Source organism: Caretta caretta, chromosome 2 (genome assembly GCF_965140235.1).
Source record: "Caretta caretta isolate rCarCar2 chromosome 2, rCarCar1.hap1, whole genome shotgun sequence".
In the NCBI taxonomy this organism is placed as follows: domain Eukaryota; kingdom Metazoa; phylum Chordata; order Testudines; family Cheloniidae; genus Caretta; species Caretta caretta.
In genome coordinates this window covers 103,776,864-103,921,042 of record NC_134207.1, presented here as the reverse complement: position 1 = coordinate 103,921,042, position 144,179 = coordinate 103,776,864, and positions in this window count along the sequence as shown.

Below are 144,179 nucleotides of genomic sequence, written 5' to 3'. Positions count from 1 at the left end.
ACAACAACAAAAAAGAGCTGTATATTTTAAAGCTGCCTTGTGATGAGGTGGGTAAATTCCACACTTCAACGTAAATAGTGAAGGACCAGCTCTGGGCGTGGGAAGCCCCACGCTGACAGGCCTGCTGGGTATGTTCAAGTTGGAGGAGGGACTTACAAGGGAGTCTCTTCAGTTCAGCACGATGATGGGCGGGGAGAAGCAGACCCGTGCCTGCTGCTGCAGAGGAACTATGGCAGGAAGGCATTCCTGAGGGAAGGTCTGCTGCACAGAGCTGAGGCTCCCTACCCTGCTGAGTCTTGTGGACCAGGTTGCTAGGGACCATCACCAGCCACAAGGCACCCAATGGGGAGGAGCTGAGCAGTAGGAAAAAGCCTAGGGGAGAGCATTTAGCCTGACCGCAAGTAGGGGACTCCTGCATTATGGTGCTCAAGCTGGTCCCTGGGTTGGAACCTGGCGGAGTGGGAAGGCCTCGGTTCTCCTATCCCATAGCTGCTGGGTGGGGCTACTGCAACAGACTACAACCACTGGGTGGGGAGACTTGCCCCTGCTCACATGCCTGTTTGTTAGAAATGGGCTAGAGCTACAAAGTTCAGATCTGGATCTACACTTTCCCAAAGGCTGAGGTATTTGGAACTGAGTTTTCAGACTGGGCCCATCTGTATGGTTAATATGAGCATAAGTGCACCAAAACTTGGATTTGTGCATGCTATTTTGGAAATTGGATTTTAAAAAAAAATCACATCAGAAGGGGAGGCTTTTGAGGAAAGGGATGCTTTCAGTTAAGCATATCAGCTTCTCAGCTAGTTCAGATTCAGCCCAAACACTTACCATCTCTGGTGGTGGATACATGGCATGAGTGGGGTGAACATTTCACTACTGTAAGAGGTAGACAAAAACCCTGTCTGCAAGGAGAAAGTCCCCAAACTGGTTAGCACACCTTTAATGAACATGGGACTTTTGTCATTTTCCCCTGTTCTAAATAGACTGGATTCAGTAGTTTTGAATTCATGGCATTCCTTCTCTCACTACTCTCTAGCTCATAATAAGGTAGTAGCTTAGCAGTTTTTTTTTTTTTTTTAAATTGGCTAGGAAGGCAGGCAAGCTTTACAACCAAAACAATCAATTTCAAACTGCCGAACCCAATCAGGCCAGGTTGAGAGTGACCCTCTAAATTGAGTGTGAAATTGGGAGATGGAGCTCCCCTTTCCTTCTCCGGAGCCGGTGGAGAAACCATCACTTCCTTTTGTAAGTGGGAGCATTAATAGTTGTGCTGTTCTTGTAGACGTTATGTGCTAACAAAACTATGTGTGCCTGGTTCTGTAGCAGGTTACAGGGGGAAAACAAAGCAAAGGCCATCTGGCTCCACTACTTTGTATGTATAATGTCCAGATACTAATGCTTAATGCACTTGTAAATGTAAGTTGTCTCTCTCTCAGGGTCTGATTTTAATTTGGGTAATATTCCTGTTAATAATAACATCTAATTACAACATCCATTAAAAGTTAGTAACATTAATTTAACAGGGAGAAAATCTAATAGAGTTCTTAGAGCAGTATTGGCATTTTTCCATTAAATTAATGTTACAAACTTTTAAAAGGCTGTCTTAAATAGGCATCGTTAGTGGTGGGAATATTAAACGAATTAAACTCAGGCCTTTAATATGAGGTGGGAGCCTATTTATAAATCCAAGAAAAGGTGTATCCTACGCCTTCCAATGCTTTTAAAATGTTCGACAGGAAGCACAAGGCAGTGCAAATTTTGCAGTAACTAAAGTTTTCTGTCTAGTAAAAGCCTGAACTGAATTATATTCTTCTTCTTCTTCTTTTTTGCAGTATTTCTTGTGTTTACAATAAAGTGTTCACATTCCCTGCTCGGCTGCTGCTGCTTTTCTGTTCACCAAAAATACCCTGCTGGTCTCTCTCTATTTTTTTCTACGGGGTGCTTATGAAATTGCTGTGCTCCCTAAGACTGGGCAAGGACCCCGTTTGTACTGGATCCTAAAACAGAACTTGGGGGACATATTTCAGTTTGGATAAAACACAGTTGCAGGTAGCAAGATTTGATTGGATAGCCCTTTTTTTAAAACCCTATGTTCTAACCTAATTCCCTACCACATCCATAAAGTGGTTTTAATATGACCTGGCCCTATCTATGCTGCCAAGCCAAACTGCATTCGATACCTGGTTGCCTGAGATTAATTTTTAAATATGATTCTAACTCTTGGTTTATAGGCCCAATATAGACAGAGGATGAAAGGATGTGACAGATGTTGGTCATGTCACTTAATGCACAACTGGACAGTGCTCAGGAAGTTCTTTCAGGAAGGGACTGTCTTTCTGTTGTATGTTTGTGCAGGTTTATGACAAGGGAATGTGAATAGAATAAGCAGGCACAGAGCAAGCTTGCACAGAGCATTTCCTCAAGCCTTATATCCAACAACCTTGGTGTTCCAGCTCTTTTTAAACCGACACCATCAAATTCACTAGTTAACTTGAGATATGTGTTAGGATTTAAGCTTGTGAAAAGCTGGTGATCAATCCACTGTGCCCACCCAACCCTCACTGCTCTGTACAGTCAGAACCTTTCTTCCATTGCTGTTTAGATTTTTCTAAATTTTTGTTTTCATCGTTTAAATTAAATTAAAAACCCTTAGAACTAGTCAAATTATTTGTTAGGAAAAAAAGGCTACATTTTGTCTGTGAATTTTTCAAACCAATCCTGTGTATGTATTTCTTATTCACAAATAGTTACTGAATTCTTTATGCAGACAAATTTCAACCTTTGAGGAATGTGGGAACCATTCATTGTGGCTATTGGCTATTTCTGGTGTGTAACTGGTCATCTTAATCACATGGAATTGTTTCTGTTCCCAGACTGGGTGACCGAAACATTTAAACGAATACGACCAAGTTATAAATAATGAATAAATACCAGAATGATTAATAGCGTATAATCTTGTTGACATATACATACCATTGCATTCCTACAGGGGAAATCCAATCTACCTGTATTCAAGCTCTGTTTAGAGGGGCCAGGATGGTGAAATCCACTCCCAACCCAAAGCCAGGATGTTGGGCTACTGTATAGCCTTCCTGAGGCCAAGATTGTAGCCTATGGGGTGTAACAGCAGTTGCAGTCCATGTGCACCAGATGAGTAGAACATGGGGGCCATTACATCTGCCTACGCACGTCTGCATCTCCTCCTTTGGCCCACTGTAGACCACACCACTGTGATCTTCTGCCACAGCCTATGCAGGGCTGGGGCAGAGATCCTTTCTGTGGCATGGACAGCTCCTGTGTGGGCATGCAGGTGGCCTTTTAAGGAGTGTGGCACACATTGCATTGGCACTCCAACATGGGTGAATTTTGCCTGTGAAGCGCATCCGAAGAGACATTTATTTAAAACAAACAAAAACAAAAAAACCTCTCCATGTTTCCTCAGGTGTTTGTGGATAGTAAATATTTTGGGGTATGGTTGAACCAAACAGTTGTTTGCAATCTGAACGAATATTTATGAACTAGAAGTAGTTCATCTGCTGAATTAGAGCAGTATTTAACCAGGTCTAATTATAAATAACCATTGAAGAGATTTTTAGAGTACAATAGGTGGACTGTTTACAGAATCATAATAAATTATGGTGCCATCCAGAAAATACTAGTGGAATAAATAAAAAGATTATTTGTTTACCCTGAGTGGGTAAGTCAAATAATAGGTTTTACCATACAATTATACGTGCAATTATATTTTGTAAACAACCTTTGTTATCCACTTATATTGTGAGCAGATATACCACAGGGAAGTTCTCTTCAAAACAACATAGGTAAAGTACTTGGACAAAGTGGCCCAGATTCTCAAAGGCATTCAGGCTCCTAACTCCCATTGAAACCACCTGGATACCTTTGAGGATCTGGTCCTGAAGTACTTCAGCATTCTGGGTACGGTAAAATATACTATGAATCTATGTCTACGATACTTGTGCATGTGTTTATATGTGATATTTATCTATATCTAAATCTATATATGTAAACATATGGCTTCAATAAGTCTTCAAAAAGGCATGCCTATGATACAAAAATAAAAATATGACCATGTGTAATCCCTAAGAATGACGGACAAGCTACCAAATAGATCAGTTCTTCTAATATAGGGTTTTTTCATAACAAAGGAAAGACATTCTACAGCACCTCCAAAACAGGGATTGTTTCAGTCAGTAAGGATAAGCTACTGTTAATTAGCATCATCTACTGTACTAACTTTGTTCAGAAGGGATGGGAGAAGTTAAGGAAACTTTTCCCTGCTGACAGTATTACACCCTGTAGTGGAGCCTTATATCAGCAATTCAGTGGGAGGAAGTCATGTGGAAGCATTTCTGCATTGTTCCCATGAGTGTTCATCTCCTAATTTGCATTAAACTTGTAGGCAGTTGTCACCATTTTGGATCCATACCTATAAATCTTCTATTATGAGATGAAAGTATTAAAGTGCTGCTTAAATAAACCTGCTTCCTCCCCAGGTTGAACAAAGGACATCTCTAATACAAATAAGATTAGCCATATATACATATATATGTTTTTATATATGTTTTAAATTAGGAATTTATCTTATTCAAAATCACTCATCAGCCTTAGCTCTCAGCTGAAAACCTTTACTCTACTTATTTAATAACTATAACAAAGCACTCTTACAATTAGATAAAGAAATAGGAAATAATCAAAAATGATTTGACAGAACTAGTAAAGGCCTGATCCTGCAGCGGTGTAAATCATTATAGCTCTATTGATTTCAATGGAGCTAATCCCATGGACACCAGGTGAGGCCCTATCCCAAAATTCTTTTCTATTTTCTTTTAAAACTCTTTAGTTTATATGACTTGGATTTATACCTATATATTCCTCAGCAGCCTATCTAATCATATTAAATCAATTAGTCTTTCTCTTTTCTGGTGTTATGTCCATAATTATACAACTAGCACTAGGCATGGAAGGCCATTACAGAAGACTATTATTCGAAGGAGATTTCAAATATCTCAGAACAGGGAACTGCCTTCTTAATTTGTTGGTAAAGATCATAGTCACTTATGGCACTATATGAATAACAATAAAAATAGTTCCTGAAAGTAGTTCATATTGTCCAGAGGGTGGACAGCTGTTTGGAAGATGATGGTTCTTGGCAGTGAAAATGAGTGGATAATGTAGCAGTGCAGGGAAGGATCTATTCAAGTAACATGATCCTGACATATATCTACCTCAGGTGTATTTGGGGTTAGGTTGGACAGATTTTCTCTGCCTGGGAATAAAGTTCACTCTGTCTTTAAATGATAAGGCAAAAAGGAAGATGTGCATTAGTTTTCAAAATGAGCAAGCAGAAAGATAAGGCCAAACTGCTGAGGAATTGCCCTACAATTGACGACCACAGGGATTTTTGAGAGAAGGAATGTGAAAACAATCTAGTGAAACTTTTTTTAGGGTCTAATAATGCACTGACCACCACTGGGAACAGCAGGTCAAGAAGACTGATAGATTCATCAGGTATGGTTTGGTCCTACTGCAGGTCTGCTCCACTGAAATTGTTTAAGATTTTTTACAGATGCTTAATGTGGGTTGGAAAGGGGAGGGGACAAAGAGGGAGGCTGAGAATTTCACTATTAGTGAATGCAACTTCCTGTTCTCCCATGAGAATGCTACTCGAGTCCAATCTGTTTGGTAATGCAAGAGATAGCTTGCCTATTAAGGCCAAACAAAGGGGGGGGGGGGAAGAGAGAGAGAGAGAGAAATAGAAATGAGGTGTGTGTGTGTGGGGGGAGGGGAACAAAAAAAAAACCCAACAACCTACATACCTGCGTGAATACAACTCATTTGGTGGAATTTACACATTTCTGTAAATGAATTAAATTGCTAGATACTAAAGTGATGTACCTCAGCAAAAATCATACATTGGAAACCAACCACAAACACAAACTTAGAGCCAAAACCTGCAGACTTTATTCCGTGTTTACTCAGGCAAAATTCCCAGTGACTTAAATGGGAGTTTTGCTTGAGGAAGGCCTACTGTCGGGTTTAAAACCCACACTTAAATGCACCTTCACGCTCTGCTTATCTTTCTTCCTATCTTAGAAATTTTCAACAAGGAATATTTTTTAAAATAGCGCATCTTATTTCGTTGTTTTACTGAGACAATGTCACTTTGTATGCCTTGTACTGTTTTCTCTAGCCCTGACAACTTGTATATGTTGGATGAAATCCTGGCCTGATTGAAATCAATGCTTAAAACTCCCATTAACTTTAGTTAGACCCAGATTTTGACACAGTAGAGAAACAGTGGGCTAGATTCTTAGCTATATTGAGCAAGAAAGATTGCTCTGAGCCACCTTTCTGGTCCTCTGATGCTGGGACCACACATGTTGAATTGGCCCCAAACACTATTTAGACATTGGCTAGCCTGCTCTAAATTAAGACTCCTGGGAGTGGGCCCATAATGACTCACTCTTTCATTGGTCAGCAATTATCTGGAGCACTTTAATTTCTTCCCCTCATGCATCCACTCTGACATACTTCCTCTTCATTGCCCCTCACTTCCAGTACGCCTCCAACAACCAATGTGATGTGAGCTACGATGGCTTTAAGCCAGTTGAGAATTCCTCTGCCACTTGTTTGGAGCAGATGTCAGTCCTCTTTGCATGGCTCTACCAGGAGGAAGATTTGACCCTGTATGTCAGTCCCAGTGGTACTGATAAGCCACAAGGACTTGCCATCTGTGAGTAAGGCTGTCCCTGGAAACTACATGTATCATCTCCATGAAGAAACACAGAAACACTTCTCACCATTTTAGTGACCAATAACTTGAATCTGCTGGTTCATCTGTGCCTTAAATGCTGCAACTGCTAGTCTGGGCCAAGAAGGGATGTTTACAAGTGAAAGTTGAAACAGGCAAATATAAAGCACACTAGAAGTACCTCTTCAAAAGTTCAAATATATTGTGCTCTGGGATTTTCGTTTGCGTCCATTTCAATCTAGATAGAAACAAAAAGGAAAGAAGTAATAAAATCAGAACCTTGGGGCCCATTATAACAAAGTGCTGAGTACCTTGAACTCTCATTTGAGAACACTTTGTACTTTTCAGGATCAGGCCCTAAGCTTGCATGTATTCCCAGGCAGAACCATCTATCTTTATAAACACATTGTTCTACAACACCTCACACAAAAGTCTGGAATGATGTGAGAAATAACTTAATAATAATAACACAACCCACTGTGAGATCTGCCATTCATTTAAGCTACTATGCTACTGAATTCTATACTAAAATATAGAGCAACAATGGCTTTACTTATGGTATATTACTCAATTGTATTAATTATTGTTTATCATGCTTGTTATTTTGACTACAGCCTTTTCTGTATGGAAACAATGATTGTTTATCTGAGCTCACATTAAGCCTGCAAAAAATATGTGTTGTCAATCTCAGTAACATTGTTAAAGGATCATTTCTGACAGCAGCTTCTGTGAGGGTATTTTGGAAGGTAAATGATACCTTTACAGTAAATTGACTTTCAGGAAAAAAATACAGATGTACAATATTGTAAAAAGAACCATGATATTTCCTGATGTATGTTATACTAATTATACTATATTTACAAAGAACAGTAACAAACTGTATGTTTTAAAACTATTTGTGGTGATTTTTTTGTTGTTTGAATGTTTCACAATGCCTTTTACAGTTCTTTTAAAACAGAGGCAGATATTTGTATGACTCGGGGCCTGATCCAGTTTATCCATGGGAGTAGACCTCTAGGGTTCAATGGGACTGCTCATGTGCATAAAGTTACAAATGTGCCTAAAAGTGCTTGTAGTTTCATGGCTTTATTACGTGATCCAGTGTGTTCAGAATTCCTCTTTTGCAGCACAAATCTGATTTGTTTTCAAAATAAAAAAGCAAACAGGATCCCACATGAATATTAGGAATAATTTCTATTGAAATTATGAAACAATATAATGCTAGATCCTACAGACACTTACACATGTGCTTACCTTCACTCATGAGAGCAGTCACATTGATTTCAAAGGGACTACACTTTTGAGTAAAGTTAAAACATTTTCAGGATCTGGCCCTTTGTTGTCATAATAAAGGCACAAAGAAAAGGAGTACTTGTGGCACCTTAGAGACTAACCAATTTATTTGAGCATGAGCTTTCGTGAGCTACAGCTCACTTCATCAGATGAAGTGAGCTGTAGCTCACGAAAGCTCATGCTCAAATAAATTGGTTAGTCTCTAAGGTGCCACAAGTACTCCTTTTCTTTTTGCGAATACAGACTAACACGGCTGTTCCTCTGAAACCTGTCAATAAAGGCACAGAATTTTTCCAAAATACAGAACTCTAATTTTGAATACTAAACTTAGACTCCAGCTTTGACTGATTTTGTTGAAAGAAAGAAAGGTATACACAATAGGTAAATTAAATAAAAAGACCCCATCTAACTCCTGCTATCTGAATTGCAAATTGAATACATTCTGAATTCTATATTTTTCTGACAAAAGTCCCCAAAGTTACCATACTTCAGCCTTGATTATCAAGTCAATTAATTGGGATTCACTTGCACAATAAATGACTATTCTTGTGAAAATGTAGTGGTGCCAAATTCTTTACATTTCCAGTTTTGCAGTGACCATTACAATAATGTTCCTTCTTTTGTATAAGCTGATAGACTATAGTCCTCTGCGAAATGGTCTCAGAAAGGTTATTGAGCACATAATGGTGGCAAGGGATGATATAAACAGTCATCTAAGAGCATGGGAAATCAATCATAATTAACACTGAGTTACTTCCTGCATACAAAGCCTCAGGAGCGAAAGGTCATTGGAAAGGATCAGTGGACAATGTGCAGATATGTGAGCAAAGAAGTTTAATCACTTCAGGTCTCCCTGAGTCTGAACTAATTTTCCACACCATCATGTGTAAGATCACCTTTAGTGGGGAATACAAACGGAGAATGATAAATTGGGAGAATTTCTATCACAGGTCAAGTATATGCTATATATTTTTTGTATGTGCATTTGAGCACACATTTAGTATGTTCCAGTACGTTTGTGTAATGTAACAAACCATTTCCCTCTCTTACCCTGCTATCCCAGGTCAACAGCAAGAATAATACCCTGGATCTTCAATTTCAAAGCACAGGCTTCTTCCACTTTAGCTTAAGGAGTAGCTGTATTAGCTGGAAACAGCTGTAATGATGAGTCAAAAGAGGGGGACACAGGCAAATGATGCACATATGCACTTTGCAAATGATGCACTTTGTCATGAAAAGTGCATCCTAAGCACCTGAGGTCCAAAGGAGTTCAAATCCCAATATAGGCTATCATGTGTTAATCAACCCCCATACTTTGGGTCATCAGTGGGGATTTAACCTGGGATATTCAATAGCAGAAGTACATACCTCTCCCTCCTGATCCATTAGCTGGTAAAAACAGTAGGCTCTTATCCTCATGCAGACTAGCCCTGAATGGAAGACATAATTCAGTTAGCTAGTATAGTATATATCTTACCCATTTAATATATGGTCATGATACCTATGGAATAAATTCTTTTATTTCTGAACTCATGATAAACTCCAGAACCATATGATAAAACATTATTATTTGGTTGTATTACAGTAATGCCTACATTCCTCAACTGAGACCAGAAGCCCACTGTACTAGGCACTTGTACATGTACATGTTAGGAGTAGTCCTTTCTGCAAAGAGCTAATGGTCTAAACAGACAAGACAATTAACCAGTAACCAGCTTGATTACTCAGATGGCCTGAGGATTGGGGGAGCATAAAAGTAGTTTACAACCACTTTTTACACCACTTAACTCCCACATTCTTCAGTCACAGCTGTGACTGAGAGTTTTGTTTTCAGGCCCTTTGTCAGTTCTGGGGAATCCAAATATTAGTGGTGGATTTGTTAATATCCACATGTTCCCATGAGCAAATCAGGAAAAGACAGGAGGACTATTGGCCTTTATCTTCATTTCTGAGAGAGAATGGAAGAAGGCAAACAGACAGAGGATCTCTAACCCAATGAAATTAACAATATGGGTCAGTCTTCCTTTGATGGGCTCAGGGAAAGGTTGGATACTTTCCTTCATCAAAGGGGGACTGTTACAGAAATTGATTTCCATGAGCTATTTCAATTTATTGTCTTGAAAGACCCTGGATTGGAACATAACATTTTGCTCCTGTTTAGCTATTTCTATTTGAATTAAATTGTCTAAGAAGCAAAAGAAAACAAAAGGACCCTGAACACTGGTGTTGATATTTAGATGAGTAACTTTATTATCAATTAATTGATAGCTGTGCTTTTTCATTGCAGGACTAATACTATTGTCAAAATTAATCTATCATTTTGGGGGTTTTGGTAGTAATATTTCTAAGCACATTAACATTTTCTCTCCCCCCTTTTTTGTTTTGTTTAACAAAATATAATTTGAACATAACGATTCTTAAATACCTTGCTGCAACAATATAGCACAGTAATGAAAAGGAGAATTTGACAACACCAGCAGAATTAATGTTCCTCCAATACAAGGTATCATACTATATATGTTATTCTTTAACATTGAACTCAAGGATCATATTGAATGTTTTTCACTAACCAGCCTTAGCTCCGCTTAGATTCCGGGCAAAATACATTTACTATAAAAAGGCCAATGCATGAATAACCAATTTAAATGCAATTTAAATACTATTATGGGGGTGAAGCATAATTAATTTTAAAATCATATTTAAATGTTTTTTAGTTTGTGATCTCCTGCCTCATTTAACGTAAAGAGAACATCACTAAATCATTTACTTTGCACATAGGGAGGCTTACTTTCTGTTCAAAATTTAACATTTTAATTTCCTTTCTTTTTTTTAAGCCAGAAGATTTTCCACTGTTGCATTGATTACCTCGTAAACTGTTTAAAAGCCCCTGCTCACAAAAGAATCCTGCAGAAATGCTGAAGCTCTTATTCACTTCCATTTGGCTTTGTCAAACTTCTCTAGCTTAAAAAAATGATGCTACAAATTAGTAAAAAAAAACACTGAATATTCTTCACATGCACAAAAAAAGGCCCATAAATATTTTGGTTTGTACCCATAATAGTGAAGCCAATGCAACTGAAATAAATTCAATTGGTAAGTTTAAAGAGGGAGATTTTCCAGTGGTGAATCAGTTGCATTGTAATATATAGTGATTTAGTTGCGTAAGTCCAGCACTTGAAGATGTAACCCTGTAATATCCCCCTAATAAATGGGAACAGCAAATATGAACAACTAAAAGTTGAAATAAGAAAAGGAGTACTTGTGGCACCTTAGAGACTAACAAATTTATTTGAGCATAAGCTTTTGTGAGCTACAGCTCACTTCATCGGATGCATGCAGTGGTAAATACAGTGGAGAGATTTATAACTTTGTACAGTGCCTAGTACCTCTAGGTAATTCCATAATACAGAGAATAAAAATAAAGCCACTTTATAATAAGGGTACTGTAATTACAGTGTAGTTATGTTACAGTTACAATGCAATTAAATTGTAGTTATACTTTTTGGTAATTTTAATTACCACTGGATGCTAATAGTATATGTGTTAAGAGGAACACCAAAGGGATAATAATAAGTAAATTGGTCACACAGTAAACATTCCAGTTTAATAGATTACTGGCGATTACATAATGAAGTGCAAAACCCCTGTATAATTACATTGTAACTGCATTCCAAAAACACTCAAATTATGTACTAAATTATGCGGTAAAAAGTGTGGCCAAATAGGCAATACCGCAGAATCTCAGACATTTGGGGTCTGGTGACTCCTGGTAAAAAGTGACCTTTTTGTGGGAACCATTATAGGTCAGTGATCAGACAACAGTTTAAAACATCACTTTTCCCAAATGTAGTGCATTTTTGCGCATGTTGCATGATATATTTGAAATACTGCTGCAAGCCTTAACAACTGCAGCTGCAAATAATGCAATTAATCCAGACTGGAGCATTCACTTTAAGTAATGATTAAAATATTAAATAGAATTTTTCCAGGAAGGTTAAACCCCACTCCATCTTCCAGAATATGGGCCATATCCTGGGAACCAGCAGAAAGCCAGAGTTCAGACCCCATGTGCTGGTAAGCTCTCAGGGAAGTGTAAAAGAGTGGGAAAACAATTCCCCCCTGGAGGTCAAAGAGAGTCAGGGTACTGCTTCACACCCAACAATGCAGCCCTGAGGTGGCAGTGCCCTCGTCCTCCCTCACTTTTGCCCCTTTCACACACTGGATTGTGGTTGTTTCTACTGAGTAGGGCCTTCCAGACAAGGCAATACTGGCCCCTTTGAACATTATTATGGAGATAAACAGCTGCTCTTTTTTTACTGTTATATTAAGGGCCATATTTTCAAAGCCGCTGTCTTAAACTCAAAATGCAAACTTCAAATGCAAAATTAGCATGCACACATTTGGACGCATAAGACTCTTTTACACAAATGTCCATTTGCATCCACTAACAATGTAGCCTGCGCATGCGTAAGTTGGCTTGCACGCAGAAACTCTAGAGGTCGTTAAAAAAATATGTAGTCCTATTAGAAGTACTGAGCCTTTTAAACATTTGGTTGAATGCCCGGCCCTATTGAGGACGCTTGCATTGACACGTGTGCACAGTCCCATAGGCAGCCCATCCATCACATACCACTTCCCATATTACTCCCATATACTATTATTTTGAGCACACTAGGTCAGTGAAAGCTAGCATGAATACATTTATGGAGCTGAGAATCACACTCTCAGCTTCACGTGTAGCCATACCCTTGGTACTGGCAAACAGTGTTCACTGTGGTCAATAATTTGTTTTTACAGACAAGGCTTTTCGTTCATTTTCTGATTTCAGGGACTCTGCCATTGTCGGCCTCCATGCATTCTGCTGAGCTCTTTCATTGTGGGCAGCCTGCATGAGCTCAGAGAGCATTTCATAGCGGGTGCGGTTTTTTTTCCTTTTTATCTGCGCTAGCCTCTGGGACGGAGATGATAGGGGGAGCGTTGAAATATTTGCAGCAGAGGTGCCTTCCCCACCATCACAGTCCTGCAACAGTGGGTCCTGGGTGGGGGTTGGTGCCCGAATTAGGAAAAGGTCCCGGTTGTCAGGGAGAATGGATCCTCTGCTTGCCTGCTGCACATTCTCCTCCTCCTCTTCCTCATCAACAGTGTCCTCCTCGCTGTTGCCCGTGGCTGCCCGGGAGCTATCCACGATGAATATTGGCGTACTGGTGAAGTCCCTGTCTAGAATCGCATGCAGCTGCTCATAGAAGTGGCATGTCTGTGGCTCAGCCCCAGGGTGACTATTCGCCATCCTTGTCTTCAGGAACGCTCGCACGAGGGCCTTGATTTTCACACGGCACTGCTGTGTGTCCCTGGTGTAGCCTTTCCCCCCCATGCGCTGTGCTATTTGGGCATACAGCTCTGCCTCCACAGGCTGTTCTCCCCACAAGGCAATCAGATCCAGTGTCTCCTGCACGCTAAAGGCTGGAGCACGTTTGCGGCCCTGGGCAGCCAGGGTCAGCGACGGTGGTGAGCTCCCCATGCTGATCAAACAGGAAAAGTTTATTTGTTTAAAGAGAGTAACTAGGAAAAAGTGTTATGAAAGTTTTTGGCCTCCACCCATCCTGCCTTAGTCTATGTTCTCATCATTTCGTTCACTAAGCAGGTTTAGTGTTGGTCAATACTTTTACCACTGACCTCCAAGAAAAGGCTAGATGCTTCAGGAAGAGGTGCTGATGATTTATTAGGTATTACTCTTTTCTTCTTTTGAGTAATGTACCAGTAGAGTGCTAAGTGACATTATGTTACAGAACTTGCCATCTTCTGGATGAAATCTAAATTAAAAGAAGATTAATTCTCAAGGCACTTGTAGCATGAGTAAGAGTGTTAATCCTGGTGTCCTGGCCAAATTCCAATTTGGGTGATTACATTGTACCCAGCAAAATTCCCTCTGTAGTTTCAATTGTAGAAGTTACTAAAACCTGCTCTTCAATATTGCTAATATATTCCACTGAGAATGAGTTAATTTCACTGTTGGGTAAAGTATTCACTACACTGAAGATGTAAAATAATTTTGGATCTTCAGGATGCTGCAACACTCCGCTCAAAGATAAATTATTATTATTTAGAATATGCAAAACAATAAGTACATTTAGAAAACATGAATAAAATTATTCACTACAAAATATTATGTTAAAAGATGATCATGTAGTATTTTTACCACAGGATTCCGTGCACAGGTTGAATGGTGTATAAAGCAAGGTTGTTTAGTAAATGAGGGAGTTGGTAAGAGGTAGTGGTCTTACAGAAAAACTAGCATTTGATCATGTAATTAAAGACTATTAAAAGCATTCAATGAGGCTAACATTTTAACATTCTCTAGCTGTAACTTTGTAGGCCAGTTTTCATATATACCTGGATAGTTTATGCAAGAAATGGTATGTTCAAACCAGATTGACAGTACTAGAACTTGAAGTCTTTTATTTTATTTATTTTTTAATTCACAGAGCAAGGACAATGACCACTCAGTTTCCTCTTACTACTCTGCCAATATGCCTTACCCTCAGTGCTGTTCTGGAGGGAACACCTCTAGCAATGAATGTCTCCTTATATATTCAGCTCTTGGCTTCCCCGATGAGTAGTAGTAGTCTGGTACCAGTTTAGAATCATGGTGACTGTTGTGATAGAAATGCTTGCTCACTGAGCGGAGAGAACATCGACACTTTTTATGTAAGCCACTGAACAGTCATCAGGAGACAATTCAGGGGCAATTGTGTTGGTAAAAGCTCTCCCAAACCTGATAGTTTTATCCTAGATACTCTGGATAAAATGTCTTGTTTTATGGTCACATCCTCACCCCATAAAAGCAGTGATCTACTGCTAAACAAATGGCTAATGTTTGTGGTCATTTCAGACCTGGACCATATTTAGATCAATAATCTAGAAATGAAAGAGTTTCTGTCCCACTGACAATCAGCTGAGCTGCCAGTATAATGTTAAAATAAAACAACAAGGTTTTCTGTATCAAAGTCTGAAGTGGTGATCACTTTCAGCTAAACTGACACACACGTTAGCATTTCCATTTGCAAATCATCATATGGTTTGGGCCTTTGGGCCCTGATTATCTAAAAGACAAATGCTTTTTTTTAACTTCAGGTGTCCATAAATACAAGGTCTAGTTCAAACACAATCTGTTGTATTAGACTTCATGGCAAGCATAATAAACCTACATCTTCTTTAGCAAGCACACTTGAAATTTTACAGCTGCAGAAGTTATCAAGTCTGGTATACTATATTCTTAATACATTAATTTATTATGCACTCCTCTTAGAAAAGAGTAAAACCTAATGTGTTACTATTTTTTGTGCTACAATTTTAGTTTTATATGACCAAGCACAAACTGACCTGTCTGTAAGCTAGATGAAAGATGCTAATAATTTTTAAATAGTCATAAGAATTCATCTTGGTTCATTCCTTTTCAGTTTAAAACTGATTATCCAAATTTACCATAGCACAAACATTCCTGTTAAAGGAATTCAACGTTTATGATGGATCATGTCAAGTAAAGTCATGATTTAATGCAAGCAGATACACCATACGTTAAAAATCTAAAGAAACAAATGCCCGAAGGCAAAGGAAAGTATATTTAAAAAAGCATTTTATAGGCGATCTATGCACAAAACTCATTACTGCTTAAGAGGAAATGTGTGGATGTTTTTACCTACTCACAAATAATGCCTAAAATGTTTGAGGTAAGGAAGAAATGAAAAGGAATTAGATAAAGGAGCAACATTATTTGAAGTACTGTCACTTGTACTGATCTATATAGATTGTGCACAAATCCATTTACTGAACCCAATGGTCTGGATCACCTCCTAGCATAGACGTACCTACATGAAAAGATATGAATGTGGAAAGTTCCATGAGAATGCCCTCTTGGACTTTTTATTGAATTTTTCCTTTGTGGGGAATTAGGCCTCATCCCTTTACCCATGGAATGGCCAATGGTATAATAGATTTTAGAGCCAAAAAGAGTGACTATGTAAACAGGATATAATCCTGACTGTTAATATGTGGTCTTCGTGCTTTAAAAGGGCCAATTTTCCAGAGATGAAAACTGTCATGAGCAAAACTGACTGGAAGAAAAAAATGTGAATGATAATTGGAAGTTGCATAAGAGTGCTTTATTAGATGCCCCAAACACCACAATTCTGCAGTCTTGTAAGAAAGCTTCTTTTGGTTTAAAAAAAATAATCTTTGGATAAGAGGTGGAGTGAAAGTAGCAATTTGAAATAAAATCACAATATGTAGCGAATGGAAAAATGTGGAAACTGATAGCAATCAGTGAAAATTGGCAGTTATGAAATTCAGACAATTGATAATGGAAGCTAACAGTATCAATGAAAAATCTGTAGTCAGGAGGGTGAAGGACAATGAAGAATTCCTTAAATATAACAGGAACAAATGATAAACTAACACTGGTATAAGTTCAATACTAGGTAAGGACAACAATACTTTCAACCATGATGCAAAAAAGGCAGAAGTATTCAATATATATTTCTGACCTGTATTTGGAAAGTAGCAGGATGGTGTATGCAAATCTTACAGTGATGGAAATATTTTCTATTCCATTACAAACTAGGGAGGAAGTTAAATAGCAACTATTAAAATTAAACTTTTTAAAATAAGCAGGACTAGAACAGTTTAATCACAGCGTATTAAGAGATCAGCTGAGGATTTCTTTGAACTACTAATATTTATTTTTAAATCTTGGAACACTGGGGAAGTTCCAAAGAAGTGGAAAAAAGCTAATGTGCCAATATTTAAAGGGGGTAAATGGGATAACCGGAATAACTGTAGACCAGTTAGCTTGACATCAGTCCTGGGTAATATCAAGGAAAAGCTTGAATGAGAAACAGCAATAAAGAATTAAAGGATGGTAGCATAACTGATGACACTCAACATGGTTTTATGAAAAATGGAGCTTATCAGACTTGACTTATTTTTGATGAGATTATAAGGTTGGTTGATAAAGGTAACTGTGTAAACATAATAAACTTGAAGATATTTGTCTTAGTTCCACATGATATTCAAGTAAAAGGATGAGCATTATACAAAATGAATATGAATATTAAGTAGAAGAAGGGAGGTGGTATTACCTCTGTATATAACATTAGTTAGCTCCTTATTGCAATATTCTGTCTGGTTCTGGTATCTATGCAGAGAGTGTTGAAAAAGTGGAAAGAGTAAGAAAAGAACTACAAGAATCTGGATTCAAGATCTGGAAAACATAGAATCATAGAATATCAGGGTTGGAAGGGACCTCAGGAGGTCTTCTAGTCCAACCCCCTGCTCAAAGCAGGACCAATCCACAACTAAATCATCCCAGCCAGGGCTTTGTCAAGCCTGACCTTAAAAACTTCTAAGGAAGGAGATTCCACCACCTCCCTAGGTAACGCATTCCAGTGTTTCACCACCCTCCTAGTGAAAAAGTTTTTCCTAATATCTAACCTAAACCTCCCCACTGCAACTTGAGACCATTACTCCTTGTTCTGTCATCTGGTACCACTGAGAACAGTCTAGATCCATCCTCTTTGGACCCCCTTTCAGGTAGTTGAAAGCAGCTATCAAATCCCCCCTCATTCTTCTCTTCCACAGACTAAACAATCCCAGTTCCCTCATGCCTTATACAGAGAGACTAAAGAAGCCCAATTTATTTAGTTTATTCAAGAGAGGATGACTGCATCATAGTCTAAAAGTATCTGTCTGAGGAAGAGATTTCTGATAGTAGACAGCTCTCTAAGCTAGCCGAAAAAGATATAGCAAGGTTCAGTGGTTGAACATTGAAGTTTGACAAATTCAGACTAGAAATAGAGTGCAAATTTTTAACAGTGAGGGTGATTAATCATTGGAATAACTAACCTAGGGATGTGGTGGATTCTCCATCACTTGAAGTCTTTACATTTAGCCTGGAGAGGTATCCAGTCTAAATTTAATCTACCTCAACACAGAAAGGCAGGAACTAGAGGTGCTGGGGGTGCTGCCACACACCCCTGGCTTGAAGTGGTTTCCATCATATACAGGCTTTACAGTTTGGTTCAATGGCTCTTAGCCACCACCATTATACAAATTATTCAAGCACCCCTGCCTCAATCTACAAATCCATTATGATAATCTACTTTGCCCCAAGAGCCCAGATATGCTGGGGTAGGAATTCCAGCACTCCACCTTCTGGATCCCTGACTCTGTGTATCCACTGGAGTCACACTGCCTGGGCTTTTGCCAGCCTGAGACAGCCCTTTTTATCAGACTGAAATGCTTGACTTCCAGCAGGATTACACAGTTGCTATTTTATAAGAGGAGAAAAGCTGCAAGATAATTTTTTAAAAATTTTTCCAAATCCCACTAATGAAGAATGGGAGCATCCAAAATTTAATTCAATCCCAATCCCAGTGTCTCCTCTTCACACATATTTAAAACACCTTTCTCCAACTCAGTGAAATAATATCATGCAGCTAGCTCCAATCAAAATTACAGAATGAAGTCTAAGTGCCAAGCAGAAGCATAACATAAATAGCACAGACATCATAAAGTACTGGCCCCCTTAGAAACTATTACGTTGGTGTAGGGCTGTTAAACTCCAAGAAATATTAATGTTGTTTATTATGGGATTTCTGCCCCGCCTCCCAATTCATGTTGGGTGAAATTCCCTCCTCCTGCAGAAAGCTCAAGTATTCCTATGGAAGCAAGGTGAAATTTACCCCCAACCACGTGCCACTCTAGCTAATGGGGTGAAGTGGCTTCTGTGGCCCCTCTGTGAGGGTATTGGGGTCACTGGATCCATATAAACATTCATTGTAGTCCTTCCCCTAAACCAAAGTGAATTTCTAACTAATTTCTAACTAACACGAACTAATTCCACAGTGTGTAAGGCATGGGCACCCCCGTGCAACCACTCAGCCTGCTGACCCTCCTCTGCCCTTTTGAGGGGTATTAGGGCAAAAGTGAAGCAGAATACCTTGTACTGGCCCCTTCACAAAAGGGATGAATTTCAGCTATTGTGTTTTACTTTACTCCACAAGTAGCTCCATCGGTTTCAGTGGGACTCCTTGCAGAATAAGGTAATGGCACCAGAATTCAGCCCTGTTTGGCATCAATTGCAATTTCATATACGTTTATTTTATTAGTTTCCTATAGTTGATATAAGTTGATTTAAAATTGAAATCTATCTGCCGGTGGCTGCTTTTCTCATTTCCACACAAGCCATATTAAAAAAATATCTATTCTGAAAGCCTAGAATGATGTATTATAAACATGACCTATAATAGTCTGTTTGACTATTAGATACTACTGTGTTCTGTTTGTTTAAAAAAATAAATACAAAGTAATAATGAAAAGCTATGAAATTATTTAAATACATTTTAAATTAAATACATTTAAATACAAATTATTTGTGGTACATTAAGACTCATTTGAATCGCTAGTGGATGGAAACTAACCTGTTGCTCTAATTTTCCCTCCTGATCCACTTCCTTCCTTTACTTCCTCTCGCCTTCCATTCCTTTACTTTGTGTTCTTTTAGTGTTTTTCTCTTATTTTGGGGGAAGGACACAGACATCAAATAAAATATAAATTAAAAAAGACTCATGTTTTCATTAAGATAAACAGTCTGTCTTTGAAAATTATGTTTACAATAATTTACATTTTATTATATTAGAGGACATATTAAAGAACAAAAATGTGTGGCCTAGTGGTAATTCAAAGCGTTTCTAAAGGTGTGTGTGGAATAGTCGACAGGAAAAGGTTCATTACTGTGTGTTTCTTACTTAGAAAATAGAGTAAGAAAATGAACAAACCCTGTTTTGAGGACTATTCTTGTGTCCAAAGGCTGCACATATTTGAAGTGATTTTTAATATATTTTAATAATATAACATGAGTGATTTTATTTATATTTTAGACAATATAATAATATATGAACAAGTTTACAGACTTTCCTAAATCTTTTCTATTTGATCCACATGACTTGATCAAGAAAGCAGGGTCTTGGAAATAAAAAAATGTAATGTTATTATACAAGAAAGAAAGAAGTAAAAATTTCCCAGTTTTCTCCCTCTAATTTCTTCCCTGAGGTCAAAGGCCCTGGAGTCTCTATTTAATCCACCATGTATGAAATTCCAGCAAATAAAACCTTTGTTCTGTGTTTCTAGCTAATTATTAGCCAGCTCAGAGCCCTGTTGAGTCAGGTTACAGTGTGGAAAACCCACTTCTCAGGAAACCCTCTTTCCTCCCTCAGAAGGGGCTACTCACTGAAAATCCCTTCACAGGCTGCTACAAAAGCTTTTCTGCTATTCTTCTTCTTCAGAATATATATTTTACCCTTCTGAGATGAAAAGACGAAGGAGCTGAGGCTAAGAAGAGTTGACCAGGAGGCTGGTGACAGCAGTCACTTGAGATCCTTTCAGAGATGCGCTCAAGCATAAATATTTAATCTCCTTCGTTCCCCCTAGTGTGAATAATTTTTTTCCCTTCAAGTATCAAAACAAAGTTTTTTGAAATGCATATAACACTGATATTTGATCCATGGCCTCTAAGGGTCAAATATGCACTGACCAGGCTCTTAGAGCCTGCAGAGCTTTCAGGTGGTCACTTTGCACACACCAGGTCATCAATCAAGCAATAATCACCAGGACAAATGGGGGAAGATGCTGGTACAGATGGCTTAAAAGGCCTGGACAGCTGGTCCACTTCAAGCATCCTCTTTATAAGTTTCAGCTTTTGGCCCTCCATGTTTAAAGGGAATTAAAGCCAGTTGTTAGTTCCAATAACTTATCCCTATATCTGTTTGCTTTAGAAAACAAAACAAATGTGCTGCATCATACACTCCAACTTCTGTTTTAATATTAAAGGTCACATCTTCTCAATTCAGAGAGACCCTGAAAGTTGTATAGCAGTTGTATTTTTATTTGTGCAATTTTATTCATTTGAGATCCTTGCTCTTTTCCTGATCTTGTTCTTTCAGTAATTGATTAAGCAGAAAAGAAGGATGTGGAATTAGAGGAAAAAAGAGAAGTGTACATTTGCATGACTATGGGTAATTTTCCCCAGTATAGAAACAGACTATGGCAAAGTGCAGTGAGCTTCCTAGAGATAAAACATACAGTAGTATACTTTTCTGAAACTGGGCCAATATCTTTAGATTTTGCCTATGGGTAATAATCCTTATGGGTAAATTAATAGCCATTCCCAAAATGTTGATCACATCTGTTTATCAAGTAATATTTAGTGATTATTCTTAGCTTTTCAAGAGAATAGGATGAAATGGTTGGCAGCAAAAAGTATGAAATCATTCTGTCTCTCACCAAGGGAGAAGCAAAATTGACAAACTCCTCCACTCCCAGTATGTCATAACTAGAAATTAGAGCTGCATCAAACTGTTCACTACAGCTGTAAACTCTGGCAAAAGAAAAAGCCCCTCAAAAACTATCTGTCATTTACTTAATAGGCTATTTACTGAGAATTGTGAATATTCGGAAATTAGGAAGGGGGCTTTGGAGAAGTCTGGATGATCATGACGCATTTAGCACTTTCTAGAAGTTAAAAATACTTAAAGTATCCCTCTCTTTTTCTCTTCCCATTCTTAGGAGTTACTCTAAAAGACTTTAAATTCTAGAACCTTTGAAAACATTGTGTGTGGGTTTCTACCACCTCTAAGTCACCCAATGAAAATGTAGCCCAAAATTTTGCAAAAAGTATGCAAAAATTTGAACCACAAAGAGAATAGGAAAGTTCAAACAGGTGCTAAAAAAAGAGGTCCAGAAACAAGTAACTTACAGAATGAAATCACTATATTATGGTTTAGTTCTGTTTACAACAAAACTGCATTTTAGACTTCTTTCCTTCTCAATGCAAGAGAAGGTAGAAGAGAGAGAGAGAAAACAAGCGCTGATATACCAACTGTTCTCTTCTCCCCAAAATAAAGCACAGGTAAAAATTTGAGAGAAGGAAGCAAGAGTTGTGGCATTTGAACTAGACAATTGCCAACTCTGCCTCCATTGTTGGCGTTGTTGCTGCTTGGAGTGTCATGGAAATCAACCCAGAAAAAGAAAGACATTGTAAAGAAAATACTATAGGATTAGTACACATGAATCCACCCCATAAAAGCCTTGAATCATGTGACCCATGATGTCCAGCAGCCGTTTATTTCTAGAGTCTGTCAATACTATTACATATGTCAGCCAGGGTAGGAATGAAATATCACTTATGATGACTGTATTATCAGGACTTTTCTTCACAATATTCCCTTGCTGGCCTGGGAAGTGAGGGAATAGCAGTGTAAGTAGTTGCTATCAGATATCCCACACAGCAGCGTACTTCATTGCCTCTAGACCACCTCCCCACTGCAGAATATTTTTGACTGAAGGATGTATGTGTGACAAAATGAACTGCAGTATAGCAAAGCTGGCACCCCTTATTTAAATATATTGTGTGCAGTACCTAAAAATGATTCATCATCTACACGGTGAGACTACGAATTACCATACTTGACCCCAGTGAATATTGCCAGTAGTCCATTATTCAGCGTTTCCTCTTCTACTACTAGATCCCTCAAAAGGAAATAATCTAGAGCTGCTGTAGGCAATAGGAATTAAAGAACTTTTGGCAGTTGCTATGTAGAAGCAGTGTCCATCTAATTTCAGTTGAAACAAGCTCTTCACCAGCATCCCCAACTGTGGAGAAGGGTCAAGGATGCAATAGCAAGCCTTCAGAGCTGTGGTAGCAGAGAGAGTGTAGTGCTCAACCTGCTGACAAAGGGGGTCAGGGTCAAAGGACTTTATTCCTTTCTCCCTGTTACCTCTGTCAGGAATCCTCAACAACTGCTACTCTGCTGTTGTCAGGCTAGCAAATTCAGAATCCAACATCTGCAATAAACACATGGTTAAAGTTCTATCTGAGCCACTGCTGTGCCATTTGCAAATCATGCCAAATGCTTGCTGCTTTACTTCACGTAGGCTAGGCAAAGCCATTAAAGAGACAGCCAACAGCACAACTAATCAGATGGCACATATTTAGGGACAGCGTTGTTTCCCAAGGCCTTAACCATGCTGCTTGAAGCTGCCATGGGAGCTATGGGCATTATCAGTGGTGTAACAAGGCCCTAGAAGATCTTGGGGGCAAGAATAGGTTAGGGCCCTGTAAAAATAATCTCTTTGGGGTGCCTCCCTATCTGCGCTGGGATCCCCTGTCATGCCCAGTTTACATCACAGCACTGGCCTAGTACAGGCCACAGCTTCTTGGTCATGGTAAAAAGAAAAGGAGTACTTGTGGCACCTTAGAGACTAACCAATTTATTTGAGCATGAGCTTTCGTGAGCTACAGCTCACTTCATCAGATGCATACCGTGGAAACTGCAGCAGACTTTATATATTCACAGAGAATATGAAACAATACCTCCTCCCACCCCACTGTCCTGCTGGTAATAGCTTATCTAAAGTGATCATCAGGTGGGCCATTTCCAGCACAAATCCAGGTTTTCTCAAAAACCTGTCAGGACACTGTCAGGTGCAGTCATGGACACTGTCAGGTGCAGTGTCCATGCTCTGAGAAAATAAATTAATATTTGTCTGGGCCTTGTTGGCTCCGTGAGTCACCTGGAATCTGTAAAGTTGTTGGGCTAGGTAGCAATGTATGATCCTTGCGTTCATGTTTTTCATCGTGTGCAGCCACCAGCTGGGCACGTGATCTGCAATCAGCAAAAAGGAGGTCTCCAATAGGTAATAATGTAAGTCATCCATGGCTCACTTAGAAGCCAGGGCCTCCTTTTCAATTACTGAGTGTGCATTTTCACATGGAAATAATTTCTGGCTTAGGTACAAGATGGAATGTTCCTCTCCCGGGAAGATCTGAGAGAGTACTGCCCCAAGCCCTATGTTCAACTCCTTTGAAATATTCAGGGTTGAAAAGCACCGATTCACAGCATAAGCTCTTTTTTAATGTTCTAAAGGCTTTATTGCACCTCCACTGACCTTCCATGGTTTGCCATCCCCCATCAGGTCAATGAGGGGAGCTGCAATAGTTACGAAGTACTCCATGGGATGCCTGTAAGACCCAGTCAAATCCAGAAATTGTCTAACTTGCTTCGTTTGTGGGCCTTGAGTAGTTGGCCAAAGCCTGCACTTTGTCCACAAGTGGGCATATCTGCCCACTACCCACCATACATCCCAGGTCTTACGCTTCGTGGTTCCCAATCCTGCCCTTAGAGAGGTTGATAGGCCAGAGCTGACGATCAACTTCAAGACAGTGGTAACCTGGCTGATATCTTGTCTGTATATAACTATGTTTTCTAAACAATCAGTGGCATATCACCCATGCAGAAAGAGGACTTGGTCTATTAGTCTTTGAAAGGTCACTGCCACCCCATGCAACCCAAACAGTATTGTCTGAAAGTGGTACAGTCCTAATGGTGTGGCAAAAGTGGTCTTCCCTCTGGAGTCAAGGGAATCTGCCAATAACCTTTTGTAAGATCAAGTGTATATATGAAACCTGCTGCCTTGAGATGTTGCAGTATCTCATCTATCCAAGGCACATGGGGTATGCATCAAACTTGGAAATTTCATTAACGTTATGAAAATCAATGCAAAATCTCATTGTGCCATCAGGTTTTGGGATGAGGACCATGTGGTTTCACAACTCACTGTGTGACTCCTTCATCACACCCAGGTCCAGTATAGTTTGGAATTCAGTCTTTATGGTGTCTCACATCCTCCTGGGTAAGGGTCGAGCAGTCTCTCTTACCATTTGTCCAGGTTCCTTCTCAGTGTGGTAGTACACTGCAGAGAGGGATAGCTCAGCGGTTTGAGCATTACCCTGCTAAACCCAGGGTTGTGAATTCAATTCTTGAGGGGGCCATTTAGGGATTTGGGGCAAAAACTGGGGACTGGTCCTGCTTTGAGCAGGGGGTTGGACTAGATGACCTCCTGAAGTCCCTTCCAACCCTGATATTCTATGATTCTATACATCGAGTGAGTATGTCCTAGAAGGGCTGAAAACACTAGGGCAAATGCCTTTATCAACTGGCCAAGCTGAGTTTTGGTTTGCCCTTAGTGTCTCCCCCATCTCGATAGAGCTGGTTCTTACCTTTTGTTGGGATCTTGGGGCCTAACTCGGGGTCTGCGGCAAGGGGAGTGATAAAAAGGGTCTCCTTATCATGCCAGGCCTTTGGTAAGTTGATGTAATATATTTGGGTTTCTCTCCTCCCCAGCTGCCATATCTTGTAGTCAATGCAGCCAAAATGATGCAGTACCTCAAAACCCTACTAATTGTGCATAGACCTGGAAATCATTTGTTTTGGCTGGCATGTCTTTATGGGAATGAGATAGCAAGTTGATGTCATCAGCAAAGTCAAGGACCTTTAACTTCTGTGTAAAAAGACCATTCTGTGCCTCTTGCTTGTCCTGTGGTTTTTCACTTAACCCAATCCACCACTAGTGAAAACAAACAAAAACAAACAAACATGGATGACATAAGACATCCTTCTCTGACACCCTTAGTAACTTTGAATGGTTTAGTCAGGTCACTGTTATGTATTACTTGGCATGTTATATTTTCATAGAAGCGATGAATAACATTAACAAATTTCAGAGATTACTGCATACTAAATTCTCAAAATCTAGCCTGTTTTCAAAATTCTCTGTGGAAGTTTCTTGGGGCTCCCAATGAGATGAATGGGAGTTCCTGGACCATTTAGAAAATGCAGGCATAATACACTGGTAAGCTGTTTGTTTTTTCCAGATTACTTTCCAGAAACATGTATAGATATTTCTCATTCATTTTTACTGCTCCCACTTTCATTGCCTTTATGGACAGACAGATTCTTTTCTGCTGTCAGAAACACCATTTGGACTACATTTCATTTTGGGCTTTGTTCCCTCTTCTGCCACTCCTTCCTCCCTCTCCCTCACCCCCACCACCTCCCAGACTTCAGTAAAATACACTTCAGTGTTTGGGATTTCCCATTCATCCCTGATTAAAACAAAGCCAGTAAAGTTTCCCCCAGCAAACCATGCGCCTGTTTTAAAGCAGCAGCAGCCACCGGCTCTGGTTTTGTTGAGGATGAAAAGAGGGCATTGCAGCTGTAAGGCAGCATAGACGTGTGAAATGGGTTTCACACGCTGCTCAGCTATCAGTGGGGTGGCCATGTATGATTCAGTCTGTGTTAAGTAAAAAAAAAAAAAAGGAAAAGCCTTCAAAGCCACGCCAGCCATCACCTCTTACAAACTCTAAGTACCCCTTTTGACTGCCATTGCTTTGCTGAAAATAACACATTTAGTCATTTGTCATAATTATAAGAGTCCCAATGACATGGAATGCAGGCCCGCCTTTTAATGCTGCCAAGACTGTTATAATACAGCCAGCAGGGGACTGCTGCTGTGAGCAAATCACAACTGCGGTGCCAGTTAAATTCCAACCGAAAGGTCATACGTGACCTTTGTGAGTAGTTCATCTCAAATGATTGATCTGCTAGCAACAAAACTAATAATTACACAGTTCTTCATTTCCATTCGTCTTTGTAACATGAAATTTATCCCAGTGTGAAGAATCCAGGCCATGTAGGAGTAAATTGATGAACCATAAACCTACTAAAACCCCACAGGTGCAACTCAAGTCTTCTCTTTTACCCCCCTTCCCACTTCCTGCACACACACACACACTCTGCAGATATTTCCTGAAGACAACCAAACAACACATTAGTTTTGGTTTATATTTTTGTCTTATATTTTCTATAAGATCAAAAGATCTTGATCCTGCTTTCCTCCTTTCTCATAAATGTGCTCACAGGTGCTCTACTGCATTTTCATTATACATAAAATCTTACAAAAATGGGATTTGAAATTAACATTTTATATGAAGAGCATCGCCAAGTTCATTTTCTTCTGCTTCTCCTTATGTTACCTAGATGTCAGACTTTTTGAAACAGATATATACACAAATCTCTCCCTCGCATCGAGAAAGACCCTTTATCCCCACGAATGAGTTAAGAACCCTTCAGCAGAGTGAGTGCAGGGCTCCCACAGGGATTGCTGTATTTGACAGAAACCATCAGCAGGAGAATGTTTGCCTGACATTTGCATCATTTATGTATTTGAGTGGAACTGTTTCATTGTGATGGGAGGTAAAACAACCTACCCAAAAGATCAACAGGCATTTTCAGGAGAGATCCCAAACTAAATGGGGAGCACAGGATACATCAGGGCTACCTGGCGAAGCAATGGAAAGGAGATTGTCTCAATGAAAAATGTTCCCTGTTTGCCTAATGTAAAAAAAAAAAAAAAGCATCAGATAACTGTTTTCAAATAAAATAACACTGAACATCATAAAATCCCTGCAGTAGCAAATCTTGGAGCCCTTACTGAATTATTACTCAGGGCTTGTTGTCTACATGAACATTTAGTTGGCAGCCACCTGAGGTATGAATCTTTTGTGCACTAGCCTGCCACACACTAACTCTCCACGCAAACCCTGCTGATGCGCACTAACAGTTTGTTAATGTACTTTGATGTACCCATTTGAAATGGAAGTAGACTAAAACACACTAATGCCGTATTAGTGCACATCAGCAGGGTTTACATGTACTACTATGTGGCGGGCTAGTCTGGGATAGACTCACACTCCAGTTTGCCGAGAACTCAATGTTCACATAGATAAGCCCTCAAAAAAACTCTTAATTAAGTCTATGGGGAAAAAGGACACACTGAACAAGGACTTCAGGATCTGGACCTTAAGTATTGAAGTGAGGCTATATTGTTTTATTCAAGACCCCATTGTACTCACTTAGACCCACTCTTACTTATGTATAAGGAAGTGTAAATGGGTGTAATTTACAAACGAAGGAACAAAAAGAAGGTATACATTAAACTAAGCCGGGGCTTCTTTAACATACACTTTTTTGGGGGGAGGGGTGTTTGTAAATTATACCTACTTAGCTTCCCTTGCAGAATGATAGAGGTGCTGAATAGTCCTAATGGAGTCTAAGTAGGTGTGACTTATACCACCTTACGTATCACCTCCTGAATTTGGTCCATTTGAAAGATCTTCCATTTATAAACTAGCAGGGAATCACAAAATTTGAGATATCTGGTTTATTTAGTCCAAAAAGAGAAAATTCTGGCATTTGTAATATCATTGCAGTGGAACATCAAACTATATCACCTGCTGGATTCACCAGAATTTCTGCTTTGAAATGCCCCTCTAATCCTGTACACAACTCTAAAGTATAGCATTATAATTAGCTAGATTCTGCCACTCATGCTGATTAATTCCTTCCTCTGTGAGTAGTCCTATTAAAATCAGTCTACTTGTGGAACAAGATTGTACTCTGCATGGTAAAATAAATGTGGCAAAATAAAACCCTATATTAGGAATGGGCCAAATCCTGAAGTCCTTATTCTATTTTTATGTAATCTTTACTCAGGCAAACTCCAAGTGAAGTCAAGTGGGAGTTTGTATCTCAGCTGAGTAAGGACCCTAGGATTTAGCAAGTTTTTAGAAATGTTTGATAAGTGGTTATTCGTTAAGCAGCACTCCAAATGAAAAGGCGGCCCAGTACAGTATAGCAGATATGGGCACTGTTGAACAGGTCTGATTAGATTTTCAAATGAACTGTTTTCACCCTCTCTGATTTTATTTCCCTTTAGCCTTCTGTTTCACTCTTTGCATCATTTTCTTCCTGATCATCTGTAATGACTAAACTTTCATTTAATTCAGAAAAAGTGCTTGTGCTCCACTGTGACTAAAAAAAAAGGTGCAGGAACCCAGCCCATGGCATGCTTTAAGCACTGTATATAACGTCTTAAACCACCTACTTTATGATCTAATAATATTAGTCTACATGAACCAGGACATTCAAAGTTCAAGCTGAAATTCTCTCCTTAAGTCATCATGTTGTATCTAGGTACAGTATTGCAGCACCTAATCAGGGAGCCTTAGAACAGTGGGAGGGTTAAACCATATGTGCTATAATACCTAAGCACAGTGGGGTGAGTTAAGGACAGAGTTTTAGACTTAATTCTGAATTTCTTGAGTTCTGCCATTCTAAGTCAGATCCTTAATGATTTTGTACATTCTGCAGTGAACACATTTTACTTTTCTTTAAAAGATGAAGAAAAGGACAATTGCTCATAAAAGCAAGAGAGTGGATATCTACCCTGTAAGTACTGGACATGGTTTATGTTTACATAATTTTTAAACACAATAGCTTAATCCAAAACACTGTGGTGAAATTATCAAAAGCAGAAACAGTATATTGTTTAAAAATGAACTTCATAGTTTTTAAGATCTCTAGTGTAATACGACAGAATTCAATTTTCTATAGTATCTTTAATATTCAGAGCTAGATCTTGGTAAGTATGGCAAAATACATTCTGGAAATAGCTAACTTTATTTTTTATCTACTTCATATATATTCACAGCACTTTTAGGTTTGTTTTCTACAGCTATTCTTGCAAATGGTGAATATTTGCAAAAAAGTGATAATTTTTAGCAAATACTGCAGAATTTTCATGGAAAACAAACTTCAGCTTCAGAATTGTTCTGGAAACATGGGAAGACATTTGTGAAGGCTAAAGTAAATTATGAATTATTTGCCCAGCTCTGACTCAGGACATACGCTGATTGATTCATCATCTATGCATCTCCCAGTGATCTCAAAGGAAAATGCATGCATGACTGAGAGCAATCAATGGCCCAAGTTATAAGCACTTTCTAATATAATGAGCTACATGAGATCATGATAGTATAGTCATAAGTCTTAAGGGGCTACACAGACTTAAACCAAATATGTATAATAATCAGTGTTGAAGCCAAATCCACATATGTGGCTGATATCTGTGGCTTGGGACTATACTCTTGTAAGGGACTCTTTAACCTTCTTGAATGTACTTCAAACAAAGGTTTTTCATTCCAACTCTCCCAGTGGACTACCACCTCCATGGCACAGCGGGTCATTGGTGCTGCTTATGAGAATACTTGTTGTTCCTGCTTTGCCAAAAAATCCTGAATATTTAAGCCTCTTCCTCTTCCCAGCCATGGGGCGACTCTTAACTGGTCATAGCTCCACTGACTGCAGTTGAAGTCAACTGACTTGTCAGTTTGCACCAGCTGAGGATCTGCCCCCAATATGTGAACAATCCAGGAGCCAGTATGAAATATTTAGTTTCTCTTTATGGTTAACAGCAATGAACCCTGTAGCCAGGCCTGGAAGTAACTTTTGTGATAGACACATGGAATGCACCCTCATGAACAACCCTCAGTGAAAGTACAAGTTCACCTCTTCGGAGAAAAGCTCATTAAAAACTAGCAGATCTCAGTGGTTTTATTGCAAACCAATCAACCTGAACCTGTAAAAGAGTCTGACCTCACCCAGATTCATGGGTCTTCTATTTTTGACTTTACCTGCTAGTGATAGGAATTGATTTCAAAGGCTCTAAAATTAGCTCTGTACATCAAAGAATTGTTATAACATGTCTTAGTAATGTTGCAGTTTTACAGGTTTTGCTGTTCTCTGTGTGTTCTTTAATTGGAAAAGTGTAACCCTCAAATCCAGGAATTGGTGACTGAGTTAACTGTCCTCGTGAAGGATCGCTTGAAAATTGACTTCCTCATAAGTGAGGCTGTTTCCACAGGAAGCAGGTGGAAACTGGAGAGTAGTTCTCATAAAGTTAACAAGGTCACTTTGCTGTGCTTAGGCCTGATGTAATTTAAGTCACCTATTGGCAGAGAAGGTAGGTAACAATCTCTGCTGTTACAAATCAGCTCTTTTAAATCAGAGGCAGTGATCTTTTGCAGTTTTTAACTCACGGAGAAATAATAGATGAAAGTTGGCAAAAATAATGAGAGAAAAGATTTTTTTAAAGGATATATAGAAGAATGATATCTAATTTCTGAAGTACAGTAAACAAGTGCTTACTGCATCTAGAGGAAGTAATTCTGTGCTTTTCATGTAAACTATTCACACCGGAGGATATATCATATGCTGGTTGGGATGCTAGTTGGAAATTCAAAATTTTATATAATATACATGGGCAGCAAGCATCATACTCACATACATCATACTGACATGCAAGGAATCTAGCAGGAAGGTACCTCTGTGTCTTGTTTTTATCTGTAACACTTTTAGTCTCTTTTCCTCACACTTCCACCCTTTCTGCTTTTCGGATGGAAGAAACTGTGAAGTGGTAAAAGGAGTTTGTGCTCATAAAGCTTTGATGACTTGACCATCTGGCCGGGAACTCTCATAAAGGAAGCTCTGCAGAGGTTAGGAAGGTCAGAGATTATACAGGCCAGGGGCCAAAGAGGGTCCAGTCACTCCTTCAACTGGAACCCAACTCCTATCTGATCAAGTCCAAGCTGCAGTCATCAATCTCCGAGGAACAGTATCTGAATGGACTGTTGATAAACATCACTTCTCTTTCTCTCTTGCTTTCATAAATCTATGAAACCATAAAGAAAAACTTTCTGCCCATATCCTGTTGTAATAGATTCCATCCTTTCCCGGTGCTCAGCTCATTAACGAGTGACCTGAAGGCAAGAGGAAAAAAAAAACTTTTGTATAATGGATCCTTGACGTTTAGAGACTATAAAAGTAAACAGACCTGGTTCACTAAAAAAGTGCAAAAATGTTCTGGCAAACACAGGATTGCCTGATTATAAAAGTTAGCTGAAGAATGGGTAGATGTTTGTATTTGAAAACTGTTTTTGTCTGGAATATTATCTACACACACACACACACACATTTAAAGGATACCTCTACGGCAGATCTATACTATATGTTCACATATGAACATATCTAAAACCTCTAAATACAAATTTATGTTCTTCAGAGGTGCTGATGTCCCTGGCTGTAAGTGTCCAGCATCACGTTCATGAATTGCAGGCTTCATTACTCTTAAAATGGTAACAAAGGAAGATGCGTCCTAAAAAGTGTCATCCTTCATCTGAGAGGGCAGTGCCTGACACATTAGGAATCTATATGCCCAATTAACCACTGGCAGGATCATTTTTTTTTCTGCTTCTCTCATTCCTCCCCCCTTACCCTGCTTCCCCACCCTTCACTCTGACTGGAATCTTCAGTGTTGTTCACCACTGATAGCCCCAATTATATGCAAACACTCAATTACAAGATGACTTGAGGCTGCTGCTCGTTTTTTACTCTAATACTTTATGGTGAATAGTCAAACAATCTTATCCTTGTGTTTTGCTTTCGATTGCCAAAAATAAATACAAACCAAATCCCTTGCTATTAAAAGTTAGTTTACAAATTCAAAATCTAACCCCACGATGAACATATTTAGTGATTAAACTTTAATTTGTATTCACCACCCTTGAAATCAAGGTTATTGAGGAAACAAAGTAATAAACTTTCCTTTCAAGTAGCCTTGTTTTTAGAGAAATGTATATGTTTAGGAGTTACTTTTGAAGTCACTTATGATTCCTTTCTATTATTTAAAGACTAATCCTTAATTACTCAGGCAACATCCCAGAGACATTTTGAACAGTGAAAATTTTTGGTGGAGGGAATAAAAACAAAAGGAAAACAGGGAAAGTTAACAGGTAGGACACATAGCCAACCAGAACACAGAGTTATCGTCCTCAATGGTTAATCCCCCATAACTATTAGTGTACACATGATTAACTGTATACTAGACCTGATTAAGTGTGTCTGTACAATATGCTAATCCCTGCATTCTGATTGGCTGACCCGATTAATAGTACACTAGACTCTGTTCACTGATGGAAGGACAGTCTGCCAGATCTCATATCCAGTCTCAGAAGAAAACAAGGGGAAAATATGAGAGCAGTTTAAAGATACTTATGAGGAGGGAAGTGAAGAGAGAGGACGACAGGAAGAGATCATACATGCAGTGTTTAAAAAATAAATTTGAGCTGTGAAGTTTAAGAGAACAATCATGTGCCCATATTTTTCCTCCCCAGAGTGAAGAAGCTAATCTAAAGCTATTTTTGCACCCGTAACTTATTTGCCTATTTTGGCATTGTTCATATTGTCTGTTTCTTTTTGTCCATCTTGTAACACACATACGCATGGGGTTGATTGCTACAGGAAAATATATACATTCTGCAGAAAGGCAAGAAATGTTTTGTATTAATAGCTTTTAAAAACCTGGCCAATGGAATACATAACCCTGCTTGGTTTTGCTTCTCTATATGTTTCTTTCCACACACATGAAGTATGCTTCAGTAAATAATTATAGTAATTTGCAGGCATAGCTTTCTAACTTGTTAATGCACACTGTCCAAAACAAAGTGGCATTCAGGGCCTTATCCAAAGCACATTGAAGTCAATGGAAGGATTTCCATCAAATTCAGTGGGTTTTGGATCAGGCTCTTAGATACCAGGGTGATACATGTCTTCAAAATACAATGCACCAGTGTCTCCCCATTTCCTTCCCTTTCTGCTTATGATTACAGGTTATGTTTTATTGGTCATACACTCCTGCCTGTTATTGGTTTATTGACACTCAAACTCAGCACTCCGGGAAAGATTTGCTAAAAGGGTGCTGTGGAAGCTTAACATTTGGACAAAGAAATTAAAATGAACTTGCTCTTTTCAGCCATCTTCCCTTCTTGGCATGCCCTGGTCTACAAGTCTTAGGGCAGGTGCATGGCTTCCAGGAGGGAAACAGTGTGAGAGGATACATTAACATTTGTACTGTGATTTGAAAATATAAAACATCTAGAAACCCCAGGCATTATTAATTAATATGTACCATATGTTCTAGGCCAGGTGAGTGGACTTTCATAAGCTATGTTATGCTTGTCCAGCTGCCAGCACTGAAAATGGGGAGCTCTGACAGGGGATAGTGCATGAGTAGGGTAGTTAAGGGATGTGCTATGAAGACACTGGACATAGATTCAAACTGTCCTCTCTTTATGGAAAATCCAGTGGATGTCAGCTATCAGGGTCTTGGCCTGCCCTCCCTCAAGTGAATCGCTTCAGGCTCCAGTGCTTCAGGCTGCTGGGATCAAATTCTCTTTGTACATGGCAGCATTAATCTGAGAGAATCTGACCAAACATCTCTGTTCTATCTATGCATCATGATGTCAGTCTGTAGGCAGCATCTATAGCTCATCAGGTTTACCTAGAGCTTACAACAACAGAAAAAAGTTACTCAAATAATTGTGTCCAGCCTCCCACTACATGAAACAAGGGGCTAAGTTTGTGAAAATAGCCATGGGGTGATATTTTAAAATCCGTAAACCTGTAATGAATAAATGAATTTTCTAGTCTTTGTTATTTGTTTAGTTCTGGATGTGAATGAATACTTCCAGTGAAATTACTTATTTTCTATATTAGAAGTGAATTCTCAGTAAGTCTTGAATTATATGTATTATATGTGACGTGTCCATGTACAACCAAAGAAAAACAGTGAGTACTGTCTCACTACAGCTATTAAGTAACAATTAGATGTAGCTAAACGTTGAATACAAAATCTACTTATTCATTAGGGATCCAGTCCAATTCCCAGGGAATTCATTGGAAGTTTGATTGGGCTTTAAAAGTCTTCTATCCAAATTGTCTCTTCAATAATTCCCTTATACTGGCACAAAATTTTGCCCTTATTACAGAGGACAATGTCATGGAGTAGAGGATATTGTCAGTACCAATTCACAGTTAACACTGAGTTACAATGAACATCTAACTTGTGCAAGATACACTAATTTCCATGTCAGTGTTGCGCAGAGGATTACTGATTGACTACCAGCAGCATTCATGCTACAAATTAGCCATGTGTTATGAAAAAAAACACTTACAATGATTTGAGAAAGCATTTAATAAACTTCTATTTGGGAAAATCATAATTGTAAGATCAAATCCAATGAGATGCAAATTCTCTTTTAATATGTGGGTTTGCTGCCAAAAGGTTTAACAACTTTGACCCTGCCACTTGTCAAATAAAAGTGTGAAAGTGATATTTTGCAGTGAGAGTTCTTGAGAATCAAGTTGATTTGTGTCAAAGAAAACAGACAGATTACTTACTTAATGCGCTTCTGACATGTCTCTGCTTCTGGTTACAGAAGTTAAGCTATAATTTCCTGTGAGATGTGTGGCATAGAACAGGTGTAGTTTGATTCTAACACGTTATTCTGTTGATTACCATTTACAAACAATACTTGAAGTATTTTTATACTCACTTGTATACTGACACTTATATTTATTATATAAGTATCTACAACATGGCCTGTATTTTCAAAATGTGGCCCATTATTTTTGCACATGTGCATAAGAAATTACTGTTTGTGAATGAAGACATGAAGTAACTCTGAACTAGGATTGAGTGAAAAATTCTCAAGAAGTGATTTGTTAGATAAATTTTGCCTCTTTTACTACTTGTGAGATATTCACAAACAGATTATGATTTTTCTAACTGTATTCATTGTTCACTTTTATTTAATGAATATCCCAACTATTCAAAGTTTTAGCTTTAGTTGTCATATGAGTAACATGACATTGTTTCTGTTCCCTGATTGGATGACCACATAAATACTTCACACTCAAACACTTCCAACATCTAAATCTAACAAATACTCACACAGATTACATTAAAAATTGCTGCCTGTGTACATTTCTGCCAGTAAAATTTGATCATCCAAATGTGCTGTTTATTTATTCAGATGTATACCCATTTATATCTATTTAGGAACAGTATGAACATTAAAATCACAATGTTAATCAAAACATGTAAAAATATTTTTTCCAAACAAACAAACAAACAAACAAACAAACAACCTCCCCAAAAATGAGATAACCAGATCACCTGAAAAGCCTTCCCACAACAACAAAGTTTCACTGGTCCTTCTCCTCAAGCTCCAGAAATAAGCTCCACCGCATTACCCAATTTATCTTACAGTCAGAAAGCCAGGGGAAACAGCACATCATGGAATCTGACCTCTTCTCAGGAAGCTAAGGATGAAAGACAATTCCAAAGGCAAGAACCACTCACCAAGAATGCCCTGATGCCAGTCCCCTCCTGTTTAAACCAGTGGCTATTAGCTCAAGCATCTCAGGTGACTGAGCTGCTACAGGTTTTGGAGGGTAGCTGTGTTAGTCTATATCAGCAAAAACAACAAGGAGTTCTTGTGGCCCCTTAGAGACTAACAAATGTATTTCGGCATAAGCTTTCATAAAACAAAGTACAGCATCAAAGACAGTTCCTAGATTTCTGGCCTTGAGACCAAAATCTGAATTAAGGAAAGTGATAATGAAATCAGAGGCCTAGGATAAACAGGACATTTTACTCAGAAGGTGGACTTCAGTCTTTGAAGCATTCAGTAATACAGAGGCATGGCACAGCTAGGAAAGGACAAGGTCAAAACATAAGAACATAAGAACTGCCATACTGGTGAGACCAGTGATCCAGTGAGACAGTGGCCTTTACCAGATCATCAGGAGGAGTGTACAGAACACGGCAGTTGGAGTGATCCAATCCTCTCTTCTCCTTTTGGCTTCTAGCTACTCTGCAAGAAAATGTTTATGCTCACACCCGCACACATAAGAATGGCTCAAGGGACTGGAAATTGGAGGAGTGGAACTTTTCTCTCTAGTTTTCCATTTGACCTCCAGCCCAGACTGACAGTGACCAATCCTTAGAATCATAGAATATCAGGGTTAGAAAGGACCTCAGGAGATCATCTAGTCCAACCCCCTGCTCAAAGCAGGACCAATCCCCAATTTTTGCCCCAGATCTCTAAATGGCCCCCTCAAGGATTGAACTCACAACCCTGGGTTTAGCAGGCCAATGCTCAAACCACTGAGCTATCCCTCCCTCCCATCCTTGTTTGGTGGCTGTTTCGTGGTCCCTGTGAAAAGACTTGAATGTCTGAGTCCAGTTCCCAATATCCCTTAAATGAGCAACATTGGTGCTAACTGGCTCTCAGGAGAGTCTAAGAGGTGAATAGCCATGGAGACTGAACCACCGTGTCATCCTCAGAAGTCTCCCCCTACCCCCCAGGCCAGGTTAGAGACCCAGGGGGAAGGAGAGAGGGAGAGAAGCTTGCACTGTAACTGCCTGGGTTGTACCTGTTATGTAGATGAATGGAAGCCTTCTGTCTCCACACTTATCTGTCTGGCATCTTTGACTAGTCCTGAATTCATGCAAATAAAATAAATAAATAAATGTGATCCTGCTTGCCAAGCAGGTTTCAGGCTTCCCCAGGCGTGCCTAACTCTGATTATGATGCTAATTACAGTGATTATAAAGAAGGGAGACATATGACTGCTACCTATCTCTGCTGCTGCCCTTAAAACAAATGTAAAGGACAATTAACAACAGATTAGCTACTTGTCTTGGTTTGTCATGTGAGGATGATCATTGACCTTCTCATTTCATCCTCATTAGCGTCTCAGGTCAACAGAACCATTGCTCTTTAATCATCACCCATCATCCCTTGCTTCAACACATGGAAACAAATGATGTGTTGCTAGGAAGGTCAGAGGTCAAATATGAGTTTTGTTGTTGCTGGAGTGCAAGCCAGAGGCACTGGGGTCAACTTTGGGGCAAATCTTTGTGGCAGTCTATTTGAGTAGAGAACCTATTTTGAATGCATAAAGCATGACACCTACTGTGTTTTTGTTTTCTCCTTGCAGCTGGAATTTACTCAAAGATTTTTTGTATTGGTGTACAAATGCACAGGGAGAAACAATTGGTGATTTTCTTTCTTTCTGACAATGAAAGGTTAAGTTGCAGAGCATCAGATACAAGTGTCTGGTTTGGGTTTTTTCCTTTCAAAGCTGAGTGTCGTTCATAAAGTTATGAATGCTGGAAGCTTTTCATGCTGCATCTCTTCATGCTGCTGCTGCTCTAGTGCTACTTTCCAATTTGCCATGGATAGCCTCTGAAGACTGACAGGGCTGAAGACACCCAGTGCCAGTGTAAATGAGCCCCATTCATTTCTTGCCATTGGCATATGGCATGTCATTGTCCTCGGCCACCGAGGCAGAAGTGATGCAATTTGTTGGCATGTCCTGTCACAGCACAAACTATCTATCCCACTGAGCCCCCAGAAAATAACAGAAGCCAGAAAAGGGCAGCCAAAAACTTCACAGCTTTATCACAAGAACACACATGCACACACCGCCCTGGAAAAAAAATGCTGTCCTATTTTTGTATCTATGTGAGGGATCTATATTTTTATTTCCTCCTTCATGGTCTCAAAAGTTATTGCCTAAACAAAACAGAAAACAAAAACCAGTATGGTCATATCTTGTCTTCCACAAAGAGGAATTAGGACTTCTGCTTTCCTCTATCTCCCCCTCCTTTTAAAAAACATTTTAACCTAAAAACATCTCTAACAACAAGAGTTCAGTACATGCTTTCTGAGTATCATAGTTAGCAAGGACTCCTGAGCTATAAGGCAATCAAATATCCTCTCCTTTCTAAATGGGTGGTGTGGTATTGTACATTCCTTAGAAACATGCCAGAGAGAAATAAACATGAAGCGCTAGGATGGGCAAAGTTATTTTGCCTATTTTTTTAACCTGCTCAGGGCACTTTGAGGTTCAAAGTTCATAATGGATCTCCAGTGTTAGCAAATTCATGTTACATTTATGAGAAACTGAAAAAAGGAGCATAGAGGGGGGAAAAAATCCAGTGTGAAAATGGAGAAGGGAGTGGGCAGAGAGACAATCAATACAGAGAGGCTAAGAAGAGAAGGGAAAAGGAAGGGAGACAAAAAAAAAACCCCACAACTGACATTCAGTGGGCCTAATTCTGCCCTCATTTAAACCTAAGAAAGTGCAGTGAAATAAATATTGGTTATGCCATACTCATGTTTCTGAAATGATGCACTGAAAACAGGGACGAGGTTGTCAAACAAAAAAACAATTGTAAAAGCTGGAGCATGGTAACAAAGAGATGGTGATGGTCAAAGTGAGGAGATCATTTCCAGCATAGTGCATATAGATCATTCAGCTGTGCTTTTCTGGAAATTATTGTTCCATGCATCCTGCATAATTCAGCATTCCCTTTAGTGAGGATAACATGTTTTTAATTGATTCTACCTTGAGGAAAATGTTAGTTTAAATTACAGGGGGAAAAAACATTTATGAGCTTGAACAAGGTTTGCAAAACAACAAAGCAGTTTGAGAGATTTTTAAATCCCCAGACTCTTTTGGATTTGCTCACCCTGATACTGATATTGAGATATTTTGCACCCACAACATTTACACCCACGTTTTTGCTTGGCTACAAATCAGACAGTTAGAGATGTTCGTACTCAGATTTCCACTGCAAATGCTTGCAAAAAGAATGGGGGAATGAGTTTTGCAGGTGCAAATTGCACCACAAAGTGGGAGATCACCATTCAGAGAATTTACTTCATTATACCTAGAGTTGGGCCCAGGTTGAAAAGTCAGATCTGGATCCAAATCCAAACTTCCCCAAAGAGATATTTGATTGAGCATTTTGTTTCAAGTCCATTTCTAATTATATTACCGTGTTTCTGTAAACCAAATCATATGGAACATTTAAGCTGCAATGTTCAGGCTTGTTAGATTTAGAAAACAAACCATGTTAGATGTCAGAGTTAATTTTCATACAAACTAAAAGTATCATGCTCCATATGGTTCAAATTTCCAAACACAGACTACAGAGAACTAACCAGGCCAAATGTAAATGTGTGTGACATGTGGAATTACATGGGCTATAATTATTCATATTCTTAATGAATTGGATTTCTGTGATAGACTGATTTCTTACTCAATATTACTTAGCTACTCTGAGAGCTTTGCATGGGAGCACAACTTGTTTGCCTTCTTTCTTCAGAAGGGACAGGAAAATTCTGAATACTGCCCTGAATTCATTCTTAGGAGCTTTTAAAAAATAATCTAATACCACTTAATTTTTTTCTTAAAAGTGAACAAATTAAATGAGCGCTAGCATGCACCTGCATACCTCAATAGTTTGTATGCCCATGACAGTGGGTGCCCAGGAGATAACTATAGTTAAAAACAGCTTCCATTCTAACTACATATTTTCAGTTGCTCATACCTTTCTGAAACATTCATATTTAAGATTGAAAAATAAGAATGAAAAACACACTTTTTGCAAAAGGTCTTGTAATCTTGTACTGAACAACAAAAGTCTGGGGCCTGAAAAGTGGTCATTCAGCATGGAAAAAGTCCTCCTTAGAAGAAACGCACAACATAGTTCCATAGGATAATGATTTTGATTTGGCTGAGATAAGAGAATTTGAAAACTGGGTATCAGAAGTGAGTTAGGCACTGAAGAGTCTTAACTTCCAAAATCAGTTTTGAAAACATGACTTAGGTTTCTAAGTCAGGTAGGTGCTCACCTGCAGAAAGATAAACTATGCTGAAGATACACTATGATGAGTTCTTATACTAGACAATAAAGAAAACCAACCACCAATTGTGGGTAAACAACTATATTTGTTTTTACTGAATGAAAATTATTTCCACTGAAAATAGAGGTGTTACTGAATGCTAGAAGTGTCATGAGAATGCAATATAACAAAATGTACTTTTATTTATCATATTAGCAAAATTTCACCAAACGTATCAGGAGCAGCAGATACATATTTTAGTTAAAATAAAAAAAGTATTTTGCAATGGGGGAGACAGTCTGAGAAACCTATTATGAATTAAACAACTATGGAAAAAAACTTGCATAATCTGGTTGGCTAATGCAATTGACAATTTATGCTCTAAAATGTTTCACACACACAAACGTGCAAAGTGAGGAAAGCATCAGCAATGTCACTTGCACAGAACTGGATAAGAAAATAGAAACCTCTCCTTTCAAAGGTACTTTAAAAAGATGTAAAAACTATTTTATATGAGTAATAACAAACTCAGCACAGTGCATTTCCTCAGGATTAATGGCCAGCTGGGGTTTATAGCCCACAGCTGCACCTCAAGCCATCAGCTCCCGCCCAGCCGGTCAGTAATCCTCAGGAAATGCCCTGTGCCGAGGTCATTATATGTTAATTATTGTTCACTGTATAATGCAACAAGGAAGAAAAGTTAAAGAAAAGGTGGGTAGGGGAAAGTAGTAAGAAGGGCACATAAAGCAATTCCAGTTTACAGTATTACAGTGAGCCAGAATAGCATCTGCAAGGACCAGAATCAGAATTAGACTTCTATAAGTCATTTGACTCTGTATTTTATCACATTTTGATTAAAAAAACCCTAGAAAGATATAACATTAACATGGCACACATTAAATAGATTAAAAACTGGCTAATAATTCATAGGTCTCAAAATGTAATTGTAAGCAGAGAATAATAATTGAATGGGTGCGTTTCTAATGGGGTTCTGCAGGGATTAGGTTTTGGCCCTATACTATTTAACACTTTTATTAATTTCCTGGAAGAAAACATAAAACCATCACTGATCAAATTTCCAGATGACTCAAAAATTGGGGGAGTGGTAAATAATGAGGAGGACAGGTCACTGATACAGAATGATCATGATCACTTGGTAATCTGGTCGCAAACAAACAATATTCATTTTATTATGGCTAAATGTTAATGTATACATGAAGGAACAAAGAATGTAAGCCATACTAACACAAAGGGGGACTCTATCCTGGGAAGCAGTGACTCTGAAAAATGCAGTTTCCCTTGGATGCAAACGGGAATTTTGAGTAGGAGAAAAAAGGGTTATTTTACCTCTGTACTTAGCACTGGTGTGACTGCTGCTGAAATACTGAGTCCAGTTCTGGTGTCCACAGTTCAAGAATGATGTTGAAAAACTGGAAATGGTTCAGTGAAGAGCCACGAGGATGATTAAAGGATTAGAAAAGTTATGGTGACAGAGTTGAGGAGATCAATCTATTTAGTTTAACACTTGATCTCACTACAAAATATGTATTTGAATAAGGGTGAAGAGAAGGGTGTGAACGTAGGCTCTAATTTCCTCATTTTTTCCCTTTTCTTCAGCACACAATGGTGAGAAGTATTGGTGTGGCATAGTGACATATACATGCCCTCTCCTTTCAAATCCCAGCACTGACTAAACCATGTGTGAAAGAAAGGCCATGCTGCAGAGCAAGTTAGAATGACTGTAGTCTACAGATTTACAGTAGTAAAACATCAGTAGAGTTTCTAAAAGTTATAGATAACAACCTTCTTACACAAAAGATATAGTGCACAACATGATCTATAACTAATTTGGACCTCATTATGATGGAGAAAGATGAATTAATCACTGGCCTGAAAGTTATATATATATATATATATATAGTTAAATATGTATATTTAACTGACTGGGACCACCCTCTGTTTGCCCATATTGAATGTTATTAGGTCATGATCACTGATCCCTAGGCAACCCCACACATATGTGCACACACGCATGGAGCTTCAAAAGGACTAGTTTCTCAAAGCTGAGGAAAATTATGAGTGAAATTCATTGGAAGGAAAAAGTTAGAAAAATGTGAATGAAAATTGGGAGTTCTTTAAGAAGAGTTTATTACATGGCCAAAAGCCATAATTCTACAATTAAAAAAGGCGACAACTTTGGAGCTTTTAAAAACATAATCCAATAGTACTCAATTTTTTTTTCTTAAAAATGAACAAATTAAATGATCATTTAATTTAGCGTGCACCTGCACATCTCAATAGTTTGTATGCCCATCAAAGTGGGTGCCCAGGAGATAATTATAGTTAAAGTTACAAAACAGCTTCCATTCTAATTATATATTGTCTGTTACTCATAGCTTTCTGAAACATTCATATTTAAGAGTTAAATTTTCTAAGATTGGTCTCTGCCCAAAGATGATGTCCTTTGAAGGGGCATTCTGGTCCATCCTGGTTTAGTGATGAAGCAAAGGCAGCAATTAAAATTAATGCAATATATAGCAAATGGAAAAGAGGGGAAGTATATAGGAATGTATATAAATTATAAGCTATGAAGTGTAGAAAATTGATAAGGGAAGCTAAAGACATCAGAGAAAACTCCATGGCTGTCAGGGCTAAAGACAATAAAGGAATTATTAGAAACAAAAGAAATGTTCCTAATATACTTATAGGCCTATTATTTGATGGAGATAGTAAAACTATTAATAATGGTACAGAAAAAGCAGGAGTATTCAATAAATAGTTCTGGTCTGTATTTGGAAAGAAGCAGGATGATGACTTATATCACATGAGGATGAGGATGTTCCTTCCAGTCCATTAGTAACTAAGGAGGATGTTAAACAAAATCTACTAGGGATAAACATTTTAAATCAGCAGGCCAGATAACTTGTATTCAAGAGTCCTAAAAGAGTTGGCATAGGAAATACCTGGACAGCTGATTTAATTTTTAAATAAATTTTGAAAGACCGGGGAAATTCCAACAGACTGGAAGAATGCTAATGTGCTAACATTCAGAAAGGGCAAGTGGGGAGACTGAGATAGCTGGTTAGCCTGACATCAAGAAACTACACATTAAATGGATCAAGAACTAGCTAACAGATAGGTCTCAAATATTAATTGGTTAATGTGGAATCATCATCAAATGGGGTATCTCGAGTGGGGTTCTGCAGGGATTGATACTAGGCCCAACACTATTCAACATTTTCATCAATGATCTAGAAGCAAATATAAAATTGTTGCTGATAAAATTTGCAGATGACACAAAGATTGGCTTAGTGGTGAATAATGAGGACAGGGCAGTCACACAGACTCTGAAAGGTTAATGTGGGCCTGAGAGACCAATTAGGCCACCTGGCTGGACCTGGGAAGTGGGCCAAGCTCATTTAAAGATGAAGCCCCGCTGGGGAGGAGCTGAGAAGTGGCTATAAAGAGAGGAAGTTTGGAGTGGAAAGGGGCTTCTGGTAGAGAGTGAGGGATTCTGCAACCTCTCTCTGAGGTTAGAGTGTGGAGAGACCAGGAGGTTCCTGAAGGAAGCACAGTGGGAGAGTCAGTCCTGGGATCTTCTCCTTAGTAGAAAAGTTTGTCAAGAGAGACTCAGAGTAGCTACTGGGGTGGAGCAGGTTCTGGTAGTAATAGGGAAGAATTTGGACTTACAGGGAGAGAGCCCTGGGACATGTTTAGCTGAGGGAATGAGTAGGGCAGCTGGGGGTTTATGTTTATACTTTTAGTTTTGGATTGTGTTGGGGAATTTTAGGGGAGAGCACTATGAATCCTGGCCCTGACAGAAAGGAATTGAGGACTACAGGACCCAGAGTCAGGGCCCAAGACCTGTAGTAAGGTGTTGGACAGTTTATTTGTTGTGCTGGAGTTTCTGTTACCCCCAAAATGAAGACACTTTAAAGTGATCTGGCTACAGGGCCAAGTCACAAGAGAAACCACTGCAGACCAGAAATGGCTATTGTTTGAGGGCACTAGATAGAGAAGGAACTTGCTACATCATGCCCAGCCACCAGGGGTCACATCAGTGGTGAGTGCACTCATTCTCCCAAAGTGATCTGGACCACTGAGCAACCTGGGTGCATTCAAATAAAATGTGTTTTGATACAGCGAAATGCAAAGTTATACATCAAGGGACAAGGAATACTGTAGCCCATAGCTAAAGAACGGGGGCTTTATCCTAGAAAGCAGTGATTCTGAAAGGGATTTAGCAGACATAGTGGACAAGCAACTGAGCATGAGTCCCCAGTGTGAAGCTGTGAGGGAAAAATGGCTAATGTGATCCTTGGATATATAAACAGTAGTGAGTAGTAGCAGGGAGATAATTTTACCTTTATATGTGGTATTGGTGAATAATACTGGTGTCCACATTTACAAAAGATGCTGAAAAATTGGAAATGTGCAGAAAAGAGCAGGGGTAGCTTTAAGGGTCAGAACAGGGCCAGCAAACACACACAGCAGGGGGCCCCATGTTCACATCACTTTAGGCTTTTTTAATCATAAAAGTTAAAAAAAAAGACAAAAATCATATGCATAAACAATAGTGGAATCTCTTGCAAATTGCGTTGGCTTGAATATTTCCAGTTATTGGAACCTCTCACCACGGCAATGCTTTTCCTCAGCAAATCGTTCTATGAGTTTGTGGAGCTCATTCACTGCGCTCTCAAATGTCTGGAGGACTTGGAACAGATCAATTTTCGTTGATTGAAGGATTCCAGAGGCTGTAGCCATGATAACTAAGATCCTATGCCACCATAACAGATTGAGGTAGAACATCCAATCCATCAAAGACAGGTTGCCTTTTGTTTAACAAGTGTCCCCACTATTCCTTTGATCAGCGACAGTTTCATTTTCTAGGCATTAATTATACTCTGAAAATTTACTATCATTGTCTCAGTGGCTTCCATTCGAGCTGCCCATCTAGTCTTGCAGAGTGCCTTTAGATGTAAAGGTCTCCTTCATTCTTCAGCAGCCTGTTCAATTGCATATGCTGCATCAATCCTGTCAACTTCTCCAAAGGCCTGAATACATCATCAGGTTCCTCTTTGCAAAACTATACTCTCTGGAGCAAGAGTTTGAAGATAAAGATTATTTTTAGACTCAGTCATTAGTTTTCCCCATCAGTGATTAGAGTCTCCTTAATATTTATGTATTCCCTTCAAAGTTGCAAAGAAAAGCTTCAGATCTGGGCTGGCCTTATCTTCAGCAGCATGCACCCAAACTAGGTTAATCTGACAGTTTTAAGAATAGATGTATGGTGCATACACTTTATTTTCCTTGGCTGAAAGATATTGTCTCTATTTGCATGCAACCCTCCACAAGCTCTGGCTATAACACTAGTTTCATCATATCCCTGTTCAGATATATATTTGGGGTCTAATCCAATTGGTCACACAAGGATGCAGCCGCTGCCTCAAATTATTGCCACAAAGCTTACAAAATTCTCTTTTATATCTACTTTTCCTTTGTTATAAGCAATATTAACAAACCGAAGCAAAATGGCCATTTGATCAACATGGCTAATAGCAGTGGTTGCATCTGCAATGACAGGAAAAAACTTAGCATCTTGTCAGCTATTAAGTATGCACCCCCTGGTTTCTGATGCTAAAAGACATACATTTATCTGTAATTTTCTTGCTCAAGTATTTAGTGTCACTAATATGTTGGGCAAAAGTTGTATTATGTCTGGCAGCTAGTTTAATGATGTTCAAGTAAATGCCACAACTGTTGCTCTCCAACACTTCTCAGTGGCTATGGAAGGGGAGACCTAAACCAGTGAACGTTTTGACTGTGTTAAGTACTTCTTGCCATTTCCTAAAATTTTCATACACTTGTTTATCAAAACATGCATTGATACTATGAGCCTTCGCAAATGGTAGAGCTGCCACTGTGACTGCAGATGTTGTTTGCTCCTCCCAGGAACAGACATTGACTTTAGCATATTCTTCCAGTCATTGAAACCTGTTACCCAGTTCCTGTATCACCCAAACAATTAATAAATGGGACAGTATATATAATCTGAAACATGAGTTTGCTAGTTGCTTGATATGCAAATCTTTATGCTGTGCATTTTACATTCTGTTAAATGAAGATGAAAAAATGGTGGTAGGGAAATAAAGGAACTGTCCATATGGCATCTCTCTCTCATTGGGCTGGCTAGGATCAATCTATGCAGTATCATGCAGGTGACAGAACTGAATCTTGAAACAAATTTTTATCAGATGGGAACTTCAAACCTATTTTAACAGAAAGACTGCTTTCACTTGCTTCATTTTTGATCTGCTCATCTACATGGCCTTTGGATAAGTTAATAAACAGGGTCTTTGGGCTTTTTGGTTTTAAAATAATCTATGGGATCTTCATATTTGTTCGTTTGTAGCTCATCTACAAGGTCTTCAGTTTTGCTGGTTCCAAACAAAGTTTCTCTGGAAATATCATCACCTACAACTTCAGTGATACTGCACAAATCATTGTCCTGACCATCCTTGACACAGTAACAGATTCATGCTTGCTGAACTGAGATGAAGTTCTTGACTTTCTACTTCAGAGTGGAGGGGTTGATCAGGAAGTTTACAAAATGATAGTTTCTGCTGCTTAGGCTCTTTAGAGGCAATTTGTAATAACAAAATCTCTTTTCCCTTTTGTTTTCTAAAACCAGACTTATATTTGTATTTATGGTTTTCATTTTCAGACATCTTCCAGTATGAAAATAAGTAAGTTGTAAGTATAAGTCCAAATAAAGTGTATTTTTGTGCAGCTTAATTTATCCTTCAGTTGAGGGTGGAAATTCTAAAAAAAATTTGATTTTCGGTGCAGAATCTAGCAGAAATAGAGTGGGTGGGTCTGACTGGGGAGAGGCCAGAGCAGCTGCCCCTTGAGCATTGGAGCATGCCAGTGGCTGTGACCTCTGCAGGATGGAGTAGGAAACTTCCACTAATATCAACCACTCCTGGGCACGCTCAAATGCTGTGGAATTTTGCAAAGGCACTGCAGGACAGATGGGTGTGGGTCTCCTGAGACCCCTTTGAGGCTGATGTCCAGAAGCAGTGTTAGACACACGAAACCATGCAATTCCATCAGCCCTGAGGCAGCAAGAGGGCCCTATGCCATGGTGACTGATTCAGCAGAGGAATAGCTGGTGCAGCTGCTCTGGGGCCCAAGTACTTGGAAGATCCCTGCAGGCTCAGGGCTGCTCGGCTGTACAACATGTGCCCCATGCAGGCTGCTGCCATTGTTTGTGGCTTGCTGGAACCTCTAGGAAGAAAAATGTGCTGGTCCCCACTGCCCATGTTTGAATTTGTCCAAGGGAAGGGGCCTCCAAAATGGTGGCTCTGCTATGAATTCTGATCAGTGAGACTGCCAATGCCAGAGTCTTCATTTTGACCAGAGGCCACTTCTCCCCTCCCACTGCCCAGGAAAATTCAAAAGTGGGCGGCAGGAACTGGCGTGCTGCTTTTCCTAGAGGCTCTGAGTCTAGCTCTGTTGGCAGCAGTAGCCACCGTGGTTCACAGCTCTGGCTCCCAGGACAGCAGTTCTGACTTTGGCTGGGGGAGTGGGGATGGCTCTTGCGGCAGCAGCACTGGTGCAAGGCCCAGACTGAGGGGGGCAGACAGCCCGGTGTGGAGCTGGATGGAGGAGCAAAAAGGGGGGTTCAGAGGCAGGGATGCAGGAAGTGAGAGATTATTTGAATGTGGGCCATGTGATGGTAAGTGGGTGCCCACAATAAAACTTGCACCAGGGCCCATCTTTTTGTTCCTCTCCCACTGGTAAATGGGACAGGGTGATGGGGGCGGGGGACTGGACTAGGTGGGGCCCAGTCAGCATTTGCTGACATTGCTAATGTAAGCGGGGAATAGTTCTGCTCTTGTGGGGAACTTTCCTGGCTTCTGCACTACCCCGGTGAAGTGGGCTAGTGAAAGGATCTGAGTCCTCGCTCCCACTTCCTTTACCCAGTGGCCTCCCTGCCCTTGAGGACTCCCCTTCCACTCTCCTGTCTGGCAGAGTCCTCATGACCCCAACAAGGCTGGGCCTATGATTCCTGGGGGGCTCGACCCCCAACCCTGCTGTGGTCACCTAGGACAGGGGCTAGGGTGTCCCCACTCCGGGGTACTCTCTCTGCACTGGGCACTTCTCTGACCCACTGACCATTATATACAATTTGAAGCAAACGCAAGTTATTTAATCAACAATTAATTTTAAAAAGAATAAGGGGAAATGGGAAAGGTTAAAGGAAACACATCAACCCGCTCTGTGGCAGGGAACATCACAGTGTCTCTGGAATGTCCGGGCAGTTCACAGTCTGTTCCTTGTAAGTCCCAAGCCTTCTTCTCAGGCCCTGGCTATGCTGCAGGGATGTTGTAGGTTGGACACTTGTTCTGGTGGTGGCCACAGGCTCTAGGTGGCAGGGCCCTTCTTCCCAGCGTTGCCCCCGCCCTGTCGGGGTTACCAATCCCCCTTCGAGTCTGGCCTGCAGAGCCTCCTGGCTGAGGCATCTCACTGTGTTGGGCCCACTGCCCAGGGTCCCCCCTCGCTCTCCCCAGCTGCTCACGACACCCAGCTCCGGACTGCTCCAGCCCCAGCTCCACTCTGTCTTAGCTCCAGCTCCACTCTACCTCAGCACGGCTGCTGCTCTGCCTCCGGCTCCCTGGGCTGCTTCTCTGGCCCCTCTGGCTCTGGTTGCTACAGCTTTGCTCCCAGGACAGGTCTGCTCTGCAGGCTGCTTCTGTGACTCTGCTCCCAGCACTGACCTGCTTCATGGGCTGCTTTTCTGGCCCCTCTGACTCTGGCACAGCTCTGCTCCCCAGCTCAGCTCAGGCCCCTGCTTTCTCCTTAGCTTGGCCCCACTCTGTCTGACCCAGGCAAATCCAGCTCACATGGAGGACGGGACCTCCCTGGCCTCCTGACACCCTGATTAGCCTGCCCACCCTGTCATTCAGGCTGAGCTGGAGCATTGGCCTCTCCCCATTGTTCCTGGAGACTATCAGTCTCAGGGTCCTGATTCCCCATCGACCCTTCCCTCTTTTTAGTACTGGGAGCTAGCAACTAAAACACCCCCACAGAACGTTAGTAAGGGGTTCCCTTACAGTCCCCTTACACTAGCTATTAAATCTTCCACTGGAAGACCCATAAAAATAATTCAAGGGCTGAAGAAAATGCCTACAATGAGAAACTTGAAGAGCTCAATCTATTTAAACTATCAAAAAGAAGATCAAGAGGTGATTTAATTGCAACAAAAGTACTTTTGGGGGGAATAAATACTGGGTACAGAAAGGCTCTTCAATAGAACAGAGAAAGGCATAACAAGAACCAATGGCTGGAATCTGAAGTCAGACCAATTCAAAGTAGAAATTCTGTACAATTTTTTAACAGAAAGTGTTTAACCATTGGAACAAACTAACAAGAGAAGTGGTGGATACTGTGTGTCTGGATTGCTTCAGATCAACATTGGATGCCTTTTTGGAAGATATGCTTTAGTCAGACAAGCTATTGGGCTCAACATAGGGGTAAGTGGGTGCAATTTAATGGCCTGTGATATACAGAAGGTCAGAGTAAATGATCTAATGGTCCCTTCTGGCCTTAAAAAAAATCTATAAGTGAATCTCTGCATGTAAACATAACTGCCATCCGAGGAGAAGGGAACACAATAGAAGTTATACAGCATGGTTTCCAAAAGAACAAGGCTTGGTATACTTTTTCATCATATGGCAACAAACCCAATCCAACAGATCCTCTTTTCTAACCTAATTTAAATTTAAAAAGAATAAATAAAATAAATAAATAAATAATAATAAATGAGATGTAGTAGTTAGGGGATAGGTCAGAACATGTGACTCTATCCCAGTTTTCCTGTGACACCTTCTCACCTCTATATCTTAATTTTCAAATTTTTGGAATAAGGACAATAATACTTAGCTATTACATGGAGCTGTTGCAAAGATAGATTATTTAAAGTTTGTAAAATGCTTTGAGATCCTCAAATGGAAGACACAATGGAAATAGAGAGATTGTTTATCCAAAAGGCAAAGCACTAGTAAACCAAAGAAGAGTAACAGCAAAAACATGTAGGTAGCAAGAACTTTACAAAACATTTTGGGGACGATTTTTATATTATATTTTGGCGGGTTGTTCTGGCAGGCGTGGCTGGGTTACAGGCATCTACTAAAGGTGCTGCTGCTAGTGGTTTTTCATAACTGATTTACATGAGGGATGAAATTTCCAACAATGTTTTGGGAACTCTTTCAGAGCTATGCAATTTGCTTTTAAAAAATTATGCACAGATTTTGGCTGCCTTTTGTGTATGTTCATGCAGGAATTGTTGACCAAGAGGTGAGCCACACTGGGCAAATATATAAATCTTAAAAAGCCCTGACATATGGGAATACTTTTCTCTTACTTTGTCTTTGTATTTCTTCATATCACAGTATTATACCTAGAACACAGGTACTGGACATGGAAATGGGTTGCTGCTCTGAGGGTTGTTTTCATCCTGTTCCTGAGTTGCTCATAACATCATCATCCATATAGGCACCTCCTGTATTTGTAGCAGACAGTCCAGCACAGTTTCAACTCCTCTCTGTGCAACATCTGGAGAGAAATCAAGCATTGGGAGGAAATCAATACTATATTTGCTTCTTGAGTGCATGACACAGAATAATGTGTCCTGAAAAGTCTAACTAGAGATGGCACAAGTTTAAGGGCCATGTTTTGCCTCCCTAATTCACACTGAGTGGTATATTACTTTGCAAGTAGTCACACTTGCAAAATAAGGTACTACTCAACCTGAGTAAGCACTGCAGAGTCCATTCCTTAGCTATTTCATTTAATGGATAAAGGAAATCCTACATGACTTGGATCTGGAATCTGCACCCCAACTGCATCATCAGCTCTCAGACTGTGCTGTAATTGGGTAGTATACTATTCTGGCAATATGCGTTTCCAGACACATAGAAGATCCATAATGTCTATATGTACAGCATAGTAAGAGTGAGAACAGCTTAAAGACTTCTCATAGGAGCATACACTCAGAAATACAGATTATTTTCCCCCAGCTGAAACTATAACAGCATATTTTCAAACATACCATAGCTGTGTTTACTCCTAGAGACTTCTTCATGTATTGTACCACCAGTTAGAGTAAATCTTTTAAGTCCGTAAACAATTTAAAACAAACACAAAGATGTGGCTGAGAACCAGAGCTTTTAATATTTTTGTTAGGAAAAATAGGTCTAACTTTGCCTCTCCGTGCAGCCTATAGATGCTTGAGCAGAGTTTAGAGACATTACCAACAGATTGTAGACTTGAGTGAAGCATCAAATAGAAGCTGGCAGTCATATGAGCCCACAATAAGTGGACCTGGAGAAGTGAAGAAAAAGAAATCAGAAGTTAATTGCAGTGGAATTCTGGACCGTCACATCATAGGCTTCTGATACTTGAGCTAAAGGACTAATTCAGGGATGAATCTGGGAGTATAATGAGGAACATTCAAAAGGTATGAACTTATTCTAGCAAGCAGTGGGTGCAGTCCAAAACTGAGAATGGATTTTCTGGGTGAAGCCTCTGGCTATTCCAAAGTTCTGGTTAGGAATAGAAAGGTATGACTTCCAAACAATGTGGTCTAGATCTTCAAAAGCATTCAGCACACACAACTGGAATCAGATTTCCAAAGTAGCTCATCACCCATTTAGGTACCAAAAGTCATCCTGCAGGTCAGAATGAAGACTGCTGCGTGTCCCTAGCCTCTGTTTGCCAGAAGCTGGGAATGAGCGACAGGGGATGGATCACTTGATGATTACCTGTTCTGTTCATTCCCTCTGGGGCACCTGGCACTGGCCACTGTTGGAAGACAGGATACTGGGCTAGATGGACCTTTGTTCTGACCCAGTAGGGCCATTCTTATGTTCTTATGCTCAGCAAAACAGAGATCTGCAGGCTGTATTTTCTGTGTTGTTTATATAAAATAATTTAATTGCTGAACCAAAGCTCTCCTTGTTTTTGTGAGACCACCACCACCACAAGAGCTTGATACTTATTTCTTGAAGGAAAAAAAAGAAAGTTGAAGTTTTCTTCCACATTTCTAACTTCCCCATAATCAGGGGCAGGAAGGCTGGTTATGCCTGGTGGAACCCTTGATGGAGGCCATAGATTCAAATGGTGCTGACCCTTCCTCAAAGATGAAGCTTACCCCAGAGTACAACTGCTCCTATTTGCAAAGGGATGCAATTCCTCTCCCCTTGTATCAGTGGCACTGAATCAAGACCTTTATTTTGGCAGGGGTCGGAGGGTGGGTGGGGAGGAGGGGCTATCACGTATCAGAATTATGATTGTACATGTCACCTGTGATTTTTCTTCCAGAACTGACTTCTACCACATCAGTTTGGGGGGGGGGGGTCATAAATGTACATGTGATTTAGTGAGAAAATGAGGTAATCAGTTATAAACATATTTATGGATGATCTTCATGCTGCATGTGGTCATGCTCATTTAGTATAGTCCTCACAGGCTGGGAACAGCTCAGCTATTAGTAACAGTGGAATGAGTTGTATATTAAATAACATAAGGTGAGACTGAATCTATCTCCTCCCCATGCTGAAGATTTACTAGACTTTGTCTTGTTTTTATTCCATTACAGTGATGCATCAAGTGGCTTCAATAAAATCCCCTTCTCTGAGAATTACTGAATATACATGAGGGGAAAGTGTGTCTCATTACAAATTATTTTCACAAGTTATTCTTGTTGAGGTGAAAGCTCTAATTTCTAAGAGACTTCTAGAGGATGGCTGAAACCAGCAACAGCTCATCAATTAAATTATATTTAATCTCAAAAGTCAAAGAAGTTTTAAAAGTACTTAAGCAAATACAGGGTGATACCCTGAAAGGGTTGTATCTTTATATACAGTCAGAGGAGGAGGGGGAGGTTTACTTTAAATGAGGATAGTGATTATATTGATGAAAATTAGGTTTCAGCCAAGCTAGAAACCCTGCTTCTAGAAATCCATTTACTGATAAACCTTCAGAGAAGGTAATTGTAATTGAAGCCTTTCCTTAGTGATGGGTACTAGAAGTATCCCTTATTCTGACTCAGCAAGTCCACTATAGATTTAGGAGAGCTTGAAACAAAACTCTTTGTGGAATATCAGCGTCGAAGAAGTACAGAGAAGTGCAAATATATCATGTAACTTTTTCCTCATAAAAAGTATCTACTTCTTGTGTCTAAAATTGAGAAGCAGACACTGTTCACTCCCACATCCTTTTTTTTTAATCAAGGAAAGGAAGGACTATTATTGTAGATTATCAGTGTCTCAGTGCTTGCAATAATGCCTCTTCCTAATGATGCAGCTGGGGTAGGATCCAATGGCTGGGGTGCCCGGTATAATAACTGACTACCCGTGGCATCTATTTTTTACATACACAGATGGGAGAAGAAGCACCCTACAGTCTGTTTCTGGCTTCTCTTTATTAGGGCTTTGTGTGGTGGAAAAAGGAACAGGGAATATTGCCCACAGTGAATAACAAAAGAATAATAAATTGGTCCTTTAAATAAAAAAAACCCATAAAAATAATAACCTCATTTTTATACCAAATATCTGCTGTTTACAATAAGTTCTTGCTCCCACATGTGAGAAATTATATTTAATCTTAAGTATGAAATTAAAATATATTACCCTTGCACTTGAGATTCTAATGGAATGTCTGAGTTGAATTCTCATCTTGATATCCAGAGATTTATGCCCGATGCCTCTAAATCCTCTGTATAACGAAGTAAGAACATATTCCCTCAAGATCATCACCAAATAGAAAAATGAGAAATATCCAGCAGAAAAGAATAAGGAATTTTTTTCAATATTCTCCAATCTGTTTCTGTGGCTGTAGAACGGATTCTCAGTAAAATGAAAGCTCCATTATAATATCACACTGAACTGTTTCAGTTTATATGTTTTGGACTAATTTAGTCACAAGAGCATTGTTTCCTGGGCAGCCTGGTATCTTACAAAAGCTCTGTACTGCTTATTCTAACAAATATTCATGATGTTAAGGGGTTTCTCATTTACCTGATTTGCTCAGTAGTTTGCAATATATATGTTTCTTTTCAAACCTGTGTGCCCATACACACTATGTTTAATAAAAATAAATAAGAAAAGACTTCCATTCTTCAACACTGTCAGTTTATTTCCATTAAAAGAAGCCTCAAACAACTCTGCCTTTCTATGGTACTTATGTTTCCCCATTGCTGTGGTATCTAAGCTCCTCACAGTCTTTAATATAGGTACATACAGTTTGTTATGATAAAATTAACATGCATCCTAGTAGTTTTTTTAGTTTATACTGAAAAGACCTGGACTCTCTTGGTCAAGAGCATTATCAAAGCAAGAATTGTAGAATGGGATTTTCAAAACTGTTGGAGTAATTTACCTAGGGATATGCTGCGTTCTCTATCACTGGATGTCTTTAAATCAACACTGGATATCTTTCTAAAAGATAATAAAGATTCCTCAAACAGAGGCTTGTGGTTTGATCTTACATGCTCTGAGGTCAATGATTGAGCTCCTGTTGACTTCAATGATGCAAGATCAAAGTTTTGATGCAGAAATTACTCAGTGAGGTTCTGTGGCCTGTATTATGTAGGAAGTCAGAGTAAATTATCACAATGGTCCCTTCTGGCCTTAAAATCTATGAAGAATGGTCAGCATTGACCTTATACAGCTTCCATCCATTGTCTTCAATGGGGTTTGAAAATCCCACCCTTAGTGATTTCATAACTGGTGTTATTTTAATAGGATTTAATTGCACAAGACATAATGTGTGATCTGTAACAAATAATGAAGACTAAATATGGTGGGTGACGTACTCAGAGAACATATATCAGAATGATTCTGATGGGAATTGACGGCAGAGAGTTTTCACCATTCATTTTCTGATCTTCATTCAAAGTTAATTTTTGTCTGAATATAAAACTTAAATCAGTATAGATTAAACCATGTTTTCCATTGCGTTTGCCTGTGATTTTTTTAAATGGTAAAATAGTAAGAGTAAACTCCTCTTGTTAAAATATTTTTTGTTGATATGAAAAGTTTTTAAAACTCAATTTATTATTTACCCCCTCTTAAATGGATCTTCAAAGAGTTTCATGCTTTTTTCCTAGGGTGAACATTTCCTATCTGATTATTTTTTGCAACTAATGTCAATATTTTGACAGGTAAAATGACACATGGATCACTGATAAAAGATACAGTGCCTAAATGTTAAGCTACTGAAAATGTTCTTAAATAATGTGAGTGAAGCATAGTTGTAAGCCATGTCTGCTCAGTGTGGCACTCTGTCCCCCTCTACTGGTGGCTAGGCCAACTAGAGGTTGGTGCGCCAGGTACAGCATTTGCTAATAGAGCCAGATCTTTCAGCTCAGGCAGCAGAGGCTCAAGAATTAAGGGCAAAAGGTTCTAGGTTGTATCCCTGCTGCTTTTGACTTGCTAGAGGCTTTGGTAGTACATAGTATTTTCTGAATTCGATATCAGTGAGGTTTGGGTCCCTAACTCCCTTTGTTTGAAAATTCCCTTGTCCCAGAATGTTCAAATTTTGATTAAATAGCTCCATAGATTCAAAACTTTTGAAGCAATGACATTATGTAGAAAAATCATCTCTCCCACTGTCACCATTTTTTCTTGTAGCCCTTTTCTTTTTAACTCAGCATAGAGTTTTTAAAAGCGCAACAACTGCATATGCACCATAGAAAAACCGAATGAATAGTGGGAAAATGTCCCAGAAAAATGTCCCAGAGCTTATGGTCTTGGGCCCTGATCCTGCAATTCATTGTGCAAAGGCACAGTGGTGGCACATGAATGTGGTGAATTGCAGGATCAAAGCCTCAAGAGACAATAAATATATCCTTTCTAGCATCCATTGTCTCTCTTATTATTATTCCGAGTTTGCACAGCAAGATCGGAGTTATGCCTATTCTCCCAATTAACGCGTTTGTTCAGTCACTGACATTCCTCTGCTGTTCATCTACATACACTAGACTTCTTCAGCCTTCCCAAACTTTTATGCCCAATTGATAATACTTATCAAAGCACTATTGCAATTTTTCATCACTGAGTTCTTTTTACAGCCTACTACTAACCAGTTCTTCCAAGGTGGTTCTTAGCACATCTCATCTTTGTAGTCCTGCATAACACTGCTCACTCGTCTATGCACAGGATACTGTAATCTTCCCTAGAGCTAAAGATACAGGAAGAGGACTCCCCTGAGCCAGAATTGAGCTCCATATGTGGGAGAATTAGTACTCATGATACACCTGGAAAAGAAAGCACATAGATATGCACTAATTTTATAGTCCTCTGTATGCCTGGAAAAGTTATAGACAGAAACCACTCACCCACCTGCCTGGTTGCACCTTAGTTCCACAATTTCTTTTAAAAGGTTTATCAATGCTGTCAAAAGTACACAGTAATATACATAGGAATAAGAAAGCCACAGCCCTGTCTGATAACTCACTGTACATTAAGTTGGCTGAAGATGATGCTTTTCAGTCCATGATTTGGCTCTTTTAGCAATATATTTTCAAGTAGTCTATTCCAGATTCAGCTGTTGTTGGGTTTGTTTGTTTTTAAGACTCTAGGGTAGCTCCCTGCAAGTTACTGGAGAACTCTTCATAGCAAGCTGTGACGGGGATGCAGGGGTTAACCCCTCACTGTGGGCTGAGGAAACCACGCCCCTTCGGCCCTACTGATAGCAAGGTACCTTTGATAAATTGATAGCAAGGTACCTTTGGATATTCAATTTAAAGGGCTCCGAGAAATTACTGTAAATGGTTTAAATTGACTATAAGTAATGCCTGATCTTTTTGATACCTTGATATGACATAAAAAAAAAAACATATTGGTTTACTGGGTTTGACTGTATTCATTTCTTACAGGCTGCTAGTGATGATGCTTTGCAAAGAAGCTTGTCCGCTCTTTTATTATTATTATTTATTGTTTGTTTTTTGGTAGTGTGCTAATTTGGGACCTCATTGTGCATAGCATGGTGAACATACGTGGTAATGGACAGTCCATGCCCCAAAGTGCTTACTAACTAAATATACAAGAGAGACACAGGAAGTACTATAATCATTCATGGTAAACAAGTGAAGAAAGTCCACGTTCTGCCAACAGCTTTTGTTCACTTGCCAAGGAAAATCCCTCAGGAAGAAATTAGAGACACTGGTGAGAAGGTGAAGCAAATAACATGTTCCTGAGTATAAGGAAGTGAAGCGCAAATAGTTTGATAGGTAAATATTCCTGAAAAAGTCATTATAAGCAATATTTATTGTAAGATTTCCAGTATTTCATTATTACAGCTAGGATGAACATGGTGTGACCATGGCCTTAATTCCAATAACATTTTGGTGTTTCTTTTTCTGGCCAAAACAAGAAGCATGAGATAAGTACATTTGGAAAACAACAAGCAGGGTTAATGGGACTATTTTTGAACCTCATAAATGTTCAGGTATAGTTTGAATTTGAGGTTCAATTTCAATTGGTTCCAATTTTATCAGAATTGGTAATGAAATGCAAACTGGTATTTGCAGATTTACATGAAGACTGGCTGGTATCATCTAGAGAAGGTTTCTTTGGAACTGTTCCAGTGTCCACTGAAGTCATTGAAAAAACCTTCCATTTACTCCTGTGCATTTGGATTACACCCATTACATTTAGATTGACATGGAGTAGATTAAGAAATTGTCCAAATTGTCTTGTTATAAGTCAATAACATAAAGCAATCAGCAGAGTTTATAAAAAATAGATTCCTTTTAATGTGTGGTTGGTTCTCAGCAGTTCCTGTGAACATCATTTTCTGTTTTGATTGAAGTGGGTTCTTTACACTCCTGAGTTTTACTCTGAAGATCAAGTTTGAACAAGCCCCAAACTTTCAAAGCAAAATTGTCAAATTTCACTGAGTTTCACACCAAAACACAAGTATCTTTTATGTTGAAGTGTAAATCAGCCTAGGTTTTCTCAGAACCACACTCAATACTTTACCTTGCAAGTTCTGTTTGGTTGGGGATTTGTTGAACTCATCATAGGTTACCTATCCCCTTTGTAAAATGCCTTTCTTTTCCATTATGTGTGTACACTTTCAAGGATTCTTCTTGGAACAATACTGTCTTTTGCCAGCTTCATTCTGAAAGGAAAGCCTGTGGATATTTAGAAGACTCCCATCACAAACGTGCTTGAGTACCATTTGTTCTCATTAGAACTTTGATTCTTCTTCTTGTTAATCATTCTTCACTGAAAGTAACCTATTAACAGGCTTATTATCCTTCCTTTGATCAGCGGATCTTGGAATTGAAATTGTTTGGAAACCTGATCCATATTTGAGCCTACAGTTATAATTGTCTTTGAATTTCTCACGAGACAACTAGCTCCATTTTTGTGGAGTGTGTGGGAGGATTTAATTTTAAATAGTCTGTATTTAAAGGAGAACAATTTCTATACCTGGGTTTGAAAAGTCATATGATAAAAATAAAGACAACTTTATCAAACTAAACCAAAGTATTGGAAACCAGTATATTTTCCCTAAATGCTCATGTTTTGTTCTTTTAAATGCCTTTCAGTTTAAAAAAATATTTGCTTGTGAGCAACATTTCAGCAGACCTCTGAGCAACATAAGGGTTGCAGTACTTTTTGCAAATCATACTCTTCAAAAGTATGTTTGACGACAGAGTTGTAGAGATTCCTACTTCTATCAAACAATTTATGTGCCACTATAGATCTATAGTCAAACAAGCTTCAGCTCCTGCAGCTCTTCCCAGAATAACTGACTTCCTACTTGTGGTATTTCCTACCAGAATTTTGGTCATCTCAGCAACTGGGACTTACACTCTGAAGTCACAAAACAATATTGGATCTCAGTAATGACAATGGCCACAGTCTAAATTCATAAACCATCACCCAAATCTAAGAATTTGGTAAGAGGATTAAATAGTTCTTACAAATATAATCAGTACCCAGATCTTATGATGGCAGATACTCTATAAATACCACAGACAGAAACGGATTTTGAGCCACCACATCCGCTGCCTCTTTATGACATTGGAATGTCGAGGAGAAAGAATTTGCCACCCCAGCTCTTCTATTGTAAAAGGAAAAGAAGAATAACTTGTTCACCTCATCCCAGCCTCATTTCTGGGGACAGGGAAGGAAACTTTAACCCCCCAGTTGATCTCTCATCAGTGCTTAAGTGTAAGACAAGATTTAATTTCTGTAGCTCTTCTCTACTACAAAGCAGTAGGGAGAAAAAAAAACAAAAAACAAGATGCCAGCTCAACCTGAACAGATGAGGACACAGCAATAGCATTGCCATGTGATAATCTGCCTTGATTTCCCTAAACCCCAGGTTACATTTATGATGGTTTCCAAATATGAACATGGGCCAGTGCTGAATAGGAGATCCTCAACGTACCTGTCTCGTGCAGTAGCTAACTTTTAACTGTTGTCTTAGCTTAGGAACAAGAGTAAAAAAAATGATGAATCTAATCATTTTTGTCTATTTAGATGTTCTTTCTCCCAACAGGATATCTGTATGAAATGATTAGGAAATCAGATAATTCCTGGAAGGGGAAGGACTAATTCACATAATAATATATCAATTTCCATAACACTTAAAAACCCTCTGTCGTTTGGGCATAGGCAGAATCCAGTAAAACCTGCTTAAGGCTTCTAAAACATAAAGTAATGGTTTTATATCCTTGACATATTTGTTAGTTAAAAGTAAAAACCAGAAAAAAGTAAAGGTGAAACCCAAACCTACAGCCAGATCCAAGGTATTAATAGTTATATTCACTTCAGATTAGATGTACATTTTGAGGAGGAAGAAGTGGAGAAGGAGGCAAGACACCGAGATAAAATACAGTCTTTATTTCCAAAACAAAACTGAGGATGGTAAAACTGAAAACATGAAATTGGAAGAGAATCATTAATAACTATACTCTTTATCTTAAAAAGAGAGAGAGGGAGAAGAGGAAAAAGAAAAGAAAAAGAAACCTAACAAAAACTCATGTCCCTGTATGTTCCAGTGTATTATAGGCAGGCATTATCCAGCCCCCTTTCTAAATGTTGGCAAGACAGTTTGGTTTCCCAACTCTGTGAAAATCTAAAAAATAATGAAAATGCAGCTACCGTACTTTCTAAGCCCGTGGTAGATATTTTCACTTACTTTGTCATTTTCAGGGGGGGAAACAATGGTGGCATCTGTGCCCTGGTGCTAAGTGCTCATTTGCATGCAGAGGCAGAGAGATATCCGTTTATTATCAATTTTATGCATTACTTCATTTCATGGTGTTAAAACAATTGCATTCAAAGGGTTCAGCAGTCCACAGCCAAGCTATTCAGTGCTCCAGCAGCATCATATAATAACGTTATTCAGGGAGAGACACATACATCATAGTTTACTGACTTAGAAGTAGAAAAAAGAGAGAGAGAGAGAGGCAGCAGCCCTTATAGAGCTGAAACAGAATTAGTAAAACATCAGAGTTATTACAATAAGCAAAGAAACTCAGGGCAGATGGAGATAAGATTTATTAACTTCTGACTTAGTTTTAAGCAAGTTAGGCCCATTTTCTAGGTAAAACAGTTACCCTGCCAAATTCTCTGCCATATACATCAGCAACTTGTTTTATACAGCACTTTTCATAATCAATATTGCAAAGCTCTGTGTAACCAAAATAAATAGATATATAAAGTGTACACCTCTGCTATAAGGTTTTATAACACACAGCTTGATATAACAAACAAATGGTTTGGCTGTGAAGAGAGCCTTGTACTGAAAGTGCTCTCTACATGTGGTGGATTTGCAGTCTGGTCATCTGGTTACTCCTTCCAAGGTTTAAAGTTTAATTTTTTTTTCTTAAGAGGAATTTACATTTTGGATTGAGTTAAAGAAATGTCTAAAACTGTTGTCTGAATTGGCCTCTTGCCAGCCCTGCCAAAATGATAGAAAACTTGCAGCTCAGTTTTAAAAAAGTCCAAAATACAAATGCATTTTCAGGGCATTTGTTTGACTTCTTTATTTTATTATGGCATGTGCCGCCATGAAGGAAAACTAACACTAACTGAACATTTGTTGAAATTTTTAGAAGTGCAAAAAAAAAGAAATAGATCCAACAACTTTTAATAATACTTTATTGCCAGAGGAAAATAAAATCAAAGCTGCCACTATAAAATAAAAAAAGCAATTAGCAACTTTCTGATTGCTATTTCTTTAAGGATCCACCTCAAGAAAGCAATTGAAGCAAAGCACAAGGGAGCAATTGAAGCAAAGCAAGAGGGAACAAAGCCTTCCTGAAGCAAAATAATAATCCATTTCTACACGGAAGACCCATACGTGAGAATAATCTGGGCAACCATACTAGGGACAATACTCTCAGGCTCTACCACAGACAACCATTTGGTTGGGTACTAGGAATTTCCCAATGGCCAGTGTTGGCTGCAAGTGGGCGTTATGTGTATGGCTTAACAATGAGGTGAGGTGGGATTGAACATTTAGGCCTTGATTCAATAAAGCATAACAATTCCGGAAAGAACTTATGTACATGCATAAATCTGAATGCTTCAGTGTTTCCTGACTAGGGATGAACATAAGCAAGTTATTTCCTGAACTGGGGTTTTAATAAGGACACAAATGAGTTGCCCAAGATGGCTGAGCTGGTGACTGAGAATACTTAACTGTCCATTACTGAAAGAGCTCAGAAGGTGAGGAAAGTAAGAGCAAAGGAGAATGCTTCTCACCAGTTTAAATAGTGTACACAAAATTATTTCACTTTTAGAGCTAAAATGTTAGGTCTAGGTTTTGTGTCAATAAGATCTAGTTTATATTATTGTACTGCACTAAACTGTGGTACAATGGTAGAGGAAGTCATCTTATTGGGACATGTAAGTTTCTATACACTATTGCCACATATATGTGTGGAATACATCAATGTTCAGTGTGTGTGAAAAGAATAGCACTGCTAAAAAAACACAAGTTACACCAGGAATGAATCTAGCCCTCTGTGCTCCCACTTACACTAGTGCAATGCCACTGACTTCAGGGACGTTAAAAAGCAAAAAAGTTAATCAGATACTCTGGATTTATGCTAGTGTAACTGAGAGCAGAATTTGGCTCATTGTCTGTACCTCTTCAGTACTTAAAGCATAGATAACAAGGAGAGATGTTCAATCTCTCTTTGGAATAACCCAAGTGGTAGATTTGACTATACTGAAATTTAAAATTTTTTACTTGTTTTATAAAAATAATTCCTTGTAAGGACACCAAGCATCTCTAACACATGGAAAGTACTCCCATAAAAATGACACAGAGCTTCTACATTGGCCTCCTTCAAACACCTCCTTAAAACTCACATCTGTCATGATGCCTACAAACCACTTGACAGAGACTAGGCAGCTGGTGTGTTGTGACAGATGTTTATTACTCCAATCATAATCTCCCTGTTACCTTGTGCGCCTTCCCCCAGCCCCTCCCATCTGTTTGCTTTTCTCCCCCTATTGTGTCACTTCATGTACTTAGACTGTAAGTAAGCTCTTTGGGGCGAGGATTATCTATTTGTTAAATGTGCTTACCGTGCCTCGCACAATGGAGTCCTGGTACCTGACTGGGGCTTCTGGGATAAAATATGACAGGTTTCAGAGTAGCAGCCGTGTTAGTCTGTATTCGCAAAAAGAAAAGGAGTACATGCATCCGATGAAGTGAGCTGTAGCTCACGAAAGCTTATGCTCAAATAAATTGGTTAGTCTCTAAGGTGCCACTAGTACTCCTTTGCTTTTTGGGATACAATAAGAATTCTATAATAAAGTGATTTTGTCTTAATTAAATGTTAGTTGATTTTGGCTTTAAGATTGAAGTAGTGACCCTCTACCAGAAAAGAGGATGGGATGGGTGATGAAAGAAGGGATTGTAGTGTTTTCATGATGCTGTCTCTAAAATGAGAGAGAGAGTGTATGCATGTGTAGGTTATAAGGGGTTGATGTGTGGGTGTTCAGAGAATGTCAGAGAATGATGATCTGGAAGCAAAAGAAAGATCCAGCCAACCAAGGAACTGAGAAATGTAGAGCTGTTTTTAACTTTTCCTTTTTTCTCAACCACCAAATGTAAAACAATCTATTTAAAACCGCACAGCTATTCTTTTAATACAGCATAGTTTTTCTTTGTAGACTCTGCTACTTTAAAAGCAGTATAAAGCTTTAATAAAATGTTCAGGAGTTAATTAACAGCAGAATCCTGTATAGTTCTTCCCTCTTTAACTCAAAGAGGTCCACATACAAATTACTCATCAATTAACCTATATTTATTAAACTAAAACATATTATTTGATAAAGTTAAGAGGCTTGTAGTATTAATAAAAAGCACTTGTGCCACATCTTGACAAGGCTGCTGTTTATAAAATATGTACATAAAAATCTCCAATCTTTGCCAAGCTCAGCAGGGTACAGTCAAACTTGTTTAGTCCATCCACCGTTACACTGCTACATTCCATAAGCTCCATATTGGAATGTAGTATATAGACAGTCCAGCAGCAGCACCTGCTATGTCCTATTCAGACCTATCCATTGCTTTCAATAGCCTTCAAGTAGTTAAAGATGGTTAAGAAAATTAGTTAAGCACTTCACAGCACCGTGAATGACCATGATACCAAAAATGAACCAACAGAGTCAGCAAATCAACCATTTGTTTACTGATGGCTTTGGATTTTTGGTTTGATGGTTTCAGAGCACGCTGATAGTTCACTGACATTGTGTTGTAACCCAGCACATATTTCTGTACTTGGAACAAATATCAAGTTTGGAAGAAGAGTATTGAATGTAAGATTCAGGTTTCTTCGCTCCAGCACTTGAAGCAGTTATTCTTTCCTCCTTACTTGGTTGTAAACAGGGGCAGAGGCCCAGAGATTCAAATTAATTACTTGGAAAGGGAAGTCAAGTGCCTTACCTTTGAGGATGGGGCGAGACAATCTCCAGAAATGCTTTCAGTCTTTAAGATTCTTATGAAAAAGGGGAGGGAGGGAAAAAGCCATTAATATCACCCCAAAGTACATTTCTTTACAAGTTGAGTCTAGCCTTTTTCTTGAAGGTATTTTTTTATGCTAGAGTCTGAGTGAGATGTGCTATCAGAAGTGTAAACAAGAAATCTCTGTCTCCTAAAGTATCCAAGGGGGTATAAAGATTAGACACAGCTATGTGTCATGCCAGGAGACACTCCTGTACAGAAGTCCTATTTTTGACCTGTAAGTACCTGGAAATGGTGGATTTTCCATTTTTTTGAAGTTTTCACTTCAAGACAATGCAGTCAAACACTAGTTATTGGGCTCTATTCAGAAGCAACTGGATGAAATGCTATGGCTTATGTTATACAGGAGGTCAGACTAGATGATCTAATGATAATTTCTGGCCTTAAAATCAATAAACATTTTAAGTGGTAGAGGTGCTAGTTACCATCATTCCAGACTTGAATCATATCAACATCAACAGACAAGTATATATCTATAACTATAGGCTTGGTATTAGGATTTTATAACACAATTCTACTCCCACTAAAATATATGGCCATTTAGTCCATGAAACCAGGATAGAATAGAATGTATATAGCATAGGCTATTGGTCAAATTCATTGTTGGAGTAAGCTATTTCAACTGCATTGATGTCAATAGAGTTACACAAGCTTATGCCAACAGGGATTTTGTCTCTGAGAATCCAAGAAATATGCAATGGCTAGAGCTATTGGAAGAGTTATGTGATATTATAAGTTATTTAAATAGACAAAAGAAACCCCCAAACAGTAATAAAAAGGAATTGGAAATAGTGAGTCATATAATACTTAGAAAAAAGCAACAGTAACAAACACACTAAAACTCCATCTCCCACCTGCCAGAAGTTGGAGCTGCAGTGATGATACCAGGTCATTTCAGAGGTCATTTTGTTTACTGTTGGCCAAATCCTGAGAGATGCTAAACAACCTCTATTCCCCTGGACTAAAATGGGTGCCAAAGGCACTCAGCATATTGCAGGATGGAGTCCTTAAATAAGCTGTAGTTCAGAATTCCATCTGTCTGCAAAAGAAAAGGAAATGCTATCATATGTATAGTACATGGATGCCGAGAAATACAATACAAAACAGACAAGAGACAGAACAGGAATTTATATAAAAATAATCCAACAGTCAAATCCTGAGAGGTGGTGAGCATCTGAACCTCCCATTGTAGTCCATGGGAATTGCAGGTGCACAGCAGGTGTTCAGCCAGTCTCAGGATTTAGCCTTTTGTCAATAAAAATATACTGGCCCATAAATACAATGTAATTCATGTGGGTATACAACAAGCATGTAGATGAATGAGTCAAGCACAGCACAGCCTTCCTCTGATCTTTTTTTTTCGGTAGTAAGCATTAAATAATCATACTAATTGTGCAGTAACATACTAAGGACTATATCAAAATAGTTTTTATCATGAGTAATTATTTAAAGTGTCCTAAAACCTACGGTACATAGTTTTCCTGTGCTGATAACGAGAAGCCAGCTTTCAGACTGGTCTGCAACTTGCAACTTGAATACATACATACATAAAGATAAAGGTACTTGTAATAGGCAGGTGGCATGTGTTAATTCACCCCCTGCTCACTCCTAGAGGTTGTGTCATAAAATAAGCCACATGCTTATGACTTTAATGTGTGTGGTGTTCAAAAACAATACAATTTCAGGACAAAACCGCCTCCTTGCTAGCAGTTGGCTGAGACATCAAGAACAAGAAGAAGAATTTCTGAGACCTTATTGGTGAACATATGGCAGACTCTGATTTCCTTACTAAATCAGATGATATTACTAGAACTGGGTCGTTATGCACACATTGTAATCTATCGTTAAGCCCAACAAAGTAATATTTAGCTAGTGTTTTAATTGTGCTACTGGGATTTATCTCTCTTTTTCAAAAAAAAAAAAAAGTCAAAGAGGGAGTGGTGAATTTTAATAAAAAGGGATAGCCAATTTTGACATCATGAAGGTATGTTTATTTAGATAAATTTTGGAAATATAGCCACACTCACTTTTTGGCATTAATTAGCATACATGAATTAAGTTCCTTAATTTCTTTCTTCCCCTTCCAATAAAATACATTTTCACTATGTACATGCTTTCAAAACTAAATAGACCACATTCCTTTCATATAGTCTCCCATTTTTGTTCTATAAGGCCCCCAGCCAAACAATCATTATCTATATTTCTATATTAGTGAGAGGATTGTTGCACTGGCAGAGTGTAATACGTACTCAGGCATTATTGAACTGATTGGTGTAAAGAAAGAAAATGAACATCTTATCCTGAAAATCAAAGGGGTCTCTCGTAATGCCAGTCAATATGGCCACAATCAGTTAAAACAAAGATGTAACTTTCTAATCTCCTGTGCTGAATGATCATAGTGCAGGAGTTCCAATGTGGCTGAAGTTGAAGCCTGTGTTTTTATGATCCTCCACACATGGTTTCAGAGACATGTTCAGGCTGCTGAGATAGGTACTGCACAGCAGGGAGATGGAGCAGAAGGGGAAGGCGTGCAATTCAAACTGTAGGCCAGTCACCCCGAACCTGTCAGACACACTTATTTTGCAATGTGTTAAGGGAAACTACTCAGACAAATCCCGTATCTGTCTCCAACAGCTGGAGATAAAGAACCCTGTTTTCTTTTCTGTCAGGGTTAATAAAACAAGCAACTTATTAAATAGCATTTTGGCAAACACAATGGATAATGAATCCCATTCTATAGTTAAAGACTTTTAACAATTAAAAAGATTTATGAGTCAAGCACTGCAACACATGAGTGCCTAAGGAGTGAGCAAGCTCCTGTGTAGCCAATCACTGAATGAAGAGCAGGAGATATGTACATTCAATGTGCACCTGTCTAAATCAGACATGTTGAGACAAACATGAAGAAAGATCTTCTGAGAGCAAGCAGGAGAAGGAAAAGGAATCTGGTAGGTAACGTGCCTCTCATGGGTGACTATAACAAGGCTTACATTTCAGAACTTGCAGGATCCTGACTCTTTGATCAGTTTGAAATGTATGTGTACATCAGATGCCCCGGCCCCACTGCCCATTGTTCTTCATCAGCTACAGTACAAGTCCAGGGTCTGGTTTGTCAATCATCTGATTCAATGGCTGTTTGCCTGGGAAACTGCTGACGGGCGGGGGGATGTAGAGGGGAGCTGCTAGAGCTTAATTACCGTACCTCATTAAAGGGCTTCTCATTCATATTCAGTAAGGAATCATTCAAGCAGACAGATATGTCTTTGTTAAAGAAACTAGAAAACATACTTTAAAAAAAGTGTAAACGTATTTACACTTGTTTGGTTAAGGGATTCTTTTCACTCTGTATAAAAGAAGTGAAAGAAAAAGAAAAAAAGGCGGAGGGGGGGAGGGAAGGATTTATATTTGTAAGCAGACATGTTTTTGGAAATAAAGATACATTTCATTATACTCAGAAAATCAAATTTTTGTCTAATTTATAGTGATTTCATTGTGGTTGAACTAGGGTGAGAAGTGACTTAGTTTGTTTAAGTGTAAGATTGAAAGGGTTAAAAATTAGAGTTTTTTTTTCTATTAAAGATTTAATTAAAAATACATCAGTACAAATTCTTCATGAAAGGAAAAAGTGAGTTTGACATAGTTTAGTGTGTGGCTTTATGAAGTATATTTCTCCTAAGATGTTTGTATAGTGTTATGTTGAAATAAAAATATAGGGCTGGATCTTCAGATGGCGTAAATCAACAAAGCTTCATTGTCTTCAAGGGAACTACACTTTATTCAAACAGAGGATCCGGCCTGTAGTTTTGTCCTAGTTGGTGATATTCCTTCATCAGTTGATGTTCTAAATAGTTTGGGATTTGTTTTTTCACATTCACTGATAAACCTGATATTAAGCTTATCTCCCTATTAACAAAAAATTAAAGAGAAAAGAAAGCAATGACCTTTAAGATTTTTGGCAAAAGATCTTAAAATCATTTAATACAGTATCTTCTCTGGAAAAAAGACACTGGTTCACTGCAGGCCCCAGTTATTATTATTAATAAATATTAATATTACAATCGTCCACATAGACCCTAATGAGGATTAATTAGAACTCGCTTTGGCTTATGCGCTACATACATATGAAGACATACATATATACATGGTTCCGTCACTGAAAATCTTGCAACTTATAATGTCTTTAAGGTGTTGGTGTCTTACTGATTTCCTCTTATTACTAACTCTCTGAAATTCTAGTACTGTAAACATTTTAGTCCGAGGCACTTTGGTTATAAGAACTGATCATCGAGTGCTTACAACTTCCGAGGGAAAAAGCTTGCCTTTAATCAGTATTTTCTCATACTTGTGTTTGAAAAGTCTGGGGAACTTCTGTTTGAGCGCTTTGGTGAATAAACCCCTGATCCTGCACATGCTTAACTTTCAAGTCAACATTGAATGGGCTTATACATGCGGGTAAATGTTTATAGGATTGATGCCTAAGTGACTGTGGCAAAGTGTAAAGGCTTTCATTCTGTATGTAAAAGGCTGTTGGGTTCCTTTCTGTCACATGGCTAATCTGGGAAAATTTAGAAAAGGAAAGGGGATGCTGGAGTCCATCATAGAGGAAGGATATATCATCTCTCCTCCCAGCTGGTTGAAGCAGAAGGCCCACGATGACTAATACCCAGTAATTTAATTTGATTTGTTCTGCTTTTGAGTTTGTGTGTGGAAATAAAGCAAGCCCTGAAGAAAGGGATGTTGAAGAGACTTGTATGGTCTAGTAGGGAATAACATTTCCCTGTACCTATTCTCAGAAATGGTTGAGTTGTTTTTGCAGAAATTAAAAATAACATTCAGGCTAAGGCAGATATATGCAATGGAAATTTTATCCTGGATGATTGAATTTAGAAAAGTTATAAGCAACTGACTACAGGGTCTTATAAAGGAAAGTGTTTGGCAACATTAAGTATCCGCAGCGCTGTAAGGTCCACCTATAATAAAGTATAATAATAACAACTGGTAACATAGTCTCTGTTATTGCACACCAGTCACACAAAGTTCTTAATGTTTAAAAGCATTTATCATGACTTTAAACCAGAGGAAGTGTAGTCCTAGCCACAAAGGAAAATTTGTCTTCATGCTGGCAAATCTTTTCTTTTCTCATTAATGAGACTTTTTCCCTGCTACAGCCAATTACAAATCCTTCTCTCTCTCAACACCCCCTCCACACACACTTTTCTAACTTTGCATCTAAGTTTTGTATGAACAAGACTTGCTATTGGTTTTGATTTTACATGGAAGGCACTCATATGCCACAGTGAAATTGAAGATGGAGCCATAACCACTAGGTAGTAGCACCTCAAAATTGTAAAAACAAAAAATGTTTGTATATCGCATTACAATTTGCTATAAATTGCATCTAAATCTTCAGTTGCTCAGTCATGAAGATGGGTGTCAGTCAGAGACAAAACTCTACCTATGATTAGTGATGCTAGGCAGAAGAGGAAAATACCTTGAAGATTTGCCATACACCACTACTATACCCCCCCAGTCAAGGACATCTTAACATCTTCCCCAGCACCTTCTCTCCCTTTGAAGAAGACTTAGTTCTAAATACACAGTTGCTGATTTATTTCTCTTTTAATTAAATGGATGTTGGGTGGAACAACAGTTTGGGGAACAGGGATCGAAGTTGGAGAGAGACCATATTTGTTTTTGGTGTGGATAAGGAATAGCCAATCAAAGCACAGGGATCTGAAGTATGGATATTGGCAAATAACAATGGTCGTTATACTAATCAGAACTTCTTTGCCAATAAAAATGCAGACAATCCCATAATGGAGAAATAAGCATGTCACGGTAGGTTAGTAATCCATGTGCTCTGTTCAGCTCAGATATCTCCATTGCAGTACATATAACATATAAAACTTAACATCATATCCACTAATAGAACACACTATCTTTTTATAATGTGATCAATTTGAGTTCCTGTTGGGACCACAAATTGGAATTTCCTGATATTTGTGCATTTAAAACCTCAATTACAGCACTATATTCCACGCAGTTTTGCCTTGAATACATAACAGATGTTTATATTGAGATGAATGCTTTGTGGAGCCAGAACTGTCATCAGACCTCTCATAATCACATTTTCACCTATGCATATGGTGTACACCTGTGGCTTGATAGAAATGTTCTCAGTTGTAATGTGGGAGGTTCAAAGTTAACCGTGTATTTTTATTCCCTTATGTTTTTTTTCAGTCACCCTTGACATGGCTGTTATATGTTTTTATATATTTTTTTGTCTAGCACGTAAAACAAATACAGGAATACAAGAGTGAACAGTGGCCATTTTAATACTAATAGACTTCAGCGTAATGTGCAGAAAAATATTTTTTGTCTCTAATATAATTTACAATTTTAAATGTATAATTTAAATGTATGTTGGAGCAGAACAGGACAAGGCCTAAGGAAATGTCTTAAGACAGAGATGGATTTTACTGTTGAATATATACAAAAGCACAATAGGAAAATCAAATCCAGAATATAAAGTTAGAGGTATATAGTACACATGTGGGATTTTATGTTTATCTATTTTTGTAAAACAAATAGACCTTGAAATGTGCTGGTAGGAAACCACCATGCTCTACTTTTCATTCTCCATTCACAGACACACCCAATTCACTGGTAGGGATTCTGAGTAGTATATTCCAACAGGCAATTTTCTATATAAAAAAATACCTGTAATTAGAACAGCTACAAAATGCAATTTAGAACACTATGTCCCACAAGGGTACAACACGTGACTTCATTGGGACTTATCCCCATGTGAGGGCTGAATTGAGCCTGGAGCTGGCTGCAAAGGGGAACTGAATAGGATTGACTAGTTAATATCTCTTTGAAGTCAGCTTTTAGTAAAGAGGGTTGTACAGAAAGAAACTGACTAATTTTAGTTAGGTTGTACCCAAAGCATGGGCCCAAAGCTTTACACATGGACGATTTCTCTTTGCTGCAAGTACTCTTACCTGATACTTGCTCTGTTGTGGTGCATTAGGTAGCTGCTAAAACCAGCCTTGGTGAAAGGATGCATACAGAGGAGTAGTTAATGCTCTACTCAGTTTCCCTGTACAGGACACAGCTACAGTATGCAGAGTACTTCAATATGCAGAGAAGAAAAAAGGTATGAGAAGACAAAGGGAGACAAATTCTAAAAAAAAAGAGGGAAAGGAAACATAAAGGAAAGACTGAAAGAAAAGACAAAAAGTAAGAAGAATTGAGAGAAGCAGGAACAAAGACTGGAAAGAGGAAAATACAGAGGTGGATGAACCTCAGTCTCCTGCTCAGTCTACTGACACCTTCTCTGAAGCACTATTGCTCATAGTTTGCTGGAACTGCTGGAGCTGCTGCATCCCCTGGCTTGAAGTGGGTTCCATCACATACAAAGTTTACAGTTTGGTGCAATGACTCTCAGCACCCCCACTATACAAATTGTTCCAGCACCTCTGCTATTTCTCCCAGTGAAATGGGTTCTGAGTTGTATTTGGAAACAACTGGAGCAGCGGATACCACCAGCTTCACCTAGGTCAAGAATGGAGTTAAAGGAAGTCCTGCCATTAAATAAATGATGAGGTCCTGGTGTATTCCTGTTATGAGTTTTGAAACTGCATCCTGTGTTGTTGATATTTTTCCAACAGGAGTATTTTGCCTTGATGTTCTTGACCCTGGGGCCGATGCAAATCCCACTGCAGTCAATGGATTGTGGATCAGGTCCTATGTGCTCAGACAGAAGCTTTATTACACGCAGCTTATGAAGTAAGATTATAGTTTGCTTGGTTCCAAGAACACTACTTTTGTTTCCAGTTACAGTAAACATCTCTCTGCCCCGATGCGAATCACAGTAAATAGTTTAATATAGCCCTTCTTATCTAAAACAGGCTTTTTGTACAAACTCCCTATTTATTTTTTTACAAAAAATAAATGTGCTAGGTCCTTTACAGTACAAAACAGTGCAAGATATTAAGGTCGTAGAATCAAAATTCATACAAGATACAATGAAGGGACAACAAAAAAGTGGAGTGAGGCATGGAGGGAATATTTGAATAATTACATGCCCAGTTGTATCTACATACTAGAGTAAAATTAACTAAATAATAAAATAGTTCATGAATAAGTCACATTTGCATACAGAAAGTTTGCGTACTGTATGTTGATTGTTAGCCAAAATAGAACTACACACATTTTCTTCAACACAGATCTCAGGAGTTTACAAGCAAGTTGTCAATTTCCCCTAGTTACATGAAATACATCTCTGTAAGTGAAATTGCTTCAGTCCCACTCTAAAACTTTTTAAATGATTATGTAGGGAGGTTTGCTTGTCAGGGTTAGCTAGTAAAATGCATTCTGTGCTCTTAAGCTTCTTTTGTGCATGAACAGTTGTGCTAGGGGAAAAAACACATTTACTAAAGTCATCTCTTTCAAAAGGAAATCTTACAATGACGTCTTAATAGCATGGTTTTATATGGAAGAGCAAATTTGGTCTATCCCCAGAGGCATAACAAAATTTGATAAAGTCAGGCTCTCTTTGATGGTGCTTATCTGTTTGGTATTTAATTTGCAACTTGTTATCCATTATTCATTATGTTTGCCAACTTCTGCTCTGTTTTTCATATATAGTCAAATTAACTTTTTTATTAGAACATGCATGGGGAAGAAACAAACTGATATAAAATCTTTTGTAATTTAAAACCCAATCTTTGGGCCTAATCTCACGGGCAGGGAACACCAAATGCATGACAGTAAGTTCCAAACACACTCGTCATCCTGAATGGAAAAAAAAAGAGACATACCTGGGTCCTTATCTTAAACCTAATATAAATGGATAGGTGGACATTGATTTCAATTGGCTTTGTGTTGGACACTTGCATATTTGGCTGCAGGAAAGGTTACCATCTCTGGGTGGCTCCTCATGGGGAGAAGACCACTCCCAAAGTGATTTGGTGCAGCTTTCACGATTCACTAATCGTAAATCTTCAGAACTGTTGCTACAGATGTAGGTCTGTCAGCAAAATAGTTGTACATGAATATAGGTTTGGCAATTAATATGATCTTGTATATTATGTATTTTGATGTTACTGTAGCACTGATGTTTGGCAGGTTTGCACTCTAGGAGTTACTGCTGAGAAAGTGTTACCAAAATTCTGGGAAGGAAGGTTTGGAAGAAGGAAACATTAAGTTAAAAAAGTCCCACAACAACATCTCTTACATGAGACTGTTTGCAGAGGTTGGTAAACCAACCATCACAGGTAATTGCTACATCACAGGGCAGTCATCAGCTTTAAGCCTTAAGTTACTTTGCTGTAGGAGTTCCATGACCTATGGCTATATGGTGCCCTGTGAATTCATCAGTCTAGTGATTTCTCGTAATTTATGAAATCACTTGAGTCAGGCTCCAGACTTGGCAGCTCTGGAGGAATATGGAAGCCAACAACAAATGTACAGTCCTAGTCTGGAGCTGATGTTAACTACTGGCTGTCCCAATGGCTGCATAGCAGTCAGTTTGGGATTCTCTCTCTTTGGGTTATGACACATATCCTCTTCTTCCACTCCACATGCCACAGTTTCCTTTTACACAGGTTTTAGTAATCACAGGCTGTGTAGGAGCTGAGCAATTGCTGAAAGACCAAGTACGGCATATGGAGTAGCCATTGGTTCAATGAGTAGCTCACCTGTAAAGCAGAAATGGCGAGCAAAAAGTCTTCTTCTGCAAGGAGTAGACCTATACATGCCAGTGTAGGACTAAGCCTTAACAATTATATTTATCACTTTTAATGTGACCATTTGTATTTTAAATGCTACACAATAAATGAATGCTTGGGAGGACATCTATTACTAAGTATTAATTATATTATTATTATTGTTGTTGTTATTTGTTATTTATCTGGTGCCAAATGTATGCCACAGTGATCACAATTAAAAGTTTCTTTCAGAATGAAAGAAACTATTGTTTGAAGATATTTGCTATTCTTAAAAGAGGGGATACTGCTGGCACTGGTAAAAAAAAATGCTTTTCAAGTGCACCCTGTGTAGGTATGTCAGGAGGTTCCTTCCCCAGAGAAACCCTAGCCCTGGGCCAGACCCCTGCACTCACCTGGCTCTCTTCCCTTTAATGTCTCGTGTTCCACCAGGCCAGGCATTCCACTCATAAGATACTGAGCCTTCTGACTGAGCCCTGGCCAGTCTGCCCTTTCCAAAGTTGTCAATGAACAGAAAAGGGGAATTAGCACAAATGAATTATCCCTCCACTGTGTTAAGAGTCTCCTCCTTCAGAGAGCCCTTCTGAAGGTGTGGTACCAGTTTGATTTTTAGTTGCGGATTGATCCTGCTTTGAGCAGGGCGTTGTTCTAGATGACCTTCTGAGGTCCCTTCCAACCCTGATATTCTATGATTCTATGATTCTGTGGTTCACAGGCAAATATAGAGGAATATCGCCCTCTAAAGATGAGTCAGCATTGGGCCCTCCCTTCTTCAGGGAGAGGCTACTAGGCAGCAGCCTTCTTCATTATGTCTAGCCAGTAGTTAAGAGGATTTGGGGCTGGGGGTAGCGGGGGGGGGGGGGGAGAAAACCCTTCCTGGGGCAGTCAAACCTTTACTGAAGTTTCTTTGTATTGCAAAGGAGCTGCAGAAAAGGAAGGCTGATGCCCAGACTGATCTGTGGAGGCCATGTGGTCCTAGGTACCGGTCAGCCACTGTGCTAGATGACTGGAAGATAGCTAACGTAACAGCGATTTTTAAAAAAAAGCTCTAGAGGCAAACCTGGCAATTACAGTCTGGTAAGCCTAACTTCAGTACCAGATAAACTGGTCGAAATGATAGGCCCCAAAATCTGCTATCCTTGGCAAAGGAGCAACATTATTCACAGTTTTAGTAGTATACATGCACACCGATTCTGTGCATGCACAACCAACCAGTGCACAAAACATGACTGTACATATATTCCCTTGTGCTCATGTCATGTCTCCCCTAGCTGCATCATCAGCAGATATTAAACCCAGAGGGAGAAATCTTGGCATACCAAAATCAATGGGAGTTTTACCATTTACTTCAGTGTGGCCAGGATTTCACCCACGAACTTTAGCTCCAATCCACAGATTTCTCCCACTTGAGCTAAAGGATTAAGGACAAGATTTTTCAAGGTATTTAGGCATCTGTGTGGATCTTTAGGTGCCTAAATACTTTTAAAATCCCTTAACTCCATTAGCTGGATGCAGGTGCAGGCAGCTATTCTCTGTGGATCAGCTACAGAGAAGACAGTCACAAACATAAAAAACAGAGATATGTCAGTGTGCACACAAATGCACACTTATCTATTTAAGGAAAGTTGCAGATATGGTTCATTCAATATCAGTCACAGAAGTGTTAATTCAGTTAGTCTTGGCTCTTTTTCAGAATGGGCTGCATGCTAGCAGGTTTTTGGTACCTTTGGAGTTTCCATGTATGGTGCTATTATTGATTTAATATAACTTTTTCTGGGTCAGCTATTTCCATTGCTGGAAAATGTTCTTACATGTAAATTTCCCTTATTACGAGCCCACCCAAACCCTAAAACTTACTAAAAGAAAAAAATTTATTTCTAAATGGTTTATGAACTACTCATTGTTTTTAGCCTTTACCTATAATTTGTGTTTTTCTCAGATTTAAAAAAACACAGGTTTTTTTTGCATATCTCAAAGACAACCAGATGTTTTTAGAGATGATCAGACATCCACTGGTTAGATCCTAATGTAGATACGTTAAAAATGGTATTCTTCTGCCATGACATTCATTATGTACAGTGTTAGTATTAGTAGGACACATGAACAAAAGAACAAAGCATGACCAAAAATTGAACTCACATCCCTTGTAACATTTATTTTTCAGCCATTGCAAAGGTTTCTCCTGCATTTACATAAAGGAGTGAGCCATTCTTATCTTCAAATGTAAATTTCTCAACTCTCCATCTGTTCTGTTAAAAAAATTGCTGTAAATCTAAATAAAAGGTCTTTGCTGGTTGCCCTGATAGTGTATGCTACTGTTCTAACGAGAATAGAAGAAGTAATTGCCTGCATTTACCTTACCTGATTTTGCAATGTACTGCTGCTGTCTCCTGTAATCCCAGGATTACTGGGACTCTTCTTAATGATGGCATCTACACAAGAAACTCAAATGTATTTTCTTCCCTCAGTCTTTTCTAGACTATGATGTCTTAATCTGTGGTGTTTCTAGTTAGGGCTTGGATTGATTTGTTCTGCTTTCACTGTAGAGATGAAAGATCTTCATTGTATATAGTGTATTTAAAACCAACAACACAGCAGCTTATTAAAATGCCCATGTCTCATAACTGTAGCTAGATTGCCACATTAAAGTTGTCATCTGTTTTTTGTTCGGCTTGACAAGAAGCTCACATCTATTGTATGAACAGATTATTTCTATATAACAAATAATACTGCATGTTAGACTCAATATAAACACACATTACTTACGCTGCCCACATTGACTGTCACCTGCATGCCACTAGGTTGCAAATTGTTTGCAATTAGAACGTCTATTAATAAACTTAGGAGAACTCTGTTCAGGTGGAGCTGGTGAGTAAATTGAGGGGGAAATTAAATTACAGAGAACAGATTTTGATGACAGGTAAACTTGTTTATTTATGAGATAAGTTCACTATAACAAGCATATTTTTGGATAATATCAAAGCAGTTATCTAAGCAACTGTTACAGGATTTTCCTGGAAAGTAAAGACAGTGTGTTAATAGTTCCCCTCTCCCCCACTATCATATTGAAAATGAATGCTGTTTAAATGTAGCAGACAAAATTAAATCAAGGCATTGGGATTCTAAGTTAAAAAATAAAAGCATATGGAGTTAAAATCATATTGACAGCAGTGTAGCAAAGTTATAAGTTAACATTAATAGGAACTGAAGTCAACACAATTCTATCAACTAAGAGCAAAATTTGTCCAATCAAATCTAAATAGGAATGTAAGAATGTGAGAGATACGTAATTACATGAAAAATTACAATAAATTTTTTTATAGATTTGATATTTAATGCAAATCTCACATGTTTTCTCACTTTAGCAGCCAACTAAGTATTTTTGGCCTTGTAAATGTTATGTTCTGATTAGAATAGGGTGAATGTGGAAAACCTTTCCCCCACCTGCTTCTGAATATACGTTCAGAAGTTTAAACAAATTCACTTTGACTGTGTTATATGATTATTCCAGCCAATGAGTTTGTTTGCATGTATGTTTCCCAAAACATCAAACTTTAAGCTCATATTAACCATGGAAAGACAATTTTGATTTGTCAGTTGTTTCATTCATAGTGAGTGGTACAGCTACCAAGTCAAGTTGTAAGAAACAGATTTATTAACCATACTAGTGCTAATTCTCCTCCCACACCAGAATAAATCAGCAGTAGCAATGTTAAAGTCAGTGGAAGTACACTTGTGTAAAAAAAGCAATGTAAAGTCAGAGAAGAAACAGGCTCACTGAAAAGCTAGTTTATCTGCAAGCAATACCCAAGAATAAGACATGAATTTCTGAGCCTCTAGTCCCACACCAGTCTGTGACCTTCCTAAAACTTGACCTTATTTCTCCAATTCCAATAACAACACATAATTTTGCTTTATATCTCCCCATACTGTAACTCACATCAGGCCTGACACAGTCATTGCCTAACATACTGTTGTCATAATATATATCTCACAGGTGTCATGTAAAGTGTCATAAAGTATCACATGTAAATCCACAATTACCACGTCCTCACCAACAGTCATAGGAAAAAAGAATCATCCAACCTGGATACCCCACAGAGATTGAAAGCACACTCTTGATCATTACATTGATTGCTTTAGGAAAAAAATGGACAGTGAAATCCTTAACAAATATCACATCCACCATAACCTCTCCACCATCAAGAAGACAGCTATATAGTCCTTGAAATCCAACCACCAAATAGGTATCAAACCAGCAGGCAAAGAGGGTGCCATTGCAGTCCTCAACTGTGATAACTATATTAACGAGGCCAATCAAAAACACCACCTACCATAAAGAACTCAAGATCATAGAATCATAGATGATTAGGATTGGAAGAGACCTCAGGAGGTCATCTAGTCCTATCCCCTGCTCAAAGCAGGACCAACACCAACTAAATCATCCCAGCCAGGGCTTTGTCAAGCTGCGCCTTAAAAACTTCTGAGGGTGGAGATTCCACCACTTCCCTAGGTAACCCATTCCAGTGCTTCACCACCCTCCTAGTGAAATAGTTTTTCTTAATATCCAACCTAGACCTCCCCCACTGCAACTTGAGACCATTGTTCATTGTTCTGTCATCTGCCACCACTGAGAACAGCCTGGCTCCATCCTCTTTGGAACCTTCCTTCAGGTAGTTGAAGGCTGCTATCAAATCCCCCCTCACTCTTCTCTTCTGCAGATTAAATAAACCCAGTTCCCTCAGCATATCCTCACATGTCATGTGCTCCAGCCCCCTAATCATTTTTGTTGCTCTCCACTGGACTCTCTCCAATTTGTCCACATCTTTCTGTAGTGGGGGCCCCAAAACTAGATGCAAGACTCCAGATGTGGCCTCACCAGTGCTGAATACAGGGGAATAATCACTTCCCTTGATCTGCTGGCAGTGGTTCTACTAATGCAGCCCAATATGTCATTAGCCTTCTTGGCAACAAGGGCACGCTGTTGACTCATATCCAGCTTCTCGTTCACTGTAATCCCCAGGTCCTTTTTTGAAGAATTGCTGCTTAGCCAGTTGGTCCCCAGCCTGTAGCAGTGCATTGGATTCTTCCATCCTAAGTGCAAGACTCTGCACTTGTCCTTGATCAACCTTATCAGATTTCTTTTGGCCCAATCCTCCAATTTGTCTAGGTCACTCTGGACCCTATCCCTACCCTCCAGCTTATCTACCTCTCCCCCTAGCTTAGTGTCATCCATGAACTTGCTGAGGGTGCAATCCATCCCTTCATCCAGATCATTAATAAAGATGTTGAACAAAACCGGCCCGAGGACCGACCTTTGGGGCACTCCGCTTGATACCGGCTGCCAACTAGACATGGAGCCATTGATCACTACCCATCGAGCCCAACGATCTAGCCAGATTTCTATCCACCTTATAGTCCATTCATCCAATCCATACTTCTTTAATTTACTGTCAAGAATACTGTGGAAGACCATATCAAAAGCTTTGCTAAAGTCAAGGTATATCACAGCCACCGCTTTCCCCATATCCACAGAGCCAGTTATCTCATCATAGAAGGCAATCAAGTTGGTCAGGCATGAATTGCCCTTGATGAATCCATGTTGACTGTTCCTGATCACCTTCCTCTCCTCCAAGTGCTTCAGAAGATCTCCCCACACACATCACCATTTACCCAGTAATTTAAGGTTATCATTAAATCCTTCCCCAAAAAACTCCAAGAGAAACTCTACAATATCATTCCCCAAAACCTGGACCTTCTACATGCTTCCCAAGATATACAAAAAATACATCATATCTGTCTACAGCACTCTTACTGAAGGAAGCTATCCTCAAACCACTCACCATACAAAGGGCCAGCTTTCAGGGGACACAACTGACTTTCTCCAGAAGCTATACAAAACTATCAACCTCCCTCAGAATACCCTCCTTGCCATCAAGGATGTTACCTCCCTATACACCAACCATCCCCCACAATGACGGTATCACTGCCTGCCTCAAATATTTACAAGTCAATGGACAAATTCAGATATCCACCCCAACACAACCTCAAACCAATCCATTTCATCCTCACCCATAACAATTTTACATTCAACAACAAACACTTTGTCAAACCATGGGAAAAGTCATGGGTTTTAGGATGACTACCCAATATGCCAACCTCTTAATGAGCCACCTTAAAGAAGAATTTCTGGACAAAAGTACCATGAAACCAATTATATACCTGAGATACACTGATGATATTTTCATCCTCTGGGCAGACAACCTGAACTCCCATATAGATTTCCACCACAACTTCAACAACCACAACCCATCCATTACATTCTCTCTTGTACACTCCCACACTAGTATCCACTTACTGGACACCACAATCAGCTTAAGCATTGGAACCCTACAGACAACTATATACAAAAAACCCACAGATCACCACACCTACTCTTCACATATCCAGTAACCACCCAAAACACACCAACAAATCTGTTATTTACAACCAGACATTCAGCTACCATAGAATATAGTCTGAAGAGAAAGTCCGGGATCATAGAATCATAGAATATCAGGGTTGGAAGGGACCTCAGGAGGTCATCTAGTCCAACCCCCTGCTCAAAGCAGGAACAATCCCCAATTAAATCATCCCAGCCAGGGCTTTGTCATTTTGGATATGCACCTTAAAAAGAGGCTTCACCAAATAAGGACACTCCACCAGAGAAGTAGATCTTGTCATGGACTGGGCCACTCAAATATCCTAAAGGAACATTCTTTGATACAGAAATAAAACCCACTCTGACTGCACAGATTTAGCTGTCACCTACCATCCCACACTGAAACCCATATGGTGTATAATCAAACAATTACAACCCATACTCAATGGGGACTACATCATGAAAGAAATCTTTCCTGAACTCCCTCTTCTGGCCTTCAAAAAAAACCCCAACCTCACCAAGGTTATCATCAGAAGCAAGCTCTGCACAGACTAGGACACACCAACTCAAAGTGGCACCAGACCCTGCCAGAACAACAGATGCAAACCTGAAGACATATCTCCACTGCTACAAAGATCAACATCCCCCAGAACACATTTTTCAAGATCTATGGGTTCTTCACATGCCTATCAGTCACAACATATGGTATATCTCATCCAGTGCAGTAAATGCCACATAACAACTATGTGGGTGAAACCAGACAATCACTATGATCTCAAATGAACTCACACAGCAAAACAATAAAAATCAAAAACACCCTGTCTCTTGTGGGTGAAGACTTCTTAGAAAGTGATCACTCTATATCTGACTCTCAGTCCTCATCCTCAAAGGAAACCTGCACAACACTGATGATTCTGGAAGCTTAAAATCATTACTTTGCTAAACACTAAAAATCACTGACTGAATAGAGACACTGGATTTATGGCTTATTACATCATTCTATGACACAACTAACCTTCTCCCCAGCTTTTTTTCCTTTCCGCCATGACTGGAGAGATGTTAATGGGCAACTTCATCTTGTACGATCCCTTGAAATATATATTAACTACTTATGCTAAATAATCTGTTCCATCTTGTATTTAGTTGTGACACTCTTAAGTACCTTTCTGAGACCTGAAGAAAATTCTGTGTAAGCGCAAAAGCTTCTCTCTCTCTCACCAAACAGAAGAAGGCCCAGTAAAAGATATTATCTCACCCAAGTTGTCTCTGTAAACTGGTGACATGCTGAATCCCCAAAAAATCACTGCATGAGGTATGTACAGATTGCATACAAAGAGTTAAAGGAATATGCTGGAAATATGTTTTTAAGCTATGTTTGGGAAGCAGCACATAATCCCCTGCTTCCTCTGGAAAAAGGAATGTCTGACTGTCTTTTTCACTGGCCAGGAACAATGGAAGTAGATTTACATATAGTGTGGTGAGGTGCACTAGGCACTTTGAAGGCCCCTGCTGAAAGCCTCAGGGTCCCAAAACACCCCATCCCAAATAGGAGTAGCAGAGAAGTCCTCCAGAATGCCTAGAGTAGCTGTGGGGGGAAGCAGCTGATCACAGAGGCTACAGGGAGCTGCCAGTCAGATAGGATACAGGGTCATAAAAAAGGAGCTGTAGAGGTAGAGACAGTGGGTTGCTGCCTGGGGCAGAGGAGCAAGGGTGATGTTCCTGGCTGGCTGAAGGAGCAGCAGAACCTTGGACAGAGCAGTTGCTGGCAGGGATGGGGGGAGCAAAAGGAGCTCTTGGTTGGGACTGAGTACAAGACTTCTGCTCTACAGTAAGGGTGAAGCATTTGAGAAGGTGCTGGAGCCCAAGGAACAGAAATGCAGTTTTGTTAAAGGAACACAGTGGGTAGCTGCTATTTGTAGGTTCCTAGGCTGAGATCCGGAGTAAGGGGGAAGGTCCAGGTCCCCCCCATTAGTCACTGGGGAAGTGACCTAAATATTGAACTGTGATACACCCCATGAAGGGGAACTGAACTGTTACTGGCCCAGCTGGAGAGCTGGGGCCAGAAAGAGCGAAGAATCTCCAGGGAGGAAGCCCTGGGGACAGGGCTCCAAACCAGGGTCTAGGGACTATTTGAAGCCTAGCCCAGAAGGGGCTGTGGGACTGAATGAGGACTGAGCCCAGGGAGGGCTTTGAAAATACACAGACCAATGGAGGGGTACTGGGATAGGTTGCTGTTGGATTGTTTACCCCAGAAGCGGTTTGTTTGTGTTTCGCATACAGATTGTGTGGGACATAGCCAAAGGGCTGAGTCACGGAAGACCTACCACAATTAGAGAGAGTGCAAACACACAGTTGACCAGGGGGTGCTTGTGAGAGGTGAGTGCCACCCTGTTACAATAAGGTAAACACAGCTAACAAGTGGGGGAGAAAACTGCTAAATGATCATACCAGGAGAGAGAATCTGTACCCCAGGAAACAGAGGCAAGAGACTTTGGGTCATAGGGTGGGAGAAGAGACATTTGAGTTATCCTTCTCCTAGGGGATGATAGAGTACAGCACCCATTAAGCTAATGGAAGCTGGATCCTCTTCGCCTGGAAGACAAGAATTGCTGGAATTAATGTAAGTGAGAAACCTGCTTAGTCAAAGATTTTAATTAAGTTTTAGTCACTAGACAATGTTTTGTTTTGTTTGTAACCATACCTGTCTCTTTTATTCTTGCTTAGTATTACTTAAATTTCTGTTATTTGTTAATGAACTTATTCTTGTTTTATTACAAAACCATCTCAGTGCTGTGTATTTAATTGGGGGATAAGTCCTCAGCTAGCCAAACTGATTGGTGTGCATCCTGTCTCTTTGGAGGCAGAGAATTTAGCAACATCTGTGAGTTTCCAGCGAGAAGGATTGGACCCTCCAGAGAGACGTCTCTGGAGCTAATTGGGCTCACTGATTGTTACCTGCAATGCAAGATTTGGACTGACAGTCCTGAAGAGTTTGTTGGCAAGGCAGACAATCTGGTATGTCAGGGAGCTGCCACACAGTTTAGCAGCAGCAATATTCTCACTTGCTGAGGCTGAGAGGGGTAACACGGGGACTATCCGAGTAAGATGTCACAATATCTAAGGTTTGCTAGAGGGTTCATCACTAAAGTATCTAAGTACCAAATAGGTAAATTAGATCTGTTGATTGGAAGACTCTGCTCTACACTCCTTTCAGATGCTAGGAAGATCTGCTTTGACTTTGTTTTTTAATTTCCTCTTGACTTTAGTTAGGAAGGGAAAGCTTTAACAAACATGGGGGTGCCCTTAGAGCGGTCAGATTTTGGATTAGTCTAACTGTGAACATTTTGGACTAGAAACTTGACTCAAGCACCCATTCAGGAAAGTGCTTAAGCATTTACTTACCTTTAAGGATGTAAGTAGTTGCCTGAAAGTCAAAGCCTCTGAGGCCCACTTATCTAGTCCAAGAACGGAGACCCATCTTTTAACCAATGCATCCTATCAAAACAGCTTGGATTTCAAAGACTCACAATGAACTTCTCTAATGCAAGCTACAGACCAAAAATTATTTGCAGAAATTGTTCAGTGAATAATTTCGAGCCTTTGCGATTAGTTCAGTGAAAAGCTCAGTCTGCTCATGGGGATTTGTGAAAAGAAAGTAAAGTGCATTTCATTGAAATGGTTATTCATTATTTGTTTAGGGGTTTTTGTTTGTTTGTTTTGTTCTGTGGTCAGGTCCAAGATGATAGATACATGGGACTTCACTGTTAGTGGATGTTAAGATTCTGCTATTCTTACTCATGTTGAGTAACATCTTAATCTGCAATAGTTCCACTGTGCTACTCATCGTGAATGAGAACGACAGAATCTGGTCCTAGTCCTTGGCACCAACTTGCTTATTACTTTTACTTTTGGAATAGTTGGGCCCCTATTGGGGAGCATTAAGGCAGGATTCATGGACCCACAATGTTTGGATGCATTGGAATAGTGAGGAATGCAACACCAGAAAGTGTTGGGATTTGACATTGGGAGGGGAAGGAGCCAGGAGCACCTGAGCACTTTACTTGTTGCTGGGATTTAGTTGGGTTGGATCTGAGCCCCTCTTAGGCTTACTCTACTACTGGCCATTTCACTTAAAGAGAGGTATTTTTCAAAGATCTTTATTTTGTTTGTTGTTTACATTCACCCCCCTCCCCCATGAAGATGTTTGTGTTTTTACCCACATTTTTAATCACTTTTTCCCACTTTTAATCTTAATGCCCAGGATAAAAAACAATAACAAATTATATTCTTCTCTCTAATCGATTTTATGTTCATCCAGCACCACTCCAATGTTCTCACTTTTCTCTATTTTAGATGTTTTGGGGTTTGCTGCTTAGCCAGTGGGGGTGTCTCACAAAGAGAGGTCTGCCTGGCATGACAATGCACAGATGCTACTGGTGCTTTCCAAAGCCTACATAAACTTTAGATAACAAGTGTTTTTCTGCCATCCTGGGTGATAGGGGCAGGGGCTAGTGATTTGCACAGGATCAGATGCCATCATTTTCACAACAGTAAATTTCACTCGTTCCAAGCTTGCTGCAGTTTCCTTTTTATTGCAAATACATCAAACTGTCTCTGATATATCTAGCATGTCAAGGCTGAAGAAGGTTCACACATCAGATGCTGACTTTCAGGGGGTGTTTTGAGAAGAGGGGGGAAGTTGACATAAGGTGCAAACAGTCATTCAGAAGCACTTAATCCTACCATTTCTATGAGCATACTTTTTTTTGAACAGGCAATGGGTGTGGGGGGGGGTGGCGGAATAGCATAGTGGCATCAAGAGATGTGGAACTTTGCCCCTCTAACTTAGTTCAGTTGCTTTTAGGGGACCTGCATCTTGATTGCTCCGTTCATGTCCTTCTACTACCCTTCCAACAACCAACCTTTTTATCCTGCAGCTGCATGTTCTGTTGTCCCAGAGGTCCACTGGCAATTAACGGTTTATTTCATGTTCTCATTAAAACGAAATTTTATTGAAACTTGGAATTTGCTTTTTTTTTTTTTTGACCCTAGTAACTTTTGTGTTCTTGTACCTAAATCAAATTCCATGACTCACACAAGTTGAAAAACTTTTCCAGGATTTTGAGAAAAAGTGCAATTGTCAATTTCACCAGATTCACAGCATGTGGAACAATTTTTGTTTTGGAACAAAATTTTGTAATTTTGGATTTAAAATTGGCATTTTGTGACTTCTAATGTCCGATATCTTTTCTCACCTTCTTTCTCAGTCTACCTTTCAGCCACCCATCTGATTGCAGGTTTGGCTCTGACAACCACATCTAAGGAAAAACTTACTTTTTGTACAACTTAGTGACAGTGATCTCTTTCTCTCTGTTAGCTATCTATTTCAGCACCTCTTTGGTTACTGAGCTGGTAGAATATGAGATTTCCATCAGCTTGTTAGTATGAATTTTATGCTAATAATTAAATTTTGGCTCTTTCTTTGTAACAACTAATATATTGAGGCAGACAATGAAGAGCAAACTGTAAGTGTGATTTATACAAAGAAGTCAGAGAAAGGATGTCGATGAAAATTTCAGTAAAACATAGGAGGTTCTTTTCTGTGTTACCATACTTCTTTTTTTTTTGTTGCCAACTTCCTGTATAATCTGATTTAAATCCATCAAAGTATATTGAAAAGGAAAGCCTACAAATAGCAATAAAAAGGCAAAAGCCTAAAGCTAGGGTGTCAAAGCTAGGGTGGTCATTTGCAGCTATATTTTCTATATACAGCTGACTAGGGAGGGCATATCTGGAGTTCAGGGCTTCAAGGAAAAAATAAGATTGTTCTTCCACTGTCTGATATGAATCCGTCTTTCCCTCCCACGCCTCCTTTCCCTATTGAGAATAGGAAGATATATCCTTGAAATGAAGATATATCTCATGATAGGTGCAAAATGCAACTAACAGTTTAAAGACTGTTTCCTGGAAAAACTGTTGTACTAAACATACATGACATGACCAAAATTACTTTTCCCCTCTCTCTTTATTAATCTGTTAATTACCTAAAGTCTTTATATGGGGTAGTGTCCCAAAGAGGAAATATTTATGAGGAATCTAGTTGACAGCATCAATCGGAGAATATGTTCATCATATATTCTGGGCTAAACAATATTAGTGTAACATGGTGTCACATTGATGCTAGCTCTCTGTTCTAGCCTCCTTCATATACTCAAAAAAAGGAGAAAGACAACACCACAGAGAAGAAAGAAAGGTATCATTATTAAACTTGAATGAGAGCAGAATCTTTTTGGCTATTCTCAGCATCCTATTTCACTCCTCGTTTTCATTTCATTTAATAAAAATGCCGGCTGATGGCTGCTCCCAAGAAACAAAGACAGTGTAACACTTAATTACTCCTAATTTCTTCTTTTCTGTAAAACTGAGGCTAATGGGATCAAAATTCTTTGCGTCTATTCTCTCTCTTCTATCCCCCCCCCACTTTACAGCTAGGAAGTCTGAAGCTCAGAAACTCACATTTCTTAACTTCTTCTGCCCTTCCCCTTTGATAAAGGTAATCCTGTTGTTACCACAAAAGTAAAATCTGAAATGAATAAGGCAGTCAAGGAGTTTCTTAGCAGAACCAGGAACAAAATGAATATATAATACATTCTTGATATACATTCTTGATATGATCATAGAATTCTTGGCCAGAAGGGCCTATTAGATCATCTAGTCTGACCTGTATGGCACAAGCCATTAAATGTCACCGTTACCCCCAGTACTGAACCCAATAACTTGTGACTGACTAAAGCATAACTTGTGTTTCAACTAAAGCATATCTTCCAAAAAGCCATCCAATCTTATTTGAAGACCATCAAAAGATGGAAAATCAATCACTTCCCTTGGAAGTTTGTTACAGTGGTGAATCACCTGCACTGTTAGAAATAAACACCTATTGCTAATTTGAATTTGTCTGGCTTCAGCTTCTAGTTATTGTTCTTGATATGTCTTTCTTTGCTCAGTTAAAGAGCCCTTCAGCACTGAGTGTTAAAAATATATATTAACACATAAAGTAGATTAAGAGTATAAATATAGGCAATGAGGAACAAGGTCTAAGCCCCTAATCAGTTCAGTGAACATTCCCTCATTGCAGGGATTTTACTATGCCAAGATCATCCTTGTGTGGAAGCTAGAGCTCTGCAAAATGTTTGCAATAAAATCTGAAAATATGTTGTAAGAAAGCATGGTCATGCCTCCTGGTCTATCTGTAAGGGAAGCCATACCTCCTTGCTGTCGTGCCCTTAGCACTGCAAACAACTGGAGGAGGAGGGGCATTAGCAGTCTATAAAGCTCAGGCCACTTGATCCAGGCACAGTCAGGGCTCTCGCCTGCAGTCAGGGCAGAGCTGCAAAGTATCTATGCCCCAGGACCTCAATCAGGGCAGAGCAACAAAGTGTCTATGAGTCCCAGCCCTTAGTAAGGTTGGGGCAGCAAAGTGTTAGGGGCTGTGGCCTGTGGTCAGGGCAGAGCTACAAGATCTATAAGCCTGGGCCCTCAGGCAGGGCAGGGCAGCAAATAGATTGGGGCTGTGGCCTGAAGTCAGCGCAGAGTGGTAAGGCAGTCTAGGGGCTCAGGCAGGGGTGAGCACCAAACAGTCTAGCCTCCTAGCTCAGCAGACAGTGGACTACAGCAGGCCTCCTGGCCTAAGATGGGGAGGCTGCCATCCCAGAGGTGGGATGGTAGGCGATAGGGAGATCTTCACCCACCGACTCCACCAGTCCCAGCCCAGTGCCCTAACAGTGGCAAAGTAGTCCACCACTGGGTCAGCAGGGATCCATCCACAACACACTGACCTAGTGTTAGGCCAACACTCAACTAGACGGTAGTCTAGTTTCCTTGGGCTACTTCCTTGGGGTACTTGGGTGTGGTACCTCCGTGCAGCTGGTATCTTCCATCTGCTGGGGTCAGTGGTCAGTGACAGCCCCAGCAGTTTGTCCACGTCTCTGTCAGGGGCAGCCTTGGGAGCTTTGGCCAGTCCTCAGGTGGCAGCCCCAGCAGCTCCTTGGCATCTTGGTCGGGTGGCGGCCCTGGAAGCTCTGGCCAGTCCCCAGGGCAACAGTGCTCCTCCTCCACTTCCGGCTCCAGCAGCGGGAGAGAGGTGTCTATCTCCCTTGCCCAAATGAGCTGTAGGGCCCGCCTTTTATACTTCCACTTCCTGTCCTACCCCACAGCTTCTGGTGGGGCGGGCATGGCTTTCCTGGCTTTGCAGCCCAAGGGGCAGGGTTGTAGTTTCTCCTGGTCTATCTCTGAGGGAGGCTATGCCTCCTCGCTACACATGCCAAAATTGCCTGGTTTCAGGCTACGCTGATAACTCATATCTGAGGCCAGGTAACCAATCCCTCAAGTGAACCTGAGTCCAACCTGTTGTCAAGTGAAAAAATGGTCAAATGTATAGTTTCATGTTAAAAAAAAAAAGGCATGCAGACCAGTGGCTTCACATGATATTATCATTATTATTTAATTTGCAGTAGTGTTCTTGGCCTTCCCCATGGATTAAGTCTTGATGTGGCAGGAATGCTTGTGGGACCATAACTTCTTGTAGGGTCACCTATGCCAGACAAATTGAAGGGTAGGTGCATACTAAAGGCAGACCACCTTGGTAGTGGGTTGGGATAGCTAGGAAGCCGCTTCCGTAAATAACAAAGTTGTTATAGAAACTGCAATACTGCTCAATTCAAAACACTCAATCCAACTCAAATCTATTCAAGTAGACCTGGATGAGCGATGATGATGAAAAGTGGCCAAACTCCCAAGAAAGCTACTCTGCTGATGAATTGGCTCTTTCCTAAATCGATTACCAAAATTGTTACATGGAATGTGCAGAAATTATGTTAGCCTGGTAAAACAGTCCAAATAACAACAGAAATAAGAATTTTCTGACCTAGTATGACCAATGGTAGATCTTGTGCAGGGGCTGGTGCCAGATTTCTCAAAGTGAAGGGCAATTTATTGAGTGATCCATCCCCTGTTGTCCAGTCCCAGCTTCTGGCAGTCAGATGCTTAGGGTCACGCAAAGCATCGGGTTGCATCCATGACCATCTTGGCTAATAGCCATTGATGGAGCTATCTTCCATTTACCTATCTAATTCTTTTTTTAACCCAGTTATACTTTTAGCCTTCACAACTTCCCCTGGCAATGAGTTCCACAGGTTGACTGTGCATTGTGTGAAGAAGTACTCCCTTTTGTTCGTTTTAAACCTGCTATCTATTAATTTCAATGGGTGACTCGTGGTTCTTGTGTTATAGGATAGGGCAAATAACACTTTGTCTCCACACCACTCATAATATTAGAGACATCTATCACATCCCTCTTAGTCGTCTCTTTTCTAAACTGAACATTCCCTGTCTTTTTAGTTTCTTCTCAAATGGAAGCTGTTCCACACCACTAATCATGTTGTTGTCCTTCTCTGTCTTTTTCCCAATTCTAATATATCTCTTTTGAGATGGGTCAACCAGAACTGCACAGAGTGTTCAAGATGTAGCTGTAGTATGGATTTATATAGTGATACTATGATATTTTCTGTCTGTTATCTATCCCTTTCCTAATGGTTCCTAACATTGTTAGTATTTTTTTTTTACTGCTGCTGCACATTGAGCACGTTTCAAAGAACTATCCAGCATGTCTCCAAAATCTTTTTCTTGAGTGGTAACAGCTAATTTAGACCCCATCATTTTATATGTATATTTGTGATTATGTTTTCCAATGTTCATTACTTTTCATTTATCAGCATTGAATGTCATATGCCATTTTGTTGCCCAGTCACCTGTTTTGTGAGATCCCTTTGCAGTCTGCTATGAACTTAACTATCTTGAGTAATTTTATATCATCTGCAAACTTTGTCACCTCACTGTTTACCCCTTTTCCAGATCATTTATGAATATGCTGAACAGCACTGGTCCCAGTACAGATCCTTAGAGAACCCCGCTATTTACCTCTCTCCACCATGAAAACTGACAATTTATTCCTACCCTTTGTTTCCTATCTTTTAACCAGTTACTGATCCATGAGAGGACCTTCCCTCTTTTATATCATGACTGCTTACTTTGCTGAAGAGCCTTTCATGAAGGATCTTGTCAAAAGCTTTCTGAAAGTCCATGTATGCTATATCTACTGGATTATCTGTGGCCACATGTTTGTTGACCCCCTCAAAGAATTCTAATAAATTGGTGAGGCATGATTTCCCTTTACAAAAGCTGTGTTGACTCTTCCCCAACATATCATGTTTGTCTGTATGTCTGGTAATTCAGTTGTTTGCTACAGTTTCAATCAATTTGCCTCATACTGATGTTAGGTTTACTGGTCTCCAATTGCCAGGATCATCTCTGGAGCCTTTTTAAAAAATGATGCTACATTAGCTATCTGCCAACCATCTGTACAGAGACTGATTTAAGTGATAGGTTAGAATACCATTAGTAGATCTACAGTTTAATATCTGAGTTGCTTCAGAACATTTTGGTGAATATTGTGGTCCTGATGACTTATTACTGTTTAATTTACAAATTTGTTCCAAAACCTCCTCTATTGACACCTCAATCTGGGACAGAGCCTCTGACTTGTCTCCTAAAAAGAATAACTCAAGTGTGGGAATCTCCCTCACATCCTTTGCAGTGAAGACTGATGCAAAGAATTCATTTAGCTTCTCCACAATGGCCTCATCTTCCTTGAATGTTCCATTCAGTAGCCCCACTGAAGCAGGCTTTTTAGCAGGCTTCCTTTTTCTGTTGTAAAATGGACAGATATAAACTAGATATACTAGATCTAAGTGAAATGAGATGGGTAACATCGGAACAAATAACTTTGTCAACTGAACATATCCTTCAAATATTCCCGGGGTATCAAATGCCTAGGATACATAGGCATGGCATGTGTCTGATACTACCAAAAAGGGCAACCAAAAGCCTGATAGAATGGACACAAGTTTCATAAAGGAGTCTAACCATACAATTTACACTCAAGTTCTAGAAAGTGTTCATAATTCAATGTAGTGCTACAACAAATCAAGCTAGCGAAGAGGAAAAAGAAAACACTTACAAGCAGCTAGAGAACATAATAGACAAGGTACCGAAATGTCCTACTAGTAATGGGGGATATGAATTCTAAAGTAGGGAGCAACAATGCTGGCAGGAAAGTAATAATGGGAAAACAAAGACTCAGTGAAATGAAAAAAAAAATGTGAAATGTTTGTTGATTTTTGTGAAATAAATGACCTGGTCATTGGAGGAACTAACTTCCCTCACTGTACTATTCATAAGGTAACTTGGAGGTCACCAGATCACAAAACAGGGAACCAAACTGATCACCTAACAACTGGGCACAAATGGAGAAGAACTTTAGAAGATATATACAGCAGAAACAAGGCAGAGGTGAGAACTGACCACGCACTAAAGTGAAAATAAAAATAAGAACAAAGAAGAGATCTGAATAACAGAGATGCCCACATTATAACATCATCAAACTAAAACAAATGACTAAACAGACTGACTAAACAGACTAAATCAAGTAAGAAAAAGAACACAGACCCAATGACTCCAGGAGAAATATACTGTAAAGAACAATGAGGTCAAAAAGAGTGCTAGGAAAGACAAATGAGACATTATAGACAAAATTGCAAGAGATGCACAGACCACAGCAGTACAAAATGACATCAAGACACTATACAACATCATTAGACGGTTGTCAGGAAGAAAAACAGAATAGTGCAAGACAACAAGGACAACTTAACAATGAAGATATCAGAACAATTACATTTATGGACTGTGTGACTAATACACTTGACTTAATTACTGAATGGTGAGCCAGTGTCCAATCTCCTAGATATAGCAAAAGTGGAAGATCTGGACATCGAACTAAGACCTATCACCAGAGTAGAAGTAGAGATGTCTCATGTCGCCCATGATCTTTTTACTGGTAGTGAATTGAACAAAGTGAGAGAGCACAGAACAACCAAGGGGTATACAGCGGGTTTTAACACAGCAATTAGAGGACCTTCACTTTGCTGATGACATCAACTTGCTATCCCATAGCCATAGAGATATGCAAGCCAAAACCAATGATTTCCAGATCTATGCACAATTAATAGGGTTGAAAATCAACACAGAGAAAACTAAAACCATGAGAATCAATACACAACAAGAAACACCAATATCATTTTCTGGGACTGACCTAGAAGCGGTCTGATATTTCATACAGTTTGGCAGCATTGTAAAGCACAAGAAATGGAACAGACAAAGATGTTAAAGCCAGCATAGCAAAAGCCAGACCTGCCTTTGTAACTCTAAAGCCAATCTGGAGAATCCAAAATCCAAACTAAACTTCAAATATTTGTAAAGTCGGTTTTACTATATGGCACTGAAACTTGGAATCTTATCAAGACCTTAATATCTAAACTCCATATTTTCATAAACAGCTGCCATAAATAAATCCTCAATATCAGATAGCCAGAAAAAAAAAATCACAAAATAATTATATGGAGGAGGATGAAACAGAAACTGATAGGACAGGTAATTAAGGAATGAAATGGAAATGGCTAGGACATACATGGAGGCAAGACCCGAACAACACAACAAGACCGGTGTTGGACTGGATTCTGCAGGCAAGAGGTGGTGAGGTAGGCTGAGGATAACATAGAAATGCACTATAGAAGCAGAATTAAAAGGCATCAAAATGACATGGGAAGAAACAGTGTGCAGCAGGAGTCCAGTAAAGATGGAAGGCAGTGGTTAGACCCTCATGGAACAGAGAGTCATAAGAGAAAGACAGAGCATTGTTGGAGCCCCATCTGAAACTGGGACTTCTTACTAGTTGCTGCACATATAATAAGATATAGTTCCACCCAGAAAAGTTCAATTTAAATAGATACGTAAGATAAAAGGAAAGATAAAGAAAGTGTTATTATCATCACTCCCATTAACAATCCTATGAATCCCTGTCCAATGCCTTAACCACAAGAAGAAACTTCTTATCTGAGGGGAAATGTATTAGGTTAGTGTTTGTTTTTTATTGGTTTTGTTAGAACCAGAACCTCAAAGTGAAACCCATGAGAATAAAAAATGAAGCAGAGATTAGCCTCCAATTTTTGTACAACTCCACTGCTACCTTCTTTCCTTGCTGGACACGCTTACACAGGATATGACGTTAGGAAACTCACCCATTTTAAATTCATGTCCCAGATAATGATTTACGGCTTTCTCCTCCTCCCATTGAAGCCAGTCAGAGTTTTGCCATTAACTCCCATGGGAGCAGGATTAAGGTTGTAAAATATACTTCTGCACCAGGAGAACCAGCATAGCATGGTGGGATCACATTGTCTTGGGAAAGTGGGATGACAACCAGAGGCTGCAGATTGAAGGCTAGTCTACACTAGAAGTGCTACAGCGGCACTGATGCAGCTGCCCCATTCTAGCGCATCTGGTGAAGATGCTGCATGCTTATGGGAGAGCTCTGTCCCATCATCATAATTACTCCACTTCCTCAAGAGATGGAAGCTATGTCAGCAGGAGAGTCTTTCAGTGATGTAGCGCTGATGTGGACAATGCTTAGGTCACTGTAACTTGCATCACTTATGGGATAGCTTTTTCACATCCCTGAGCAATGTAAGTTAGCAATAGTGTAGACCTGTCCTGAGGAAACAGACATTCATGGAGCTCTGTGTGGAGTGGCTCCAACCCTACAGCAATAGAACACTCAGTTCCAGAGACCCATATTGGTGCAGAAGTGGGTGGCTATCACCCTCTGGAAGTTGGCAATGCTGGACAGCACCTGATCAGTAACAAACTACTTCAGGGCTAGGAAGTCCACTGGTGGGGTTGAGGTGATGCAGCTTTGCAAAACTGTCAACACTCTATCTATGGGAGGGTGCCATCACCAAAGTTTCGGAAACTATAGCTGTATTCCAGGGAATGAGGTGTCCAAAATGTGTGGGTGGCATTGATGGCACCTACATCCCCATACTTTGTCCACCAAAACGCTCAAGTGAATATATGTCAATAGAAAAGATTACTACTCCCTTGTTCTTCAAGGCGGAGTGGACCACAAAGGCAGGTTTATGATCAAAAACGTTGGACACATATGAAAGATTCATAACATCAGGGTGCCGAGGAGAATCAAGACTGCACTTGAAGTGGGAGGAAGGGACTTTATTCTGGTTCTGTACAGCATCTCCATGCCAAAGGGAGATCCTGCATACCTGCTCCTACCCTGGCTAATGAAACCCAATCCCAACATCAACAACCTGGTAAAATGGGAATTCAGTTTCAAACTAAGCAGCTGCAGGATGGTAGTGGAATGCACCTTTGGATGGCTGAAGGATCTTTGGCAATGTCTACACACTTGGTTGGATGCTGAAACCATTCATGTTATTGTGGCATGCTGTGCCTTTCATAACGTTTGTGAGATTAAGGGAGAGTACTTTAGAACAGAGTGGGCACAAGACAAGACTGCTTACAAAGCCTTTATAGTCAGCCTGATTCAGCGAACTTCATACTTGTGCTGGATCACCATAGGTCAGGGAAATCCATGATGCAATTTGTTCCTATATCTTGAAACAGGGGTTTACCTTAGCCTGGTCCCAAACAAAGCACCACACCTCCTGCAGCTGCTGTAAAAACTTGAGGGAACATTCCCACTCATTTGTGTTTCAATGCACAGTTTAGTTCCCCTCCCACTGACTGTCACAAGCTGGTCACTGAGGTAATTACTCTTTATGGGTATTTGGGGCAGGATGCGTCCACGTGTATGACACCTTCTGGTTTGTGATTGTTCTGCAGAGGGTGTCTTCTCAGTTAAATTTCACTTTCTTTTTGGGTTAATGTCCACAACTGTTAGCCAGACTGCAGTTTGGGGAGATTATTCAGTGTCTGAAGGACCTTGAGAACAGTTGATAGAAGGGTTAAGAGGGATTTTTACAACTGGTTTCTGGCCACTGTGATTCTATGCTGGGATAAGGACACTTACTGGCTCTTAACTGTGAATTCTCCCATGGTTCAAAGCAGTCATGATTTTGGGGTGGTAGGGATGGGGGTCAAGAAGGGGCCATTTTAGAGCTGTTCAGTATGTGATGGCACAGTTCACTTTGTTTTTCCTGTTCTCTGTGTTGTCAAACCCATAGGGAAGTTTGTTCACCTTTTCCATTTTTTCCCCAGTTAATAAAGTTACCTGTTATTTTTGTGCACACTGTCTCTGGCTTACTTTCATTCACATATACCTGGATGGGGGGGGGGTGAAGGAGATGGTTTCTGGAAGAGACAGAAAGGACCTTGCAGTTCTCTGCCCCTGGAGTTACATGACTCAAGGCATCAATTGGTGGAGCCTAAAACGAAAGGGGGGAAAATGTATCCTTTCACCACAGTCGATGAGCAGCTCCAGTAGGCCGGCTGGAAATGCAGGACAGAAGAGCGGTGCAACTGCCTGGGAGCAGCAGGCAGCCCCACTGGCAAGCTTGGATGTGGCCCTCCTTCATGGCTGCCCCCTGCCTCCCTCTGCACTGCCTACCCAGCAGCTATATTCCCCGCCCGCTCAAGCCCTCCCTATAGCAGACCTACCTGAGAGCATGGCTGGGGAAGCACCACTGGCGGGGCGGCTTGCATTCCTTCCCTCCCAGGGAATGTTCCATGCCCTCTGGGAGCCCCTTATCCTATTTGCCATGGTCCCTTGCACTCTGTCCTCTCCTGCAGCCCTGAAAACCATGTTCCTCAAAGGGGCCACCCACAGCCCGAGGAGGTACATGCATACTGCTGCAGGAGCCACCACTTTAGGGCCAGGCAACAGGCTGCCACTTCTTCTGCGCCCGCCCTCCTCTCCCTGATGGAAACTGGACTGTTAGTGTCCAGTCAGTACATCTGACCAGACACTGCCAGGATTCTATTTACAATTGAGTCTTGGTCAAGGATTATTAGGGTGGGGAGGGAGGGAGGAAATGTGTCCTGCATGCAGCCCTGGAGAAGGAGGGAAGGGATGTTCATAGGGATGTGCGGGTTTTAACTCACCAGCCTCAGGTTCCTATTCCCATTGAGTCTTGGGGTCCACATCTGGCTCCTTAGGAGGGGCTTGATGAACCAGCTCCTCAGGTAGTAGTGCAGGATAACATGCTCCTCATCCTCTGGAGCCTCCTCCTTCGAGTCTTCTGGGGTCACCTCCTCCCTGATCCAGCCTGTTCCAGACCCTGGCTGTCATCAGCATCCCATCAGCCTCACCTGTGGTTATGTGTCACCTCAGGCTCAGTACTGGAAGCCCTGGAGAGCACCTGTTCCAGATCCTTGAAGACTGGATATGGTGCAGGACCACTCCCAGAGTGACTGCTGGCATTTTTTGCCCTCTGGTACCAAAGCCTCAAGTACGTTATCTGTTCCTGACACTGGGCCAGAGTACCATGAATGCTCACTTGTGCCAGCCCCCCAAAAACTTCCTGGTGCAAGTTCCTGGTGCTGTGGCAGAAGTCATGGAGGATAGTACATTACAACCATACATTTATCAAAACTCAGCTGACCAGGAGACTGCTCATGGAGCACATTCCATGTTCAATGTACTGTTGAAAAGAGCACACTGTAAAACTGTTGTGAAGTGAAAACAGCAACTTGCTGTTATGGTTGAGAACAGAGGGACACGGACCATTATAGATTTGGGCAAGAGTCAGGTAGGAAGGGTTCAGAGCATTGTGAGAATGGGTCTGCAGGACTATTGAATGCAGGACAAAGAACAGGTCCCTTATCCCAGTCCACACAACAAACTGCCATGGGTACAGGGTCATGCCACAGCTTGAGATGTGATCTTGCCTCATGTACACCTTGAAACCATGTTTCTGGGGTTTATATAAGGATGGGTTGGGAGTTCTGGCATAAGAAGTGCTTGGACTCGTGTTCAGTCAGCAGTGTAGACATATGGAGAGGAAAGACCAGATGAATTCAGTGTCAAAACAGCATGTAATGCCCAACAGGTCTCAAACAGAGGTCTACAGAGCTTCTAGGAAATGAACACCTCAACACTGCCACCCAGAAGCAGCTGTAACCAGCTCCTGCACCACTACCCATGACCCACTGTTGACACAAACCCTGAGAAGTCCCACCTCAAGTGTTTGACAGGCAACAGCCTCATGGCTCCTGATTGGTTCCCTGCCCTATGTAAACCCAAGGGGAATTCCAGGAAGTGTCCAGGCAACAGTGTGGATCTGCTGTAGCTGCCATGGTCATTCCTGCTTTCTGCTCGTGAATTCCTGGCTTGGACCTTGCCTCCTGACCTGGACCTTGAAACCTGACTCAGATTCTGATCCTTAGTATCAACCCTGGCCTGGAACTTGGCTATGAACTTCTCTGCTACTATCAGCCTCAGGCTTGACCCTGCTCTGATTTTTAGTCCCAGCTGTCCTTATCAGGATCATAACAGTTTGCCTGGACCACCCTAGCCTGTGGTGAAGGCCTACCTTGGGGAAGCATGGAGGCAAACCTTGGTATTAAAGTGCAACCAAAGATGGTCCCTGACCTAGAGGAAACCATAGATCACTTGTTCCTGTTGTCAGGGTTAGTGACAAAGGAGATGGTCCTGAATGGCAAATTCCAGAAGCACCATCAGGAAGTCCTTTGGTTCAGAAAGATCTTGCCATACTACCCCATAATACTCATTATTTCATGGCCAGCAGCTTATGATCTGCACATCTTTTGGCATGAGCACCAAGTTAGCTGCCACTCTGAGTTCTGCCAGAGAGTCTCCCTGCGTGCATCATCTGACAAACCCCGGAACAAAGATGCCCTGCTCCCAGTCCCGGGTCATCGGTCAGGTGGGGCCACCACTAGAGCTGACTTCAGCACTGCCCCTCGAGTACAGTGCCTATGGTGATGTCTTCAAGAAGAAGAATGCCAAAATCCCATCACACCAGAATAATGACTGCCCGATTGAGCTGCAACCAGGATCCAAGGCACCAGTTGGCCATATCTGCTCTAAGTCAGAACCTGAGCTGTTTTTTTTTTAATGTGCAATCTGAAAAACCTTTGTGGGAAATAGTCTTTGATTTTTTTAAAAAAATAGGCCACCTACTTTAGAAAAGATTTAAGGTTGGCTGTTCACAGCTATAATGATTCAAACTATTCAGATAATACAGTCTTTCTACAGATGGTGGATATTTTCTCACTTGCCACAGAGAAATGAAGAGCAGATAAATACACTATTGCAGAGGCAGCACATCCCTACTATATGTACAGAATCTCTCCACTATGTGTATGAAATACCACAGTCCCTGTCTTTACTGAAAAATCAATTTCAGTGTAACTGGCACAGATTTAAGACCCTCCCAGAGTGCATGATGAGCAACAGAACTGCACACCCATGAGTAACTTGCTGGAGAAAATTCTGACTTCAAATAGGCTCGAGACCAAGGAAAACATATACTAAGTCTTAAGAACTTTATCTCTAAGTGTGAGAATTCAACAAGGACTCAAGTGGAGCAATGAGGTCATGATACATCCCCCCTCAGCTGCTGTATGTAAATACTTGACCTCTGTGGCAACCAGTCAGTCATGTATTCCTCTATCCTAACCCACTGCAATGAATGCTTCAGAATATTTTGTTCAAGTTCAGCTCTCAGGCTCATTGAAGATGAACTCATCCTTCAGCAAATGTCATCAATAGCTCAACCAAAGAGTTTCCTCATGATGTGTGCCTCTGTGTCCTGCAGTAGCAATAACTTTTTGCATGATCTCAACACTGACATTAATAGCATGTGCTGTAATGAAGATGTGATGCAATGCAATAGGGTATTTGTCTATGTCCTCTTTAAAGTCTCCTTAGGCTTTAATGCAAGTTTCTCAGGGAACACAAAGACCAGGAGGCTGAACACTGCAAAGGTTTCAAGAAATAGAGGCTTGTGTAGTGCTCAGCATCCTCAGCTTCCATTAATTTAAGTTGGTGCTCAGCACCTAGCAGGATCAGGTCTCAGTGCAAGAGGTGCTGGGAAGCAGTTGCTTGACTAACATCCCTTTAGGCCAATTTACCATCGCAATTGTAGCAATGTAATTCAGTGGAGTTACTTTGGGTTTACCCCAGTTTAAATAAGATCAGAATCTGGTCCTCTAAGCCCAGTCATGTGGCAGGAGCCTGGGGGAGAAGAGAAAGTGTCAGCAAATTAACCATTTCCAGAATACAAAAAGCTAGCTTGTAATACCAATGCTAAAGTATTACTTTCTGAAATACCACATGTAGACAATGACATTTAAGACGTATTAAAATTATTTAATCAAGTTGAAAGAGATTTCTAAGAAGGAGGAAACGAGGTACTTTATCAATTCTAGCCTCTCTAGCTTTGCTCTTCATATTTTTAAAAGAGCTCAGAAGCTGATGCAACAAAAGTAAGTTCTAGTTTGACTAAAGAGAAAAGCAGGTAGTACAGGACCAGCCAGGACAAAGATCTAAAGAAAGACAGAAAAATGATGAGACTTTAAACCAAACAAGTGCCTAAAACAAGTAACTCCTTCTCTGCCCAACACTCACCCACACCCACACCATTACATGTAATAATTGGTTACTGCTGGTTCTAGCCACTGACAGTGGTAACTTCAGGTATTTGTTTAATATTCTATAATGGGTTAGATGTTTATCATAGTGCTCATTCCTAAAAAGGTCACTATCACTTTACATGAATGCATCAATACATGTTATTAGGGTTCTAAAACTAACTGTCTGCTTTCCTTATAATTATTATTTGCCTTAATGTTTCCAACAGTATTATTTCAGTCATGTCTTCATTACAGACAAGCTACCACAGCTTGAAAGTGTGGAAGTCAATATTATTCATTGTCTGAGAATATGCCAAATACACCAAAATGAACTCACAGGAAATGTATGATTCTCATGAATTGACTCATCTGCCCATCCAAGACATGAGGGGGCAGTGCTACATTTTCCAGTTGGCCCATGTGGCACCCCTACTTTCCACCTTGAAAATTTTCCTCTGCATGTCTCAAAAAGATTTGATATGGATCTCCAAGAGGATAACCCAGGGGCAAACATACTGTGCTTCATGCAGCATGCTAAACCGGAATGATGAATTGTGTAACACAACCACACCTACCTCACAAGCCCTCACCTCTTCGCTGACTTGCTCAACTTGTATAATCAGCAGTTTTCTTTATTTAAATTCATATTATTATTTTCAAATGATCTCCCCACATTTTAAATTGTCACGGTGTTGTAGATGTATTGACAATGAAAATGAGCCCTTACTGTGCACAAGTTGTTAGGGAAAAGCTGGAGATCTCACTGAATTCAAACCCTGAACCAATCTATCCATCCCTGGTTTAGTATCAACCTATCCTGTTGAAAAATCATATAAAATTTAATGAGGATTTAATAGGCATTAAACTTGTTGGGTGCTATAGAAATGCAATAGGATTAGTTCTTTGTAAATTACTCTAAAAACCCAAGAACAAATTAAAAAAGGCCAATCTTTTAAAATATTTTGTGCCATCCAATTAAATTAATGAGATATAAAAAGATAATACTTTTTATTAATGGCTAGAGAGATTTTCCAAGAAGGAGAAACCTAACCTTACCCTGGTCCAGTTGGAACACTGCCTCTTTGGCCATTCCCTAACAGGAATTTAAGTTTGCCATAATGGATTAGACTAATTGTCAGTCTATTCTAGTATTCTGTGACCACCAGTGGAAAGTACCTAGTATTTCAGAAAAAGATAAAAACCTCCATAAGGCATCCAGTTAGTTGCACAATGCTGTAAATGGACACAAATTCCTCTCTTGACCCCCACAGGCAATCAGCTGATCCCCTGAAGCATAAGATTTGACGACAATATCATTAGCTTTGATTACATAGCCCCAAATGTTATTAGTGGTCACAAAAGTATCCAGTCCTTTTCTACCGCCAGCTCCAGTAATTGTCTCAATGGCCTCCAGTGACAATGAATTCCACAGTGACTCTACTCTGCGTAAAAAAACATTTCCTTTCATTGGTATTAAATATAGTGTTCTTTAATGTCACTGAATGTCATGTAGGCCTCCTATGATGTAAGAGGGTGAAAAACACGAAACAGGTGAACTTGATCAGATGAAATAAGAACCAAGCCAGTCAAACATCAGAAACACAAAACAAAGATTTTTGAGGTTTGCTAAACTGTTCCCCCCATTGTTTTTAATTCTTACATGCTTTTGCCTTTCCCAGATCCTGAGAGAATCACAAACAAAAATGTGAAAGTACTGGAAGAAGGCCAGTTCTTGTGAGATTCCCAGACTTGTTTGCAGATCAGAGAGTTTGGATAAAGTCTGTAGCCTCCAAACCTCTTGATCTTCATTCATCCTCACTAATAAAAATGATACTACATTGTTCTCATTGTTCCTTTCCTAATAGCCAACTATATAATAAATACTATTTGATTATACAAAACATATTTGAGGTTTAACAGTTAAGTATCAAGATGTGCATCTGCCACATGCTTGTTAAACCTAAATAAACATGTCATGAATAATCAGCTGTTGTTCATTTAAAGGGAAACTGTCAATGTAAAAATTATATATTTTAAAAGTATATATTTTAAGTATTTTAAAAGTTTCATCACAATTGTTAGTTATAATGCCTTTAGATTATTAATAGTGAAAAAATGTACACGTCTGATGTACTTTTAAACATTTATCATGCCAATTTTCCTCCCCTGTGAATTGAATAGGGCTCCATTTCACTAAAGCTGTACTTACGTAGGTCCTGAGCAGCAACACCAGCACTAGAATGGCTATTTTTCCATTTTCTGTTTACAGGCAGCTTCACTTTCCAATTTGCATATACAATACCCAGTGTACAAATACAATGTGGTTGTGTTTTGGTTACTCACACTGTGAGGAAACATTCAAGCCCCCAAATCCTATTTTTGTTGCAATTAAAAGAAGCCATACATAGAACCATTCTTATTTATCTTAGGTGTTGTCAATCCTTTATTTTAAACAAAGCCTAAATCTGGGGCCTCAACCACTTCTCAATATCCCTTTAACACACAAAATTAGTCTAATAATACTTACTGTAACTCCTGGTTATAGTAAATGTCTTTAGGATAGCTCGTTTTAAGTGTTACCATTAGCTCTTTATCCCTTTAATAAATGTACTGACCTTTTTCCAATTTCTGAGAAAAAAAAACACTGGAAGTTTCAAAGTTATTTTAAGATTAAATAGTTAGGCAACCACTGCTACCAAGGGTATTAATTTTGACATGCCAAAGAGTAACAGCTAGGTGAGGCTATGGGGTGCCCCCAAAGGAAGAGAAGTTTTATTGCTATCTGAAATCTTTTCTTGTATGACTTGAAGCACCGATTAAGATTCCTTCCCCCGCCCCTCTTCTTTTTTTTGTTTAAATCACGTTTTTAGGAAACAAGTCTTTGGGCCTCAGTGAAGCTCACATATGTTTGCCAGTAAAATGTTGTTGACTGGTTTTATTTATTTTTTATTTCCATAGAGAATCTAGTTGAGGGCTGCACAAATTAAAAACATAGAGGGAACACTGTTCAGTTTTAAACAGAAGGGAAGCTGGGAGGGCGAAGTAGAGTTTACTGTATAGGATTTTTTTTTTTTAATTTGCCTTGATGGAAGTTGACAGCTCAGCCTGTATTTCAGTTCTGTCCACGGGCAGTGAAATGTGTGAGAAACCAATACTCTGAAAATTCTCATATGCATATGAAAAATCATGGTATGAAAAGGGGCCAAGGGATTAGGACAAGATAAATTTATACTAAGCTTTACACATTCCATTGACAAATTTGCTGTTTTTGCGTTGTTGCCTCCGACCTCTTGGTTACCGAGGGGATGACATTAAACTGGGAGAAAATGGCTTATTATGTGTGATAAATTCAAACAAAGATGACGCACTTTACCCACCAAGTATATCTAAGAAATTGTGAGGAAATGTCAAGCATTTCAAAAGAAAGCTGCCGTAAATTCTGATGCCGGAGACTTTAACGAATTTCTGCCAGAGTAGAAAGGTCTCTTTGTTTGGACTCAGCTGACACTCAGCGTGTGGAATATTATGAGCTAGGGGGTCACATAAAAGCTTAAGGAAAAGAAAGAAAACTGTAGATGTGACAAAACTCAGGCACTAGAGGGCTGAGAGCTGGCAGGAAGACTTTGCTTTGACAGAGTTCAGATTGCTGATGGAAAATAGGCACTCACATTCCAAAAGATTCAGAATACAAATATTAGTTCTTTTAGTCTTCCTCCCTCACTCTCCATCCAACTGTAAATCCTTCCTTTCTGGATGAGATTGTTGGGTTTTGTTTTTTAAATTGTACTTGGTTTGCTTTATGATTATAGTTTAAAAAATTAGAAAAGAAAGAATAGGAAAACAAAACCACACAAAACCCAAAAACCCTGTCCCGCTGATGTTACATAATTGATGAACAAATGATCACATGTTGTGTCCCTGATTTAGGTCAGGAGGTGGCAGGAGGAGGAAGTGCTGTCAAATGTTTGAAAGAAAAAGGAGGTAGAGGAGTAGCAATGAGACCCCCTGCCACTGTGGCAAATTAGCTATTTCACAGTGATGTTTACACTATATAGTGCTTTTCACATTTTGACCTCTTGGGTGCAGGGGAAGACAGAAAGGGCAAAAATGACTAAAATGATAAGCTAATGCTGCCTAGCTGAAGTGAAACAAATCTGCAGCCCTGGTCCTGCCTCTGCCTATCAGCACTTGTAGATATTGAGGGGTGGAGGTGGTGGCAGCTTCTGTGCACACAGTAGCACCTAGATTAGAACCTTCTACATACTCCCTTTTTTATTTTTAAATGTTACCTTTGAGCTGGGGAACAGCATGACAAGATGCACTTATCTGAAATGTTTACAGAATGTGTAGCTAAATAAATCAATAAGTAACTGACAATTCATTACTGAGAGAGGTTGCTTTAAATTTATAACTTTGTTTTAAATCTAAAATATCTTCCTACTTATTTATTTGAAGGAAAAACAACAAAAATACCCTCTGAATGCTTTTCATTCCAAGGCAGGAGGTCATAAACCCCTGTACCTGATACGAAAGGTCACTTATACTATTTGCAGGTGGCATGATTTTTATTGGTTCCTCTGAGCAGGTAGTGTTCTGATCCTGGTCTAAAGAGAGGACATGCACACTGTCTACAATCCAAACATCCACTGCCTGGGGTTTGGCATTGTTAACAAAGTAAATGACAACAGCAGGATGTAAATAACAACTCAAGATTCGCTGTTCTTAGGAATCCTTCTGTAGGGTCCCAGAGCATAGATCCCTCTGCCCAGGGAACCACATCTGGCTTCCGTACATTCACATAAGTCAATAAGAGACACTCAGTAGCTTAATGCAGGGTTCTAACACCTGCCAGTGGAGTGGCTCAACAGAACAGCCCATGACTTTGGAGTATGCAAAATTCAGATCCAGAACTGAATTTTACAGCGTGCGCCCCTCTGAAAAATCAAAGAAAAGTTAAATCCAAAACAGCACATTGCAACGATGGGCAAATTTTTAAAGTTGCCTCAACCCTGTCTCTAACGTTGTGCCTATATGTTTTTCACACACTATTGTTTGCCTTTGCCAAACCTGCGTTTGTACTTGTATAGAGGCATTTAGTCATCTACTCAGTCTTTGTGCTCCAGTGCCCATTTACTCATACAAATGTATGTTTTGCACATAAATGGGAGTGCATTCCAGAAGCACTGTTTGAAAATTCGTACTCATTTCAAATCCAAAAGAACCTGCAACCCGATTAAAATAATATGGACCAGAACCACATCTCACTCTACAAAAACAAAGTAGTTCCAAGTCTGGCCAAAATGCCACTCTATCTGACAGTCATTGATGACAATGGGAGCAGTTAGGCCAAGGCTGAGAGGGCTTTTGAAAATCCCACCTACAATGACTGACAGCAATCCTGCCAAGAGTCATCAAATTAAATTATAATTTTCCTTTGCTGCTATATCAATCTAACATTTACAGTAATAATGATCATAACATATTCATAATCATGTTTGCCCATTTGAGTGTTTGGCTTTTATGCACTATTTCAACATAGTCTCTTCCTCTGCTCAAGAAAATTCAATTAGCCCCTTTATTACTTTACAGATTCTAGAAATCTGTCTGTACCTGAAGGTGAGTGAGTGTAGAAGGAAGGATAGCTGAGTGATATTTGAATGTTAGGTTAAATAAGCCAATAATCACCTGATTTGTACAAATCCTCAGTTCATGTTGACAGGAAACAGTTCTTGTTCAAATTCTATGTTAGCCAAAGAAACTTCTTTGTCCGCCTCTAAAGGAGGACTTTATATAATGACCACAGTTTGCCAGCCTCTTTAAGCACTTGAATATTATTTTCAATTCTTTAAATTGAAACCTACTCCACAATTGCAAGAGCAGAAACATCTGTCATTTCTCTCTCAATCCAACAATCTCTAAAGAGGCTTGTCCTATAAGAAAGAGACACAAAGGCTGATTCTTATCAACATGTACAGCAAGACTGTGACCAGAGTGTTTTATGCAAGTCAGAAACCATGGCATTCTTTCAGTAAATCCCTGTTGATCCACAAATTGCTCCACTGCAGTTATGTAGAGTAGGTCTCACTTTGGAATCAACAACGTGTGTTATTTGCAAAGTCTCAGACAATTTCTTGAACCAAAATTAGGTGGTTTCTCTAAACCAAACAACGTTTGTCATTCATTTATTTTATTTTTTGTAATGAATAAGAAACATATTGAGATTTTCTGGGTACCTAGTTCAGAGAGTTACGATGACCGCTATAATGCTAATGCTACAGAAGCTTCTGGAAATATGCTGGGTATGTTGAGCAGTGTGGTATAATACCATTTTTATCATCCAAAATCTTTGCTTTCCTAAATATCAATTACAATTATAGGACTGTCTGCAAGAGCAAAGGGACAAAATTTGTACTCCTTCCCTGTACGCATGGAAAGAGAGCTGTGCCCATGCTCAGGTGGTGGTATTATCACCATAGTCTGCTGAATAGGTGAGAGGGAAGCTGAATCTTACCTATGTGGTATGAGTGTTCAGCCACAAAATATCAGGGAGATCATTGGACAGGTGTGGAGTTTGTATGGTAGTGTGAGGAAAATGGAGAGAAAAATTCTTTACATAACTTGCTGACAAAATAGAAGTGGGCTACTCTCTTCTGTGACTGCTTTTCTGGAGAAAATACACACATGTATATTTTTATTTCATTTCTTCACCTTTCTAAAATGTAACTATAGGAGCTCATCTTGTGCTCTGGGTGCCTAGCCAATAAATTAAGAAATCACAAAATGAACAAAGGAGTGCCCACAAATGTACCCAACCCAAACCAGCTCCACCTCAGCCTCTTACAGAAGACAGAAAAAAGATAGGCTTTGCAGTGGGTCTGGAAGGTTAAGAAATCCTGGCTCTGCTAGACTAATGCAAAGAGTGAGTTTCAAAACTGAGGATGCCTCACAGATAACACCCTTCTTACAGCTCTTTGATCTCAACTGTAGCTGTATATCACAGGGACAGGGGTAAACTGATTTCAAACCACTTAAGGCTTTATAGATTAAAATCAACATCTTGAATTCTATCCAGAAACTTATTGGAAGGCAATGCAGACCATGTAGTACTTGTCTAATGTGCTCCCTACTTGCAACCTCTCTCAGTAAGTGGGCTAAAGCATTCTGCACTAGCTTCAACTTCCTAGTGGTCTCAAGATGTAGCCCCATGTGGAGTGCTTCATAGGTGACAAAGGCACAGATAATTGTGCCAGGTAGAACTGGACACATTTTTTTTTTATTAAATAGTAACATTACCACCACCACCAAAAAAAAAAAAAAAAAACAGTTTCAGATAAATAAGAAATGAGAGGAAAACAATTCAAAACAGTAAAAACAGTTCATTTCAACATTTTTGAAAGAAACCATTTTGACATTTCAGTTTGAAACAAACTGTTTAGTTGCAAAATCTTGTTTTCAATCAATATTTTGAAACACAATGACAATTTGAAATGATATTTTGCATCTTGATTTCATTTTGAAATAACATTTCATATTGGCATGTTGTTTCAAATCAACAATTCATTTCAATTCTTCTCTCACACCAGAGTAACTTCCTTGATTTCAGTGTGGTTATTCCAGATTTATTCTAGTGGCAATCAAAGAAGAATCAGACCCTTGATGTGAGTACAAAGTGCATCTGAGAATTTTCCAATAATGGGAAAAATATATTCATACCTTTCTTGAATACTGTTATTAAAAATGATAAAAAGGGATTTTACTCACATTTACCAAAATATTCACTTCTGGCCTAATATCTTGTGTATTGGTTTGTGGGTACACACACACACACACAGAACTGTACACCTCAAAAGTTGAGGAACATTGCTTCATTTCTAATAGTCATGAAATATTAAGATGCTTAATTGAACCACCTCTGAAATATCTGAACTTGTTGGGTCAGCATGTCTGTGACAGAAATTTCACAATGACAGGTTCTTGTGAACTTTCCAATCCACCATAGTGTATATCCAGCATGAATACCAGAGTAGCCTTTTGTATTATTTTGGCATTTTTGGTACCAGGCACATCAGGAAGTGGAAACGCCAAAGTCATCGTAAATGAATAAGCATTGCGGCGAGGAATTATAATTGAACTTCTCCAAATTACAAAATGTTTTGGGTTAGTTCAGTATGCACTATTCAGGATGTAGTTCACTGCATGCAAACTAATTTTCTCAAATCCATTACATACAATATAAAGAACTTCTCATCACAGCCACCTATCTTTCTAAATTAACAGCAATGCATACCAATTACATTAATCATTGGAACTATTTTGTATTACGTACATGTCTGCACACACACATACACAAAAACTATGTTAAAATAACTTTAAGCTGGCAAACTCAAGCACTTAGAAGTTAGGAAATGCCAGAATTAAGGTTGCTTGTGTAACCTTAATTCCCCTCTTTATGAGACAGTGTTTAATACATGACCATATGTTAGTTTTTCAAAAGTATCTCTGCCTCATTCAGTGCAAAGGATGGGCAGTGCTCACTTAATGAATAGGTATTCAATATTTTGTTTTCTCCTCATTTTTAAGTGTTTGGCCTCATGCTTTATTCACTGAACACTATTCATAACTTGCTCTGTAAACAAGATTCTTAATTTCCTCATGGTCTTTTCTATGGTGCCCATCACTATAGTATTCTGAATGCTTCACAGAGTGTGGAGAGAGAATAAATGAAAAACTGGAAATGGATAGCCAGGACAGGAGACAGGGGCAGGAGTGGATAATAGAGGGTCAGTAGTGGATGATAAAGCTCATGGAGGACCAATCAGAGATACTCAGGTCCTTGATTGCACTGCAGTCAGAACACATGCATGGTCTACTCCCCCTGAAATCCAGAGAACTGCCTTCCATGCCCTCCCCAAACTCCCCCTGCCACATTCATTGCATGTTCCCAGCCCATCGCAGTACACATTGCACTCTACCCTAGGGACATTTTCCATAACGACAGCTGGACTTACAGACAGCTGTGATAACGTCATTTCAGAGAGTGCTGCTCACTGTCATTTTCCTTGTAATAAATGTTAATCATTGTATTGCTATGTAATAAAAAGTTAGTCTTACAAAGACAATGATTCTTTATTTGTGACAATGATTCTTTATACACGGTGGTTGTAGCAGAAATCATACACAGTGGCAATCTGCACATTTGCAGACAACAATTAACACTCAGGCAGGAATCATTGCAGGGGTCATTCAAGGTGGCAATGCCTGGCTGAATGAATTATATAAAGCCACATTACTGGGGCTCATTGTCAAAATACTGCTTCAAAAGCCACCCTGATTTGAATAGCCTCCCTTGATTCCCTCTAATAGCCCTGGTGTCTGGCTGCTCCAAATCACCAGCAAGGTGATCCACCTTAATATTCCACCTGAGGAGAAACTGTTCCCCCTTTGCCTTCACAAATGTAATGCAGAGCACAGTACGTTGCTGTGACCATCCAAATATTTTTGTCATTGAGGTCTAACTTGCCAAAAAGGCAGCACCAGCAACCCTTTAATCTGCCATTCATATTCTACAGTCATTCTGCACCTAATGAGCGTGTTGTTGAAGTGCTCCTTGCTGCTGCCTAGGTTTCCAGTGTAAGGCTTCATGAACCACAGGAGTAAGGGGTAGACTGGTTCTCTCAGGATCACTGTGGGCATTTCCACGTCCCCTGTTGGAATCTTCTGGTCTGGAAAGAAAATCCCTGCATGATACTTTCTATACAGGCCAGCATTCCTGAAGATGTGTGTGTCATACACCTTCTCTGACCACCCTGCACTAATGTCAGAGAAATGATCCCAGTAATCCACAACCTCCTGCAATACCATAGAGAAGTAGCCATTTCTGTGGATGTACTCCATCACAAGATGATCTGGGGCCAAAATTGGGATAGGTGCGCCATCTATCACCCTGTTGTAGTTAGGGAATCCCATTGCCACAAAGCCATCCACTATTTTACACACATTGACCAGAGACACAGTCCTTCATAGCAGGCAGCAATTAATGGCCCTGAACGCTTGCATCGCCGCAACCCCCACGATAGACTTACCAACTCCAAACTGATTTGCAACTGACCGCTGGAGTTGCCAGCTTCCACACAGCGATCACCACATGCTTTTCCACCCATCTCTCATTTTGGTGTCCTTGCACTGCAGTGCAGGGGCAAGCTCTGCACACAGTTCAATGAAGGTGGCTTTGCAAATACAAAAGTTCTGCAGCCACTTATCATCATCCCAGCCCTGCATCTCAGTCCGATCCCACCACTCTGCACTTGCTTCCTGAGCCCAATAGCGATGGTCCACTGTGTGCAACTGCTCTGTGAATGCCAACATCAATCTTGAATTGTTTCTTTCCATGGCACCGAGCAGGACAGGCAGCATGGATTCCTGCTCAGATTAACATCTCATGAAATACCGCAGGATCAGCCACATTGTGTTCATAACGCTAATCACAAGACTGGTGATCAGTGAAGGATCCATGCTTTCTGGCAGAGTTGGTGGGTGCAAAGTTTACAGGGGCAGTTGAAAAATGATGCAAAACTCAGTCAGAATCCCTTGGAATTATGGGACAAAGAAAACTGCATTATGGGGTGACAATCCACCCCCATAATGCACTGCGATCCATTCCCAGAACTCCTAGTGGGAGAAGGTGGCAATTGGCACAGTGGAATAGCTACCCATGGTGCACTACTTTCTGTCAGTGCTAGAGCACGAACTGAGGACGCGCTCCGCTGACGTAAGGAACATTGTGTGAAGATTCACAAGTGATGTAATTACAGTGGTTTATGATAATCAATGTAACTTCAGATTTCAGAGTAGCAGCCGTGTGAGTCTGTATTCACAAAAAGAAAAGGAGGACTTGTGGAACCTTAGAGACTAACCAATTTATTTGAGCATAAGCTGTAGCTCTATCGCAGAGGCAGGGATAGAATTCAATTGCACAGGACAGCATTCTACTACTTTAACCATAAACACTCCTTTCTCTTCCTGCAATCCTCTGCCTCATTCACTACACACCTTCCAACTTATGCAACACATGGGGCAGAAGTGGTACAGACAACAGGCTCCTCCACTACACAATTCTAGTCTATCCAGTGCACTGAATTTATGGAAAAATAGTATGTGATTATATAATTAAAGACTGTAGCATAATGCATATGCACAAGGGAGCCTCATTTCTAGAAACAGCTAAATCATTTTGGCTGAAACTTTCCAAAATCATTCAAGCATCAGGCATGGAGAATTTCAGCCCAAATGGTTAAAGTTTGGCAAAGTTATAGGCAATTAAAAACATGATCTTATAATGGGAAGCTTCAGAATACCTTAATAATTGGCAGTGTTATCAGACCATTGAGATTACAAAACTATGTTCTATTTTAAACAAAAGGGGTGTGTTTTTCTATTACACTATTTTTTAAAACTGAGACTTTCATTCTAATTTTCTATATTTTCAGTATCATATTGACTTCCCAGTTGAGTGGTGGGAGACTCAGAAGAGATACAGAATGGGATTTCCTCATACAACAGAAGGACGGCTCTCCTGAACAGGGGATCAGCTTCTAAAATGAGAGCTTGCCCCAAACTTCATATGCAGTAGAAGATCCAGATGACGTACCCTTATTGCAGGGAAGAGCAATTTATACTTTAGTTCACAACTGAATTAAAAAAGGGCCTCAGCTTACTGGACTCTCAGTTCACTGTATGTGTGAGAGTTAATTTAGAACAGAGAAAGAAAAGACAAAAACAGTGCAATAATTATACTAAGGCAACAAGGATGTGCCAGGTTTTAATTTTAACCCTGTCCTGGAGGGAACTGGGGAGAGTAGGGTAGGAAACTGAGAGTCTCATGTTTGCCCACTTATAGTTTATTAAACAAAAGTCCCTGATGTTGCAAAACACCGACTCATCGTTTTTGTTAAATGATTAAGACTGTTTAGGAATCTGTTTCACAGGCCAGGTGCAAAATTAAAAAGTTCCAGGCAGGAAACAGGAGATCATTGTACTACTGAAAGCAAGTAGATACCAAGTAAAGATTATATAGCAGCACTTACTAATTTTTTAACATCTTCCAGACAAAGCTAAAGGAGAAACAAGCCAATTACACACTAGCAACACAATGCAGGAATTGCCAGTAGTTATGCCCTAACATTAATGTTCTGAGGATGAACTAGAGGAATCTTATTTCTAGAAATGGACAAATAACTTTTTAAAAATTGCACATATTCATGTGCAATTTTTAATTAATTCTCTCCAGCCAATCTCACACTCCTTTGTGTTCATGTTCTCAGCTGGGCGTGTGATGAAAATGTACTGTCACAAATGTTTGAAGAAAACAAATTTCAAAGTCATATGCATGAGCAATCACAGAAATTCAATTTTAACTTGGCACATGCAAGTATTTTTTGCTAGAATTCCACTGGCTCTTTACATTAAGAAATGTAGCTTGGATTTCAGATGTTTCAGATCAATCCATACAGTAAAAAGTTTGAAAAGACATGAGATTATTATGCTCAGACAACAAATGCCTTTGAGGAAATCTCCATTTGCTCCTGGATATTCCATGAGGAAAAATGATACTAAATGCACAATAAAAACTGTTCACTAGGAATTATTTAACCATCCATCTACTTACTACTAGAACCATTACCATTTTATTTTACATTTTACAGATGGGACCAAACCATTTAGTTTGGATGTGGATCTGAATTTCCCTAGCACTTGGGGATGTTTGTAGGCAGGGATTTGGCTTCACCTGTTATGGGTCCCACACCCATTGTTGTCAATGGGAGTGAGTGATCACTGGATTGGGCCCATAGTAACTGTCCTTGATCTTTATCTAGATTTGTTCATTTGTTCACTTTTTTGAGTGCATTCTCCTGCCACTTAAGGAGTCTCATATAGAAGTTTGTTAATGTGGATGGCTCTTTATTGCCTTTAATGCTGAGCACATTTTGCCTTAGAATTAGGATGTACCAATTTAAGGTCTAGAATATGCCTTAGAGGTATAGGCTTGCATATGAGTGGTGAATGGGATGGAGACACTATGTTGCAGATCGAACCCAAGCAGCAGATGATGATTTTCCATAATTCCCACCCCTTAAATGGGTTCAGTGTCCACTCTTCCCTGAGGATCCCTGCAGTGTATGGCGGGATAGAGCCATGGTTCTATCATCATCTCGCCCCACTGATGAAGGCAGGGACACCAGTGGCACTTGCATGGACAGCGGCTTTGGTCACCAGCCACAATATGATTGATCTTCGCATACAGCCAAAAAGAGGAGGCTATTTGCTCCCCCACTTTCTCCTTTCACACATATGCTGAGACAGCTGCAATCTGCTTGTAGAAATGATAATATTAGAAGTAGCTGAATTTTTTTCTAGCAAAACTTTTTCCTAATGACAAATTGCAATTTTGTTGACATCAAAGTTTGGTTGGTGGGATTTTTCTGATAAGAATATTTGAAACAAGATGATTAAAAGTGACATTTTGAAATGTCAAAAAGAGTCAACATTTTCCATTTTGCCATTCCATTTGCAATAGATTTTTTTCAGACCTTTTTGTTTCATGAACATTTCTGACATTTTGGGTTTTCACCCCATTTTGGTGCAAAAACAAATGCAAAATATCAGAATTTCCTGCAGGATGGAAATTCCATTATCTAAACTGCTCTAGATTGTATTAACTTTGTAGTTGCACACTGACTCACTCTGCATTTTAAAAAAAACCCATCTCAAAATCTATGGTGTGACCTTTATAAAATTATTGTTTACTGAATTTTCCTGTCATTTACATCAAAGTAAGGGCATTATACTTGATTTACCACATGATCTCTAAAATCCTGCTGTGAAAAACACCACTTAAATTTCAGAATAGCAGCCGTGTTAGTCTGTATTCGCAAAAAGAAAAGGAGTACTTGTGGCACCTTAGAGACTAACAAATTTATTTGAGCATAAGCTTTCGTGAGCTACAGCTCACTTCATCAGATGAGATGTAGCTCACGAAAGCTTATGCTCAAATAAATTTGTTAGTCTCTAAGATGCCACAAGTACTCCTTTTCTTTTTACCACTTAAATTGTTGCCAATATGTACACCTAAAGTTCTCCAATACAAGTTTTAGATTTTACCTCAGACTTTTAAACTCTTCCAGTCAATCTCACCCACAAAGATGAGATTTAGAACTCATTAGTTTGACTAACGTGCTTACTGCTCTATAAAAATAAATACATAAATACATTGAAATAGTGTACCTACCTTTAAGTGTATTTGCAGATCATGAATTGATTACAAATCATAAAACAGATAAATAAATCCTGAAATATATTTGCAAATCAAGCCTATAAAATAAAATGTTCAATCTTACTGTTGTCTCTGTAGTAGAGGGAACTGATTTATAAAATACTAAAATTGTACCATAATGCTAATGAATATGAATTTTACAACTTAACTGAAAGTTCTGAGTTCAGGTCTATTTAATTTCCTTTTTACTATTTATATATAAGTTTTTCTCTGTAACATTTAAATTTAGTAATGAGTTTCATAAAGAGTGTACAATTTGTACACTACTATCTGATTAGAAGTTGAAACATGACTCCTCATTTGGCATGTAAATAATGTTATCCAGTCAGATCATACCATGCATACTGGAGGATATCTAAATGTACCAAGAGCAATGTTTTCAAAAGCAGGTTGTGAGTCACCCTGAAACATGATATTGCAATCTAAACAGAATTTCACATACAAATTGAAGATTTAGCTGTACAGAATTTGGGTGTGCAGTTTTGTGTTAAGAAATTTGTAGACCAGGTGTCATAGACTCATAGAATATCAGGGTTGGAAGGGACCTCAGGTGGTCATCTAGTCCTGCTTTGAGCAGCGGGACACTTTGAAAGTGTTACATATGTGAGGATTCTAAATATGTAAATTAAACAAAAATAGTTTTCCTGATAAAAGTTAAAACAATGTTAATAAAAAAATCTGGTAGCTAAATCTCAAGTTCAATGTAAGGGGTGAGATTTTCAATGAACTGGAGAAGATGTGGCTAAATCCACTCCATTGCCTTGGATAGATCAACCAAAAGTGTGTAACTCAGAATGAAAGGACTCTAGTCTGTGACCCATTGAACCTGATGAAAAAGTGCCACAGGTATGCACCGTGCTTTACAGTTAAATGAAACATACAAAGAGGGATTGTCAAGTGACTTAAAAGTGTATTGAAAGTCGATAGGATTTGGGCTCCAAAGTGATTTAGGTGTTTTTGAAAATCCCATCCACAGTTAATTCTATATTTAATCTGAATTGGGCACTGATAATTAGGGCTGTCGATTAATCTCAGTTAACTCACGCAATTAACTCAAAAAATAATCGTGATTAATCGCAGTTTTAATTGCACTGTTCAACAATAGAATACCAATTGAAATTTATTAAATATTTTGGATGTTTTTCTACATTTTCAAATATATTGATTTCAGTTACAACACAGAATACAAAGTGTCCAGTACTCACTTGTATTATTTTTATTTCAAATATTTGCACTGTAAACATGATAAAAGAAAGTAGTTTTCAATTCACCTCATACAAGCACCATAGTGCAATCTCTTTAGCATGAAAGTGCAACTTATAAATGTAGATTTTTTTGTTACATAACTGCAATCAGAAACAAAACAATGTAAAACTTTAGAGTCTACAAGTCCACTCACTACTTCTTGTTCAGCCAATTGTTGAGAGAAACAAGTTTGTTTATATTTATGGGATATAATGCTGTCCACTTATTTACAATGTCATCTGAAAGTGAGAATAGACATTCACATGGCACTTTTGTAGCCAGCATTGCAACATATTTACATGCCACATATGCTACATGCCTCTTCATGCTTTGGCCACCATTCCAGAGGACATGCTTCCATGCTGATGATGCTTGTTTAAAAAAAAAGTATTTTAATTAAATTTGCGACTGAACTCCTGAGGGGAGAAATGTATGTTCCCTGCTCCGTGTTTTACTGGCATTCTGCCATATATTTCATGTTATAGCATTCTCTGATGATGACCCAGAACATGTTCATTTTAAGAACACTTTCACTGCAGATTTGACAAAATGCAAAGAAGGTACCAATCTGAGATTTACAAAGATAGCTACAGCACTCGATCCAAGAGTTAAGAATCTGAAGTGCCCTCCAAAATCTGATTGGGATGGGGTGTGGATCATGCTTTCAGAAGTCTTAAAAGAGCAACACTCCGATGCTGAAACTACAGAACCCGAACCACCAAAAAAGAAAATCAACCTTCTGCTGGTGGCATCTGACTCAGATGATGAAAATGAACATGCATTGATCTGTACTGCTTTGGATCTTTATCGAGCAGAATCCATTATCAGCATGGACGCATGTCCTCTGGAATGATGGTTGAAGCATGAAGGGACATATGAATCTTTAGCGCATCTGGCACATAAATATCTTGCAATGCCAGCTACAACAGTGCCATGCGAATGCCTGTTGTCACTTTCAGATCACATTGTAAACAAAAAGCGGGCAGCATTATCTCTCGTAAATATAAACAAACTTGTTTCTCTTAGCAATTGGCTGAACAAGAAGTAGGACTGAGTGGACTTGTAGGCTGTAAAGTTTTACATTCATGATAAAGAGATTGCATTGCAGTACTTGTATTAAGAGAAAGTAAATAATCTGCATTCAAGAAGAAGTAGGAGTAGGCTTGGCCTGGTGAAGGAACTTTAGGTACAGCCTGGTCCCACTGCTCAGCTGGACCATTTGGGGAGATTAGTGATTTTTTCTTCTCACTTACCATGGAAAACTCTCACTCACGGAGTTGCACAAAACTTGGCAGTTGTGATCTAGGGAAAGTCTGGATCTAAACTGTCTGGCTTGGGCCCATCTTTTCATCTTCTGTATCTAAAAATAGATAGCTTAACAAAGCAATAATATACTTTAAATGATTAATGTTAATATCAATACTCAGATTCTGACTGCCAAATTTATTTTATTAAAAAAAGCTGTTCTGCAATGTTACAGGAAAGTACAGTAGTTTCTCCTGTCAACATTTTGTGAAATATTAATTCCACAGTCAAGACCCTTGTGTACCTAGTTTCAACTTGGGAGGAATTTTTATCATATCCATTAGCTCCTGAAAATAAGGGATTTCAGTGGAATTGCTATCTTTAAATTAATTATAGTAGTGCTAGCAGGCACCATTACGGTGCAATAGTTTATGAAAATTCCCATATAGATTACATCAATTGTAATATGACTTTTTATGTTATGCTCTACCAATACTCATAATTTTTAATGGTGTCAATGTGACTTACATAAGAATCACTGTGGAGGACCCAGGGAGGCAGCTGCGGAAGAAGCATCAGCACAATTATGAACACCATTTTCAAACTGCACTTTGGTTTGAGTTCTATGCAGCAATCTAAAACCTGCTGCATTCAGGCATGTTGCAGGTCCCCAGCCACACCTCTGTTAAACATTCCTGGCTCTGTAAAATCCATTCTGTCCTGCAGAGAGTGCCACTACTGCAGGGTGAATGACAGCGTGTTCCTACATAAATGGCAGGTTTCAGAGTAGCAGCCATGTTAGTCTGTATCCGCAAAAAGAAAAGGAGGACTTGTGGCACCTTAGAGATTAACCAATTTATTTGAGCATCAGCTTTCGTGAGCTACAGCTCACTTCATCGGATGCATCCCTTTCCTCTGCATAGGTGGAATTTTAAAGGGCCGGGAGGACTGCACTGTCCAATTTCCAGCATCCTCCATTGCAACACATCTTTCGCGAATCCAGCATTTCTATCTGTCTCATGTCTAAGGTGCCCTATCAACTTGTGTCTAAGCAAGCAAGATTCTGCCGGCCTCCTTACACATATAGAGAAATGCAACTTCTTTGTCACATCTTCAAACAACTCTAGTGACTGTCTATTAATATTAGTAAACAGTGAATGATTACCCTTCTCATGCCAAATTCACAATTGGCAAAACCCCAATGACTCCACAAGTGTTTGAGGGGAGCACACACAGCAGCAGCCATGGCTACACCTTTTAATGGGGGAAGTGTGCCCTCCCCTTGTGTCACATCAGCTTCATTAGCTGGTGCAGAAGGGGATGGAGGCCTCTGGGACTTTTTATGCAACTGGCTGTACTAGACTCCCAAGGTGAAATCCTGGTCCCAGTGAAGTCAGTGGCAAAACTCTCATTGACTTCAGTAGGGGCAGGATTTCACCCTCAGCACATGCCCCAGGGGGAGCACAAAGACTGAAACCATACAAGGGCAGAGAGGGAGGCTTTTACATCTTCCTCCTCCCTCACCATGTGCACATGTAACACTGACAGACCTTGGTTGTTGGCAGGCAGGATTGAACCTGGGGCCTCTGGAGCTAAATGCATGAGCCTCTACTGCATGAGCAAAAAGCCACATGGCTCTTAGCTAAGGCTGTAGCAGATTCATTAATCTCTAAGGGTATGTCTATACTGCCCATTGGATTGGTGGGCAGCGATCGATCCAGCGGGGGTCGATTTACAGACTCCTGTACTCCATCTGCGCGAGAGGTGCAGTTGGAGTCGATGGGGAAGTGTCAGCAGTCAAGACACTGCGGTGAGTAGATCTAAGTACGTCAACTTCAGCTACATTATTCACGTAGCTGAAGTTGCGTAACTTAGATTGATCCCTCCCCCACAGTGTAGACCAGGCCTAAGTGGTCTCGGTGCCACTAGAGGGGACAGAACACCAGACCCAAGAGGTGTGTGGGTTACACACACACACACACACACACACACTCACAGAGCTAGCAACAATCTACCCCTTTATTGTTCCCCAACAGGCCCAAGACAGGAGACTTTAAAAGCCTTGTTTGTACTTCAGCTCAAGTGACTGATCCTGACTCCTTGCTTAGCCCAGTTCTCTCACAGGACTTGTCTACATTATCTGCTGGATCAATGGGCAGCGATCGATCCAGCGAGGGGGTCGATTTATCGCGTCTAGTCTAGACATAATAAATCAACCGCCGAGTGCTCTCCCATTGACTCCAGTACTCCACCAAGACACCGTGGTAAGTAGATCTAAGTATGTCGACATCAGTTACGTTATTCACGTAGCTGAGGTTGTGTAACTTAGATCGATCCCACCCCCTAGTGTAGACCAGGCCATAGTTGGTCTTCCAGTTTCAGTTCCACACAAGGCTTCAAAACTCACATGATATTATGTTTAACACACAAAGAGTACCGCCCCAACACATAAACCAGTAATCTGCCACATCTGTGATATGAGCTCATTAGAAAAGACTGTGACGTTATATCTGCATATATCTTTATTTTTCTTTTCTCCTTAAAAAAAAATAAAGATATTCAGAAGATGGCTTCAGTATTTTTTAAACCAAAACATCAGCCGACGTCCTACATGTGGATGGAAATGTTCAACTAAACACTCAGAAAAAAACTTTAAAAATACACATTTTTGGATTTTTCCCCTCTAATGCATTAGTGTATTAAATTGGTTTAGAGCATTGTGCCATTATTTTAGAGTTAAACAGTTAAATGCTTTATACAGGAACATCAAAACTATATATGCTTCAAACACCAAACATTTTTAATGGCTTTCAGATAAAACAATTTATTTATGCAATTAACAAGAACATGCAATTTCTAATAATTAGCAGATAATAGTTATCCACAAAGTACTTTATAAAATTGCCTTCTGAGCTGCATTCTTTCTGTAGGGAACCACTGAAAATTAGACTATAAAATTACCAGAAAATGTACTGCATTAACAAGAATTTTCTGTATTCAGTTTCCACTTCAAATTTATGGGCTTGAATATTTGTAAATATTTGGTTTCAGGGAGAAACACTAGGCCCTATGACCTTACTTTTACACAAAGAAATTAAAACTGCAGCAGTTTGCTCTACAAGATTATATTTATACCATTTTTTCAGCAAAAATATGTGAAAAAGTATCTTCATATTACAGTTTTGCTAACCAAGGACATTGAAAATTCATGAGCTTGACTTAAACATTAGAATAAATTTGGAGTCTATTTGGCTTATGGTCTTTGAGCATTTAGGGTTCATGTTTTCAGCTTTTCTCCACAACTCTGAAACTTTAATTTCATCTGAAAATCTCAGTTTTCATTATACACATAACTCCAGGAGCTGGGGCTTCAAGGAAAAAACACCAAATATCATGAGACTCACAATGCAATCAGAGTTTGCATCAGTGATTATGTGGGGTGGATTTTGTCCCTATAGGCTCATTTACACAGCTCCTGTGGAGTATGTGGTCTGTGAAAGGGATGAACCGCTGCAGCATTAGAGATGTAGTCTAGGGCCCTCATACACAGTCCTTGACTTAGAGGCAGGCTAGGGGCCAGACGGAGTGAGATGGTGAGTGGCCAAAGTGCTCTGTAATTTAAGTTTATGACAGTATTAATTATTTGGCATTATTAAAGCATATAAAATTAAAAAAATAATAATTTACATTCATGGCTGGATAAGGAGGTTTAGATTTCTGCATCCTCAGATACCCTGGTTCACTGACACGTCTGGATTGTTGGGCATATCTCTTCTTGCAATACTGTCTGTTGCATATTGTACAATTGGATCTGTTGTAAACCATTCACCCCATATAGAGTGAGTGACAGAATTCATTCTGAAACATGTTTTCCTGGCATTCAAGAGAACACTAATCCAAAATGGTTTCAGACTTCGAAGGGTATACTTTATTTATTTATTTATTTATTGTATTACCACAAAAGAAAATATTCTTCTAGGGTCAGCATTGCTGTATGCCTGCCAACACAGGAAGGTGCTGAAATACCATCCTTTCCTAGAAAGGAAGGTCTAAGAAAGCCAACAAAAGCAGGTTAAAAATGAAACATTTAAAACAAAACAAAACTTTTCTTTGAAGATGGGCAACAGTGATAAGCCCGTGGTGCTGTTTGGAATCGAGGCATTTACTGGTTCTAATGACCCTGGACCTTCCCTGCCTTAAAAACTGTGGCTTCTGTCGAGCTACAGGTTTGATCCAAAGCACAATGTGGTGCTTAATGGCTGTTTACACTCATGGGAGCTGTCTTTGCACAGGGACTATGCCGCTACTTGATGAAAACACCACCAAAAATACTGTTTCCAGAGCATGTAACGTTGAAGATCATGGCAGCAACTGAGAGATTTCCTGTCTTGGCAGATGGGAAAAGCAGCATGAGTTATCATCTGGGGGGGAAAAAGGGATGGGAAAGAGATGCAATGAGAAAAATATATATACACACACAAAAAAAGCAAAGAAGAAAAATGTGAAATTAAGGCCATGGAAAAAAAAGAGAAAAGGGAAACAAAGTTAAGTTGGAAAGCTTGAAGAAAGAAAGTTGCATGACAAAACATCACCGCAATTGGGCAATATTTTTGTGATTAAAATTATATTTGACAGAAAATAACTGTATTAATACCATACTGTATTTATTTTTAAGATATTTTCCTTCTTCATTGATGATGGCTCTTGAATTGCTCCATCACCAATCAGAACTAATCTGGCTCTGGGAAAAGGGAATAAAAGTCAGGGTATTCAGGGGGAGGAAGTTCTCCCACTAATATAGGGATCTGTCATCATTTCCTTGCTCTTGAACCGTACAAACATGCATTGCTTGATAACCTTTACATTCTTCCAGCAACTGCTATATTTTCTCAGTTGATACTGCATCTGGGAAAGTCAAAGTGTTTGAGAATTCTTGGAGCCACACAGAGACTGAGTGATTCTTTCTAGAAGTACTTCTGAACTGTCTGTGTCCTACTCTATTCTCTTAATTTTTTTCATCTTCTGGAAATAAATGGCAACTACAATATAAAATAATAGTATTAGGCTTTTGTATAGGCTTGGCTAAGCTTGTATCATACAAGGAAAATAAGAGGTCATGGAGTCAGAAACCTCTTTGTCGCCTGTACCATATTTTGTTTCATGTCAATGTACAACTTCTATTGTTGCCATAGGGAGTTTCATATGCAGTGAACCAAATGTTCATGCCCCTCCCTTGCATAGTAAATGAATATTGTGCATGTAATTCCAAGATAAGGTGGGGAAAAAAATCCTCCCGTAATCTGGTGGTTTGGCATAGAGTGCTTGCACAAAGCTAATGCTGACACCATTACAGCACACTTGCTGTAGTAGCAGGGTTCCTGCTCTCACGTGCACAGGGGGTTCAGGCCTATGGATGCCTGTAGTGACAAGGTGGGTGAGGTAATACCTTTTATTGGACCCATCTTCTGCTGGTGAGAGAGACAAGCTTTTGAGCTTACACAGAGCTCTTCTTCAGCTTGTCTCTCTCACCAACAGAAGTTGGTTCAATAAAAGATATTATTTCACCCATCTTGTCTCTCTAATGTCCTATGACCGACACAGCTACAACAACACTGCGATCCCTGTAATGGCAGATCAACTAATCAGTATTGCTGAACGTCCCACAACTCACCATCACTGTTTCCAACCCCCCTGCAGTGCCACTGAGAGACAGACTCTGGAACAGAGCTCTGCAGTGCTCAGACATGCACAGTCCACTTGGGTGGGCTTTCTGTGGCTTTTCATGCCCACAGATGTGGGGTTGGGGTGAAGGTACCGAGGGTAACATTTGGCTTAGACTAAGGCCACAATAGAGTTCTTAGTGCTTATGACATCAAAAGCACTTCTGATTAGTCAATAATTGGTTTAAACATTCCAGAAGTGTGGGAATCTAAAGACATCCCAGTCTCTCTCTCCTTCTACCCCCCCAAGTGCATGGTGTATGTGTTCTCAGACATAATTCAGGGTAGAGATACTTTGATAAAGGCAGAAGCAGTTCAATAAACTATCTTTACTTTATTGGAAGATCTTCAAAAGTTTTCTCTTTCCTTTTGCAGACTTATGAGCCAGTATCCAGTACTCAAATTGGGGAAAAACATAGTGGAATCATTCACATACCATCCATCTTCTTCATTGTTTCCCTTATTTTCTGAAAAGAGCAACGGGGGTATACCATACTCATGATTATAGATAAATTCTGGGCCATAGCCTTTTAGACACTTTCCTAGTAACAACTCTTAGAAGCAGTGACCTATTTCATATTTTTTTTCAATTTCACTTTTATGCACAAAAAGCTTTTGTTTTTTTTCCTGTTCTCTTTGAAAAATAAATAACATAACTGACCCAATGTAAATAGACTAACAGCCAAATATGCTATCCTTTCTGGCACCTGCAGTAAATGCATGACAGAGAATTTGACTTATACATATATTCTTTTCTTCTTCTGAGATAAGTTTTTCAGACTTTTCTTATGTTCCCATATTCATACTGGCATTCCTACAGCAAAGACTAAAGAATCCCCCCCCCCCCATTCTATCTTTCAGCAGGAAGAATTGGTTGATTAAAGTAAAAAATATCTTTCATAATGGAGCTATCATTGCACAGTGACATTTTTACCATTCCAAGTTATGCTTGGCCCAGTGACAGATCAAGAAGTCAAACAACTAACGGATACAGCTTATCTCTATAGAAAAAGTCACCAGAATCCAAGACATAATGTAAAAGCATTCATTTCCAGCAAGTTCAGCAACAGCATCTTTAAGTAGGATGAGTACCACAGTTAATCATATAACAGTTTCTAGTAGAATAGCATAAGTAAAAAAAAAAATACACAGCTTTATCTACAGCCACCCCACCTTTTACCCTTTTATACATGATATCATTCTAATGTGGTAATGGCATCCCCCAAAGTTATGATTTTAGACAGATGCTGGACACAGTGTGACACTGCAATAACAAAATAACTGGCTTATCATTGGGTTACTGATTGTGTGAATCATGCAGAAATTACAGGAACTCTCTCCCTGTTCCTACAACTCTTCCTTTATCCTCAAGTTGATGTTACTTTCCTTCAGTGTCCCCCATTTGTTCCCAAACCTTAGATCTTTCTGCAAGCCATCACTGAAATACTTGCAAGCCCAGAAGGTGGTCTCATCACACAACTTGATAACATGATTTTGGCAATTAATTGATCTTTAAATATTCATGGTAAATAGGCCCAATGGCCTTTGATGGGATGGGATCTGAGTTACTACAGAGAATTCTTTCCTGGGTATCTGACTGGTGAATCTTGCCCATATGCTCAGGGTTTAGCTGATCGCCATATTTGGGGTGGGGAAGGAATTTTCCTCCAGGGCAGATTGGAAGAGGCCCTGGAGGTTTTTTGCCTTCCTCTGTAGCATGGGGCATAGGTCACTTGCTGGAGGATTCTCTGCTTCTTGAAGTCTTTAAACCACGATTTGAGGACTTCAATAGCTCAGACATAGGTGAGAGGTTTTTCACAGGAGTGGGTGGGTGAGATTCTGTGGCCTGCATTGTGCAGGAGGTCAGACTAGATGATCATAATGGTCCCTTCTGACCTTAATATCTATGAATCTATAACTTCTTTAATGCGAATTGTTTACCTGCCTTACCTCAAGTCTTGACACAATAAGTATTGATATATGTTAGTTCTAGCCACTAGATCTAGTTCTAGTGGCTAGAACTAGTTCCAAAGCTTACTTCTATATCCAAGTCAGGACCATATTGGTTTTCATTAAGACTTTTTACAAACCCACTTACTCTTTTAAAAATGGTCATTGAATCTTTAATGACCAGTAGAGAGAGCTTTAGCTTTTCATTAAAAAAAAAAAAAGAAAAAAAAAAAGACTCCACCATGAGATTTGCTAAGAAGAGGGAACAAATCATACATACGGTCCGCCATCTCTGAACTCCTCCGTTCCCAACTTGCACAGTGTAATTGTAGTCACCTAGTATGGTGAACACTGCAGTCATGGACAGACGTAAGAGGCTAGCTTTGCCCCTAAATCCAACTTGTTCCTTTGTCATCTCAGGTGAAATGTTTGTCCTCCTCCCCTTTCTTATTTTAATTCTTTTCATTCTTATGATTTTCAAGTTGTCATCAATTACAGTTTCATTGTTCTTTTGTAGTATTGTATTTCACTCTCTTTTTAGTTCTTGCCTGTTTCTATTTAGAGTCTTTTCCTCCCTAGTTTTTTTGTTGTTTGTTTTTTGTTTTGCTCTTTTCACTTGTTCTTTATCTGCCTTTGAAAGTCTAGTACATAGTTCTTTTCATTACATTCCTGATTGTTTTCTTTTAGTTTTTTAAAATGTTTACATCTAAACTGTATCTCTCTTTTCATTTACATGTATTTGATATTGATATTTCTGACCTTGGGTAAACTCTGTTTATGTGGAAATATCATATTTTATTACTGTTTTTTCTTATTTTCCTTCTCCATCATCACAGTAAACTTTTTTTAAACTTGTCTGCTGGATCACTGTTTTTTTCTTCTTCTTCTTTATTGTAATTCACATCCCTTCAATTCTTTCCAATACTAGATTACAGGTTTAGAAAAATATTTTAAGAAACATGTAAAAACTCCAGGACAGACTCTTTTTGCAAAGACTGCAGTTTATAGACTTGGAGCAAGCACTTAATAGAAAATGAAAATGGCAAAGTTACAATCACCTTAATTGACCCATTTCTCTGAGTGAAGACAGTGACACTGGTGTACTTTATTGTATAAACATGTTCATAATTTGGCATCAGTGTATTTATATTCACTTTCTACCAATGCAGATAGCAAATAGGCTCTTCACACAATCCAGTCTGTTAATGTTAATTTGCCTGGAGACAAAACTCATTACTGGAGGCAGATTGTTGGGGTTGTAGCTCCAAAGACCGGGAATAAGCTCATAATTTCCATTAAAACAAAAACCATAACATGGTACAAATGATAATCTTGCTCAGAGGGTGCAGAAACTTGTGGGATGGGAGCCAAGTCAATGCCACCCTGCTCCATAGCCCAGGGAAGACTGCATAAACACCACCATGTGGTTTGAGCTCCTAGGGGGATCAATTCTGGTTGCTTCTCTTTCGGAAAGATGTGGACAAAATGGAGAGAGAGTACAAAGGAGAACAACAAAAATGATAAATGGTTCAGAAAACCTGACTTATGAGGAAAAGTTTAAAAAACAAGAGCTATTAAGCCTTGAGAAAAGAAGATGGAGGAAGGGAATGTGATAACAGTATTCAGATATGCTAAGGGACGTTACAAAGAGGACAGTGATCAATTGTTCTCCATGTCTGCTGAAGGTAGAAGAAGAAGTAATGGGCTTAATCTGCAGCAAGGGAGATTTAGGTTAGATATTAGGAAAAGCTTTCTACCTATAAAGGTAACCAAGCTCTGGAACAGGCTTCCAAGGGAAGTTATGGAATCCTTGTTATTGGAGATTTTTGAAAGCAAGTCAGACAAATACCTGTCAGGGATGGTTCTAGGTTTACTTGGCCTTGCCTCAATGCAGGAGGCAGTACTTGATGACCTCTTGAAGTCCCTTCCAGCCCTAAATTTCTAAGATTCTCTGACTAATGACTCCACTACCAGTCAGCCAGCCACAGTACTATGGGTTGAGGAGTTTCAGAGTGGATGCCCCAAGATGCATGAGTGCTCCCAGGTATCCTTGGGCTCTGCTCAGTTAGGAAGCCATGCTAATTACCTTCTCTGCACATTCAGTAATACTCCCGAGAGGAGACTGCCATTGGTAACCTACAGCTTCAAAATCGAGGACATTTTGAATTATGGACATTTTTGCCTGGAATGGAATGATAGCACCTACTGCCTAATTCAAGAATATTTGGTCTCTTGAAGTTTTTAAAGCCTGGTAAATGTGAAACAACTAAATTATGACTATTCAATGGAACATAGGATGTGTCACACTGAATCAGACTATTGATGTATTAAATCTTTTATCTGCCTTTTTAGACTGAGTGTTATAAATTATATTATTTGTTTTGGCTTGAAGTACTCTTAGTAACACTTCTGTGCTCCAGAAGGATACTCATGAAAATAGAATCTGGATCTTACAAGGCTAAACTCAAGATCAAAATATAAAATAACCAAATTCTGGTCTAATATATACAAAGAAATTTGCACTCACTCCACTGAAATCAATGGAGTAGTACCACTGTAAATATGGTAAATATGGTAAATATGGCCCTTAGATTTAGAATCACTAAATAATTTGAAAATTTGGACTGGATTTTAACTTCAGCTCCATTGCAAAAATCACTAGATAGCAGCAGATTCTTAAATACGAAATTCAATGTTCACTATGAATTGAAGATAAAAATCTGGCTCTTACTGTCTCTTCATTATTTATTACTATTGCATCCATTGAAAAAGCCAGTAAATAATTTTCTGACTGCAATTACTTCCTTGATCGGGTCATCTTTGAAGTTAGAAAAATTAGTTAGATGGCTTTGTTCTTTATCTTCTACCACAGCTGTTTCTGTTTGTGTCTAGTAATGTCACTGGGTACTTAAGGGTCCCGCACTTTTGGTGCTGATGTGTAGAGGAAGAAATCAAATATAATATGCTATGGTTACTTTAACGACTGTGCTTTGTATCACTTTTCTTTTAGAAATGGACATTCACCTACATAAATTCACGAGGATAAGAAAGAACTTCTCATCTTCCTTTCACAAAAATTCATAGAGCCAAAAAGAAAATGTTCCTAAATTGTGTGGTATTTCCCAAAACAACATATCCATACCAGTAGAAAATGATATGCAATTCTATAAAATAATATTTCCAAAATGTACAGCTAGCCTATAAAAGCAGCTGGTATTTAAAGCCCCAGTCCTGCTATTGACTCCACAGAGGTGATCTCCATGCCTGTGCAAAACCCCATTGGCTTCAGTGGTAGGAGTCTATCATGTGCAGCCAGTTGCAGGATTGGGGCCTTATATGCTGAGGGCAGGACAGGGATTCTGGAAACTTTGGTAGAGCTGTGAATATAACCTCAGAATATCCTTGTATTTACAGTATCTTTTAACCTCTGCCTCAGTTAACCAATCTGGATAAAAACAATGGGGAAAATATTGCTTACAATAATGGGTGAAGTGCTTTGAGATCTCTGTGGGAAAAGAACCCTATACATACAAAGTATGATATAGAGGGCTTGATCTTCCACCCTGCCTGTGCTCTGTGGTAAGTGGAGGGTAGAGGGCGCTTGCAGAGAGCCAGCTGAATAGGGGCAGAATATCAGGAAATTGGGGATGCTATTCTCACACTAGCTTTCCTTCCCCTTTCCTTACACCAGGGCAGGGAATGTTGTTGGAAGAGGAGGTGGTGGAGTGTCCTACATCAGATTTTGAGAGATCTCCTGTGTAGTCACAGTGCTATATGTTCACCTGGCCTGTACTCTTAATGCCAGATATTTCCTACTATCTACACATCCAGTATGTTGACTGAATTTGTTTTTATTTGTAATCAGCTGTCGTTACAGTACCTCTACTCACTACTTCCTAAACAAAACACAAATGATTGATAATTATTATAAAAGTTAATTTATAAGAATAGTTTCTATACAAAGAAGAGGATTTTCCTGTTATTTGCAGGAACAAAGGTAAACTGAAAAATAAGGGATTTGCATTTAACCATTTTTCTAATGCAGGGAGGATAGAGAAGAGATGACTTGGGAACAACTAATAGTATTTTGATGTATATATTGTAAAGTAGTTCAGTTACATGTCCACCCCACTTTACAATTGGTCAACATGTCAGAATAGAATTATTGACTAGCAGCGCTTACAGTCTAAATGCATCAGTGAGTACAATATATGAAGGACGTGGGTTTTTAGAAACAGCCCTGAATAGGGGGAGGTCTGGAGCTGTATAGCCCCAGGATGACCACTGAAGAGACTGTTCATCCCCACGCGTTAGGAGCAGCACTGTTTGCTCCGTTAGAATAGAACAGTGTGCTCCTCCCTATGTGCTGGCCCGTCTCCATCCTGTTTTTGCTGGCTTGCTCCTTGGGAGAAGTGGGAAAAAGGGGTAAGCTATCTCTGCACTCACCAAAAAGCAGGTAGCACTGACGCTATTATCATGAGAGGTCTTTATGTAGTGGTGGAGTGGCTTCATGTTTGTCCCTTAATGACTGAGCAAGAATGCTGTACAATCTAGACCAAATATTACAATACAAAAAAGCACCATTCAGACAACCACAGACTGGTGTGTGTGGTCACTGAAGTTGGAATAGCATCATCTTACTCGAGCCATATCCTGTGTGCAATAGTTAGGGGAAGACAAAAACCCAGATATCTAATGACACAATTATACCAGCCATATAGTCCTTCTGCTGTTGCTATTTAGTTTTATCCCTTTGCCAGCTCACTGTGTGGAAATACTTAGTTCTGGGGGTAAGAGATGATGGACATCATAAGTCAATGGTCTTGGTCTTTGTTCTTCACACAGTTCAAATACTTGCCAGGATGAAGATCTGTTGCTGCTGCTATTTCTTCTCTTGTGTCTTCCACATTTCCAGGTCATGGTGATAGCATTGGGTAGTTTTGAATATTTTCCTTCCTCCTGTGACTGGTTTTCTTTCCTTCTTTCAATTCCTTTTCTCCATTTTGGGAGATGAAGATGTATACATTCCTTCTCAGTCACTGTGACCAAAATTTTCCCTCTCTCACTGTCACCACTTAAGGAGAAGAGAAAGAAAAAGAAAAACAATGCTTGTGAAATAATTTTTTTTTTGAAAAAAAAAACACCCAGCAGTAAAGAGGGAGACTACGATATGCAGGAGGCTCAAATGATCTTTTAAACTCATGCTCTTTCTATGACGCATAATACTTGCTTTCATGAAGCATAATAAAATAAAAAAAAGACAAAAAAGTATGAATATATGAGCTCACTAGAAAAGAAAATGTGTCCTTTCACAAACCAAACAAGAATGGCTCAGATTTGGCTAGAAGTATTTTATGTTGCTTATTTCCCCGCTATTTCATCTATTATATTTCAGACTTCACAAGAGTACAGTAGTATTTGCATCCAAATCCTTTATGGCTTCGCTAAAACTGGAAAATGAAACTGACAATCTAAGTACACCATTATATTGCCTAAGGGGGAAAAATCCCTGCTATAATTAGTCAATCAAAATATTGAAAGTAAAATATTGAAACAAGACACTACCACCTACAGTTAGTAATGGAGCTTGTACGTATAAAGTGGAGCGTGGGCTAGCTCTGATTTCTTTATTATGTACAACGTATCCATTAGGCACTCACACAAGGCCAAGTCCTGAAACAATGAGTGAAGCTGGAGTAAAAGGGATTTCCTTACATGTAAAAGCAAGCGGGGGGAGAGGGGGAGTAAGTTTAATAAAAGTATCAAGAAGAGCAATAAAACTGAGTAATCCTGTGATTTATTTACCATAACCCATTTCCTTTGTGACCTCATCCCACACTGATTGCACTCTTACTCACTACATCACTAGATTGCAATCAATTGTGGGAAGGGCCAAGCGATTTATTTATATATTTACTCCAGGATTTTGAGCATATATCATAATAAATATACAAATAACAATAAATTAACAATAATTAAAAAAATAAACCCAATACATTAATAGTAAAGAATGACTGTGGTTACTGTTGCTGGATCTGCGAAGTAGTAGGTACAGCTTGCTTTTGTACTCCCCATGCAAGGTTTTGGCTAAATAGACATGGTTGAAATGCACCTTTTTGCAGAGAGCCTTATGAACCACTTAAGTCTCACATAAACCTTGTTTTGCAAGCTTATGGGGACATCAGTGCTCCATTTCACTGTGTGAGGACCCACTTGACTATACTATTATGTAGTGGCCAGCACATGAGGCCAAATCCTGCTCTCATTTACATTAGTTTAAATCAGTAGTAAATCCAAAAAAGTTAAGAAATTGACTTTATTAAAAGAACAGAATTTGCCCCAATCATTTCCTCCCCTTCCCAATGCAAGGTAGAGATATTGACAAAGTCCTTCTGTAGTGCATAGATGAGGAGACTTCTCTTTCATAGGTTTTTTTTCTCATTTTACCCCAGTCATAGCAGACATGCTTTGTTGCTCCACTCTAGACCTTTGAACCCATGTGTAAATGGTCTGAAGGTTGGGTCCAGAACCAATAACTTGGATCTACAATTTCCATAACTACAAAATGGTCACAGGGGATTCTAAAGGGCTCAAAAGTTTCAAAGGCTTAATGGAAATGGAAATCTTGAATACAGTTCTACTCTGAAACGTGACTGTAAAAATGGCATCCTGGAATTCCATGTTTATCTATCAAGAATTTACCAATCATATATGATTAGTTTACAAGTACAGAGATATATTGTCTGACCATTATCCCTGAAAACTCAACGTGGGGTATAAGATGACTTCTTTCATATTTGTGCTTCAATCACTAGCAATAAAGCTTCTAGAGGCCAAATTAGGACTTCCGTTCCACCTGTACAAACCCCTGAGTTACACTTGTGCAGCCTGAATTGCCTTCAAGATATAACTAATTGGAACATAGGAAACAAGTTTGTTGATGATGAACAAGGAGGAACAGAATCCAGATGACTTTCACTTAGCTATGGTGGCTTGGTAGTTTTAAAGAGGAGTCAAATGCTGTAAAAACTAGTTTTTCCAATGGAGCTAGCAGAAATGACTCTGAATACAGGAAGCAGATCTGTTGACTAAGAATATGCCATTTTTATACAGCCACTTTTCAGAGCACAACCAAACTAATATGGAAGTGAACTACCTAGTACTTTGTTGAAAATTCTTGAGTATTCACTCGTTCTTCCATGTGTACTTACTATGTAATGTAGCAAACTAGCTATATGTATTGTGGGTGAAATTTGCCCATCTACAAAGTATATTATGTCAACATATGCTATTGTGTATCAAGAGGGTTCTTCCCTCCCCACCCCAAGTAGATTAAATGCTGTGCATTTTAGATAGTATTTAACAATATGTGGTAAATTATTATTCTACTAGGTTTGTTGTAATAACATTATTTATGATTAACTCTCTTGTTTTTTCTGTGTTAATGGATTGGGTTTTGTATATACAATAGAATGTTCCATTGTGACTTAATGTTAGCGTAATAAACAGGTTACTGTATAAGTAAAACGAAGAACTCATTACTCTGATTCTAATGCTAATAAATGCAGTGTGTGTAGGCATGTTGTATGGAGGTGGAAATGACAGGGACTTTGACCCTGCTGTGTCACCTTGGTGCCTATAGATGTTACTGGACTCATGATGTCTGGCACTTCTGATGTCCGAAGTTGGGACCCATGTACCTTAACTCTTATAGTAGATATCATTTACCACCTGGGGGACAAGAGGTGGGAATCAGCAAAAGTATCCACATTATCTATAAGCAGATATTTAACCAGATATGTTGTGTTTCATTCATTCTGAGGTATATTCCTTGGTTATTTTGTGTGTGCGTGGTTATATGTTCATTTTTTCTAACAATTTGCAGTGCGCTATGCTTTACATTGAAATACAGTTCAATAACTGAACTACAACTGTAAGCCATTTTTCTTACTTTAATAGGTAAATAGTTTGTATAAACAATCTAAATATAATCACTAGCATTTATGACTATATTATTTGTACTCCTTTTTATAGTGTACGCCTTTTAGTAGTATAGAATAGCTACTTTTAACTTTTGTCCATTACTACCATAATACAGAGTTAAGTTTTATTATATAACTATATATAAATAGTTTACTTGTGAAGGTAACAAATAGAGTTCTTTGCTTTCTTGTAAAGTTTTATGCTAAGATAAAATTCCAGTGTCTAAATATTGGGGTCAAATTATTTCCTGACTCCACTCAAGCCAGTGTATCAAAATATAGCATAATTTGAAAATGCAAATGCTAAAACTATTTATATAAATACAGATTCTCTCCAGATAGCCCAAGATCATCATGGTAAATTCTTTTGTGCCCTGTCTAGTAAGAAGAAATTAACACCATCAAACAGTAATGCCGGTACTGGCCCAATATACAACATAAACATCAGCTTGAAAAGTGTGGTGTGATAGTTTGACACAGTTGGAAGTTTCCTTTCACTGATAAGTTCTTAAAATAAACATGAGAAAAGAAGCAGGTTTTTACTGTGACTGATAATGCATTTTTTTCTGGATGCACTACTAAACATAGCAATTGGAGTTAATAGGTAACTCATACCCATCCCCTCCAGTGCTAATTATCAATGAAGGAAAGGAAATAACTAATTTAGGCTAGTGTATTTGTCTTACTAACAACATTAGTAGTAGAACAAAGAAGATAATTCAAGCATTTATGAAATATCTAATACTAGGCTCATCACTAAGTCTCCTACACACAATGGTAGTGAAACGTAGTATTTATAAATATGTACACGTGTAAATAATATTATTGTAACGATAATTATTGATTATATGATTCCACACAACAGCAATAAAAGTGCCTCAGAGGCTATTGTAGCAAAATGTTACAAATAAATAATTGAATCAGTTGCAATGGGATTGATTTTAAGGTGAGACCTGTATATGAGATATTAATTAAGATAAAGCCTCAAGTACCCGCTGAGATTCTTGTTTTGCCCACAGATACAAAATGTAAGCAATACAAAGCCTAATTCTGTGACCTTCTACATGCACGTTACTCAGTAATTATTGCCTTTCCTGGTGTCTTAAAGTAGCAGCTAAGAATACCTTAGTAATTCTGCAAACATTTTAAATGAGGAAAAGTCAATTAATTTAATGCTTTCAAGTAGGCACTTAATTGAGCCCTGAAAAAGGTAAATCCTTACATTTTCACTGTCTCACATGTTAGCAGGTTCTCTGTGCCATGTAACTGTTAAGTTAGGTAAGGCTGGGTATCAGACAGCAAGGGAGAGTGCTGGCTAATACTCGCTGGTTTGCCCAGAGCTATTGTAATCACCAGCCACATGCCCCTTTCCTGCACATGCTTTGGGAGCTGGTTTGTCCTTGACCAGCCAAAGTAGGATCATCAGCCACTTGCCAAGTCTACTGAGGCTCATCATTGGGACTGTGATGTTATTTAGACTTGTCATGATATACTGAGCTTAACAGGGTTCTTGGCGGTGGCTGTGTAGGCTCCCACAGAAGTAACTAAAGCTTGAAAGAGATGTAAGAGGCCTTCTATCAGCATACTCTCAGGCTGTTGGTAGCATGAGGAGGGGCCTGATGATTCTCCTAAGGTTCAAAGAGCGGACATAACCAGCGCTGTTATGGTCTTCAGGACAGGTGGAATGCTTCCTGTTGCACTGCTCCTTATTCAGCCTTTTTTACTACCCTCTCCTCTACTGCCACTCCACTCTCCCCTGCTCCACTCTCGCCCTTTATACTGGCTCCTTTCCTGCTGCCCCACAAATCTCTCTTCTCCATTGTTTGCGATCTATATACTTTCCCCAGCCCTCATACTTCCCATTCCACTTGTGGACCTATTGTGGCCTGCAGGAAGCAAGCATGAGGTTTGCAGAATGGGGGTAAAGGAGCTAATGGGAAGTTTGGGGAGGGACAGCAAGCGTAGGAAGACATCCACTAATCCAACAAATTTAATTGTTTTCAACTTTCTGTTCTCAAGCCAGGTTCTGATTAAAAAAGGAAGGTTAGAAGTTTCTAACTGTGGTGACCCCAGCTTTAAAAAATATGTTTTATTTTACAGGCAGCTTGCTGATTAACTTCAGTTTTGGTGGGAACGTTTTACTTTTCTCCATAGCTAAGCCTCCCGCTGGGGTTTCAAAACTGGGCTGGTCAGGCTTTCTTGCACTGTTTTATCACTCCTAGGTTTTGACCCATTTGGAATCTGGAAGTGCAGAGTTTGGCAAAAAATGAAGAAAAAAAAAAGTAACTGGAAGTAATCCAGTTCAATGTGTCTGATTTCTTACTACAATTCTCATCAGAATCCTGAGTGTGTGGTTTGTGAAAACTATTATATCCAAATGGTAAATTTCTTAAAAAGACTCAGATGAGTGTTTTTGCTGGCTAAGGACTTCAGGACTCCATCATTCAATATACTGAGTTAAAAACATATATCCCAACTGTTTAAAATGCTCCATTTGGACTTACTAAAGCATGATTTTTAAAAGAAATTTCTGACAATAATACACACTGGAACTGTTGCTGTGACTCACTTAGTCTGAGCTACAACTCTGGAAGACTTCCGAGCTGAAATGATGATTTCTATGAAAGTATGGCAATGATCAGCAATGTTACTCATCTGCTACTCACACTAATGACAATGAAAGGGATTTCACTTTATTTGGTTTGTAAAGAATAAAGATTTCAGCACATTCTACTATGTATTATACTTTGCTGATGTTACATATTGATTAGAGAGAATGTTTAAACCAAGGGGCAATTCAGGACTATCATTAGTATCGTAATAATATCCTCAGGGTAGAAGAAGAGGGTTGTTCTTTATTATTTCAATTTTGCATACAAGCCATAGCATTTTATGCTAAAGACATTATTATGGTACTATTACTCATTTTTGTCTTTGATAGAACTATAAAACAGGTTGTTGTTTTTTGTATGGAGGACTGGCTGAGTTTTTCTTTCACAAAGAACTTACATTTTCATAAGAAGATGAAACTTGTTTTCCTTTTTAAGCTTTGCCATATTTTAAATTGATGTGAGTCTGTCCATAGTCAGACTTTCTAAACTATATCAATAATGATAATCATTGGTATCTAACACTTCATAAATATCCCTTTAAGATACTATTTGATAAGTCCTGTAGCCTTGTAGGAAACAATCTGTATACTACTGCTTCAAAAGCAGCTAAATGTATTACAATAAATTTGCTTTCTCTGGGATGCGAATTGGAAACCTATGAGATGTTGAATAAGAAAACTGATACTACTGCTTATCTGTACAAAAGCTAGTGGTGTTAGGAAGCCCAGTAATTGAAAAATGGATAGTACTGATATTTGAACCTTTTTATATAACCTTTGAAGTGTAAGCCTTTTGGGGAATAAATTGCTTTTTGTAACAAGAACAATGTCAGATCCCATATTTAGAAACCACACACTTAATTCATTTTCAGACAGAGAAACTCATGTTGTCTTGTTGGGAAAAACATTGCAAAATGGATTAAGCTTCACCCTGGAGAGATGATAACCTAATATAAATAACTTCAGGCTGATCTTTATTAGTTACTGAGCAAATATTGCCAAATAGGACAGGCGACCTTCAATGATGATTGATCTAGGATAAGTCATCAACAGCCTTGTCTCCAGAGAGTAACTTTGGGGCATTTTGGAATTGTAAGGCTCTTCTTATTTAAGGATAGACATTATAGCTAACATTGAGTAAGAATAAGTACACCTTGTTTAATGGTAAGGATTAAAGCTAATATGCTGGCAGAGTAATGACATCTGTTTCTAAGGTGGGCAAACTGTTAAGTGTTTGAACTGATCAGAACTGCAAGTAGTAGGGGTTCAGCTGAAAACGTGAACCTGTCAGAACTTCTCAAGTTCAGAGGAACCAGTCTGAGTGCTGGTTTTTAGAAGTACTTTAAGTACGAATAATTTACTGAAATTGACATTGGATGAGTGGAATGTCATTATCTTGTCTACAGTACATTGTAACTTGCACAGTATAGATGGGAATATTGTTCTCTTTCTTACAACTATTCCTTTGTTAATTTCTTCCCAGGGTTGGAGGATCTTATGTTTGGAAGTCAAGCTTCACATATCATAGTCACCACTTGGAGTTGAAAAAAGTCACAGGGCACATGATTAATGGAATTGTGTCCCATTCAGAAACTGCTTTAATTATATTGTTTGTATGTAATAAATATAAATTAAATTCTGAGTTATATAAACATTTTAAACAAGATAACTCAAAACAACATAACATACTATTTGACAATACCTGGCATACAAGGTAATAGAAAGTAATGCTGATTACATGTGGAAATGAGTGATATCTGGGCACATGAACTGTTATCCTTAACCAGAGTATTTGGCTACATCTATACTACATACCACTGGTGGCAACGTGTAGTGTACATGTAGCTACACACTGCAGTGAAAAGCACACCGTGTCCACATTGTGGTGTGCAGCTACTTGTGTCAGTGACAGGCTCTGGCAGAGGGGAAAGGCACAGAGGCCACTGTCTCCCACCTACCAAAGCCTTTCTCTACTATCAGAGTCTTTGCCTGATGTGGGGAAAGGCTCCAGCAACAGGGAGCTTGCAGAGTCTTTCCCAGCGGCCTCCCCCATGCCTTCCCGCTTTCAACAATTTTTCCTACAGTGGGGAAAATTTCCAGCAGCAGGGAGGCAACTGACACTGCATTGCTGAAAACAGTAGGGTAGATGGGGAGGCATGACTTTGGTGAATAGAGAGCCATATAGGCTATGTACTCAGGTACATACCCACACCCTTCAAATGTGTCTTTACTTGCCTAAGCTGTGCCTCACTGTCTCCACAGCAATTTATACCTGTGTTAGAGGGACAATACGTATATGTGCACTAAACCACACAGAAGGAAGGGCAAAGTATAGATACACCTTAATGAAATTGTGGGGTTTGGAATTTGCTGGTACTTATATTCAAAGCCTCAAACCAAAAACTCGACAAAGATATCATGATTTTTATTGGTTTTATTCCATGTATACTTCAATAAATGCTTTCAGTGTTTACTCATATGCAGTATAGATAACTTATTGAGATGGACGTAAGAGAAATTTTCAAATCTGCAAACTCTAATGAACATTTATTCCATTGGTTAATATTCATTACTAAGTTCTAGTTTTTCAAATAGTGGGTATTAGTCTTCTAGCAGAACACATCATTCTTCGGACCCAACCTTGGTCATGGGATCTGAGATTGCCTCATTGGGGAAAAGTCTGTTAGAATTGGTTGTTCAAATTCTAGTTGAAGTGCCTGTTGTAATACAAATGAATCATGATATTCTTATTAAACTATTTGTTATTTATGTAACATTGTGAATGTTCATAGTACTGTACAGTTGGAGAGCAGTGGCAAACAAATAACTTTGTCCCTATCTGGAAGGAAACAAACTATTAAAATGGAAGCATGCCTCCTTCAATCTGTACGCTACTTTCTCTCCTGATTTGAATATTTTTTTTATTTCAGCTGGTAAAGATCAGTTTGAGCTTCTTTTGAACTGACACCTGCTCAATTAATTTGGAGTTTCCTTTTTGTGACTTATCTTTCGATATTTTTATTTTTTGTTCGGTTGATGAAACGTTTTGGTTTGTCCTTTTTTTTTCACCTGTGAAATAAAAATTATTATCCCCTTTCCCCCTTATGCATGTTCTAAAAGTTACACTTTTCAGAATCATGCATTGAATGTTCACTCATAATTTTACATATTTAAGGTTCAGGACACTCAACAATCAATATTTGTGCATGCACCTGGGGAGTTTGTACATTGCAAATGGATAGACAACCATTCATTTGGCATGAGAAAATGCCATTTACTATCAAAAATTTAATTGTGTGTCTACCCTAAAACTTGAGTTCACAAAACTGTACCTACAAATTCCAGGGCTGTGAGGAGGCTGCTTTGAAAATTTGATCCTCAATATTTCTCCATAATATGGCCTCAGTGCATTTGAAGAAAGGTGCATTAGGAGCAGAATGGAGAATGGAGCAGCAAACAGGGGAGTTTTGAGTGAGAGTTCTCCAGGTGAAGGAGAAGTGACTATGTGACCCTGGGGATGAGTTTGTTGTCTGTTAGTTTTTTGTTGTTGTACGCTTGCTTGCCGTGTATCTGCTTGATTGACATTTATAGTGTGGTTTGTTTGGGGGGCTGTGTGCTGAGCCTAGCAGCCCGTGAGGCAAGGCTGAAAGCTTCCTAAGGAGGCTCTAGCCTGCCATCCGTTTGATCCCTAGTTCCTTTAGGATTCCTTGACAAAGTAGAGGGGCTAACTGAAAGACAACAGGGGTGGGGTTTAAAAAATCAGCTCCTAAGCATTCAGAGGAGCTAGCCAACAAGAGCAGCAAATGGGAGTTTAGAGAGGTAATGTGAGAGTTTGACGGGGTGCGACTCACCACACTAACACCCCCTGTTGGTCATCTTGCAGATCATCTCCATAGGTCAATATGCTGCTTCTCGGTGGTGTTTGGCCGGCTGTCACTTCTGTTCTTGGACCCATGTTGCTCCAAGGACTGTGGCATCCTCTTTATGACATAGCCCTCTGTCTGTGTTGCACTCTGTGCTCCCCCCTTTTGGGGGAAGGTACAGCAGTCCAATGGTGGGGGGAGGGGGAACCTGGGCCCGCCCCTGCCCACTACTCCAGGTCCCAGCCCAGGGACCCCGTAGATGGCAGCCATGTGCTACATCGCCTCCAACCTCTCAGTCTACTTTCCTGGACCGATTCCCCGCACCTTCTCAGCCCTTATCTCCGGGCGTCAGCATGTCACTCTTAGCAGTCAGCCAGGAGCTCACTCTCACCTCCCCTGATCCTGCCCAACACTGCTCTGTCCAAGGTGCTAGCATTCTTCCTCCTGCAAGGCAACCACTTCTCCCTCCTTGAGCTCCAGGAAGCAACTGAAACTGCTCTTTTCTGCAGCACTTCTTCTATGGGCCTGCCCAGCCCTGACTGGCTGCTTCTTGCAGCCCCTCTCTAATTGGATGCAGCCCTTCTGTGCAACCTCCCCAGGGCTATACTAACCCCTTATGGACCAGTGTGGGGCAAAGACACCATCACAGGGAGCCAGATATGTCTAATGAAATTTTCTAGATTTAGGCCAATAACCACCACCTGCTTCCCCCCCCCCCCCAAAAAAACACACATGCACACACACACACACAGAGAACAAACAAAAAACCCTGCAAGTGTAAAATTAATGTAGGGAGAAGTTCATCAGCAGAGTGGGGGCTATCCAGTTTATTGCACTGAATGCAGCATGTATGATTACCTGCCTTATGGGCAAGTGGCATATGCATGCATTTGATAAAAGCAGTTCATGGCCCTCAGAGACCATGTACAGACTCTTGAACTGGAGGAGCTAAGGGAGACAAAGGCATAGAGATTAAACTTTCTGGGACAACCCCCAGGCTGACAGCCTCCGTACTGTTGAGGAGGATGAAAGTCTCAAGGAAAGAGAACATCAAGCTGGAACAGCGGGAAATGATCCCAGTTAAGATGTTCCTTCCAGATGATGCCATGGTATCCTCTTATACTGAACGATACCTCTCCAAGGGAGGGGATCCCTGTTATTAGGAAGAGTCAGGTAGTAGTAATGGGGATTCATTATTAGAAATATAGATAGCTGGATTTGTGATAATCAGGAGAAACACATTGTGAATTGCCTGCTGGGTATGAAGGTCGAAGACCTCTCAATACATCTAGACAGGCTTACGTAAAGTCCTGGAGAGGAGTTGTTGGTCATGGTACATATAAGTAGTAAGTACCGATAACATTGGGAAAGGTAGAGCAGAGGTCCTGGAAGTCAAATTTAGGCTGATAGATAAGAGATTAAACTTCAGGACCTCCATGGTAGCTTCTCTCAAATGCTTCCAGTTTCATGCCTAGAGACAGTTAGACAGGCATAACTGCAGGGTGTCAATGAATGGATGAGACAATGGTGCTCAGAGGAGGAATTTAGGTTTATTATGTACTGGGGACCTTTTAGGAAAGAAGGAGCCTATACAAGCAGGATGGGCTCCATCTAAATCAAAATTGAACCAGATTGCTGGCATGTAAAATTAAAAAGATCATAGAGGAGTTTTTAAACTAAGGACTGGAGAAAATCTGACAGGTGAGGTGCACATGGTTCACACAGAGACATCCCTTAGGGGAAGATTTATTAAAGGGGTGTCATGGTGACCCAGCAACCAAGGGGTTGACACAGGCACTGCTAGCCATTGCTGATTGACAGCCTCAACACAGCAGAGAGAATAAAAGGACTGGGAAGTAGAGGCAGGGTGGCTGCCAGAAGAGTAAGCAGGCCTGGAGGAGGGAACTCCTGCCAGCAAGTTGCTGAAGGGCCACTTAGGGACCATACCCTAGAAGGAGACTGCCATACCAGCAGATTGAAGAGCCTTCAGAAACTCAGGGGAGGTAGGAAGGAGTTCAGAACACAGCTGGGGATGATGAACCTCGATTCAGTTTATCTAATTTGAGGGTCCTGAGCTGTAACCAGTGGACAAGCGGAGAGGCAATTCGTGATTTAGTCCTAAGCAGCACACAGGATCTTGTCCAAGACATGAATATAGTTGAACAGCTTGGTAATAGCAACCATAATGTATAAAATTTAATATGCTTGTGGTGTGGGGGAAGGGATACCAAAGAAACCCACCACTGTAGCATTCAACTTCAAAAAGGAAATGACATAAAAATGAGGATGTTAGTTGAATGGAAATTAGAAGGAACAGTTAAAAGAGTGAAATACCTACAAGCTGCATGGAAATGTTTAAAGATGTAAAAAACACCATAGTAGAGGCTCAAACTATATATGTATACCTCAAATAAACAAAAAAAGTAAGAGGACCAGTAAAATGCCACTATGGCTAAACAGAGTAAAATAGGTAGTTAGAGACAAAAAGACATCTTTAAAAATTAGAAGTCAAATCCTACTGAGGAAAATAGAAAGGAACATTAACCTTGACAAGTCTAGTGCAAAAAGTGTAATTAGGCAGACCAAAAAGGAATTTGAAGAGCAAGTAGCAAAAAATATAATAATTAACAGCAATTTTTTAAAGGACCATCAGAAGTAGGAAGCCTGCCAGACAGTTAGTGGGGCCACTGGATGATCAAGGTGCTACAGGAGCAATCAAGGAAGACAAGACTGTTGCAGAGAAGCTAAATGAATTCTTTGCATTGGTCTTCTCTGCAGAGGATGTGAGAGATTCCCAAGCATGAGCCATTCTTTTTAGATGACAGATCTGAGGATCTGTTCCAGATTAAGGTATCAGTAGAGGAAGTTTGGGAACAAACTGATACATTAAAAATAAATCATCAGGAACTCAAATATGAAATTGCAGATCTACTTACTGTGCTATGTAACATAACACTTAAATTCAGCCTCTGTACCAGATGACTGGTACATAGCTAATGTCACACCGATTTTTTTAATAGGCTCCAGAAGCGATCCTGGCAATTACAGGCTGGTAAGCCTAACTTCAGTACCAGGCAAATTGGTTGAAACTACAGTAAAGAACAGAATTATCAGAAACATAGATAAGCATAATATGTTGGGGAAGAGTCAACACGGCTTTTGGAAAAGGGAATCTTTGCCTCACTAATGGACTTTCAGAAAGCTTTTGACAAGGTCCCTCACCAAAGGATATGAAGCAAAGTAAGCCATCATGGGATAAGAGGGAAGGTCCTCTCATGGATCAGTACCTGGTTAAGAGATAAGAAACAAAGGGTAGGAATAAATGGTCAGTTTTCACAGTGGAAAAAGGTAAATAGCAGAGTACCCCAAGGATCTGTACTGGGACCAAGTTTGCAGATGATACCAAATTATTCAAGATATATAAGTCCAAAGCAGACTGGGAAGCGTTACAAAGAGATCTCACAAAACTGGGTCGCTGGGCAACAAAATGGCAGATGAAATTCAATGTTGATAAATGCAACACATTGGAAAACATAATCCCAACTGTACACACTCAGTGGTGGGGTCTAAATTAGCTGTTACCTCTCAAAAAAGAGATCTTAGACTCATCATAGATAGTTCTCTGAAACACCTGTTCAATGTGCAGCGCCAGTCAAAAAACCTAACAGAATGTTAGGAACCATTAGGAAAGGGATAGATAACAGAAAGAAAATATCATAATGCCACTATACAAATCCATGCTATGGCTACATCTTGAATACTGTGTGCCGTTCTGGTCAACCCATCTCAAAAAAGATACATTAAAATTGGAAACAGTACAGAAAAGAGCAACAAAAATTATTAGGTGTATGGAACAGCTTCCATATGAGGAGAGATACAAAAGACATTTTAGAAAAAAAGACAATTGGGGGGGAGAGGCATGTTAGATGTTAATAAAATCATGAATGGTGTGGAGAAAGTGAATAGGGAAGTGTTATTTACCCCTTCGCATAATACCAGAACCAAAGGTCACTCAATTAAATTAACAAACTAAAGGAAGTATTTTTTTCATACAATGCACAGTCAACCTGTGGAACTTGTTACCAGGGGATATTATGAAGGCCAAAATTATAACTGGGTTCAAAAAGGAATTAGATAAATTAATGGAGGTTAGGTTCAACAATGGCTATTAGCCAAGATGGTCAGGGATGTAACCCCATGCTCTAGGTGTCAATAAATCTCTGATAGCCAGAGGCTAGGACAGGATGACAAGGGATAGATCACTAAAAATCCCTATTCTGATCATTCCCTTTTAAGCATCTGGCACTGGCCACTGTCTGAAGACAGGATGCTGGGCTAGATGAACCATTGGCCTGACTCTGTATGGCCATTCTTGTGTTCCTATCTAAGGCTTGTTGATTTAAGTCCAAAGTGTAGTGTACTTCTTTTCTGTGTTTTTCATTTTTATGCTGCAATGTGTTAACTCATCAACTGGAGGAGCTAGGTAAATCCTAATCTAGTGAAACAACTAGCATGACTGGAATGTGGTCAGACAGGACAATACTCCCAATAGTAGAAGTTATTAATTCAGAAAAAAATGGTGAGATATAAAGAAAATGTCCAAGATTAAATATGTGGATTGAACTCCAGATCGTATAGATTAATAATCTCTCTTCTGTGGCCAAATTTATCTCTGGTGTTATTCCAATGAATTGTTTAGTAGCCTTCATATGTCAATCATGACCAAACCTATTTGAATGAGTTAAACAAGCTATTTGTCATTTCCTGTTTGTCTTGTATACTTTATCCCATGGAGAATGGGATTACTTCAAAATCTTCACCTCTTGTACACTTTGGTTTCTTTCCACCAGTAATTCTGGTGATGTTTTCTTGAACAATTTAGGGCTTCTTTTATTGTAGTGAATATGTTGACTATTATATTGTGACTACTCTGCTTGTTGATTTTCATCAGCATCTATCTTCCTTCAGTACCTACTTCTTCATATTTCATGTTACCTCTCAAACATTTTTGTTTGAGTAACATGGTTGCTCCTCTATATTATTTTTTAGAGCTTGAGAAGTAGGTGTGCTTTATTCACCCCTTACTGAGTTTGTCTGC